Here is a 143,199-nt window from a genome sequence, read left to right on the forward strand (position 1 = left end):
AAACATGAGAATTTTAAAATGAACTCTATATACAGGCAGCCAATGGAGTGAAGCCAGGATGGGAGTTATGCGCTCTCTTTTACGAGTTCTGGTTAAAAGTCGTGCAGCAGAATTCTGGACCAGCTGCAGACGAGAGAGAAGATGCTGACTAACTCCACAATACAGTGCATTACAGTAATCTAGACGACATGAAATAAAAGCATGGATTACCGTTTCAAGATGTGGCCTGGATAAAATAGGTCTTATCTTTGCCAAGCGCCTTAAATGATAAAAACTGGACTTGACAGTAGCCCTAATTTGACTGTCTAATTTAAAATCACTGTCCATCTTAAAACCCAGGTTTGTAACAACAGATTTAAAATACTCTGCCAGGGGTCCCAAATCAATAGCAGAGGGTTCACAAGGTCCACTAGGACCAAACAGAATCACCTCAGTTTTGCTTGAATTACACCTTAGAAAGTTTAGGGACATCCAAGATTTAATGTCTTCTAGACATGCTAGAAGTGGCTTAATAGAGAAGGCCTCTTTCTGCTTCAGAGGCAGATAAATCTGACAGTCGTCAGCATAGCAGTGGAAGGATATTCCATGCCTTCTGAGGATGGTTCCCAGGGGCTGTAAATATAATGAAAAAAGCAGAGGCCCTAAAATTGAGCCCTGCGGGACCCCAGACTGAAAAGTGGTAGAGGAAGACTCATACCCTAAAAAGTTAACACTAAAAGTTCTGTCACAAAGATAAGATCTAAACCATTTCAAAGCAGGCAAATATGGGAGAAATTTACTCTGTTATTCTCCTCGCTGTCTCTCTGCAGTGTTTTGGATTAACTGGAGGCTTTTAAGAGAGATTTTTGAACAATCTAGTGTGGAGATGTTTTTCATCATTTCATCATCACCTCATTTTTGTCTGAATTTAAAGGTAGAAAATAATTCAAGCTTTTATTTCCCCAAGACATGTCTGGGATTTAAATAACTGATTTCATAGATAAACATGTGTATGACTGATAAGAAGTTGTAGTTAAATACATTTTGTTCCTCTCTTTTACTTAAACATTTATAGACACTCCTTAGAATGACTTTATATTGTGTAACAGTTGTGAACCTGATGATTTATATGTCAGTGTGTGTAGAAAATATGTAATATTCTGCAAAAGAGAAAGTATACACGGTCATATTGTGTAGACACAAATCTTTTTACACACTGATGTCATGGGCATCAGTCTTATTGTAACTAAAAGCAATTACCTGTGCAGCAAACTGTTACAAAATAATGTGTGTGTGTGTGTGTGTGTGTGTGTGTGTGTGTGTGTGTGTGTGTGTGTGTGTGTGTGTGTGTGTGTGTGTTTGTTTGTGTTTGTGTTTGCTTGTGGGGGTTAGTCAGCGGCTTCTCAGTTTATTGATGAGGAGCAGGAGGAGGACTGGAATGCTGCTGACCACATTTCCTGACAATAAAAACAACCAATGCTCTGTTCAGTCACTGTACACTGATTCTCTGTCCTTGTGATCACCCGGCTCTGTCTCTCTAACTGTCTCTGGCCATCTGTGCCATTTTAGTCATGCTCCCTGTCCCTTTTATCTGTCTGGCTGGAGCTTTGCCCAATCTTTCTGTGTCTTTATCTGTATGTCTGCTCGGTGCATTAGCAGTCCAAGCAGAAACCTGAAGAACTCCAGTGACAGACCATTGTTGAAAGTTAAATAATTAATTAATTAATTAATTAATTTAAAAAAAGAAAGAAGTAAAGATTGTATGTTTTGGCATTTTTGATGAAATTTCAGTCTATGGTCAACTTTAAAATTAGTTTCATTAGGCAAAACTTACAATTTGTGTTTTTGTTTGTTTACACATTTAATCTGAAGCTATTGATCTGATGATACTGCACTGGGTTAATGAGAGGTGCAGTAATCAGAGTGAGGCTAATCCATTCATGACAGATTAGATGTGTTGAAGATGAAGACAGGCAGGAAGACAGTAGTGGAGTGTAATAAGTGAAGAGAATAATGCACAGGAACAGTAAATAAAGACAGAGAGCAATAACCACTGCATGACTGATGAATGATGAGGGATTAAAGTAAGGGAGGAAAAATAGAGAAAGCTGTGTGCTAACGGGAGTGAAATACTAGCTAATCTCTCAGGGATTAACATGTGAGAATGCTACCAGCTGAGGGCTACGTCATCCTCACACATACACGCAATAATCCCACGCTGTCCTTGTATCAAGCTACTGTCTTCACAGTAGAATTACACAGGCTGTGACACGGCAGCTTTATGTGGAACTGAATGCAAGCACAGCTAGGCTCCTCAAAATATAGCTCCTGCATCCTACAACAGAGCAGAGACTGATAAAAAAGACCGCATCCTTTCTTTTCCTCTAACATAGGCCTACTAACATTCTTGTCCTTTCTACCTTCCTTCACTGTTTGGCTCTTTCTGTCTCTATCTTTCATTTAAAAAACACTCCATTCATCATTTCTCTGATGTTTTTCCTAAAGGGGCCTGTCGTAGGGAGCAAGGTGTCTTTGCTGTGTATTTTTTATTTTATCTTTTGATTGAGGGCTCTGTGAATGTATGTGTCTTTGTCTGCCCTACAAACAAACAATACACGCTTTCATACACACTCACACTCAGAAATTTTCACCAGTAGATGGGCAGAACTGAGCTGTTGCAGCCTACAGTGGGGAGAGCACTGGTCTTATTCTGGATATTGTGTTGCAGTCATTAGTTTTATGAGAAAATAGACCTTCGGTTTAGTTTCACAGCCCGACTAATTCTCTTCAAAGATACAATGAATCAACGTTTGAACCCCAGGCTTAAACCTCTGAGTGGAGTGGACAGTGGAAGAATTAGACACCACAATGCATCAAAACATCAGTGTGATGAGAGCTGCTGGACACCAGCTCTGCTGCATCGTGGGGGGCCTTTGTTGATTAAGGTAACTAACTTATCTATGGTAAACTAAAAGACCTCTGAGACTGAATAAAGAGGTGACAATTAATATTATTATTATCAATAATATTATTATTAAGAAGAAAAAGAATTTGTTGTGAAGCTTCTGAAAATCTGTATCCATTTTTTCCATGTGAAGTAAGTTGGAATCAAAATATTGTGTATATAACTTTAACTTATAATTATCTGTATTATGACTGTATCTGAAAGGATTCTTTTATTTTAGTCCATAAAAATGTTACAATACTGTACATTTATATTTACAGTCTGCTGACAAATCACAGTTTCATAATTGCACACTGGTTTCTCTATAGCTGTGAAAGGGTATGTATGCTAAACCTTCCTTGTTTGGTATGCATTCATCATACGGTATAATTTGTGGTGCCTTGATGTGACCATTTTCTATAATGTTTACAATGCCAGACCTTATAACAGGCGGCCCATTACAGCGTTGTGATTTACAGTATAAAGACTTAAATAACTGCAGTTAGACTTTATTTTTGTTCTTTGTGTTAGTCAGAGGAAAATTTGATGTTTGACGTGGCAGATTACTGGATAACGCACTGACCTTGATGGTATTTCACTGTATTTCATATTTGAGTGAAGTGCTTTATGAAACCTATATTTTAGGTTTCATATGGCTGGAGAACTGATCTCCAGCTCAGCTTTCTTCAAGGAAACCATATCATTGTCTAAAATATCAACAGTAAAGTTAACCAGACACTACCGTGCTCCAGTGTTCGTCAGTCTCACACAGAAAAATCCATTGTATTCATGAGTCATGCATCCAATGCAAATAAAGCGGTTTATTTTTTGTTTAAGCAGCACGCCTCTCATGAGCATAACAAGTAAAGGCAGGCTTGCAGGCAGTGTGTCAAATATATAGTACCTCAGAGAATGAGGAATTCAAAAGCAATAGTGACAGATTGATGCAACAATTAAAAAAAAGACCACTACTGAACTCTGGAATGAATTAATAAACTTTTACAGGTGCCATGTGCTGTAAAAGGCTCAGAAAAGTTTTCCATTAACAGAACTGATCCATATCTCTGTTGTCTTCAGCCTTTAAAAAGGAAAAATACCAAAAAAAGATTTTTATTTTATTTTTCATGAAGTTAAACGTATGAAAAACAATTAAAAGAAGGTAGAATGAATTTAGAGCCAACTTATTAGATATACAAAATATTACAGTTCCCGTAGCTCTGACCCTAGTCTATCAATGTCCTAAAAAGTGTCTAGAGACAACTGTTGTTGCTGCAGTGACAATGTCACATCTGTTTGATAGTACAGCTTATGAAAGTAGCAGGCTGATGGGCTGACTTGAGAAAGAAGGCAGAGTGAATGAATGGCCTTCATTCTACTTAAATTATGGTCAAGCAGGTGTAGTGCACAAAAGGAGCGGCAGGTGTGTGTCCTTCTGTTGCACTACTCAGCATTTTTAAGGGGTAGAAAGGCAAACAAAAACAAGCTGAAGCAGTACATCACACTTATCTGCATCACAAACATTCAGCTTATTGTCTAAATGCTCGGTCACACAGAACAAATACCTTCACCCGTGGGGGAGGTGGGTCAGAAACCTCCATTGTCAGTAAGACAAAGACACTGTGGGACAATGGACATGTCTTAACTGGAAGGAAGGTAGGGTGGAAAAGGCAAAAAGACCATGTAACTTAAGGTGAAATGGTACAAATAATAAATAAATGTCCATTCCACAGATTAATGTGGGGAAAATGCACTCACATTGCAATAAATGGGTGAAATATGGCCCGAGGGGTAGCAATGTAATAACCCCCACCCCTCAAAATCAGATTCAGATGATGGCCTGTGCTGCTATACTTAAGTATATTTCAAGTTGATATAGAAGTCAGGTGGGGTTTTTTTTTTTTATTCAGTTATCTAATGTGTCCCTTAACTTCGTCAGTATGACCCTGAGGGAAAAAAAAATATTACCCATTGCTCCTGAGCAGTATCCATGTACACCCTGCCCACAGGAAACACTGTGTAATGCCCTTAACTTTCTGGCATGTCTCTGAGTTAAGAGAAGCAAAGAGCTATAAGTTTCCCTCGAATTTCCTCAGAGCTAGCCGGCAGCAGTGACTAAACTGTGTGACATCATTCTCTTCCTAGCACAGGCTAAACGGAATAAAACTTTACAACTTCCTTACGACAGTAAAGCTCAAATCCCCTCTTGTCTCTCTCTCTTCTTCCTCCATCACTGGGTTTGCCTCCAAGCCATCAGCATGCCCGACCAATAGCAGGCCAGAGGATGTGGCAATAGTTCTGTCTAGCCAATGAGCTTGCAAGCAGTGGGCGTGTCCTTTCTGCGGCACTCCTGCCTCCCTCTCCCCCTCTGAGTGTCTCTCTCTCTCTCTGCCTCCCGCAGCTAAACCTGCTGTATCACTCATGCTTCCTGGCTTCACTCACATGCACAGACAAGGAAGAGAGTTAGAGTCTTAGCCACACATGAAGGAGCTCCGGCTATTTTAAACCACACTGGACTAGACTCGGGATATCTTTATACCTCTTGCAGATTATATTTACGAAACAGAGGCAGAGAAAAGTCCGAGTTAACTTTCTTATCTTTGGAGTTTTTTTTAACCCATCTGCAGGTTAAGGCGTGTGAGAGACTGAGAAAGCGTTTGAGTGAGTCTGTATGAGTGTGTGAGAGAGACACAGAGCGAGAACAAGCAGCAGAATGATTGCGGCTCAGCTACTAGCCTATTACTTCACTGAGCTCAAGGATGACCAGGTTAAAAAGGTGAGTGTTTACCTCTTTCCTCCCTTTTTGATTCTGTTTGTTTGTCTTAGAGACACGAAGAAGACGAGCTTATAAAAGATGAGAGAAGCACATGTGTTGTAGAGGTCACCGGGTTTACTAGGTATCTCCATCATAAGTTTTTCCACCACACTGGTACATTTCTTCGAGGAAGTGAAAGAAAGCTTCATCCTGTCGCGAGAACAGACCGTTTTCTCGGACCCGTGTCATTTTCACAGACACGCGTTTTAATTAATGGGAATGACCCCGGCCTAGTGAGACGTGACAAACTGCACAGGGAGGTGTGTGTGCGTAGTAAAATGTAGTCACAACATGAGTAAGGTTTTTGCCGTGATGTAAGATGTGAGGGGGTGTGGCAAAGAGCAAGAGAGGAAGTGAGCTGCAAGGATGAAAGGACGCATGAGCACAGAGATGAATGGGTAGAAGTTACTTCAGGGGTCACAGAGTTTCCATTATATTCTTGTTAAAATGATGCCCACACTTTAATTTCCCTTCAGTGGAGCCCGAAGGGGTTCGGTACGGCCCGACCAAGGAGGCGGAGGCCATGAATAGGTTGAATTATTCAGGCTGTTATTCATGGTGTGTTCAAGTGTCCCTATTTAAAAGTGATGAGTGATGTGATGTAAACTTCAGGAATCTTAAAGAAGGCTGTCTGATCATTAGGACCATATTTAGTTGTCCTCAGAGAGGTGTGTGTGAGAGAGAGATCAAAAAGTTGATCTTTTCCAATCAGTTTCCAGCACCTCTTGATTGAATGCACCATAAAATGTGGTCGCCATAGTTACAAAACAGTAAAACTTAGTCAGAGGAGGTTAAATTACTACCAGGCCCACTGGTGTCACAGTCATTGTTTCTAGTCTTTGTGTCTAAATTTAAAATTGCCGTTTCTCATTGTGTGCTTAAATCTCACACGGCACGGCGTCCCTTTAAGGTCGCTAGCTTGTCGTGTCACACACAAGCTGCAGATTCAGCATCAAATGTGCAAATGTGGGGAAGGAAAAAAAAGTCTGTTATCACACTTCCTTCTTCCATTCTCACTTTCCCATTCTTATTCGAGCTAATCTGTGTGGTCTGTTCACACGGGGCCCTGTCCTCTCCAGCTGTGCCTGCTGTGCTGCACTGCACTAAAGTCAGAGCACAGTCTGTAAAGGTAAAAGACATGAATCAGCAGCCAGGATCTGATGTAATACAACACATCTCCCTCCTGCTTTACTCCTGCTCTCTTCCTCTCCCTGCTTCCCTAAAATAGGCCAGCTTTGAACCATGTGACCACAGGTGACAGCAGGAGGAGGCTTACACCCACACACGCATACACAGACAGGCACACAACGCCAGCTATTTTGTAGCTTTTATAAGAGCAGGGTTTGTGTAGCACTTTCTCTAGTTGTGAAATTGTCAAACATGCAGTTCAATATTTGAGCAGCTATTATTAAACGTGTACACACAATCTAATCAATGATGAGTTTCTAGATGACCTGTGGTTGCCAAAGAGACTCGATCAGCTGATTGTCTCTCCGGTCAACCCAATTCACCGCCGTGTCCTTGACCGTACGCTCTCGCTGCAGCTGGTAGGGCATCCAAAGTACATCGTGCGAGTACGTCTGTGTACACGGAGTTGAATAAGGGAAGCTGCAGCAGGGGGCATTGTAGAGGATGGTATTTTTCCACATGGCGAAGATGTGTGCGCACAATTTCTTGTGTGCGCACACGTACACACAGTGGAGTCATGTTTCAATGCTTCCTTGAGCCACCTCGTGGTGAGGAGGAGAGCAAGGCATTGTCGAGAGAAGGAATGCAAACAAAAGGGAGAATGAGAAGGAGGGAGGGAGGGAAGCAGCGGCAGAGAGTGTGACCTCTTCCTGAAACTTGCACCAAGCTCTGGGCGGAGGCACAGAAAACTGTTTTAGAGGTGTGTTGAAGGGCCTTTACAAACTCTTGCCTCCTGTTTCCTCAAAGAGGGAAACTGTACAAATAAGAAAATGAAGTTGTGAAATCTAAACAGTCTTAGTCATCACACACACCTATTTTCTCTACAAGCAGCAGTGGAGATATTGTTTATTTATGAGCAATATCGTATCAGATAGTGTCCTGATACGAGGAAATGCTTAGACATGAATGTTTGCTGCAGTTTGCTGAGCCAGAGATGGTTTTTCTTTTCTTTGAAAGGAACTGTACAAGTAATATTTAGTCAGATTTTGGAGGGGATTTCATTTAGATTAGTGTGAAGCAACTTTTTAATCCTCCTCCTTTGTAGCTGAACATCAGGCAGGACTGCTGAGAAGATATTGTTATTTAAATAGAGCCGAGAATGCCCCCCTATTCACTTAGCTAATTGGGCACATTGTTTTAAACAAGGCAACAGAATAAGAACCAGTCTCATGCAAGTAGGTTAGCCAACAGCAAACATACAGCAGGGGTAGGTGGCAGAGAGTTTGAAACCTTGAAAATATTTTGTATGAATGCTTATGCAACTGTTACTTTTACTGTTACGAAGTTCCTGAGAGCAGCAGTTGTAAAGAAAATATCTAGAAATCAGAACATGAGGAAATCCTCTGATGATAGGAGAAATAAGCAGTTGAAGCAGCACTGTGGGCTAACTGGCTGGGCTGCCAGCGGTTGGCAGATTAAATAGCTCAGAGCTGCAAACATGAATGGATCTATTTACATCAGCTGACAGACAGTGCAGTGCACAAGAGCTGCACTAAATAAAGAAATGCTTTCATTTCTCCATTCACAAAAAGTAGCCTTTAAATATCAGCTTACTGCGAGCTCTCTAATGGGTGAAAGATAACTTTAAGAAGACTCCCTCTATTGGCGAGCCTGCACTCTTTTGGCCTGTGCAGTTTTCATTATTAAAAAGTGCCACTTAGCCTTTCAGCTGTTATTCACGTTCTGAATATGATGCTCAAAGCGAAAATATCAGGTTAGATGCTAAATAAACCAAAACAGACTGCACAGACCAACTGAATCAGTACTGATCAGTAGAGTCTAGGACATGTGCAGTATACACACATGCATAGTGAAACGGATAAAAGATGAGCCGACTTCCAAAATTGGGTACAAAGTTAAAGATGATACTTTTTCAAAACACTTTTGGCGACATTAGGAACCGATTTCCATCACAATAACCAAAATTTCCTTAACCAAAGGTTTGACCCCCACTGCATGGACTTTCTTAAGGCCTTTTGTTGCAGCTAAAGTCTTTCATCTCTTGTTTGGGAGATTTTCCCGTGCTTCCTGATAAAGGCTTCTAGTTCTGTAAGATTTTGGGCCTGTCTTGTTATAGCTTGGAGGACTGTTTGAGCCCCACAAACCTTTAGGTTGTTCCTCTAGAGTGAGCCTGTTGTGAAATTTGAGGTACAGAAGCCATAAGCTTTTTAACTTTAGCTTATATTTGTCTTTTTAATAGATCTGTAATATGTAACTCCAGAAAATTGTAATAAAATTTATTATTCCATTTGTTGGAATAACATTTTTTGTTACTCCTCTACTCCTTGCTTAACAAAGAATTTCGTTTCATTTGTAACCTACAATTATTTAAATTTTGCTGGCTCAGGGGAGGCCAGGGCTGCAGTCAGACTATTTACAAGGCTTTGAAATATGACTCTCCTGTCCTTTCCTAAAGATGACTGTAAACAAGACATAACCCCAACAAGCTAGATGACGAGCTTGAAGCTGAAAAGAGGTTGAAAAGAATTCAAGATATTTAACTTCATGCCTTATGGAGATCAGCCATGAAGAACAAAGACATTTAAAGAAACATCTATAGATCAATATTTGTGTAATGCATGTAAACTGTATCAGTTCCATTTAGTTTAATTTTAAATCTCTAATCACTGTCTTATTTCTTCTGAGTATGAAAAGTCAGAATGGAAGACATGTTTGCATGCACGTGTATATGTGTGTATGTGCTCACTATAAATGAAATAACAGATGTAGGGTTACAAAGGAAGGACGTTTGTAAGCAACAACATGTCACTTCTGTTAAACCGTCCCTTCTAACTAAGGACTACATTTGGGTGTAAAATACAACCCAGTACAGGTGTGGATTTGTTTTTGGTGTTATCCAACAAGTTTCCTGTGCCTGCGTACTCTAACCCGAATAGTATTCGGGTTAGAGGTTACATTTACTCAGCTGTGCCCTCCTGTCTGACAAGAGCTTGTGCACATAATGAGCCTTTATTCCACACACTCCACATTAGGCCCCATACGATGAATGTAACACCTCAGAGTACTTAACAGTTACTGCAGATAGTACTATTCTCATGTATGTGACTATCCTATGGGTTGGAGATGAGCTTTTATATATTATTCATGCATAGCTGCAAGGTGAAACTAGCTGTTGGTCCCATTTACATAATAGTTGACTGACCATTTAAGCAGGTGAGAAAGACAAGTCTCTGCTGGTTGCACTGGATTTGTGCCTTAGTTTCACCACACATGTTTTCTATGATATAAAATCCGTGTCAGTGGCCAACAGTTTTTCCTGTTTCACAGCAGACTGCCATTGTCATGTAACAAGGGCCAGATTTATAAAGGAAGTACAGTTAACACCCCTAAAAGAGGATGTTGCAACATTCCTATGTGACAGATTTTACAATTTCTGATGCCTGTAAGCTATCGCATTTCACTGGCTTCACGGTACACACAAGTAATCTGAATAATTACCAGCTACAGAAGCTTAGCCAACATTGTTGAGAAAGATCATTGCAAAATGTGACACGAGTGACGATACAAGAACAAACTGGAAGATGGGAGTTTTGTCCATGCATGCAGTATTTTTGAGTAGTAACCACAGACTGTGCATAAAAGCCACCCATTGGTTCCCGGACTCCACACTTTATTGGCTGCCGTGATTAAGTTGACATTTGCAAGCTTTGACAGCAGGCTGTATAATCTATAATCACTATTGAAGTAATGCACATTTATACCCTAGATACCTGCTATTTAGGGGTAAGTAACAGATGAATAAAATTTTACTTGTGAAAGTTTCAACTTCTTGGGTGGTCTCCATATGTCCATATCTCTTCTCTGGCAGGTAATTAACTCAATTAAAACAAATTAAAATGCTCCAGATTCCTTCAACACCACAAATAGAGGTCCAGTTTAATGAGGCCAGGCAAGCAGACTGACTGCCTTTGTCAGCACACCTCTCAGTCAAAGCAGCCATGGCCCCAACTTTTATGACCCCATCTATAATTCTTTAATTAGTTTTTCCTCCTTTGAAGCCTACTAGGGTTAATTAACCCTTTTCCTTTTTTTCTGGACTGAGTGGTTTCTGCCATATTTTAGTCCTGCTTCCACAAAAAAATGACTGAGTGTGTATCAGAAATTAGTGAGGATGATCTCTGCCTATGCAGCTTATTAGGAAAAACCCAGAAGAACCTATTCTGATGGTCGTCAAACCAAGTCTTTAACCACATCTTTATATGCTACCCATGGGGCAACATGTTGTTCATTATGTGCCATGTCTGTGTGACCACTAGGCATAACATCCATCCACGAGGCCTACTGTCAATTGAGGTCAAAATGATTGGGACTTTTACCCACAATTGAGAATATATTCTGTTTTTGGTTTCTGAAACCACAAAAGCATCTCTTTGCTTCATCACAGTGTGTGATGTAACACTGGATTTCAGCAGATTGTTTAACGTGCTGTTCCTGAAGGGTCAGACAGTTCAGCCTTTGCACAGTTGCTAAAGTGTGAAGTTTCAATAGGGAGAATTAGAATTTCATGACTTGATGGTTTAAGGCAATTTAAGACAACTGGCTCCTTTTCCTGTTAAGAATAATGTCTGACTGAATTCTCGGCATACCTCCTGCTTTACCTTATCACTGTCATTCGAGCAATAAAACCACAACCCTACCCTGCTGTGCAGTGTTGCCTTTTGCCAGGACTGAGTGACACACAGTGGACTTCCTTGTTTCACTGTGTCACCAAGGTGACCCTGTGCACACATTGCGATGGCTCCGATCTGAGAAATTGATCTGATTATTTTGCAATAAAGCTATATAAAAAAAATCTTCATTACCGGTATATTATCCAGCTATAGGTTATCTAACATTTTACGATATCGAAGCAGGTTATCTTTATGCATGAGTCCAATCATTATGAGATAGGGAGTCATATTTACAATATCCTCATGCTTGGTCATTGTCGTGCGTGTGTGTGTGTGTGTGTGTTTGTGAATGGCAGTTAGAAGTGTATTTGTTGCAGACAGATGCTTAATAGTTTAGATGGAAATAATCTCTATGTTTTGTTTGTCGTTATTTTTACTCTTAGATCGATAAGTACCTGTACTCCATGCGTTTCTCTGATGAGACGTTACTGGACATCACGCAGCGATTTCGCAAGGAGCTGGTCACAGGACTGGGTCGGGATACTAATGCCACTGCTACACTGAAGATGCTGCCAACATTTGTACGCTCAATCCCCGATGGATCAGGTTAGTCCATCTAAACCTGCTTTTATATCACTGTATCAGGGAACAGAAGCCAGACTCCACAGGCAGTAAAGGCTTGGTAAAGTCCATGAGGTCATGTATATTTAGATCATATTTCTTCATGTTTGGTGTGTGGAAGTGCAGAAAAGCTTTACAGCTCAGAAACAGGAACACTGACCTAAGAGTTGCGGATCCAGGAATATCCTTTTATTATGCAGGTCAGTAAAATTCAGAGAAAACCTTAATGGGACAGTGTTTTGTAGAGAGTGTGTTATGCAGGAGCAAGGTGACAGACGGTCCCTTGCTGTTGTCTTTATTAAGTATTCATGTCGGGTTATTTGTTCACAGACATGATGGATATTAAAGCTGTTTCATTATCAATGCTGTGCGTCAAATCCCCTTTCTCCCAGTGTTATGTCATTGCCGTCTAACCCTGCTTCACGCAGTTGCTCTGCCCTTGACTCTAAAGTGAGTCAGTTTTTTTTCTTATCTTTTACTTGCTGTACTTTTGGGAGCATCGGTCCAACGAAGACTGACTTTTGTTACTTGTGCACAGTCATCATCATTAACAGCAAAGCTCTTTGAATGAACACAACATTTCTGCCTTGCAACAAGTCTACTTTAGTTTACAGTGTAGGAGCTGTGAGCCCTGACACACATTACACACACAAATCAGAGATTAGCACTAATCCTGCTGCCATTGTTGGAGAAGACATCACTGTGAAAGCTGGTCCTAAACTTACAGAAATGCACATGGAGTCAATTAGAGTTATATAACAAATTCAAGTAAATTAGTTACTGTTGCAGTTGCAGACGAGGTGTAATAGTTTAGGCCTTGTTGCTTTGTAGCACTGTTTTTTACTTCTATTAATTCACAAAAAAATAATTTGTGAACAGGAATTTTAGTCCCTGTTTTTTTTAAAGAGAGACAGCTTGATGTGTGGTGATTTAAAGTGAGCAGATTTCTATAGCAAGGCACTGCCTAATGTTTCATTTGTGAATTGGTTTTTCTTTCACCTGTCTATTTAGGGTTGTGGGGGGTTTGAAGCCTATCCCAGGTGTCACAGGGTGAAAGGCCAGGTACTCCCTAGGTCATCAGTCTGTTTGGGGGCTGTTTCATCACCTGCTTTTTTAAAATGTCTGCAGATATCACTGAACAGCTGTGGGAAAAATTAGGTACATGTAGTGGAAGATATTAGATGTTTGTTTTTGGTGTTTTTTAAATCGGGTCCAACAAAATCAGATTAACCCAGTTGTGTTAATTAAATGGTACACCATATATCTCTGTTATTACCAACAGTGTCTCAGTCATGTAAGATAAAGATTTGTAGGTGTGTAGTTGAGCTCAAAATAAAAGCCAAGTTAAAAAATGGGTGTCAACTGTCCCCTTCCTGCATGTCCTGCAGCCATTTTTTGCAAGGTTCATGTACTTTTAATGCTCCACATGATCTCTCTGTATGTACTGTAAAAACAAAAAAAATATTTTCAAAGAAGGATGTCATCCGAGAACTTGATGGCTTCACTGCAGGAGTGACCCCATCGCAACATGGTCCCTGGTTTGTACTTTCTAGAGTTACAGCTTGATTTGTTTGGACACACTTGCTGAGCAGTAAGAGTAAGGAAGTGAACAGACCTTATGTGATGAATCTGAGGTTACTGCCAGTTTTATCAAAGGTCAGTATGCTTTAAATTCAAATGAGCCATGATGACGCAGCCCGGTTTATCTAACTCTACTGTTTATCTAGTCAGAAAGCTATAAAGAAATTAAGTTCCTCGTTGAGCTAGACTAAATAAACTACTGTACCATTATTCAGCTAAATATACACATAGGACACATAGGACTGATATCCCATAGGACTAAGGGATATCGGTAGTGAGACTAAGTAGTACTTTTTCACAGCCCATCAACAGCCTATTGACCTCTCACAAGCTTTTATTATGCAGGGTATTGTCAGGAGTTAGGATTTCACCGGCCGTATAATTGTTTAATTTACCTATGAAGCACCATGTCTGATAAGCTGTTGACCTTGTGAATATATGTCCTTGATCATAATGCCCCTGGTGGTGGTAATCATTAACCAATGAATATACAGGAAGCCACAGCAGGACAGACAGAGCAAAGTAAACCTGAGCTATTCATACACATGAACAAACATAGGCTGACAAGAAACAGCAGGAGTAGTTTATAGATGGAAGCTTTTGAGCAAACATTAATCTTATAATCTGATTCTTTACCTCATCTTCCTTATAGGCCACTCTCACTGTATTTGTTTATTAAGCATACAGATATTAGACATGCAGATCAGGCAGTGACATTGGACACATTCAATGCTTTCTGTAGGTAGAAGTCTCAAACACTAATGCTCATATGTTGCCCCTTTCAGTGAATAAAATATTCCTGAAATGCTCTGACTCGCTTTTTAGTGTTACAAGTGAGTTTTTCCTTTCCCATATCGCAAAATGTTCGCTCATAGGAGCTCACTTGATTGTTGTTTTCTACAGTACTCCTGGATCTTTACCTCACAGACTGTTGTTGTGAATTGGTGTAAATGAACCTGAACTGTACTGACATTTTCTTCGCTCTTTCCCTCTCGCATTTTTGGTCTCTCCCTTTATTCCAACTCTTTCCATCATGACAGAGAAAGGAGACTTCATTGCACTCGATTTGGGAGGCAGCAACTTCAGAATCCTCCGTGTCAAAGTGAGCCATGAGAAGAAACAGACTGTGCAGATGGAGAGCGAAATCTACGACACGCCCGAGGATATTATTCACGGCACTGGAACGAGAGTAGGTTTATAGAGAAATATACACACATATAAACAGCTTATTCTGAGCTCCACATGAGAAAACTTCTCCCTCTTTCCACCTCCATTCCAGCTGTTTGACCATGTTGCAGAGTGTCTTGGTAACTTCATGGAAAAACACAACATCAAAGACAAGAAACTTCCAGTTGGTTTCACCTTCTCCTTCCCCTGCCAGCAGACCAAACTGGATGAGGTAAACTAAGCAGTCAACAAACTTCCCTCCACCCTTTTCCCGTAACAAGTCCTCACAGTTTGCAGACTTAGCCAAGAAAATAAACACTCAACAGAGACTTGAATCTCATACTTTTTCCTCTGGCTTTCTTTGGTTGTCTCCAGGGCTATCTGATAACATGGACTAAGCGTTTCAAGGCCAGTGGAGTGGAGGGGATGGATGTTGTCCAGCTGCTTAACAAAGCCATCAAGAAACGAGGGGTGAGTGTCTGCTGTCATCTCCCTTGGTACCACACTTTAGTTAATGTCATTAAAACTGGGATGCAGTTTAACAAAAATGGTGCTAAAAGGCTCTCTTATATATTTTGGCTTTTATATATTTCAGGACTACGAGGCTGACATTATGGCAGTCGTAAATGACACTGTGGGAACAATGATGACCTGCGGCTTTGATGACCAGCGCTGTGAAGTCGGCATTATTATCGGTATTGCAGATGTACTGTCCATAAAAATAAAGAAGCAAAATAAAATTTAGATGCGTATATGGGGAAAAATTAAAGACAAATGGATAATTGTAGCCAGTCTGTGTAAAATCGATTTAACTGTAGGCATGTGTGTTTTTGTGCTTTAGGTACAGGTACTAATGCATGCTACATGGAGGAGCTGCGTCACATTGACCTGGTGGAGGGAGACGAGGGCAGGATGTGCGTGAACACTGAGTGGGGAGCCTTCGGGGACGACGGCAGGCTGGAAGACATCAGGACAGAGTTTGACAGGGAGATAGACAGAGGCTCTCTCAACCCGGGCAGCCAGCTGTAAGTCAAACCAAAAGTATCACACCTTTCCTCACATGATCAAATGAATACTGCTGCCAGTTAATTTACCAGAAAACCATGAGAAACCTGTAAACATCCCTTCAGCTGCTACAAACACAACTACCGGCAGCTGTGAAAGAGCAGCTGTAGTGAGTAGCGATGCATTTCTGAACCTCAAGCTGAAATGTCTTTTCTGTGCATTAGATTTGAGAAGATGGTCAGTGGGATGTACATGGGGGAGCTGGTTCGCCTCATCCTGGTGAAGATGGCCAGAGAAGGCTTGCTGTTTGAGGGAAGGATCACCCCCGAGCTGCTCACTAAAGGAAAGATCGAGACCAAGCAGGTCTCAGCCATAGAGAAGTGAGTCACGCCACAGTCTTAAACCAAGTAGACAAAAAAATTGAATGATTTTAAATGAAATTGTAAACTATTTTTTTTGTTTATCTCTTTTGTTTAGGAGTAAGGAAGGGTTGACCAAGGCGAGAGAGATTTTGAACAAACTGGGTTTGGAGCCGTCAGCAGACGACTGCATCGCTGTGCAGCATGTGTGTATTGTTACTGAAAAAACACTTCAGTTATTTATTTATTTATTTACTTTATTTCAGAGAGGGAACTTAAATCAGGAAAATCATATAAGATTAAATTGTATAGTTAAGTAGTTAATTTGTAACTTTCAATCTGTTTAAAATATTAAGATCCATGGAACAAATGAAATCAAATATTTAAGACGTTTCTTAATAATTTGGATGTTCTTGATGCATTTTTGCTTGTCTTCCCTCAGGTTTGTGCCATTGTGTCTTTCCGCTCTGCCAGCCTTGTAGCTGCTACGCTGGCCGGCATCCTGATGAGGCTGAAGGAGAACAAAGGAGTGTCACGTCTCCGAACCACTGTAGGCATCGATGGGTCTCTCTACAAGATGCACCCACAGTAAGTGATAAGTTTAAAGACGAACCGTTTAGATTAGTGTTTACTTAAATGCTCTCTTGCTCTTTAGTTCTGTACTAGAATTGCCGTCCAGCATTTGGGAGTTAAATGTGTACCAATCGTCTTACTTTGATCTTAAGTAAAATGTGCGTAGTTAAGCAGAGTCTCATATGCGTTTCAGATATGCCCGTCGGCTTCACAAGACAGTCAGACGTTTGGTCCCAGACTGCGATGTTCGATTCCTCCTCTCAGAGAGCGGCAGTGGAAAGGGTGCTGCCATGGTGACCGCTGTGGCCTACAGACTCGCTGAACAATCGCGACAAATTGCCCAAATACTGTCTGAGTTTTCCCTGACGACTGAACAGCTGCTGGAGGTGAGAAAAGATGCTGCAGTGTTTGTTCTGCCGATGTGCGTTTCACAGTATTTAGACTCTGACAATAAAATATTAATTTTAGGTGAAGCAGAGAATGAAGATAGAGATCCAAAATGGCCTTTCAAAAAGCACACAGGACATTGCCACAGTCAAAATGCTGCCAACCTTTGTGCGAAGCACTCCTGACGGCACAGGTAACACACACACACACACACTTCAGCATATGAAAATATCCAACCAGATAGTTTGACCACAGATCTGTTAGGGAAGATGGAACCGTTGGCATCGCTACTTCACACCTTTTCTTTCTGCAACTCTTGCAGCTTTAACAAAAAAAAGATGTTTTTCTTAATAGAATAGCTTCAGCTCTGTACACACACAGCAACACACACGTACCAACATAACTGTATAAATATTATGGGAAACCTATCGCCATAAGATAAAATATTAGTCTGTTTATTCAGTTTTTCAAGCTTACATTGCCTATTAAGTCTTTTCCTAATAAGTTTGAATGTTTTGACAGCTGGTCATTTATCTTTCTCTTGTTTTGTTTATCTGTGTGTCCAGAACATGGTGATTTCCTGGCTTTAGATTTAGGAGGAACCAACTTCAGAGTTCTGTTGGTTAAAATTCGCTCTGGGAAGAGGAGATCAGTGGAGATGCACAACAAGATCTACGCTATTCCTCTCGAAGTGATGCAGGGCACAGGGGAGGAGGTGAGATAAACAGCCTGTAATCTAGAGTTAACGGTGTAAAATTATACCGGCAGGTAACTGCGACAAAAGGAGGACTGGTGAATATCTCCCCGTTAAATAGAGGGTAAAGATTAGGATGGTAGATGGGGGATGTGAGGCTTGTTGGTTTAAGAGATAAGTAAACAGCTGGGAGGAAGTCAAAGGAGTTTGCGAAGAAAAGCGTCTGGACTTCTTTAAGTTGCTTGAAGACGTTTCACCTCTCATCCGAGAAGCTTCATGCGGTTATCCTAACTGGGCGTTCATAAAGTCAGCAAAGAGGCACAGAAAAGAAGATCAGACACCAGCGAGGGAGGATATGAAAGACAGACGCAACAACGTTGTATGTAGCCGGTGTATCAGAGAAACTCAGGAGAGTTTTCTCCAAGCATGACATCCCAGTGTACTTCAGACCCAGCAACACACTCAGACAGAAACTGGTTCACCCGAAAGACAAAACTCCAAAACACAGACTTAACAACGTGGTGTATGCTGTACAGTGCAGCGAGGAATGCCCAGACCTCTACATTGGAGAGACCAAACAGCCACTTCACAAGCGCATGGCACAACATAGAAGAGCCACCTCCACAGGACAAGACTCAGCAGTCCATCTGCATCTTAAGGATAAAGGTCACTCTTTCGAGGATGCCAACGTTCACATTTTGGACAGAGAGGACAGATGGTTTGAAAGAGGAGTGAAAGAGGCCATCTATGTCCACTGTGAGCGACCATCTTTGAACAGAGGCGGTGGTTTACGACACCAACTGTCTGCCATCTATAATCCAGTTTTGAGTTCCCTCCCCAGACGCCTTAATGCCCACTCACATCTTGGGCCATCTGACCTCAGGAATTCACATGACAAGGTGGGGCCAAGTTTCACAATGAGCTCACCCGAAACCCTGGCTGATTAGGTCCCACACCCGCTTTCACACCTTGGCTCATGTGATTAGAGGATCACCAGGGGGTCCTTTGTCCCTCTTTGGGGGGACACTCCCACTGGGTTTAAATCTGGGACTCTCGGCCATTTGACCTTAGAACTGAAGAAGCTTCTCGGATGAGAGGTGAAACGTCTTCAAGCAACTTAAAGAAGTCCAGACGCTTTTCTTCGCAAACTCCTTTGACTACGATGACCTGGATGACTGAGAACCTTCACAGACAGCTGGGAGGAAGGTCAAAAGTTTAGGGACAGACAATTAGAAAAGTTGACTGGCTTAGATTGGCATCGAGTTGACAATCTCTAAAACAGAGAACTTTAAACTTAACCCTTAAGCACCAGCTTAAGCTAATCCAGTCACCTTTGACTTCTTTAGTCTCACTCCTCTGGAAACAGGACAGGAGAGTAATAATTAGCAGATGCTCTTTACAATAGGATAATTTTAACACCTTTACATCCTGTGTTATGTATTTTAGTGTTATCACATGTTTCTCAGTAATTCTCAGAGGTCCCATTATTCAAAGCAAGTGACCATTAATGAATCAAATTTGCCACACAGATCATTTTAAATGTCTTTGAAATCATCTGTGTCCTAATATAACAATGCATTTCACACACAATGCATCAGATTAGTGCATTTAACCACAACACTCTAAACTGCATCATTCTTGAATTCCTCTAATTGAAATTATGAAGCGTTTTGGATGTTAAACCACGAATATGTATCACAGTACATGCAGAGAGAGACTTTCTTCTGATTTCTGTGATAAGGAGCAAATATGGCCTTACGTCGTAAAGTGCTTTGAGTCATCATTAAGACCAGTGATGCACTTTACAAATACAATTTTTTTTTAACGTGTCACTTTTTTTATTTTTCCAGTTGTTCGATCACATCGTGCACTGTATCAGTGACTTCCTGGACTACATGGGGATGAAGAATGCCCGTCTTCCTCTGGGCTTCACCTTCTCCTTCCCCTGCCGACAGACCAGCCTGGACGCTGTGAGTAACACTCCTGCTTCTTCGTCTTTTATGTACAGCCCTGTACTTTCTTCTATACTCTGAGAGTCTTAAACTGGCTGTATTGCAAACTAAAGCTGTGATTTATGCATAACTTGTCCACCGATAAGCAACATCAAGGGGGAAAAAAAGCCAAATAATATTTCACGAACTGATGCCTGAGCCATGAAGTTGTCACATGATATACCAAACTTGTGTGCGTCTGTGTACAGGGCATCTTGGTGACATGGACCAAAGGCTTCAAGGCGACAGACTGCGAAGGGGAAGATGTGGTGGGACTGTTGAGGGACGCCATTAAGAGGAGAGAGGTATGAGGATATGAGGAGCAGCATCACTCAGTACAACATGGAATCATGGTGTTTTTGTGGCACGTCATATTGTTTGTCTGGTCTGAAGGAATTTGATCTGGACGTGGTTGCTGTAGTGAATGATACAGTGGGAACCATGATGACCTGTGCCTATGAAGAACCCACCTGTGAAGTTGGTCTTATCGCCGGTTAGTTCACCTTAAAGTAACACTTTTGTTTTTATAAAATATTCAGCTTTTTCGTGTTATATCTATATAATGCGCCTCTCTGATTACAGGTACTGGCAGTAATGCGTGTTACATGGAGGAGATGAAGAACATTGAGATGATTGAGGGCGATGAGGGACAGATGTGTGTCAACATGGAGTGGGGAGCTTTTGGAGACAACGGATGCCTGGACGACATCAGGACAGAGTACGACCGTGCTGTGGACGATTTCTCCCTCAACCCGGGGAAACAAAGGTGCCTCAAACACACCGTCCCGTGCTTGAAAAGACACAGGGCATTCATTCATATCTTTGAGGTGCATGTAAATACCTTATATTTATGTTTCCTTTGTCTTTGCTTAAATTCTGCATTTTAGATATGAGAAAATGATCAGCGGCATGTACCTCGGTGAAATCGTGCGGAACATCCTCATCGACATGACCAAAAAAGGATTCCTGTTCAGAGGACAGATTTCTGAAACACTAAAGACCAGAAGCATCTTCGAAACAAAGTTCCTGTCACAGATAGAAAGGTAAACAATGAGCGCTATCTTTGTTTGCGTCTAATAAGAGTGTCAGTTCACCGTTCCACGAGATAAGCAGTCATCTGGACAGGAGATTATACTCCATTAGCACCACTTGCTATCGTACCACTGATTGTGTTGTCTATTTAATGATAAGATATTGCTCCTGTCTCCTTATTAAAGTTTAATTTGTCAGCTTTTAATGACTTTCTGTTTGTATCTTTGTACAGTGACAGATTGGCTTTGCTGCAGGTGCGATCAATCCTGCAACACTTGGGCCTGGACAGCACCTGTGATGACAGTATCATAGTCAAAGAGGTAAAGAAGAGTTTGAATAATAAATATTAGTGATATTTTTTTCCCTAAGTAATCGAAGTCTTAGACTTGCATTTGGACGCTGAGAGAGAACCATAATACTATCTTGTTAGACTTATTTTATGAAAGACTATGTGACACAGGAGTAGGAGAGAAACTGAAACTTAGGCTGTATTTGTTCTCAGTTTGACTGGTATGTACTTGCTTGGCTCAAAAACCTGTTGCAATAATGATACATGTCTCCTTTGTTAGGTTTGTGGAACAGTGTCACGTCGTGCAGCTCAGCTGTGTGGCGCAGGAATGGCGGCAGTGGTCGATAAGATTAGAGAGAACCGTGGACTGGACCATTTGGACATCACCGTAGGGGTAGACGGGACCCTGTACAAATTACATCCACAGTAAGTTTAATCCATTTATTTTTTCATATGTTAAAAATAATTCACTGGCAACTGAAGTGAAGTGGAATATGATGACCTCATAAGCTGCTGTGTTATGTCACCATTTTCACAAAAAAAGTATCTTTGTAGTTACAATTATTACGCAGCATACAGACAAATAGAAACAATAGTAGGCTCATCGAGTTAAGAAGAGCAGCTCCAGGCTGCTAACAGAAAGCATCATTCTTTGCTACTTTTTAAAAGGTTTTGTGAAAGTATTTTTTTTCTTAGTCATGGTGATAAATTTAATTGGAAGCTAAATAAGCTAAAAGTAAGCATTTGACATTAAATAGCAGTCGCAAGATAGCCAATGCAAAAATCCTTTATGATAAATGGATGATCCCGAAGTGTCAAAGTAGCATATTAACTAAAGTGTACACATAGCACAGAGAGTCTTGTGTCAAGTTGAGTCTTGCTTCAGTCCTGTTATAACTGCATATGAGATTCACTGCATGTGTTGCACAATGCAAGAGAAAAACTCAGGTTAAGTAAATATTCTCTCTGCCCCTTTGTTCTTATGCCCAGTGTCACCACAAGAGCACTGGTTAGGAGACATAGTCATTAATAGGTCATTGGTTTGGACATATTTTCGAACGAATCAGGGACAAGTTGATTTATTGTGCCTTAACCCTTGAGCTGCCACATGAGCTTTCCTTTCTTTATAAGATGGTGGTGCAGATCCGATTTTAAACTGTCATTAACTTTCCAAATCCCGTGTGGAAAGTCTGTGTGATGTCTGATTGCATTGTTTTGTGAAACCAGTCCAGATGATACTCCTGTGAATTCAATTCTAGCAAGTAGCTATCTCCTGCACACCCCGAAACATCTCCACTGTGGGACTGCAGCTGATAGAAATGAGCTCCTGCTGTGTGCTAAAACTGAGGAAGCAAAACTGCAGGCAGTGTCCGTATCTGATTCTCTGATTTCTTTTTTGGAGCTCATGTGTGAAAACAACTTTTATTTTATGCTAAGCTATGCAGAAAAGCCTGTTTCCCGGTTAGATAGTAGAGGCCTGGTTGTCTTACTTTTGTTTTTGAACATGACAAACATGTAACAACTGAGTTTCTTCCAGATTTTTTTTTTTAGGGGGGGGTTCATTTTGGCGAGGAGATGGTAAACCATACCTTCGCTCCCTCTTGTGTCACTGTCACACCCATTAACCGTATCATCACATTTAGATGGGCTCTTTTTGCTTTTCTGTCTAACATGTACATCCTCTGTCTCTGTGTAGCTTCTCCCTGATCATGCACCAGACGGTTAAAGAACTGGCTCCAAACTGTAATGTCAAGTTCTTGCTGTCAGAGGATGGAAGTGGAAAAGGAGCTGCACTCATCACAGCCGTGGGCTGCCGGCTAAGACAGGAGCTGAACAGCAAATAGAACATTTTCTGCATCTCACTGCTATCTCATCCCCTCTCCCGCCCCAGTTCTCAACCATTGTCTCCTTTCCTCCTAAATCAAACAAGACCAGTCGACATATCACGCTCCGGTAGCTGCTTTAGTCCGTCTACGTGAGGCAGAGAAAAGGAGAGGTTTTCTCTCTGTTGTGGTTAGATTTATTAACTGTTGTAACAGCACCCAGTCTCTTAAGGATATTGCAAGTTTGCAATTTCTGTGGATAAAACACGCACATGCAACCCTTTGTCTTGTTTTTTTAATGCAGGACAGTCGCATACGCCTGTAAAGCCCCTTTGTCTCCATCTGGAGGAATTCTCTGGTAACTGCATTCTGTTACAAGTTGCAGGTCAGCACACCAGTTTCAGAGAAACATTGCAGATTGATTCTTGTAACGTGTTCAGTAGAAACAAAAACAAAAAAACGCTCTTTTAGACCAAAGTCTGTGTGTCTGCTGTAGATTACGCGCGTATGTACAGGAAAGCATAAAAGGGATGCGATATATAGATGCGTACTGAGATGAAAGGGAATCTTTTTTCTTTCTTTTTTTTTTCTTTTTTTTGGTATTTGAAATCTTACCCACATATAAAACAATGTTATAAATACATTGTTGTTATTTATTGTATTTTTATATATCGGGAGATGTTGAAGAAAATAATGTTACTGTTGCAAAATATGATGCACACATAGGAAGCCAGCGAAGAAGTTCCCTCACATGGTACCTGTCCTGTATTTATGTGCTCAAGCATGACAGAAGAGGGACTTCTGCAGTGGCTGATTTAGAGAACCCAGTGGGGCTCAAAGTCAACGCCCACACGTCTTTTAGCATTTAAAGTTCATTCCATCCTGTTCTTTGTTCTGTTTATGTTTCCTAAAAACATTTCCCCTCTGGTCCTCTCCGGCCCACCTGCAGTTGCTCCCTGCTCCACGGTTTGAGAACCACTGGTCTTATCTAAGAGAGCAGTATCTTTTTATTGTCTGTAGTGTAAATTATGTGTCCTGTTGTTGGTACCGGTCACAGCTGCTGTTAGTGTGTGTCCTGGCTAACCTCATCACCATGATGATACCTTAACAGCTACTTAATTATGAAACAGAAATGTGGTGCTAACACGGATGCCAGGGGAATAACAACAGCAGCCATAGTGTGTATAAACTCATACAAACATTACAGAACTTTTTAAAAGAGTTTTAACATGTTGGCCAATAATAAAAGCACGTACTCTACTCGCCCCTTTAATATTACCATGTGCTCCTAAAAGCTCAGGAGGATGTCTAAGGTAACTACTGTCAGGCTCGTTGATGTAGCATAACTTATGCAAATTGATATTTATTTTCATTGTGTTAAAAGCAAAAGGAAAAAAAATAGTCAAAGTTACGACGGCTTTGATTCATTACGAAGCCATTAAAGAGCACAAGAAGAAAATATTCTATTGTAAGATCAGTGGTGCCCGTGGAGGATGGAATATGGTTGAGATGCACAAGTGTATTTTATTGCCACCTTTTTAAATATTCAATTGAATACCATCCGAGCTAGAAGAATGTCCTTTCCTACCTTTTAATCATATTGTATGATTAAAGAAGGCCGGGGGCTCCTGTACTCTGCCTTCAGATTAACCCCAGAATGTCCAGTCACACACAAACGCTTGAATCTGTGTGATTCTGCTAACAAAGGATGTATCTGTCCCACATCGCCAATAAGTCACTTAATAAAGTTAAACCTGTGTAAACATGATGTCGTGGTTGGTTTGTTTTTGTTTGTGCATTGATGATTTAGCACTCACGTAGTTGTGAATCTCTTCAGTGGTGTTACAAATGTATTCAGTATGAACTAAAGGTCAAAGTAACCCTGCGGTGCTGAAGTTGCACACTAAGAGCTCTGTTAACAGCTACAGCAGTTATAATTCAGGCATTAGATGGGGCACAAATAAATGTGTGTTAGTACTTCTTGTATTGTAACTTTATTAGCACTGTCACATTATTTAAACATTTTTATTTCAGCCACAGACAACAAAAATCCTGCTCCGTATAGACAACAAGACACTTCACACAACCACAGTGCGTGCTTAAAACATCAAAAAGTTTCCAATAATCAAACGTTTTTACTTCATTCTGAAACCTAATGCTCACAGGTTACAATATTTAAAGCGTCATTATCTGACTCTTAACTGTGCGACAACCACAAGTTTCATATTTACTTCTGGGTATTTTACATGAATGTCTTCAGTAGATAGCATCACTATGTTTCACATTAGATTGTACTAAGTAGCGGCACTTGAATTTTTAATGTAGATGTTATCCAGTGAACTCACAATATAAGAGGAAAAATACTGTATTAATGTGCACCATGTAACAAATGTGTGAAGGGGGAAAGAACTGCACAGCAACGAATACATGCAAACCAGACAACTGATTAATTTAAGGCAAAAATAGGAGAAGGAGGTGTATTTACTGGTGATTTTCTGACATCACTTTGAGCTTTAATTGATCTCTGAATGTTTTATGAGTCCTCAACATGAGTAAAAGCCAGACTAAAAAGAGCAACTACGCTGTTGCTGCCAATTCTGAATCCCAACAAACTTAAAGAATGAGTGAATTACTTTGATTATCGAGAGTTAATATAGAAGAGAACTTAAATAAAACGCCTATTTTAGCTTAATTGTTAAAGAAAGTCTTATATCAAATGAAGATGCTGCACAACAACATTGTTAAGGGTTTGGACTGTTTGTCCGTTCTCTGCACAAGAAAACCAGTAACCACAGTTAAATGTTTCCAGTAACACTTGAATGTCCAAGATGGAGGAAAGAGAGCACGTAGAGGTCTGGACGGCAATGGGGGGAGGACACTTTGGAGTGGAATACACTTCTAAAAACATGAAGGGAACAGTTGATCATCACACTATGACACAAAGTCAGTTCAGCTTCAGGGAAATCAGTCTGTCCAGTTAGGATGAAAGTCACAGCCGCTGCACTGGAGAAGCATCAAGTGGCCACAGACCACTGCTCCTTCCTTAACCCTCCTGACTGATTTTTCTCTTGTTTTAATTTTTGCTAGCGTCCTTGACACTTATATTTGCATGAAATTGCACCTGCATCCCATTTAGGATGCAAAGGTAGTCCACCTCCTCCAGTAGATGTTTGCTGTGTATCCCAGCACAGTCTCGAGAGTGTGGAGGAGATACCAGGAGGAGACAGGCTGTGCCACAAGGAGAGCTGGACAGAGCTGTAGAAAAGCAACGACCTAGCAGCAAGACAAGTATCTGCTTCTTTGCTATAAAGAGGGCGAGGAGGAATACTGCAAGAGCTCTACAAAATAAAGCTACTGATGTGCATGCCCCTGACAAAACTGTTATAATTAGACTTACAACGGTCTTATGTCCTTTAGTGAGACCTGTGCACACTGAGCATATATGACAGCTGTTAAAGAGATTGTGGACGCCATGATAAACATGACCTTTTGGCAGTGGGTCAGTGATAGTCTGGGGAAGCATATCCTTGGAGGCTTGCACAGACCTCCACCTGCTTGGTCAGTGATACCCTGACTGCTATCTGATACCAGAGAGAAATCCTCAGTCTGACTGTCAACTAGCCAAATAGATTATCAAGTAACTCACTGATGCCTTGAAACAAATCTGGGAGGAGATCTTCCAGGATTCTATCCAGTATCTCATCAGGAGCATATCCAGACATATCCAGTGCATCCAGTAAACATTACCGAGGCACATTATGACACAAGCTGGAACAGCCTGTGAATTTATGTTTGACTTTGGTGTGAGGATTTTGGTTTCCACTTTTACTTCACTTTAATTACACAAAGTATATCAGTAAAGGTAATCTGACCACGATGAACACATACTTAAGTGTTCGCTTAATTTCTTGGAGCAGTGTAAATAGATCAAGGTTGGATTAATCTACACACAGCCACAAATGTTTCAGTGGCATAATTAAATGTTTTGTATGTGCTGCAATAGCTTGATAGTCACATTCATTCAGTATTATTTGACCCAAACAAAGTTCCTGATCCACAGGAATGAATGCCTTAGTTTGATTAACTCTGTCCAGTACTCCGCAGGGCTTCCTCTGTCTCCACCAGCTGTAGTGTTTTTAATCACAATTCAGAAAAATCCTACTGCCTTCCCTTTGAGAATGTCCTCATCATGATGTCTGTCAGCGATCACTGGGTGTGCTCCATAAGCGCCACAGCTGGAGATTTTGTGTCATCCAGTTTCTTTACCGGATGCGAGTTGCACGTGTTCTTCTTAAGCTGTCTGCGAGCATCTCTCTCTGTGACCAGGTCACTGGTGGCAAGCGTGTTTGAGACGTATGTAGTGTTTGTTCTAATGGATGACATTTCATTGCGGTGGCTGCGGGTCATGGTGACCCTGAAGGTGTGTGTGTGCTGCAGTTCCATCTTGTCCTCCTCTGACACTTTGATGAAGGGACACCAAGCAAAGGCATGACGGAAACCAGCGCGAAATCTGCAGGAAGAGATGGATTTATGTCTGATTTACTGATGTTTTTGAAGGTATAATATTATTTTTAAACTTGGCACAATTACTGCGAAATCACCTTTGGTTTAGACAGCAGTAAATAATAGGATTGTACATAGTTGAACTCATTGCCAGCCAGAATATGGCCAGATACACCTGACGAAGACACAAAAAATAATGAGTAAACACAAAACTACAGATTCAAGAATATAAAACAGAGAGGCATCCGTGAACCTGCTGAATGTAATGTTGCTTATAAATGTCTCTGTTAAATGATCCCAGTATGAAGTAGGCATGGTAGGGCAGCCAGCATAGGGCAAACGTCACCACCACCACAACCATCATCTTCACCACCTATGGAAAATAAGAAGACATATGAGCCTGAGTGATTGCTGCTGTGTTTTTTTCCTTCAAGATCAGGTCAGCTCAGAGGATTTGTAGTCAAACTGAGTAGTAAAATAATAAAAAAAAGGAACAGTGTAACCTTTCTCTTGGCATTTATCTGGCTATGGTAATGGTCTGATGCCTCTCCAGGGATGTGCCCACCCCACAGCGATCGGCCGACTATAGTGTATGTCACCAGCATCACCAGCAGAGGGAGAAGGTAGATCAGCAATATAACCGCAAACTGATAACTACATGGAGAAAAAGAGATGAGAAACGGTAACACAACATTCAACCTTTAGATTGTGTCAGCTGTTATCACCAAGCCATCACCATAAATCCCATGTTAGTGTGCTCATATACCGTTTAAATTTTTTCAGTTTGTGTTTTTCTACATGCATGTCTCTCACCGAGCAATAACTACTTTTTGCATTTGATGAAACCTGGAAAATTGCTTCGAAACTGTTTAGCAACATGAATAATAAATGCTTAATTTCTATGTCAGGCAAAAAACAACAACAAACATTTTAACCTTCCAGCACTTTTAGTGCAAGAGGTCTCAGAGAAGCCAAGGCTCTGTCTTCCTGTCTGTGGTTTTCTTTCTTTGTCAGGCTTTAGAGAATAAAGCTTTTTATTGGAGACCTAAGCCAATCAAGGAGATCAGATGAGAACATAAAGATCAAATTGAAGGAGTCAGGCAGATGGATTTGTCCTTGGAGTTCAAAGATAAAGTTCAAAAGTAATCATGTATGAAGACACTTTCCTTCTTTTCCTTTCCTCAGCTGCCTTCTGCAGCTTGAACTTGTGTCAATAACATGTTGTGAGGTGGACCGACCTTTCTGCCACACTTCTAAAATGTATGCTCATTAGCAACTTATAGAGGTTTTGATGAATTATACAATAGATAAAATATGAAAGAGTCAAGTTATTGAAACTATTTTCAAGTTTTAAACTATTAAAACTTGAATAACTGAGCTTTACAAATGTTTCTGCTACCCATCACGTGCACAGAGTTTATGAGGACACACAACACAAGGTTGATGAACAAGAATGAATGTAAACATGAATGTGAGATTTGAACAGTTTGTGCGAAGGAGAGCTTCTTAGATTTAGATTTGTGTTATCTGAAGTGCACTTTGGAACATATATATAAGTTAAAACATGAAAGACTTCCAAGGCTCTTTTTTAAAAAGCTTAACTTTCATGTCATAGTCTTGTTTGACCTTAAAACCTCCTACGCGGTGGGGAATCAAGTTTGCCGGTAGTTGAAAAGCTGACTTTTTCTATAAAATCTGTTTAGCTTTCCGATCAAAGTTCTAAAATGCCTTTATTAAATGTTGCATGCCAAAATGCATTTTGGCATGCAACATTTAATAAAGGCATTTTAAAATTTTATTTAAAAAGAGAGTGCCTTGGAGTTCTTTGATGTTTTAGATGAACACAAGATTGATTTAACCTCAGCAGTCATAGCAACATTTAACATAGCCACTCCTCGCTTGCTTTCATTGTAAATGTAAAAATCTGATCAACCTCGTTCACTTTTAAATGCTGTATTAGAGGAAATGAAGCCGAGCAGAAGAAAAACAAGTTGGAGATCCAACTTGAGGTCAAAGTTTTTACCTTCTATGTAAACATTTATTTTATTCCGTTTTTGTCCAACTTTCTTTTAGATATTTTTGCCAGTGCTTAAGTAGCAACTTTTCCTCAATCCAAATAGGTAAACACACACACCTGCATTTAAAGAGTGGCACAAATAGCCCCTAAACTGACAGACCTGTTAGCGATGTCACCATCTATGCATGTGTGTGTCTCTTTATTTCACCTTAGTTGATGTGTTCCTCCATAATCATCAGGCCAGTCAACCATACACACAGTTCTGGGGTAATAAAATCTTGTCACACTGTAGTAGCACTGAGGAAACGCCAGTGATACTGCCACAATCCATATCAGGGCAATCACCACCTTTGTAGAGGTGGAGGAGAGGCGAGGCTTCAGAGGATGGATGATGGCCATGTACCTGAAAAAGACAGAAACCTTTGTATGGTTACACCTTCACATGTCTTTGTCTAAAGAAACTCAGTCATAGGTCCACTTATAGGGAAAACAGGGCAATGCTTTTTTTTAGTGTGGAAATTTACCCTAAAAAAGTGACATTTTCTTTTCATGACAGAAAACTACCCACTCATCCATCAAACCATCAGCTACAAAACAACAGCTTCAAAGCTGAGCAGTAATCAAAAGGTTCCTGCTGAGTGTTTGTTTTTAACAACCTTTTTTCAAAGTGTTTTTCCTATTTTGAACAAACAAAAACATTTCTTCAGTAATTATTTATTTGTGGAACATACGCTAACTGTCAGAGGTCAAGTGATAAAAGCCCAGGATAATAACCATTTAAAACCTACGCAATCCTTTTTAAAAAATATTCGGATACAATAAAAATAATTAAAAATCAGTGACATCCCGTGATTCAGGTTAATAATGATATATTAAAAAAACCCTTCCCTGTCACTCACTGCAGCAATCTACCATATAATACAGAAGTTACCTCATTAAAAGTTGAGAAGTGCTAATGAAGGTGAAATAATGTTAATAACTGCCAATGAATGCGGTAGCTGTGGCAACCCATCTCAACCAGTATGCAGTATACTTTTTTCAACTTAGCACCATTCCATGGTATTGTTAAAATTACGGTGAAATCAGTCATCTGTGGTTATGAATCATAAACTTACATTATTGTGGAGTGGCTTTGTGAAGGTTCTGTGGATAATAACTGCTTCATGAGATCTTACATAAATGTTTCGCATAAAGATGAAAGTTTGAAAGTAGAACCTACAACAAGTTTTTATTTCCTTTTACATTAATCTTAATATTGACTTCTCAGTTGTTATTTTCATTTCCATACAACCCAGTTTGATCTTAGGTGAGCAGGACCATTGAAATATCTGAAATATCTAAAAAATGTAGTTTAAGATCTTTAACTACATGTTTAATTATTATTTTTTGTAGACCCATTGCAAAAAAACCCCAAATTCCTCTGGCAGATCATTTCAATTTATCTGTTACTAGGTTACTTTGGTGTAGTATGAATGGCCAGCCATGGGGGAGTGTTTTTGTGTTTGGTTTTTATCAGCAGGACAAGTTGTAAAATTTATCAAGATACAATTAAAAGACCAAAATTTATCCCCTCCTTCACATTTTCAAAAGATATCCAGTGGGACGGATTTGAGTCTTTGTTGGGCCGATTCTGGCCCCCGGACCTTGTGTTTGCCACTGCAGTTTTAGAGATTATGTTATACAGTGACTGTATTTTCTTTTTTTTTTGCTATGTAGTGGTACCAAAGAAAAGGCCCAAATAAGCCACATAAATCGATGAGTCCATAAATGGGAAGTTAGTGTGAAGGAATTTTCACATTACCAGTACATTTGACATCTGGACCGATCTTAGTGTATGGCTCATTTGTCACTACATCTGTGCTCAGGCCATAGAGTCAAATAAAATATATACTTAGCAGCCACGTCTTTAGCTACACCTGTTCAACTGCTCATTACTGCAAATATCTAATGAGGCTCTCACATGGCAGCAGCTCAGTGCATTTAACCATGCAGACACGGTCAAGATGAACTCCTTATGTTCAAACCGAGCATCACTGAAGAGAACAAAGGTGGCTTTGAATGTGGCATAGTTGTTGGTGCCAGGTGGTCTGGTCTGAGTATTTCAGAAACTGCTGATTAGGATTTTCCCACAGAGCGATCTCTAGAGTTTACAGAGAATTGTCTTTTTGGCTAAAAATGCCTTATTGGCACCAGAAGTCAGAGGAGAATTTCTACCTTGAGCTGATAAGAAGGCATTAGCAATTCGAATAACCACTTACAACCAAAGTTGGCAGAAGAACACCTCTTTTCCTGGCACATTTTGGGTCTCATCATAATGGTTTGAGCCACAGCCTACCCGAGTATTGTTGTTGACATTTTCTTTATGACTACAGTGTGATAGATAAAGCACCATATCACAAAGGTCGTGTTCAAGAACATAAGAATGAGTTCAATGTACTCATATCTCCTCCAAAGTCCATCCATCCATTCTCTTCAACTTATAGTGGGTAAAATAAGTATTGAACGCGTCACTAATTTTCTCATGAATATATTTCTAAAGGTGCTATTAACATGAAGTTCTCACTAGATGTCGGTAGCAACCCATCCAATCCACACATGGAAAGAAATCAAACCATATATGTTATGTGTAGTGATCAGAAATTACACAGGGGGAAAAGTACTGAAAACACAAAGAAAGGGAGATGCAAAAAGACATGGAAATTAATGACACCAGCTGAAATTACTGAGGTGTTACATGAAACATGATGGGTAAAACCAATGAGCTCTCTCAAGACCTTTGCAACCTTATTGCTGCAAAACATACTGATGGCATTTGTTACAGAAGAATTTCTAAACTACTCTAGGTCCCAGTGAGCACTGTTGGGGACATAGTCTGGAATTTCACCATAAACCAGCCATGACAAGGTGCTCCCCACAAGATTTCAGACAAAGGAGTGAAAAGAATTATCAGAAAAGTTGTCAAAGAGCCATGGACTGCTTGTGGAGAGCCAAAAGAAATACCTGGAAGCAGCAGGTATAATTGTTTCAAAGAAAGCAAGCAATGCACTCGCCCGTCATGGCCTGTATGCACGCTCACCATGCCGGAACATGACACAGACCACTGCTAAAGAAAGAGCATGTTGAAGCATGTTGAAAGTTTGCTGAACAATCCTGTGAAATACTGGAAGCATATAGTCTGCGGGGCTGCTTTTCAGCATACATCACCCTTCATGTAACTGATATAAGGATGAGAGTTCATAGGACCCAAGGAGCCTTTGGGATTTGAAGACTGTCTGTGAGGAAGAATAGGCCAAAATCACACCTGAGCTATGCATGTGACTAGTTTCTCTATACAGTTGGCATCTTGAAGCTGTCATTACCTACAAAGTCTTTTGTACAAAGTATTACATACATTTCAGTAAGCGGGTTCAATACTTTTTCCCCTCTGTCATTTCTTATTATTACACATAATTTATGGAAATCAATGGTTTGATTTCTTTGCGTTTTTGCATTGGATGGGTTGTTACTGACATTTGGTGAGAATTTCATGTCAATCGCACCTTTAGAAGTATATTTACTTAGAAAACTGGTGATGGATTCAACTTCACTTATTTTACCCACTGTGTCCTTTACCCAGTCTGATGCAAGCCTAACACAAAGAGACAAACAATCATTCGCACTCACATTCACACCTATGGGCAATTTAGAATCTCTAAGTAACCTAACCCCACTAATTGCATGTCTTTGGACTGTGGGAGGAAGACACAGTCCCTTAAGAAAACCCACACAAACAAAGTCACCAGATCTTAATCCAATAGAGTAGTTTTATAATGGACACAAGGAGCAACAGTGTGCTGCTGTCAGATGAATATGGACCAAAATCTCAGAGGAAGTTTCCAGCACCTTGATCAATCTGAGCCAAAAAAAGGAAGAATTAATGGATCTGCTAGAAAAATTTGGTTAATAAACTGCTTTGTTCAAAAAAGAAAATAAAGACAACTAATTGCATCAGATTTTTAAAAAGTCGCATCAAAGTAGATGTTATGAGAGTAATGGAAAAGAAGAGTGTTGGGAATTGATTAATACCATTTAAAAATGATTCACACTTTCAGAATTAAAATAAAAAGCTAGTCCTTCTTCCATTATCTGCTCGTTATCCAGGTCCTGAGCACAGGAGCAGCAATCTAAGCACAGCTTCCAGACCTTCATTCCCCGTGAATACTAAAGATTGCTGATTGCTGTTATGATGTTTTAGTATTTAGTCCAGCATCATTTTGCTTGCAGAACTACCTGAAAACACTTGGACACTTGGAAAATAAAATAGTTGCTGCGACAGCTGTGGTTTCATTCATGTTTCAGTCAAAGCTGTCAGGTCATCCCCACTAAAGCATCAATGATCTGACATTTTTCAGCAGCCCACAGGTGTTCTGTGGGATTTAGGTCAGGCCTCCGAGAGGAGGACCACACTGACTTGGATGTTTTCTAGTTTTTCTTTGCATCCCATAGTGGTTTATTTTATATAAGGTAGCTTCATTACAATCATAAGAGTTTATGGATAGTTTAAATCCACAGCGAGGTTTTGGTGCATCATTGTAACATTGTCATTAGGGTGAAACACCCTTCCTTGATGTTGATTATTTTTATCTTGAAGGAGTGTCATATTGCATAAGGTCGGTCCTATAAATTTGTAACTAACTTACTACAAGTATCTTATACTGAGCATAGATTTTATACCTTGCTCAGTATATGATATTTTATTCAGGCTGACCATTCATGCTCCAGTAAGCATTACTGGCATCTGTGTTTCATCTGTGTCCGTCTGCTGACCCATATCTCCTTCATGCAGCATTTTCATTTGTACTGGCTGCTGAGAATGAGAGCAAATCATGCTCCTCAAGGAGCTGTTGTTTGAGCTCAAATGTTGAAACCCTTACTCTTCCAGAAACTCTGAAAATGATCCGTGTTCTTGCAGAAAAAGAGATGCCCTTGCCCAGATCTGCTAGTTGCTTGAAACAATATGCCACTAAGTTGATTTTTTTCATTAACTTGTGATGATTCCTTTTTTTGACTGTTTTCATAATGCACTTTCTAAATGGTGTTTGCATAAAATGGGGATCAGTCACCCCATTAGTGTCTGATTGATAGCACAAAAGAGTCTCTGATGTAATGACTTGTTCATTTTAGTGGCAGTTGACCTCATATTTTTCACATGATCCCTTTGGCGCCAGTGCTGAGTTCCCCTTTTTTCCCCTGTCGCTCATGCCCCCAGCCTCCCTCCCCTCACCTATTTAAACCCCTTTTTGTGTAGGTGTTTCTATGTTTTTATTGTTGTTCAACTCTGTGAAGGTGGTGCTACTCCATCCCTGGTTGGCACAGATGTCTGCCTTCTCCTAATCAGCTCTAATGACACTTAAACTACAGCTCATGAATCTGTAGACATGTTCAGACAACTAGATTTTCAAGCCTAACTCTGTGATTTTTTCACACTTCATATGCTCATATGCTGGTTTCCCTGTACTCCAGATTGCCTGCTGTGCCAGTCTGCAGCTTAGTGTTCAGTCTACCTTTTTTAATGCACAGTATAGCTCATTGTTGGTATTCACTTATTCCGAACTCTATAGGAGAGCGTTCTTACCTGTCCACTGCAATGGCAGCCATTGAGTATATGGACGAAAACATGGCGGTGATGGGGAAGAAGTTCTGAAACCTGCAGTAACCCAAGCCAAAGTACCAGTCATTGTGAAGCGCATACACAAAGTTAAAAAGGGTGTTAAAGCTCGCCATGGAAACGTCAGAGAAAGCCAGGTTGACAATGAAGTAATTGGTCACAGTCCTCATGCGCCTGTGAGCGAGGATAATCCATATCACTGTGACGTTCCCAGTGATGGACACCAGGATGATGAGGGAGTACGCTATAGCCCAGAGAGCCACCTGGGAGAGGAGAGGAGACCTTTAATGTCAGCATCTTATACGCAGTTACAAAAAAACACAATAAAGGAACCCACAAATACGTATATATTTGCAAACCCCACCCCGCACAGGATGTCTACAGCAAGTGGCATATGGACTGACACTTTTGTAGCACATTCCTAATTTATTTGAGCACTCAAAGCATTTTCTTACTACAACCCTCATTAACCCATTTGTACAAACATCTTTTCCTGTGTCTGAGTGCTTTTATCTAACACTCACACTCAGATGGATACATCAGGGGAAACTAAGGGTTCAGTAGCTTGCTCAAAGATACCTCAACATAATGACAAGAGGAAAAGAGATCGAGCCACCAACCTTACAATTAGTAGATGCCTCAGTCTACCTCCTGAGACGTAACAACTTTGAACAACAAACATTTTCAGAAATCTTGAGTTTCTTTACACAGAAGATTCCTAGTTTATCTCATCCCCCAAAGAGAGATAAACTGATCAAAGTCTGCTTCCAGGTAAAGTCTATTCTGAGACGAGCAACCACCAATCTTCAGCATTTTTTAATATCTGTAGACCCCGTTCCTTTCATTGTCTGACCTATAAGAAAATTAATAGGACAGACATGCTGCACTTTATCTGGGGCCAGAAATGAAAACCCTGATATCCATCACCTGTTCATACCCAGCCAACCACTGTCGCAAAAATGTAAAGCAATGAGCTACTTCAGACAGCCAAGCACAGATAGGAGGAGAGGACTGTAAACTGTGCACGGTGTGGTGCAGGTTTAAATGACAGTGGGGGAGTTAAAAGTGTTTAGAGGAATGAGCAAAAAGCCTTCAGATAATTTAACTAATATACAGTCTGGGGAGTGAAAATATTGTCCTTTGAATCAGCCCCACATTTTGTCCCTGAGACAAATCACACTCACCAGTAAGCCTTTACTTCATTCTATTGAGTTTCTGTCTGTTTCAGGCACTACTTAGATTTCACAACAATGATGTCACTGACATATGGTTTTTACCCTTCAAAAATATACAAGTAAAAAAAGAATACACCTGTTTACTTCACTGAGTCGTCTTTCTTACTTCTTTCATTAATATCATCATCAAAATTCCATCTTTTTAAATTCTGCAGTTCTGACTTTAATCACTTTCATTTGTTATCTCAGTGTTTTTCTCTCACCTGCCAGTCGGGCTGTTGGAACTGATTCCAGGTCGTCTCGTTCCCGTCCTCCAACCACTCAGTGGTCATCGACAATGGCCATGAAGTGGTCTCTTCGTCTCGTTCAATATGTTGTATCAGACTACCGGCGTCCATGTTGGCTTTCTGTCTTACCGGTGACAGAACCTGTAGGTATAATTGTATATACGTTGTGCGTCATGCGTAATTATCCACAATGACCGACAAATTTAAACAAAAAACAAAACACTCTCTTGTAGGGGGATTATGAGTAAATACACTCGCGTGTGTATCATTGTGTCTATAAAATGATTTCATTTTTTACGCTATAATTAGAAGCACTAAAACCACCCCAATAATAGCTCATTTTCCCACTACAACACGCACTAGCTTTAAGCTGCATCAACTCCAAAACAAAGTGCGAATGTGTTAATCTCCTTGCTGTTCATTGTAGTCTTTAGAGCGGTTTCAATTTGTATTAAAGTTTTTGAGTCGGATTTGAGACAACCATATCAATCGTTGTGACGGCATCTGGCTTTGGATTACAAGTATTAACAACAGGATGCAAGTATTACCGTCGTGACAACTTCCAGACTCTCCCGACAGCTTAATTTTTATGCTACAAGACGATTGTTTAAAAAAACAACATAATTAAAAATGACTTTCTTTCTTATTTTGTTTTATTATATTTTAATTCATTTATAAATTCATTAAAGGTGCTTTAAGATTAGCAAAATAGATGCACCACTGAGCATGAATTACGCACATTTGTCACATACAGTGTGTTTCTTCGGCTGCCTTAACTCCACAAGTGATAAATTCATGCACTGGACAATACCCGGAGAAAACCTAAACCTGAATCATATTATTAGTTTTCATATGTCTTACCCCTCTATTAATGGTCAAGTTGAAACTCAATCCATTGCTATTGTCCGAAAATCAGATTCCTTCTGCGTAAAGGGCAAACAGGTCCATCCAATAATCCATTAAGGTATTTCTCCGGATTCCACTCTCCCTCCTTCTCACACACGCATATATTCTGCCTCTCTCTACTGGAATGTGTGACTTGCTCATGTTGATCTGAGAGTGAGAAGCGCAGACCGTGCGCGCAGAGTCGCGCCAAAATCCTCCACGACCAGAGGGAGAAAGATGAAGAGATGTACGAGGTGTAAAATCCTGCCAAAATAAATGTCTAACAAGAAAGATAAATGTGATGGAAAGAACTAAGACTTAAACAGAAAATGAAAAATTGCGAGAGGAGAGGGAGAAGGAGCAGCGGAGACTTGTGAGAGCAGTGCCTGATTTCCGTACTCCATCTCTAAAATAGCCGAATATCAACAAGATGATGGAGAGGGGGAAACAAATGTAAGAGCCTGGAGAGAGAACGGGAAAGCTAGGGTGGTCCGAGAAGAAGGAAAGAGAGGTGTACCCCTGCATTTTACCGCTACTGCTGTAATTTCTTTACAGCCGTCAATTTTCACCGCTCGACAAGTCTGAAACACTTTTGAGATGGTTTCTTGTGAAATTGCCCGAACCCATCAGCACTACCCATCTTCTATGCCTACAAAAAAAACCCCAAAAACGAGGACACACATATGTGTCTATCCTGGTGGTCTCATACTGAGAGCCTCTAGAAGAGAGCTTGCTGCGCTCGTTCACCCTTTTTCATTGTGAATTTGAGCGTGCTAAAAATGCACAATCAGGTGAGAGCTAGAGAAAGATGATTCTTCAATTGAGTTTTCAATAAAACTCTGAAAGCAACAGTGAAGCTCTTCGATTATTGAGGTGTTCAGCCAAGCTGCAATCACTACAAATCCATCTAAGCAAGAATGTCCCCACCAAGAGATTACATTTGTGGATTTTGGCATGACTGTAGAGAGTTTTTCCTTCTTTTTTTAACTGCAGTGTGGTCATGGTACTGACAAGTTCTCAGCAGGGTTATGACACTCTCCTGTCTCCACCTTCTACATGCTTTTTCTAGCCTTCCAAACTGTTGTTCAATTTTGAGGAACATGGTCTGTGTCTGTGAATTTTGTTTGAGGTTCTTCATGTTGTTCTTACCACTTAGTCATTAAAAAATTGCACAGCAGAAATCCAGCATTTACCAGCATTCAGCTCACACTGTCCCACATAGCAAGCAGGTCTGGCCCAGATCTGGTATCAAGCTGGCACTGCTGGTTGACTTCTAGCATGATAAGACGTATGTCATCCAGATATGGGCCAGGCCTGGCGTAGATGGCACTGTTTATGTGATGGCATGCCACATCTGGCCCGATTTTATTCTAATGCAGTTATCTGAGGCAAACAGAAAAGTGCAGCAGAGTTGAAAGTGGTATTAAAAAGTCATGTCATGATACTTGTTAAGTCCAGCCCTGTGTTTGCAGTTTTTGAAAAGTCACACATTTAAAAAGGCTGCAGCTGTCTACTTTCAGTTAGAGCTGTGCCTCTGAAACATGACAAAACACTAACAGGTCCCCAGGAGACCGTATCACTGCCAAACTGCAGTAAAACATAAACCTGAATAAAAGTATTTACATGTGAGTTGTGTGTTGTTCTTATGAACAATCCGTGTGTTGGTCTGGAAAGGGTTCTCTTCACATGAAATTATAGACAGTCTTTTTGTGCTTACATAGAATAAATATGAAGCCACAAAAACTCAAGTACAGCAGTTTGTCAGTGGAGTGGTAGAGTTGTCAGACATGTTGTCTGAACACCAGAGGGTCTGATCTGGTCTGCTGGTTGGCTTTGGCTTTAAAGTGTATGATAATTGCTGTGCACTCAGTGGTTTTTCATTAAAATTACTGCTGTTCCTGGTGTGTTGATGTCATGCAAACATTTCTTCACAAGGACAAAAATGTACTGAAAGTTCTGGATCTAGATGAAGTGTTTAAAACATGCTGTTTACTTTAAAAAAAAAAACTCTGTATGTGACAGCTTTACCTTTATGAATGCACTTTGATCTGTCAGTGGGAAAGCATGTAATGATAGCTGAATCACTGAATGAGGGAAAACTGAGATGCATCATCTTTTTGAAAACGTTTTGCTCATTAAGTGTGAAAATGTCCAAGAAATGATTCGCCCTTCTTTTTTTTTTCTTTTTTTACATTGTGCTTTAAAGGAGCAAGACTTTGTTGTAACTTTTAAAATCTTTGTACCTTTCAGAGGAATATTTTTTGTTCTTGCTGTTAAATTGCTTAACACTGACCTATGACTCAAGCATAAAAAAAGCAACTAACTGAATCAATAAATTGGTCCATCATTTGTATACTATGACCATCAGACCAGTAGTATCTTTGTATTTTTTGCATCAACAAGGTGAGTCCCAAAGAGTTATTAGCTGAAAACTAGGCATGTCTAAGCATGGTGTGCAGTTTGTCCTTAATATTTGATAATAGGGTCGGGGGGTGTTACCACAGTGCGTGTCTACAGCCATCTGCAAAACGCGATAGAAGTTCTGTCATGGTTTGCAGCCTTTTTGTGTTGTGGATCTTGTCAAAATTGTTGGAATTATGAACACAAAAAAGTCCTGTCAGATGTTGATGCATGGTAAAATACCATCTGCAAATTATCGGCTTGGGAACAGCTTCATGTTTCAACATGAGAATGATCCCAAACACATTGTCAATACAGTAAAAGCACACCTGGATAGAAAAGCACATGGTGGAACACCTGTGGTGGACTGGGTTCCCCAGAGCCCAGATCCCAACATTAGTGAAGCAGCGTGGGATCATCTTGAAAGAGAACAGAACAAAAGGCAACCAACATCCAAAGAAGAGTTTTGAATGTCCTTCAGTAACCCTGGAGAACTACTCCTGAAGACCACTTAAAGAAATTAAAAGAAAGCTTGCCTAAGAGAGTTTAGACTGTGCTGAAGGATAAAGGTGGTCACACCAAATATTGACTTTTGTACCGACTTTGTTTCAGCCTAGTCTTGCTGGCAATTCAAAGCTTTATTTATCTAAAATTTGCACGTAAGGCTGTTAGACACACAGAGGACACAGAGACCAGGAATATTCAACCAGGCAGCAACCTCCTCCCCATTATGTTACCGATACAAATCAGATATAAAATTAGACTACTTTGTATTAAATGTGCCTCATTTAAAGTCTAAGATTAAAATTTATTTTTGTGCATAATTTCTTTATCTTTATGTCTCAGAGTGTATCCTGACGCTGCAACTTAAAATTCAAAGCAAGTGTAGGTTCTGTATTTACAGAAACTGACTTTTATATTGTGCCCCTATTTCCAAGAGTGTGCTTTCTATCCACATTGCTTATCACCAGCTAGAAGGTGCCTCTAAGGACACTCCATGTACACTTTCTTTTATACTGTTTGTAAAAAAAAAAAAAGTCTTGTCATTGCATTGACTTTGAGTTTATCCTTGAAGAAATTCAACAACATATCTCACAGTGCAAACAGGCAGATTGTGACTCCAGCGATTTTTTTTCAGTCTCACTGTTACTGTTGTAGATTTTTGTGCTTTGTGCTTCTGTGATAGTTTCTCACTTTGTTACCTGCTTCTCGTTGCATGCCCGTTCCTCACATTCCTCCCTTGCAGGAGAAATCTACTGCATATGCCCGTGCATGTAATTAGTGAACAGAATGACCAAAGGTAGAGTTTGCTGACTGTGTACAATGTACACTGCCTGTGTGTACTTTCATGTGATCAAACAAGCTTGTTTGCCCAGTGACTGGCACACTGAAGGATGCAGGCCCAAAAAATTAAAAGTTTCTGAGAAGGTGTAGCAGTTCTTAATAAATGTGGTTGCCTGAGTGAATCTGGGCGAGAGCTGGCTATCAAGGGTCAAAACCTAATCAAGAGGAGAAGAAACTCATTCTCACCACCTAAACTAGCAAACACAGAAACAGACACCTGCAGTGACTCTTCAGTTGCACCTGAACACATCTCAAATAAATACTTTACAAAAACTAGACAGTCTGTACTCAGAGGCAACCAGAGGATACAAAAATTCTTATTTTGCTGAAGGTTGAATTTCATGACACTTGAAAATCTTTGAGTTTCTTTGTTGCTTTCACTCCAAGGTCATTTTCTGACTGAAGAACGTAATAAAGGTGATGTATAAGTAAGAAAAGTACCAAGAGGGGGGAAACAGCCAATCACACAGCTCCCTCCTACTGATGTGAAATGTTTTGTTGGCCGAGTCACTGCTGATAAAGATGTTGCTGCTTTTGGTGCTTAGAAAACTGCAATAAGGGCGCTATAGCAGCTAAAAAGGCACGGGATGGCGATTTATCACATACAAGCTAATGACTGGTTTATCACATCTGATGTCTTCTGATCCTCTGATATATATTCAGTGATTTGAATGTTTGCTTTGGATAGAGTCTGTGCTATGAACTCTTTGATAGGCTGCTATTTAAAGAAGATCGGATATGCATGTGTAAGTTGTGTGTATCGGATCTGTTTATTGAGTCGCAGGTGCCAACAGACTCAATAGACTGATCCGCAAGGAAAGTAATGTTGTGGCGACGGAATCTCTTAAGGTGGTGTCGGAGAGTTGACCAAGATATTGACCAAGATAAGGACAATGCTGGACAATACCTCCCACACACTCCATGACGCGTTTGCCAGTCACAGGAGCATGCTTAGTGAACGGCTGAGATCATTAAAATGCATCACTGAATTACACAGGAAGTCACTCCTGCCTTATTTATATATCTCCAATTTTAATTAATTAATGACACATTTAATTTATTATTTATGATATATTTAATTAATTAACTTTGGCGCTCAATAGCCTCCATACTAAAGCTGCTACCTCTGAAAATTCTCCAGTGATCCAGTCAGTGATCCAGTCCCTCACAGCATGGGGATGCATGGCCCCTCCGCCAAATGTCACCACGAGGAGAGAAGGTACTGTAGATGTTTTTGTTTTGAGTAATGCTTGATGTACTTTCTGTATGAAGGTAAATATGTTGCAAAATGTGAGAGCTTGCCGAATAAAATGTGAGAATTTAAAATCTGAACTTGTATTTTTTTTGAAATTTTCACTTGTAAAAAGTTTTCACATGCTTGTGATTTAAATTTACAGTTACAAAAAATATGAATAAATGTGGAGATTGATACTTACATTAAAATCTGAACTTGTATTTTTTTGAAATTTTCACTTGAACTGAGAGCTTCAAACTTGTAATTCTGGTTTTATTGATATTTATTTCATTTCTTTTACTATTTCCACAACTCTGATCACAGCCTCTCAAATCAGTTAAAACAGCTGCTCAGTTGCGCCCGAATTTGAGTCACAAATTCATAAATTTTCGTACTAATTAAAAAAAAACAAGTTGAAATTTTTTTTTTGCACATTCACATATTTCATTCTACAGCCTCTAATACTTGGCAGTATATTTACCTTCATATATCTGCTGCATTAGCGTAAAGAAAACAAACATGTTTATCTTTGTGAAAACAGTATAAGAGTGTGTTTGCCGTTCAGGTTTCTGCTATGATGACACATTTCTAACGGTTGGCTCATGCTCATCTCACATAATTCACAGACAGACGGGTTAGTGAGCAGGTTATCTGTACAAAACAAATGCCCGTGTGGGAGGCAATATTTCGGGTAGTCATTAGGTCAATTTACATGATGAAGAAACTGTACTTTCCTGTTGTACCACTTGAGGCTTGAGTCTAATTATGTAATAGTCCTGCACTTGTTTGCTCCTCTTGTTTCTGGTCTCTGGGTTCTGGCTGGAATGGGCAGGTCCTGTCTTCACCTTTAGGTGGGGTCTTTGGTATCCTGTCTTTCAGCCACTGTACCTGCTTCCTGTCATTGTCATCAGGAGCAGTATATATGGGCCTGCTTGCATTCTCTGGGAGAATTCTTCAAATCAAAGTTTATTTCTATAGCACATTTTAAAAGACCAATAATCATCATCAAAGTGCTTCACAGTCGACCACAAGACACATAAAATTCGGGACAGAGCATAACATGCAAACAGGGAATAAAAAACACTTTTGCATAGTGCAGAGCAAACCAGATGAAAGTCAAACTAGTTTGATTCAAAAGTAAACAAGTGAGTTTTTAGGTGCGATTTGAAAGATTGGATAGACTCAGACATGCGAATATCAGCTGGGAGATTATTCCAGAGTCTAGGTGCAGCAATAGCAAAGGCTCGATCACCTCAGGTCTTTAACCGAGACCTTGGTTGCACTAAGAGCAACTGACTTGAAGATCTTAGTGCTCTCTTGGGGTTGTACAAGTGGAGGAGATCAGTTAGGTAGCTAGGTGCCAAGTTGTTTAAAATTTTAAAAGTGATCAAAAGAATTTTAAAGTCAATACGGTATTTAATGGGGAGCCATTGTAAGAAGATAAATGCTTATCTTCTCAGTGCGGCAACCAGGCTCCTAGATTGCATTTATGTATTTTAGTGTTTCCCCCGGTACATTTTGCAACATATTTGCTCTGCTTTTCTAGTCGAGCTGGTCCGTCCTGCTGTCTGCCTGTCCACCCACCAGCATCTCATGACAGCCTCAATGAACAAATCCTTCGCATTCAGATCATAACCTGTTGCATTCATTCTCTCTTCTGAGTCACTTTGTGCCAATAAACCAGTTTCAGTATAACACAGTCTGTCTCCTTGAAGTGCACTTTGTCGAAAAATCCAGTCTTGTATAAAATGCTGAGTTAATACATTTTAATTGCATTGGTGTATTTCACACTTGTTTTATTCTAATAACCGAGGGAATGAATGGTGTTCACAGTGGACTTTATCTTGTTTTTCCTTGACTTTTTAATTTCAACAGCATCAGATTAGAGTACAAACAAGACTCAGATCAAAGTATGTGAATGTATTCATCTTACCTTTGTGGCCATGCTAATCTTAAAATAAAATGATGGCAGATAAGAAAGAGTCTACCTTCTCCCAGTAGTTTCGGGTCCAGACATCTCTCTTTATGTGGATCTGCACAGCATTTTTATTCCTCGTTCCCTTGTTCCACATTTTCAAACAATGTCCCACATTTTGACTGGCTCTGCAGGAAATGCACTTCTCTAAAGTCCCAAAACATTGATCCAGTTCATCATTTTCAGTGGGAGAAATGTTTCGTCACCCATCCAAGTGCATATATCCAGATGAACAGAATCAACCTTTTGGGATTTACTTACCTGGATGATTGAGCATGCATCAAGACAATTCTCTCAAGTCTTTCTTTTACTCTATGTGTATGGCTTTCATTGTACTCAGGACAATAAGGTTAGCCTGTCTAATGCTATACTCATCAGGGAAGGTTACAAATCACCAAAAAGTCACAATCTTTGCAAATTTTGTCAAATATGATGGAAACAACCCAAAAAAAGGGAAGTGGCAGTATATTCTGAGAAATAGAGTTTCTATTCTTTCTGAACAGGAAGTGGAGGGACACAGTAGATAAAGATTGCTAAAATTGCCAGCTATGGTTCAAAAACGGCATGGCAGCCTGTGGCTACATCCAAACTGTGCTGGGTTTTAATTTGGATGCATCCACACAGAAGAGAAGTTGAAATAACAGAGAAATAAAAGAGATTACAGGAGTATATAAAGACTATCGCATGAAAGCAAAAGAACAAACTTTAGCTTCCCTTTATCCTTATTGTATTTACTCAGTAATAGAGCAAAATGTATATTTATCCTGCACAGTTTATTGCATTTTTATTTGTAAGTTATGAAAATTTAGGATTACATCTCAGTCCCATTTTGTCCCATGCGAACTCAGTGTTTGCCCCATGTTTACTTCTGAACACCCTACAGCATAAAATGGTGAGATACAGATAATAATGTCAATCTGTAGACCTGCACAGTGTGGTGAAGCTATCGCTGACATAGGCTGCCCAAAAATTTCTAGATATTTACATAGGCGTGTACGTTAATGGGTTAGAAATACCTGGGCAAAGTACAGAAGATGCATGTTGTGAAATAGCCGCACTGTTCATAAGTTGTTCTGCTGGTCTCCGGTTTGGCATTTTGGCTCTTTCAATCTTGTTTGTTGGTTTTTTAACCAATCATAGGAGCTTGTTATCAGCTTATAGTAACAACTATATGCTGGATAGCTTAGCTTGAAAGATACCTTTGTAATTTACTGTGATAGTAAAAACAAGTGAGATACTCAGTTTAAACAAAACAAAAAAAGTATTAAAAATAGGCTTAAAACAAACTGAACAGCAAGCCCCAGAAAAATCAAAGAAGTTTTTTATTGTTTTGTTTTTTGACAATAAACAACGGGAAACGTACGGGAAGCGTACCCATCTGTCACTTAAAATGACCACGTCCTTAATTGGGCAAAGATTTGAATCTTAATAAAATTTGAATTTGATTTTATTAATGTAATTATGTCACATAACTTCTACAAGTTCAAAGTCTTGCACAAGCTCACATCCACCAGCCCCCTTTGTCCGTCCATATATCAGACTGTACGCGCGTTTCCAGGTGCTGTGACGAGGACAACGCGGAAGTGAATTGTCAACAGTCCAAAGAGCCGCTGAAAGAAACTATCCTCCGTCCAGATACGATGGCAGAGGGAGATTCTAAATGTTGTGATGATTGTTCCTATTATATCATCAAATTCATACTGTTCTTCTACGCCTGCTGTTGGTGGGTGAGTACAGACACGATTATCCTAAAACCTAGAGTGTGCGCTTTGTTTGCTCGGAGATCCCGGCTGGCAGGGAGGGAAGGCTGGGTGTGTTTGTGTGTGTGTGTGTGTGTGTGTGCGCGCGTGTGTGTGTGTGTGTGTGTGTGTGTGTGTGTGTGTGTGTGTGTGTGTGTGTGTGTGTGTGTGTGTGTGTTATCATGCTTTTGATTTGTGGGTATGCGAGCTCCGGTCAGATCCGTGGGGTGGAAAAAAGGGTGATCCGGTCTTATTTCATTTTTCTAATAAAACCACGGGCTTTGTAAGCTACACCTGTGGACGGACAGGTGCTGTAGGATATTGCTCACAGAAACCTTCCGCCGCCACACCCTCCTTGCGTACCTTTACCCTACCCGAATAAGAACTGGGTAAATAAAAAAAATAAAAAAATAAAAAAACATAGAAAAAAGGAAGAACGGACGAGGCGTCATTTTTCACGCAGGAGTCTTGTGTCCTCCCGTGGTCACTGTACCACAGTACGGGTCATGTGGACCGATGAGCCACATGTAAATCAAATGACAGTGACAGCACTGCAGCAGCGTCGCTTCAGTAGTTTTTCATTCAATCTGATGACCACTTAACTCCACGCAGGCTATCAGTAAAGTTTCTGTTTTTCTTCCGTAGAATTTTTTTCAGTGTGTGGATCATTTTTTTATATTATTTTATTATGTTTTGGGGGGGGGGTTGTAATCGAGTGGCAGTGTGAGATCAGGGCTCTGACACGCAGTCCGCTGCACTGCTCCTTGTTCTTCTTGTCTGATGGTTTGGATTGTTTGGGGTCACTGATCCATTGTAAAATTATATGGGGACATTTTTTTTTACTGCAGAGGCTCATACTGACTTAGAGGAAGGACGCATTAGAGGACATGAACGGAAAATGATCAGTTATGATGAAAGTATTACATTATATGCATTTTAAAAATCCACCTAAAAGTTATTTAGACTTTTACTTTTATTTGGTTACATTTAGACTGCTGCTGTGCAGGTCACTGATGAAACACTGCAAATGAGTCAAAACTCTCCAGCCATCATCAGTCATTCCCATCGAGGTTCCTCAGCATAATGCTGCCTCTAGCAGACTTTCTGGGAGTTATCTTGTTTTCCCTTTAGGATTTTTCAGGAACGACAGACATTGCCTGCCTGGAAACGACCTGCAGATTATCTTTTCCAAGTGTGTGTGTTTGAGTGATAAAGCCATCTGAGATAAGAGCGGGAGTGTATTGTAGCTTCTTGCATTAGAACAGTTTAGGCCAGTTTAGCACATGCACATACACGGCAGAGTAAAACTTTGCAGATAGTAGTCCAACACTATCTTTTTTTTTTTTTTTTTAGCTATTTTTGGGAAAACCACACAATCTCCCAGACAGAAGCACCTGGACCTCCCCAAGCAGAGGAAGCTGAGGGGCCCAAATGATTTTTTATGCCCCTGTGAGGACCCTCACTTCATATAGACACTGAAGATTTTTAAGGTTAATAAAAGTAGTCGTACAGCATACAGTACCCAGTTTGCTTCAGTTTAAAACGACCAAAACACATACCCTTTTCATTAGTGTCATGTCTACATTAAAACTTGCAATTTCCTATAAAGAAATTTTTGATTTAGCCTTCTACATATTGGATCTATATTTGAATAAAATGGTGTGGTGGTTTACACATTTGCCTAACAAGTGAAATATCTCCTGGTTGCTTTCTGGGTGGAAACACAAACTCCAGCTTCAAACTCTGCCAGATCAAATATGCAGAGCTACCTGTTGTAATGACGCTTTGTGATTAAGAAAAGATTTTTTTGAGTGGCTGGAAGCCCGCCTTTATCATTGCTGTCATTTGATCTGGGGCTGTGAAAGTAATTAAATTTGATTTTTAATTATGAATTTGGCAACCAACAAATAAAACCAGGAAACCTTTGAGAAAAAACTTCAGTCTGACAATGCTGCTCTCATTTTGATGATGGAATGATTGCTACAGATGATAATAATAATAATAAGTCTCAGAGCAGACTGTGCACCTGATTTTAGTCATATAATTTTTTAAAATAGAAGTATATCATTATATATGATCCCAGTTTAGTTGACATGTCAGCATAGTTTTGTTCTCACATTTCTCCACCTTATCTTCTACTTTAATAACCAGATATATGTGGGGGAAACATGTGCACTTATTGAGTTATTTAAAAAAAAATGTAAGTAAAGACAAAAGCGTTAAAGAATATCCTTCAAAAAAAAAGCGTCAAAATCTTGGCTCCTTCAGCAAATTGTTAAAAAAAAAAAACCTAAATGGAGCTTACGACATGTGCAGGTACTGCTGAGGACATCATGTCCAAAACCATCATGAAGCGCTCCTGACAGAAAATACTTTTTTGATGAGCTTCACTTCCAAGCTTGGTTTGGGTTCAGTTGATGACAAATGTTGGAGCCGCTGAAACTGTGAGTTGGATGCGAGTGCCATTTTCAAACAATGGCTAATTATTAGATCAATAACGCATTGAGATATGCCAATTCTGATATAGTTACAACCAAAGCGTCACATGAATTTAAACAGTTAGTCTACAGTTTTCAAAGGATGTCATGTTGGTTGTTGAGCTGTAAGTAAACTTTGACCTTTTAGCCATCTGTTTAATTCAGTCTTACTAATGCTTGGCTTAAACTAACACTCTGTGTTAGTTTAAGCCAAGCAGAATTTCAATAAATGTTAACACTAAAGTGGATATACTATGTTTTCCTTTATTTTTGTCATATATAAAAATATTGTGACAGTGGTGGATGGAGGTCATTGTTTGCTTCAGTAATCCCTGTGAGCAAAAAGCTCAGGCTGAAGTCTAAACTCTGTTTCAGACAGGGTCTTTTTTCTACTCTTGGTTTTCAGAGAGAATGGATATCCCTAATATGGTCGTCTCAGGCACACGGCTCTGACTGCGGGTACAGAAACCCCACTGACCCATTCTTCAAACCTTTTGCTTACGAGGGTCAGCCAATCAGAAGAAAGCTGTCTTTTTGCTTTAGTAGAATAAAATACAGTGCTGGAAATCAACATTATAAATCCGCTGACCAAGTTTTCTAAACACCTGAAAGGTATTACAGCGAGAACAGTTCAGTACAGCCAGGCCGGTTGGAAATAATGGGTATCACGACAGTAATTAACAACTTTCTCTGTTAAGCCGGGCTTTCCACTTCAGGTCTTGCATTAAAAGGGACATTTTGTGGGTCATGTTACTCTTTTTTTCCCATACAAACGTATCCCTATGATGTTATCTGATGATTATAAGTCTGATAAGTAAGTGATTAAGAGATTCTAAAGAACAAAAATATAGCATTAGAATGCAAAACTTTTGCAAATAAGATGAGATTAATGCAGCAGAAAAATCATTAATCTGTGCATAGCGTGTTAAACATTTTAATTCGAGTTAATTATTTTATCACTGAGTGCAAGCTCAGTCCTGCTGTTTATTTCTAGAGCTCTGAAACTTTAAACTGGATGCATTTAAAGTGTTACCGCCCCATAGGATAATAAAGTAAACATGGAAATCTCTTTAGCTTATAAGCAGATTAAACTGAAATTCATTTCATTGTTTGAACAGGTATTCTTTGTGCCCTCTGTGTTCCTCTAGCAGATGAATAGAAATTAATACATGCACGTTCCCGTGACACTGTGTTGCTTCATTCATTGTTTTTAGCAAAGCACGACTTAACAAGTTGCACATTTAAAAATTGTTTCCCCACCAGAGAATGTAGTTCCTGTGGCACATAGACAGACACAGAAAACTTTAAGCTTGACATCTGTTTTTTCCACAGGTTCTTTTCTGTAGACAAAAGTAGTGGCTCAGTACTGGAACACAGAGTTCATGCACACAGAGTTTTCCGACCAGTATAAATTGGGCCACGTTAGAGTATATTGACCATTTAATCCCGAAACAATAGCCTTACTTGCGACTATTTATTTTTTTAAAGGCAGTAACGTGAAGTGATATAATTTGATTCTTGAACGTGATGTTTATTTCAACAAATACCTCCAAATGGGAGATATGACTGCAACAGTTTATACTGCTGGCTTACAAGCTTGTCTTTTTTGTCTTCCTTTCTGGGAAATACTGTATAACCAACCATGCAGCTGCTCCCTCTCATAGATGATGTGACAGACTGTATATTTTTGAAGACAGATGGCTAATTGACACAACACTTGGTGCACTTAGAAAATTCATTTATTTGTCTCTTCTGTAAGAACCTTCTGAGAAGTTAATTTGCGATTGGAAGAAGCGCAAAAAGGAGTAGAACGGGAGGCAAAGGCATAAAACTCAGTAATGGGTTTATTATGGAGAATGAATGCTGCCTTGATAGGGAAGGTGAAACAGATAAACATGTTATATTTACTTTGATTCTGCTGCTCGTTGACTCAGTCACATTAAGAAGATATTTTTTGCCACATGGTGCCTCTGAATAAAGAGTTCTGGCACATCCTCCTGGAAACCTAGACACAAAGATTGAACGCCAACAGCAATTCTCATAAAATGTTTCATGCAACAGGTGCTCAAACCTTTTTTTCAGTTCACTGCGTGAAGCTACAGTAATCATTTCACACTATAATATAATATAATGAGTAATGAAAACAACAAGTAATGATGCACCAGTTGGTTTTGGAGAAACAGAGGACTCTGCAGTGTGAGTACTCTTGTGATGATTTACTAGAATTCAGAGCTTCACTTTCTAAAATGTCAGTTGGTAATTTAAACCACCTGTAAAAGAAACTCGAGTGGGTTACTTTCAGATATCTTTGTGCTTCTTCATTTGTTCATTTTGTTTTTCTTTTGCTCTTAATGACCTGTTTTTCACCCCCATTCAGCATTTTTGCAGAACAGGATGTGCGTGTGCTGCTTAGAGTGTAAATGTCCAAACAATGCGGTGTATATTTTGGAGGAACAATGTACAGAAGATGATGAGTAATTTCCTGCTTACTGTGGGAATGATTTAACCCGCATTAGGACAACAGATTAATCTCCTCTGGCTGTGTATTCTGTATTCAAATGGAGAACAGTTGACAAAGAGTAAACGCAAAATTAAAGCAAAGCTCGAGGGTGACGAGAATGCCTCGGGTCATGTTTAACAGTGTTTGAACGCCGCTTTGATTTAAATTCTTATTCCGAAATTAGCATGAAGTGAAATAATGTAAACACCTGATTAGGAGGACAGAACAGAGGGGCACGACTAGAGCGGTGCAGAGAGGATTTGTCAGAGGTTTTGATTGCCGTCTGTAATTTGTCACAAATTGTTTGTTCCTGTCATCTGAATCATCTGAAAATAACCTTCCCAGCATGTTCCCAAGTATGCTGCTTTCTCTCAGTTTGCTGCACGAGGTTATTTGCTGCTCTTAACCTTTACTTACCCAGTGAAGGTTGACTGAGCTCACTAACACACAGTAAAACGCTGGGATGTCATATTTTTGAATTTTTGTTGCGTTTACTTTGAGACTATTAAAACATTCATCTGTAAAGCCCAAACTACAAGATTAACAAAAAAAATCTAATGCTAGCTCATGCCCTGGTGAGATCTCTGTCCACTGTTCACATGAACTCTGCCTACAGTGTTGGAGAGAATTTTGGTCTTTACCCAAATTGTCCTCATGATGAAGGTCAAATTTGTCATTTTCACTCTTGACACACTGATTTAATATTTAATCCAAAGCAAAAAGCAAAGTCTAATATTTTCAGTGTTAATACATTTTGCATACAATCATGATCTCATTAGTCATGAGCATTACTTATCTTCCACATTAGTAAGTCATGACTTGGGTTTTCCTAACACCAATATCCTGAAATTAGGATCATGGTCAATGCAATGAAATGCTGATATATTCCCATATTTTCATTCTTTTGATTTCTATAACTGACCATGTGGTTGTAAAACTCCTGAACACAATTGCTTTTATTTGGAGGTGAATACTGACAATCTTCACAGATTGTTCTGGTATATTCACCTCAATGATGCAATGTTCAGAGAAATTTGCAAAAAACACAATATCTACGTCACAGACCTCAGCATGCTACATTTTAAAGTTCATGACAATACAAAAAAGACTGAACATGTATGACTTGCTTGGATGGGTTACCAGAACAAAGCCTCTTCTCTCTAAAGATAACACGGCAGCACATTTGGGTTTGCAAAAATGCATCTGAACAAACTACAAGATTTCTGGACGAGGTCGTTTGGACAGTCTAGGCCAAAGTGGAGATGTTTAGCCACATTTGGTGATTAACAAACGGGAACCGTCCACTAGTGGTAGAGGGCTGAAGCTTGATTTTAACTCCTTTATATGCCAGAATACTCTATCTAAATGTGAGGCCATCTTTCCAACAGCTTAAGCTTGGCTGAAATTGGCTCGTGCAACAGGACAATGATCTCAAGCACAGAAAAAAAAAAAATCTTCAAATCTTCAGAAGATGTTGCAGCAGCCCATCCCATCCCAGTCCAGACCTGAACCTGAATACATAACTGGATGCCCACAATCCTCAGTGAGCTGAAGCAACGTTGTCAAGAAGAGTGAGCCAGAATTCATCTGCAGTGATGTAGCAGACAGAAAAATTGTCTGCAGAAAGCATCACAGATCCTTTCGCTATTGGTTTAGCATTGGCTTGAGGTCAATATAAACACACAGATCTGCATGCATATTTCTTAGCCTTTATTATAATTTGAGGGTTTTTTAATGCATATGATCATTAACCAAAGGACTAGACAAAGATTCTAACATTATGTGATAAGGTACATCAGTGTAAATTCATGGAAACGTGGTCTTTATATACGGTACAATTGCCTACTGCGTATTAAAGTCCATAGTGACAAGGAATAAATGTGAAAGATGGAAATCAATGCAATAACTTGTGAAAAGAGATTTTTCATCCATAGCATGACCTTTTTAGAGGAAAGCTCATCAAAGTTTTTAGAACTGGCTGTCTGGCCACAATTAATCAATATGCTAGAAATTTGAGACAGGTTATTAAATTGTTATGTTATTTGTTAGATATTTACATCTGAGGAACAAAATACATTTACTGAGCTGCTGGACTGGCTAAAAATGGCCTATGATGTCATTCTGATTGTAGATGACAAGATTTCCTTTTCTCTCTGATCTAACAGGTGCTCTGATTATCACTGTTCATAGGGAAAATATGAGAGCCAGTACAGTTTACAGATATTTGTTAGTTCCATGTTGGTTTCTGATGTTTAACTCTGCTTTAGCTTTAAAATGTCCCAAAAGCTAATTTAAATTAGAAAGCGATAGCAGTGACAATCCTAAAGTTACATTTCTTTTCCTTTTCTGTCTGTGCTATGTCTGCAGCTTGTACCCTGGTTTCAAAGCTGCACTGCATGCCTTTATAGCAGTGAGCTGTGTCCAGTAATAGCACCACGAAGTTGTTTTAGCAGAGCGTAATAGGTTATAAACTACCACTTGATCTTGGCCTAATGCCCTGAAACTGTTGCCGAGCCATCTGCAGCTAAGTGCATGATGATAAACAGTGTGTGACCTGTTTTATTTTATTTTCCCTAGTACGTTTGTTAGAAATCTGTTTGCATGAATCAGAATGATCCTCAAGCAAGACAGACACTTTGTGGAGATTATCACTCTTGACTGTTGACATATTCTATCCTTGGCAGAAATTTCAAATTGCTGTTTAAAAGGCTCTAAGTGATCTCCTCTCCTCTTGGCTGAATGGAAGCGAGTTCGTGGCGTGCAGGCCAGCGGCCAGTAAGAGACCATAACAGACATCAAGCAGGGACATGTAAGGGAAAGGCATCATGGTGGATTATAAACAGTGTCGGACCTTCTGAAATCTGCATATGCCCCCCCTCCCCCTTATTCTCTTTTACTGTGATGCACTGTGCATCTCACAGGATGGCTGAAATCAGATTTGGGGGCGGGGGGTGGCAAACAGCAATTAGTAATTTGTCATACAATGGTGTTTGTAGAAGCAATATGCCGTGATTATCGGATCGTTTAGTCTGCCTTTCTGCTCATGCCATTCATTTCCCTCTCGCTCACTCTTTCTCTCTGAAACATTGCTACTTTGACATTTCTGTCCACAATAAGCCAACAAGGCAGAATTAAAGCGATGTTTTCTCCATTTCCTCCTCTGATCTATTCAGTACCAGGGATAGCGCCAGGTGGCTTAACACAAATATCCTAAATTTGCCTGTTTACAGCATACCTCACAAGCAGAAAAATAAACCAGCTCTTCTATGTTTTCTCAGTAGCAGCCTTCCTGATAACAAGCTTCAATTATTATAGAAAAACAACAATTTCATTACAGTCATTGCTTTGAAAATGAAATGGGAAAAGTTATTTTTTTTCAGGGTACAGAAGAGAAAATACTTGTTTTTTTGGTAATGGATATGTGGGTGAATATTGCAAGAAGTCGTGCTCATTTTAACCCTTCCAGCATGCAAAAACAGACCAAATAACTGAAATCAGTATAAGTGGATTGTTGCTATTTGGCCAGTTTCCACTTCAGCTGCCTGATCCTATTTTAGGACGTGCCATGTGCTATTTGGCAGTCAGTGAGTTTGTATAAATGGCTCTTTTAATTTTAATTTAGCCTGGAAGTCATCGTTGAAACACACCTGGTCATTTAAATTAGTTTCAGCAAATGCATAGTTGTTAACATTTAGCTGCTGTTATTGAGAAACACTGGTCTCAGACTGAAATTTAGTTTATATATATATATATATATATATATATATATATATATATATATATATATATATATATATATATATATATATATATATATATATATATATATATATATATATATATATATATATATATATATATATATATATATATATATATATATATATATATATATATATATATATATATACACACATACATACGTATGTATGTGTATATGTGCTATGAAAAAGCATTTGCCTCATAACTGATTTGGTTTTTTTTCTTGTTTTGTTTTGTTTATTTGCATATTTTTCACACTTAAATGTTTCAGATCATCAAACAAAGATGACGTGAATAAATACAAAATGCAGTTTTGAAAAGGTGGAAAAAAGTTATCCAAACATACATGACCCCATGTGAAAAGTAACTGCCTCTTAAATCTAATTCTGGTTGTGCCACCATTTGTAGCAACTGCTAATGAGTCTTTCACTTCCATGTGCAGGAATTTAGACCCGCTCTTCTTTGCATACTTGTTTTAATTCAGCCACACTGAAAGATTTAGGAACGAACAACCTGTTAAAAGTCAGGCCAAAGTATCTTGCTTGGATTTAGACGTTTCATGACACTACCGCCATCCTGCATAACTCTTGGTATGATGTTCGTTTTCATAAAAAGCTTCATCAGTTTTATGCCAGATGTAACGGGGCTCGAACCTTTCAAAAATGTAAACTTTTGTCTCGTCAGTGAATATTTTACCAAAATCTGTTTCTCAGTTGTTGTTGAGTTTCTTTAGATCACAGCATGATGTGATGCTTATTGAGATCCCTGCTTTCACTGTCACTTTGTTGAAAGTGCTGCAGCTGCTATACCATCTTTAAGATAACTGCAGATGAGTTAGTGAAATCGTACTTCAGAATTGGTTTTAGTATAAAGGAAATTATTTCTTCTTTAGCACATAAACACAGTGTGGTAATAAATAGAAGGATGCCGAAAAGATGGTGCAGAAAGCTACAAATAGTCAGAAGGAAAATACACAAACCTGAAGGAGTTGGCCTGATTTGTACACAATGAAATAGCTGGCAGTGGACAGATGCAAGGATATTGATGGTCACACCGTCGTGCAATAGACAGGATGTATGTTAAATCACAAGACACAATCAGATGGCTGATCAGTTTGTTTCACTTACTTATTGAAAAAGTTACAACTTATTTACACAAGGCATGAAATTATCACTAATATATATAGATTTTTTTAATGTTGCCCTAATACTCCTTAAGAAAGATGTGACCATTTTACAAACGATAATGATCAGGAAGTGGGGAAATACTTCACAGCACTTTATTAGCTAGATTGATATGCATAGAATAAGCCAAATATTTGAGGTTATATGGTGCAGTTTGCTCAAAGTGTGTCTGTAATAAACAAATAAACATTTTTAAGTGAGCCAGAAGAGTATAACACACACACAGGCTTGCTTTGACACAGTAGAACAGCCTGTCGTTTCTAAAGATAGGATTCAAAACAGCGTCACGTGAGGTGGTGATAAGTTTCCTCACGGTTTCATTTTAGATGCCCCCCCTCCCCCCCCCCCCCAAGTAATTTGGGTGAGCTGACCCTTTACGCTCTCTCATTTTGCTCCTCTCCTAGACTTTGACAGGTTTGTTTGCTGATTGCTTAAATAGCTTCTGCCAATGTTAATTTGACTTTATTGACCTTTTGATTAGGGTTCTCATTAACAATTCTACTGTCTACATAAGAGCCTTGTGATATATTATTCAGTTGGCGTGCAGCAGTATGTGGCTGTTCAATAGTCCTTCTTTCACAACACAACAGAAAGAATAATGGAACTGTTGGTCTTTTATATGTTTAAAAATATACCTAAGTTGAGGTATAATTATGTGAATCCAATCTAAATCGAGGTTTTTGAGCTAAATCGGCCTTGCAAGTTGCGCTTGAATCGAATTGAAATTTATAGCATTGAGCACAAAAAGGGACAAAAAAACACCCATTTCTGTTGAGAAATGTGATTTGCTATTTGTGAAAGTTTGCTTTGTCCATGTGATACTGTTCTGTTTCACAGGAACCTCCTGCTGAGCTTCCAATTATCAGTCCATAATGCCAGTGCCCTGTTTCGTTTCTACCCATCTTTTGTCTTTAATGGGAAAACTCTAGCCTTCTCCATCCTGAACTTGATGACTTTGTATGGATGATTGGTTACTTGAGTACTTAAAACTGAAGATTGAAGAGAACTGAAAGAGAATCAATGACAAAGACAGAAAAGTGTGTATTTATGGCTGTGTATAAACAATCTAGGCAATTTGCTTCACAGCACTGATGGTTCTTAAATGTTCTTTTGAATTGATTGTTGAATTATGTTGGAGTAATGTGGTGAAGGGAAACTCAAACAAGGACACTGTGTGTGCGTGCATGTGTCAGACTATTACAAAACTTCAGAGAACCTAATTAAGGAACTCTATTATTTACAATAGCAACACTGAATTATCTGTTACCATAGTCCACTACAGTCTGGCAAAAATACAGATTATAATTGCTTTATTTATTTATCATTTATTCTTCGGGAGAAATTTCATACCCTTGTAGCTCTACAAGGGTATGCCTATAATTATGTCAGTGTTTGCCAGGATTTCTTTTGTTGTTGTTGTTTGATAAAGAAACTATGAAAACGCTTTATCCAATTGGTTTTAGAATTGCACAACATGCCAATCTATCTTGTTGTTGAGGTTTCTATCTAAATCAGTCTCACATGGACCCTCATCCATAGACTGTACATGAGAGATTGGGAGATTGGCACAGCTTACTGGTGTAAAAAGTGAATTCAGTGTGAAAGTACCTTTAAACTGCATTTTATAATTATGATTTGCTTTAGGGTGAGGCTACCATGTGGTTTACAAACTGCTATAATATGAGTGTCCAGTGTCTCTTGGTTTCTTAGTCAGATTCACCTCCTGGTCATCACATATAGTGTGAGGGCTACACTAACCAACAGGTGATGTCACAGCAGTTACATTTATCTGTCTGTGCTTTTACCTTTAGCATGACTAAACCATAAGTTGCTGCGCATCCATGATGACGATCTAGGATGTGATGTTTCAAAAACGTTCGACCAGTCCTAAAAGGGGCGCAGAGTGTGCCGAGAAAATGTCTGCCACGCCATTACACCAGCATCCTGATTCAATGGATGGCAATGATTCATGCTTTCATGTTTACAATAATTTCTGTTTTTCAAATCTTGTATTGTCCACTTTTGGCAAGTGGGTGTAAATACTTATTAGCTGACTGTAGTGGTACCCACTGTGGCTTTCTGTTGCCGTAACCAATCTTTGTGGTTGCAAGGAGTGGTTGTTTGAGTTCCTGTTACCTTCCTGTCAACTCAAAGCTAATTGGCTATTCTCCTCTGACCCCAGCATCAACAAAGCATTATCATCCATAAGAACTGCTTCTCACTAGACAGTTTCTATTTTTCTGACCCTTCTCTGTGAACCCTATAGATGGCTATGTGGGAATATCTCAGTAGATCAGAAGTTTCTGACAAATATTTCAGAAAGTTTCAAATTTTTTAAAATTAGGGTTAGAGTTAAAAAGAAAAGTTATTCTGACTGTTCTTGAATCTACACATTTTCCATGCATAGGTGAGGCATTAAGGCATTTTTCACGCTGACATTTTTCAGATGAAACTGTAAGTAAAGATCTTAAATAATAAATTCATTTATTAAGGGAAAAACTATCCAAACCTATCTGTCCCTGTGTCGAAATATTAATTGCCTTATTGTTAAATCAAGCATCGACTGTGATAACCACAATGTTTTGGGGAAGCAAAGTTCAATTTCACTAGCTATATCCAGGCCTGATTACTGCCAGACCTGCTGACTCAAGAAATCACTTAAATAGAACCTGTCTGACAAAGTGATGTTGCTGTATTTTCCTTCTAATATGTATGACCTTAAACTTAAGTATTGTACGCGTCTCTTTCTCTGTTGTCTTTGAGACCTGGTGGTCTAAGCACTTTCTGTGTTTTTTTCCACCTCAATGTTCCCTGCTAAGTGGTAGCTGACGAACATGTAATTGTCGAAATTAAGCTTTGGCCCACTGAATGTTTTATTCTCTTAGTTATATTTAAATCTGCAGAAACTGAGCGAACCTAGAAACCTGCTGGTTTCCCATCATGTTCAAGCTGATGACTAATCTGTCCTAACTGCTTCTCTTGTGTGTTTCCAGCTAATAGGCGGATGTATCCTGGGTATTGGCATCTATGCAGAAGTAGAGCGACAGCAGTACAAGACACTGGAGGGTGTGTTTCTGGCCCCATCTATAATCCTGATCCTACTGGGCATCATCCTATTTGTTGTTTCATTCATTGGAGTCTTGGGTTCCCTAAGGGATAATGTAACTCTATTGAACGTGGTGAGTGGTGAAGTATCCTAAGAATTTATTAATTTTTAAAAATTTGTAAATTGTCTTTGCTTTATTGTTTTTTTGTAAAGACGCAATGTTCTGTGGTGGAGCTGGTGACCAGTCCAGGGTGTACCCTCCAGACCTCCCCATTCTTCCACAATGTGCCCCCCCCGCCTGGTAGCATTAGCTTTGGAAACTAGTATTTACTTGTGTTTGTAAAAAATGACAGATTTAAACTAAACCAGTCTGTCTTACTTTCTGGGATTTAAGAACAAAAAACAAACAAAAAATGTTGTTACTGGTTGAAACTGGTCGAGAGTTACATGATGCTGCACCAAAAACCTAGTTGGAATTGCTTTGTTTGCTAGCAGATCGTTTGCTTATAAGATGCTAACTTGTCTGCAAACACTTTTCAACTGCTTGTTAAGCAGTACTGAAACTGTTAAGAGTGTGACACAAACCAGAATTAGAGATTGTTACGTTTTGAAACATGTTTGTTTCACTGGTAAAAGCACAACCTTTACTTTAGCTGTAGCAATGTGCTAGCGACCAAAGCAATCAATAGGAGGTATGTGGTGCAGCATCACATTTGCAACTGATTTCATCGCCAGCAACCAGTCAGACAGTGTATATTTTCCCTAGCGACTGGAGGATGCTCACACCGGTCTCTAAGCTGGAGTGAGTAATGGCTTATTACACAAAGGGAAGAGTCATTTGACATAATGTACTAAATGTTTGCTTCTGTTATGTACTAAAACTATAGGAAGAAATGCAATGAACTGACTGGTGAAAAATCAAGACACATTGTATTACAAATTACTTAATAAGCAACTAAACAACTGGAGTCACTGCCAGATGCATAAAAAGACAAACTTGTGAAGATGACATCTATATTCAGGCTTTTATGAAAGCACAGCGCAAGGCAAGAGTTTTCTGGTCACTGGTTGCTTTAGAGATTAACTAGGATAGGAAGGAAAGGTCTTTCTGTAAGGACACAATACACACTTTTGAAAAAGTTCTGTACTGTTTTTGTGGCTTTTTTTTTGGATGCTTGAACTCATTAGAACAACGAAATTTACATGTAAAGTGTGTAATATGTCATTTCTCTTCTCTTGTCTGGTGCACCACAGTTCATGTACACCCTGGCAGCGTGTCTGCTCCTGGAGCTGGTCGGAGCAATCTTGGGGCTGGTGTTTCGCAACCAGGTGAGTTGCCTAAAGTGTTAATCAGTTCCCCACCATTTTGAAATGCTCTGACTTCAGCAGGTGGGCAGTGAAGGCATGTGTTTTATTTCACGTAGCAGGGAGCAAGATAACAACCAAAGCAGTCTGACACTGACAGTCTGCTTACCATGAGGAAGAGATGCACGCTAGCCAAGAAAAGTAAAGCCACATTATGTAGTTTAATTTGATTTCTGAAGTCTTATTCTCTTTAACATGAGATAAAACTGTTTTCCTGTGACCAACAGTTAAACAATACAATAGATTAAACTTGCACAGGATCAGAATTCATATGTTTAAAAGAGTATGTAGAATTATCAGTTGTCTATGTGATATTTATGTCATCCTTCACAATGTCTCTGTATTTTGCACTTTTAATATTTCCCTCTTAAGTTCTCCTGCTGGTCCTGCTTACTGTCTCTGCCTTATCGATCTCTGGCTTCTTCCAGCATAGGTCATCATGTCTATCAATACTTTTTAAGCCAGAAAGGAGCAACTTTACATGACTTAGAAACTCCAAATAGTTAAAATTTAAAGAATGGAAAGTTAAAGTCAGTGATTGTTGGAATTTGCTGCAGTGTTGAATGTCAAACTGTCTGCAATAAGGCACTGCGGGTGGGTGATTCAAAATGCAAGGTCTTGTCTAATGTAGAGGCCCCCGACCCCGAAGTGTAGAGCACCTTTTAATGAATCCTGATTAGACAGGTAAACTCAATTGCCTTCATTTGCTGTGCTGTTGGATTTTCCAGAGGTTGTTCCTGCTGCTGAGTCGTACCAAGAGATTTTAATGGTGCGCCATTTAAAGGCATTTGTTAATAAAAGCAACAGAAATTGAGGCTTAATCATCAGGATTGTGATTTTTTTTTTTTTTTGTAATCCTTTTTTATGGGGAAGGCTCAGTTTTAAATGAAGTATAAAGGGGACCAAAATGAGACACTGTGGGAGGCTCATTTGATTCATCAACAAATTCCTAAATTAAAAAAAACAACAAATTATGGCTGCATGTTGTAAAATGTATTTTATGTGAAACAAATATTATCAAACCTCCACCTCTTAATGATTTAACTCGATGTAAATGAGGCATCAGGGTTCTGTACTCCAACAACACTGTTTATTATGCTTTTATTAAAATAATGAAAATTGGTCCACTTCACATGGATTAAATTTGATGTTATGTAAACAATAATTTTCTGTATATTTAAAATACACTTTGTGGCGCAAACTAAAGGAGGTTGTTCAAACAGAATTACAAAAAACAGCAACATCTGGATGTAAATATGTTGTTGTTGTTGTTTGTTTTTTTGTTAGTTTTTTTTATTGTAATCCAAGCCTCTCTAGATGAGAGGTCTAAAATAATCTTATAAAGTTAAAGCTGCAGGGTTTTTTTTAATCATAATTACTAAAGAAGGGCCAACAACAGAAGGCAGATAAGCCAGTAAATCTAGGGTCTGTAGGGTCTGAAGTCCTCTTTATAAACTTAAACTGTCATCAAAATCACCATAACAGAAATAAAGCAGGAAAAATAGACCCTCTGGACCCATAAAAAAAACAAAAACCCCACACACACATACACAAAACACAAAATAGTTAAAAACTGTTCAACCAAAAATTACCGCTGCACTGGCTGTACGTTGTGTAGAGGAAGAGAAAGCACACCAAGGGTCCTGCCCCCTCTTTATTGCTTTTCAGTTAATCACACCAGACCAGCTACACCTGAGAGGAGAGCACAACGCACCATGAGTCACAGATCATTTACACACCATAACCGGCATGAAGGGGGAGATAACATTGACATGACTTATCTCCTTCTCATTTGCATGTTACAGCGCCGTGTTCGTTAGGCATAAAATTCCTCATATAGTTTTGTTAAATGAAAACCTTTTGATAATTAATTTTGAGGGGAAAAAAACAGGATGGCATTAATTGTTTATTAAAATTACAGAATCAGTTTGTTAGGTGCTTAGCCTCTAATCCTGCCCTGAGAAATGAGGTTTGCACAGAACACAACTGGCGGAGGATGATGACTAATATGATCCATGATCAAAACAAGATTCACGTTAATCAAGCAAACGTCACCAATTCTCTGATAACATCCTGACATCATTGGGTTTTCTTTATAAATAGCTCACTCTCATGAATATCTTGATGTGGATTTGTAGGGAAGAGCTTAAGAATCCTTCTGTCCTCTGCTGAGAACAACTCCACACCACATAATTTTGTCCACAGCCGCGCCTAGTTTTAATAAATTCTGCCAAGTGGTTTTTGCCTAATCTTTCAGACAGACGGGTAAACAAATGACAATAAAAACTTTAATTTCCCTGAGGCTCAACCCGTTTTGACGATAAAGGCTTGTGTTTTATTTAAATCTATTTTAATTTTTATGTCAGATTAGCTTTTTTTTTTTTTTTTTTTTTTTTTTTTTACAGTTATTAGAATAGAATAGAATAGAATAGAATAATCCTTTAATTGTCCCACAAGGGGAAATTTGGTTGTAACAGCAGCCAGAAAGACACATATACAACAAACAGGACACAGAACAGAAACATACACAATTTTTCTTACATATTTACATCAAGGACAATGGTTACTATAAACAGAGTACTGTACAGTTATTAAATTCAATAAAATTAACTACAGATAAGAGGCAAACCCAGGCTGTAGTGCGAATCGGTTGATTAAATTATTGCAGTTACAGCGCAGATGTAAACATCTATGTTTGTTGGAAGCAGTTTTGATTGTACAGTCTGACAGTTGCAGGGAGGAAGGACCTGCCGAAACGCTCCTTCATGCATCTAGGATGCAGCAGTCTGTCACTGAAGGAGCTCTGCAGTTCAGCAACATTTACATGCATGGGGTGGGAGACTCTGTCCATCAGAGATGTTATTTTGGCCAGAGGTCCTTCTGTCTCCCACCACCTGCACTGGGTCCAGGGTGCATCCCAGAACAGAGCTGGCCTTCCTGATGAGTTTATCCAGCCTCTTCCTCTCAGCTGCCGATAAACTGCTGCTCCAACATACAACACTGTAAAAAATGACAGATGCCACCACAGAGTCATAGAAGGTCTTTAAAAGCGCTCCCTGTACTCCAAATGACCTCAGCCGCCTCAGCAGGTAGAGTCTGCTCTGACCCTTCCTGTAAAGAGCATCAGTGTTGTGGCTCCAGTCCAGTTTATTATTCAGGTGAACACCCAGGTACCTATACGAGTCCACTATCTCAATGTCCACTCCCTGGATGTTCACCAGTGTCAGTGTGGTGGGTCTGCGTCTCCGGAAGTCCACCACCAACTCCTTGGTTTTCCCGGCGTTGATCAGCAGGTGGTTCTGCTGACACCAGTCTACAAAGTCCAGAGTCCACTGTCTGTACTCTGAGTCGTCCTCACCTGTGATGAGGCCGACTATGGCAGAGTCGTCAGAGAACTTCTGTAGGTGGCAGCGTGGGGAGTTGATGGAGAAGTCTGCAGTGTAGAGGGTGAAGAGGAACGGTGCCAGCACAGTTCCCTGTGGGGCCCCCGTACTGCAGACCAGCGTATCAGAGACACAGCCCTGTGTCCTCACATACTGTGGGCGTTCTGTGAGGTAGTCCAGTATTAACTGGGACATGTGGTGGTCCACTCCCGATAGCTCCAGCTTGTCTCTCAGAAGTCGTGGATGAATCAAAGAACATATTTAAACTATTATAGCTTTTTGTGTTTAATATTGAACTAGACCAGGCTTTTCAGATGTATTGTGTTTATTTTTCTGTTGAGCCCCTTAACATAGATATAAGATTGATATGATTTCAGTTTCTTTGCTGTATATGTCTTATGTTTCTGTGAAGTATTTTACTTAAGCTCCAGTTGACAACTAAAAGGATTGTGGCCATGAGTGATGAACACATTTGAAATCAAGATGGTGATAAAATGGCAATAAGAGAGATTCAGTCTGTTATCAATCTGCAGTTAGCAATTGCATGCAGTCTGTTGGTGGCATCATGGTTAATAGTGATAGCGGCTGGATAGTGTAGTGGAGCAAGTTCGATTCCCACCCGGTATCCAGTAAGTGTCCGCAGGTTGGACACAAGCATTTCACTACATGTTGTACTGTGTATGTGACAAGTAAAATTTCCATTTTGTTGCTGATTTATCAAATTCAATCACAAATCTGTTGCTGTCTACAGACACAGAAATTCACATCTACTACTTAGATCCAGCAAGAGCCTCTTAGACGTGAAACTGAAATTCCTCCACCTCCCAGATGACATTCTTTGTTAATGAAGCTTTCCACTTCAGGCTCACAAACATAAGATCTGGGACTTGACTCTTTGTTTCACCCTCCTCTGCTCAAAGTTGTACAACTGAAGGTCACCTACTCTGGTCAGAACACAAAAAGGCTCCACTTGTGTTAAAAAAATGAATTACTCATTAATCTTTTTGAATTTGAGTTATATTTATTTAATTTCCTCACTATGCTCTGTGTGCTGCTCTTTGAAACTTTTGAACATTAAAGGTTACTGATTGCATTTCAGGTCTGACACTCTCATGTAGGAAACATAGAAATTGTTTTAATTGGTTGCCAAATTAAAGTGAAATTAATTTCACTGGTTAACTGACTGATTCTTAGTGATACACTGGTCACATTTTTAATCTGTTCAGTGTAAAACCAACCATAACAGATTTCCATTTCCTGCATCACCATCTTAATGCATATGGTTTTTCATGACAAGGCGTACTTTTACGATGTGGCTCAACAGGTTGCACGTATAAAATGTTGAGAGCACAATAGAGATTTCAATCTTTAAAAGAATCCCTGAAAATGGGCCAAGTGATGGAGTATGTAGACTTTCAAAAAGACAGGATTTTTGGCTTCCCGTTTTAATTAACATCCTATTTGAGGAGATGATGCCCTTTGAGCTCTCGTTCTACAAATGTGCACATCGTACTTTGGTTTAAATGTGGGTGCCTTGTCCCAGTACATCCAGTGTCAAGACCTGATATGTTCAAGAGGGGAAGAAAAGAAATTAAATGAAAAATTAAATCTCTTTTAATCTCTGTGGCCCTAATGGAGGAGGTTGCATTCTCAATTCGTTATTGTCGGCGGTGCTTCAAAGAATGAAATAAAGGAACAATATTAGGCCTAAGTAAAGGGTAAAAAAAAAACAGCGCTTTGTCGCTTTCATCTCCAATGAACTATAAATAAGACTAATGTATCAGAAACAGAGTGGAGAAATTAGTGAAGTAAATGAACCGTTCCCTGAATGAAAACATTTAATGAAAAGCTCTCAAAAAATTCTCTTAAGAGACCTCCAAATTATAAATATTTATGCCAAGCAGCTGTATAAGCTTATATATTAAACTTAATGTAACCACACAGCACCAGATTGTGACTGACAGATGTGAGCGGTCAAACTCTCTCTCATTTTAATATCCTGGTTCAGTGAATCAGTCACCTTGACTTATGATAGCATTTGCTCTCAGCAGGCGCCTGTTTGACACACTGATTGTTGTGTACCAAAATACCCTCTATGTTAATGGGTATTTTGGTACACAACACACACAATTTGAGACACAATTGGCTGCTTTTTTTTTTCTTAATATAAGTAGGAGGAATAAAAGCTCTAACATAAAAAAAAAAAAATCAAAACTGTTTAATTGATCATAATTTTGCACAGTCAAAGCTCTTAAATCCTTAAATCCCCTAAAATGTTGATTAAGCTCAACAATTCATGATTATGTTTGGTTATTAAAGCTTAATGCAATTCCACGGTTAACAGTAAAAGTCACACTACAAATAAAACCTGCAACTTCTCCTTTCAAAAACATGGGTTATATTCAGCTCTGCTTTTATTTGGAGTTGTGGCTTCGTTTTAAGGCTAACAATGTCCACATACTGTAACTGTTGGGCAGCATGCAGTGTGCTATTAAAACAGGATGAGAACAAATACATCACCATAAATGGACTAGTGCAGTTTTGCTTACAGGACGTGCCGGCCCAAAGACATTTCATACAGCACCGAAAATGGCAACCAAATGGTTTTTGACACATACAAGTAACTCTAAAGCTCCACTGACAGATGTGATAATCTGACTTTCTCCTCTCCTGTACTATTCACAGTTTTGCTTTCTTTTTCTAACTCCCTCACAGGCGGAACGTTTATTGAACAAGAACATTCGAAAGGGCATCGTAAACTACTACGATGACTTGGACTTCAAAAATATCATGGACTACGTTCAGAGGAGGGTAAGACGACTCTTAATTTCCTGTCACTTGATACACTTCACCTGTGATAAAGTTGTTTTTACATACAGACTGTATTAAACACCCAGAAACCCTCAGGACTTAAAAATAAAGTCAGAAACCAAAGTTCCTTGACTTGACTTTAGTAAATCCCCATAAATCCCCAAATACACAGCTTTAAAGGATGAATAAATATTACAGCCTATACCTCTTCATCTGTACTAGGAGTGAATTTTTAGATCACTGATCTGTTTAAATAGTTTTAAGGGTTAAAGTTATGCCCTCTAATCCATAAATTATAAACATAATTAAAGACATGCTTAAGGTGTTCTTAAAGATGCTGTAAAGACTCAGGTGTTTAGCTTTTTTGTTTCTCAGTAGGTGCATGTTGTTGTTATAAGCCCTTTAATGACAGCTATAATGTGACAACCAAGCTAGTTAGACAGAACTAGTATTAGCTGGTAAATATCCAGGTAAACACTCACATTCAGTTATGGTCATATCTAGTTAAAAAAACAAAAATGAGGCCAACATCCAGTGCGCAGACTATGGGTGAAGTCACGGTAGCGGTATCCATCTTTTATGTATAGTCTATGTTAATAATCTCCTGCAGTAGAGACAAAGCCTGATTATTATTATTATTATTATTATTATAAAGCTGAGGATTTTTTGTTGTTTTAAAACTGCACAACCAGTGAACCTGAATCCTCACTGAAAGTTTTTAGTTGCATTGCTGTGCATGACCATCAGAGCACACCGAGCTGCCATGCACACAGCCTGAAGCTGGAGATCTCTTTCCCAGCTTTTATCAAGCATATGGTAATGCACTGTAGGGGACAGCGGACTGGTCACACATTGAAACTAGCAGCCAGCTACAAACTCTGATTAGCACAGGAGAGTGGGCATATGTTCTGCACGCTACAGGCCTTCATCATTTTAAGGAATGTGTACTGTGGATTTGTGGTCTGATTGCGTGATAGTTGCAGGGTGCTTGAATTCCCTAAAGCCATTGTGTTGCAGGTGATTTGGTGGTTTAGAAAATGGGCTGAATTTTTTACACAGTGGTGCACTGGCAGATTTAACAGCATATGAGCATTGTCCATGAAAGCTACAAGAAAGATCTTTGTGTGCATTTGGTCAGGTCTGGGTACCTGATAACGGGTGTTTGTAAAACTTTCTCAGGATGAGCAACAGTTTATGCATGTCGATCTTTGAATGGAGGATACTGGCTTTTGCTTTGATGGAGCTAGATTCTTTGTCTCTGTAATACAACGAGCACACCCTGATCTATTACAGGGTTAACACAGAGGGACAGATGATGGTTCATGTGCACAATCATACTTATGGACAATTATGGAATGACCAGTTAATCTCACATTAGAGTCTTTGGATTGTGTGAGAAAACTGCACTACCCAGAGGCTACCAATGCAGGCACAAGGAAGACAGGCAAACTTTACTCTATACTAGCTGGATGTGTAAATTGATCAACAAGGCATTTATACTGAGAGAACTGTTGCTCACTCGATAATTTCTCTTTTTTAACCAATCACTGTAAACCCTAGAGATGGCTGCGTGTGATAATCCCAGTAGATCAGCAGTTTCTAAAATACTCAGACGGGTCCGAATTGCATCAACAAACACGCCACTTTAAATCACATTTCTTCCCTATTCGCATGTTCAATTTGATCTTCAGCAGGTTATTAACAGGCAGCTGAAGAGGCCTAATAAATCTGGTCAGTTTATAAAGAGATAATGCAACAAGATTTTTAAAAATTAATATCTTTCTCTTTCACAGAGAAGGTTTGTTAATTCTGGAGGAAAAAAAATCTGAAAATAATGCATGCGCTTAGTTGGTTAGGACAATTAGTTTGGTGTATTTATTTTTGTCAAAGATCAGCAGCACCTTGGTTATGCAGATCTTAGTTGGTTGCGTAGAAAAGCAGTTCCGATTTATTATCTGTCAAAACATAAAAGGAGCCTCTTTTTTTGTTTTGGCAGCCGATTCATCCAGCGATATGTTTGAAGAACTTTATAGCACAAAGATTGCTTCAGTGATGTTAGAAAGCAATTTAACAGAAGCCTGTAAAGGTTTTTAAAGCTGCTTGCTGGCCCCGTTGTCCTGCTCTTAGAGAGATTAAGTGTTTTTCTGAAGAACTTCAATGGAAAACAAACTTGGAGGGTACTGAGACTATGTCCTGAATTTATTTTTGTTTGTGAGAACAGTACCAAATTCAGTCATGCATTTGTGTTTGCGTCGTGTAAATGGTGCCATTTTTTTTCTGTTCCCTTTATATAAGGTTTAGAAAGGCGTCCCTTTGTTGTCGGTGGGTAGGTGAGAACAACTGAATAGGAAGTTTTTGTTGCGTTTGTCTGTGAGCAATCAGAATATTTCACTGCTCATTCCAGGTCTGTGAACTTTGAGCACAGTTCTGTATCCAGCAGTGTTTTTAATGTTCTTTTACATTATAAAACCATCTATTTTTTATTTTAATGTGTTCTGTGTAATGTCATCCTGTGTGCCCGCTGAACTCTGGAAAAGCTCATATCCAGTAAGAAGAAAAAAACATTTCTAATGTGTTTAGATGACACCTCCGTATGTACTGTCAGATTATTTTATTTTTTTTGTGTGTGTAATGCGAAAGGGTCAGAGGAGTCTTTCCTGCAAAATGCCAGAAGGTGTTTTGAGTGTAAACTCAACAGGAGGCGTCCTGTCCCAGTCTACATGTAAATAGCTGCTGATGTTTTGGATGGGGCTACTTCTTGGCCATCTGTCATAATTGCAACAACAAAGGAAAATTGACTGTCGGGACCAGTTTTCAGGCTTGAAAACGCCCTCATGCCTAAGAGCCCAAACAGTTGCCTCAGCACTTTTTCTTTTCTTTATTTTTGTTATCAAACGGTCTCTGAATCCAGAAATTGAAACTGACAATCCAACATTCAGAGCCAGGACACACACATTGTTTAGTCAGAGGAGGCAGAATTTAATTTCTGCCATGCTATTTTTCTTCCATCCCCTCTGGTGACAGTCCATGCTGGACTCATTGTTTTCGGTTTTTCTTGAATGTGTCATTTCAGAAATGCATTTTGAAAACTCTTAGCATTTGGCACAAACATTCGCTTTGGCTGAAGGATGAATTAATTGCATTAAAATAGTTAAATGCCACATAAATGTCTAATAGGATAAAAAATATAATGATGCTTTTAAATCCGAAAGGTCAAAGCTTCACTTTCATAATTTTCTGGAAGTTTCTCACTAAAACTATTCTTACAGCGAAATAGTGACCATTATTCACATTTGGTAGGATGCCCAACTGGTGACACCCTCTGTGAATAAAGTAAATGGTAAATGGCCTGTATTTGTATAGCGCTTTACTAGTCCCTAAGGACCCCAAAGCACTTTACACATCCAGTCATCCACACACACATTCACACACTGGTGATGGCAAGCTACATTGTAGCCACAGCCACCCTGGGGCGCACTGACAGAGGCAAGGCCGCCAGCGGGCCCTCTGACCACCACCAGTAGGCAACGGGTGAAGTGTCTTGCCCAAGGACACAACGACCAAGACTGTCCAAGCCGGGGCTCGAACCGGCAACCTTCCAATTACAAGGCGAACTCCCAACTCTTGAGCCACGATCACCCCAAAGGACCAATTTTAATGAGAATTTGACACTTTTTTTTTCTTGCATGAACTTCCATAATTAAACTGTTGCCTACTCTTAAGGTTATAACTTTGAGTTTCTTCATCCATCCATCCATTCATTTATCCATCTCTTATACTGTGATGAGTTAGAGGCGGGGTACATCCCTGGACAGATTGCCAGTCTATTGTTCAGCCAACACAAAAAAATGGAATAGAATATTTCCAGTTAACCTCACATTTATCGGTATGGTCAGCTCCAAATATTTATAGAGATTTCTGAAGTCAGTAGGGGCATGGATCGGGGAAAAGAGTAACTTGAGCTGAGAAATAGCTGTGTGAGTACTATTTTAAGATGGACTTTAAGTGAACCTCTCCTTAGCAATATTAAAATCTGATTCTGTACAAGTTAAGACATCTTCACTTTAATAACTGAGATAAAACTCCAAATGTACAGTCACTTGAAAACGAAAGCACACCCACTTTCTATTCTAAGGGTTTCTGTATCAGGACATGTTAAAAATAACCTGGTCCTTAGCAGGTTCTAAATTTCGGTAAATACAACCTCAAGTGAGCTAAAAAAAAACATATCATTTTACACCATGTCATTATTTAATTAACAAACATTAAGCTGAAATGCAGAAGCAGTGTGTGGGAAAATGAAGTACACTCTTACTGCTTCCATAGGAATGGGTAAGTAGGTGTTAATCATATGCTCTTGATTAAATGATTATCAGCAAGCGTGACCACCTGTCTGAAAGCAGAATTTTTGCCAGTTTGCTGGTCCGGAGCATTCAGGTCTTTTACGCAATGCCAACAACGAAACACATCAACCGCGATGAAATTAAATTGGAGAGGTTTAGTCTTAATGGATAGCACCACATCTGGTAAAAACCAAACACAGCATATCAGGACAAAGAGGTGGTCGAGGGGTGATGGTTTAGACTTGTTTGGAATTGAACCTGGACATCCTGCAGTCACTGTCTCAACCATGAACTACTCTGTATACCAGACTCAGATGTGAGGCAACATGTCTATCAGCTGAAGATCGTGCAAAACCGGGTCCTGCAACAGGTCAATGATCCCAAGCACAGCAACAAAACTACAGCAGAATGGATGGGAAAGAAAAGACTTGAGCGAGCTGTGTATAGACAAAAATCTGCAATCACCAAATGAACTGAAGCAGCATGATGAAGAGTGGGCCAACATTCCCCCACCTCTTGTGAGAGATTGTGAGAGACTGATAAAGTCACACAAAAAATTGCTTACTTCAAGTTCTTGACGATTGGTTCTACAAGCGGATGTGGAATGACTCTAGGGTTCAAACTCCAGACTGTAATAACCACACCACCACTTCCTGTTTCTTAACCGAATAAAGCACGTAGGACAGGCATGGGGTCACATAGAAGGGTTTTGCATATTTTTTTTTCTCATTACATTTACACACTAACATAGCAGACATACACCTGAGCAAGACCAAGCAAAATCCATCTGAGGAGTTGACAAAAGTTAGAGTTGGGCCTTAAGTCTAATTTCCATTTTTTTTTACAAAATAACTTTTAACCATTTCGTATCTGAAATCTTGTATAGTGTCTGAAAGTGTGACGCTATCACTGTTTTTACTGTTAATCATCCTTTGACACAGATAGCATGATAAATGTCACATGAACCACAAAATAATTGATCTCTTAGTTTGAAGCATACTTAAAGATGTGTCTTCAGTGACAAAGCACATCTGTAAGCTTTTTGTTCCAGCTGTAAAGATATTAGGAAACATCTCATTCTGAGCACAGAATTCATGTATAAGTGGTAGGTCGTATCATATCCGGTATTAAGTTGATTTCAAGCTGACCTTTCTATCCACTGTGCCTCAGTATTGTAATGGAGATGTGACATTTATTCCACCCGCAGAAGCTGCCTCTTTCTTCGCCCTTGCAGAGGAGACAGAGGGGACATTTTTCTCACACAATTACATAAATAATTTATCAAAATAGTTGTCATATTATTGACCACTTGTTGGTTTCATTGCCAGGAGCAACAATTTTTCATTTCCCTCATTAGATAACACCTTAGCCACTGCAGACACTTGTTTCATAAAAACAATGCAGCTTGAAAACGTGACATCATTTGTTAACCACAATCTGTGCTGCAGGCACAGCAATAAATACCCCCACAGCACTGCAGCAGGGCTTTGTTGTGTATACCAAGAAGTGTTAGAGCACTTCAAACAAAAAAGTCATTCAGGCAGACACTCTTTCAAACGCCATCTTTCCACAGTGCTGTATGTTTCACTCAGAAGTGATCGTGCATATTTATAAGCGAATTCTGGATTCATCACGGAAAGCACTGGTGCAATTTAAGCATAGCAATTGTTCATAGACATGGTAAATTTCATTAAGAGAAAACTGTGAGCATAACATTAAAATTCATCCAGTGGTGTCTGTCAATGAAAATATAATAAACACAGAAACATAATACAAAATGCAGTAACAAACAAGAAGAGTACGAAAGTACGAAATCCAAATCTTACATGAATGCACAAACACTAACCTTTGCCATCCACTTACTGGAAACACTTGTATTCATTTTCATGGGTTGAGGTAGAGACATTAAACTTATATTGCAGTACTGTTATGATTATATTTGAACATTAACAGACCTGAAAACAAATCTTCACTAGATCTGCTTGTCCATCCATCTAATAGAGTATAAAACTGTACATATACAAATGCACTAAGTTATTACAGAACTTAGTTTTTTTGTGTAAATGACAAAATACTATAATTTTCTGTAAAAACAGAGAGAGAACTCTTTTTCACAAGCCCTATAAGAGCTATATCAGCCTCGGGGAAGTGGGTGAACTGGTTTCCAGCTGTAAAAATTTCAAGCTGCTGGTTTTACAAGGCCTACTGGTTTGATGGGAACTAAAACCCGAGTGACACACTTTTAGAGACCAGACAGTGAACCTACCGGTATCTATTACTGTCACTAGGAAAAAACTGTATTCTTCAAGGTTGTTTGGCGTCGATAGGTGCAATCTGTCACAAACAGGTATTAGGTGCTGCACTGACAGCTTCCTTGCTTTGGTTGCTAGTGGTTCTTATGGAAACCGCCAACGTCTTTACAAACTCTCACTACTTAGTCTCCAAGCAGTAGTGAAAATATAAGAAAAATACATTGGATTTAGCTCTAAGGCACAACGTTTACTTTGAAGAATGAGTTGCAAGCCAGAAACGTTGATCTTTTGCCTTCAGATTTTCACAACTGTTCAGTGTTTCATTAGCGAGTGTTTGCATACAAGTTGCTATCTTCCATGCAAACTATGGGCAACTGCAGAAATCTGCTAGTGACCAAAAGAATTACATGCAAGTTTTTGGTGCAGCAACCTCTTTCAGTGACAGCTGCGAACCATTCGTCAACTTGGTTGGGCAAAATATATATTTTTGTAGAAAAAGAGGCTGCCAGGAGATGGCCAACCTCTAGATCCTTGTAAATGTCATTCTACTGAGTTAAAGCAGACTCTACAGAACTCAGCTGCCAGACTTTCAGCTAGAACAAGGAGATAATATCACTTCTCTCCCACCTTTTTACACAATGTTTAGAATTGAATTTAAGATTTTACTGATTTCTGTTAAAGTCTTTCCTAGCTTTGCTCCAAGCTACATTTCTGACCTCTTATTAATTGCCATATGCAGCAGAGGTCTTTTGCCTGTTCCAGGGGCCCAACTAAAAAATCAAAGGGACAAAGCATTTGCAGTCAGAGCCCTGAGGCTCTGAAACAACCTGTCTAGCAAAATCAAGTCAGTCACTTCCTTGAAATCATCTTTTCAAAAATACTTTGATGAGAAAGTTTTTCCCTCCCCTTAAATTTACTTTGAAGTGTCTTTTTTTCCTACATTTGTCACTTCTGTTTTATTCTGTTGCTCCTGTGAAGCACGTTGTAATGTGGAGCTTGAACAATGTTATATAAATAAAGTCATAATTATGGTTATTATTAATACAGTAACAATAGTGAGTGAGCCTGAAAAGTTTAGCAAACTTTTTGAAAAAAACACCTCAGTCTTTAACCTGTAATCATACGCTCATTATGTTGCTGTAATTGCAACCCACGCTTTGAGCGGTTGGCTCAGAGGGGGACTTAACCATACGGTTAGTCACAGTCTGCATGCAAGCAGCTAGTCATCAGTCAGCTGGACAGGCACAAAATTAGTCACTTATTCTGCAAATATTTAATTCCAGGAGACATTTGGAAATTTAGTCACAATAAAAAAATAAAAATAAAAAAAAAACTCGAGCTACCACCTTACTATTGTATACCTCTGCAAACCAGCTCAGCTAAATATTTTGTGAGGGTGACTTTTTGACCAATTAATGTTTATACAAATTCCTGACATGTAACATTCATGAGGATGTAAACACATAGAATTCCTTCAGCCACACACTGGGGGTGAAAAGGGAGAGAGAGAGAAGTGAAGGGAACTGATTTAACAATTACTCCATGAAGGCCCTGTAATTGTCGAGGTTGCCAGTTTAAGACCTACAGACAGATGGACAACCCCAGAACATAATGGCTTCGGTCATGACTGTCACCAGTGCAGAGTCATAAAAATAAATGAGAAAAACATTGAAAAAACAAACAAAAAAAACAATGTTCTCTGTATCACCAGCACAGCCAGACACCGCCTCTTTAGCAATCTACCAGAAATAAATTGTATCTGGTGCGTTTCATGAAAAAATAAAAATTGGTCACATCACTTTTAAATGACTTTGTATTTCACTTTCAACTTTAGTAAACAAACTGCTGTGTAATCCATCCATCACTCTCACACGTCACATCAGAATCTCAGGAGATGGACGTGTTTTGAAAAGATGCTTCAGTTTTATCTCATGAGGCTGCGTAATGAATTGAACATGACAGTCTGCTCATAGACGGGATTAGATTGGGTGATACTGCACTGTTGCACCTACCACACTGAGAACTCGGTGTTCTTATATTAATTTTTGCTTGTTGTTGTGGGGTTTTTTTTGTTTGTTTGTTTGTTTGTTTGTTTTTTGTGTGACCTTTCTTTGGGTCTTGACCCAGTGCTGGAAAAACAGCTGTGCAGAATCACACCAACAGAGGAGAGAGTATTGCTTTGGCAGACTGGCATCATATCAGCATACTGATGACACTGCCTGACAAAGAGCGCTCTCATATCTATTCATTTATTCATCGTCCCTCTTTATCTCTTGTCTCATTCTCTCTTTCTGCCTCGTGTTCTCCCTCCCAATAAAATATTAGATTCAATAAGTGACTACCAAGCAGAGGTACCAGTATTGGGCTCTGCTTCGCTCATTCTTTACTCTCTGAGGCAGCTGTGCAGTTGCTATCTACCCCAAGTGAAAGCATAAATCAAACAAAAATAACTGAGATGTCAAACGGCAGCTGTAATTTACTCCGAGTGCCATCAATTGAGACATGTTTCCCCTTTTTATATTCAGATATTGAAAATCCTTTGGTACCAGATGTCGTTTATATTGGGTCTAATTTTGTTTTTCCTTCTTATGCTAGTCAAATACAGGCGTTTTAACTCCATTAACAGCTGTATCCCATTAATGCTAATTGTTAACTGAGACGATACTGCTATGACAAGTTCATTTGCATTTCTTGTATAATGAGAAGTGCCAATTTAAGGCTTATGCCCTATTTTAACGGTGAGTTTGTTCTTCAACAGTCAGCACTACCTTAAAAACTGTCTTAATGTCACTTTGGATGAAAATGGGAAATACAGTTCAGCACACCAAAGCATCGGTGTGGCAACTGTTTCACCCTGTACGATGAAAACTGAGCAAAGAAAGTGCACATTTGTGCCTTCAGCAAATGTAAGAAGAGCTAAATGAAATGAATAAACTGATTGCCTAAGTAATGAACACAGAGAGCTTAGGAAATGCCCCCCTGAACCACCTTTTCTTATAATACAATCTGAACAACTGCAAACTGCTCATAGAAAACCTGATTTACAAAAACATTTAGATTTTTGCGTTGCTAGGTGGTTCCTAGAGAACATGACTGACATATTCACAATATAGCATGCATATTTTGCAAATTTTGTCGATATTAGATATTGTGAAACAAAAACCCTTTTTACATGTTGTAGATGCATAAACGCTACAAATTCTCATTTTAGCTTGTTGGTTGCTAGGAAACATGACATCATAATAAATCGTGCGCAATTCAGGTTTACATGGATGTAAATTAATGTTATTTGTATGAAATAAAAACAATATTAGGCTTTTCATAGGTCTTGGAGCTAGATAAATGCTACAAATGGGTCATTTTAGTCCATTTGTAGTTGGTTGCTAGGCAACATTAAGATGTCATAAAATGTCACGCATTATTTAAGGATTTCTGGATATAATTTAGATGTTATTTTCATGCTATAAAAATCATGTTCTTACGAGGAGTTGTAGGTGCATAAACAATATGAATGGGTCATTTAAGCTTGTTGGTAGGTGGTTGCTAGGCAATGTAATGATGTGAAAACCTTCAGGGTCCCAAGATGTACCTGTGTGCCAACTCAGTTTGGAAACGAATGAACAGAGATTTTGTGTATTACAGTGGGATTTGTGTTGTTTGTATATTCAGGAAGACTTTATTAAAACTTTATTAAATACGTTGTTGTCTTACTAACGCTAATGTGTTTTTCTAGGTTTGTTTGCTGTTGATTTGTTTTGGGGGTTTTTGGTCTCTTGAGGGTTAGCAAAAAAAGAGGTCAGTAAAAATGACTGGTGCAGCCTCTGCAGCCACTTGTTGATCCAACAACATGTGGCTGCAGGTGATGACACATAATGTTTCACTGTTCTTGTGAAGATGATAATTTCCAAATTTGATGCAGGTCAGTGAAGCAGCAAATTCTCTTTGAATATTCCAAATTAGTCCTTTTTTCTCCTCCTGGTGAAGTATTTTGTATTTTCAGGTTTTCTTTCAAAATGGGAATATTTTCCTCAGATCTGAATATTAACATAAATTCTGATACATGGCCTGTGATGTACGAGCCACCTGTCCAGGTGGTATCCTGCCTCTCACTGAATGACATCTGAAATGGGCCCAAAACCCCCGTGACTCCGAACTGGATAAGTGATTAAGGAAATGGATGGATAGACAGATGGATGGACTTATGCCGGAGTCGGCTCTGAGTATTTTATACACAAACAGACCAGCACTTTACAAGACAGGGACAGAGATGCATCCCAGAGGAAGAGCTTACATTTCTAGTGGGAAGGAAAAACGCACCTGCTCTTAAAAGTAATGAAGGAAGTAGATATAAGCAGGTTTTTGGATATGTGCAAATATCACAACACCTACTGACCTTTTCAAGAATGTGGTAGAAAGAATGAAAGGGGGAAGCTGCGTTTGCACAGTCAAATAATTTTGCCACCAGTGGAAAATTGTATTTGGATAGTAAACACAGCTGCATCTAAATGTGAATATTGATGGTACAGTTTACCTCATTTGTCTTGTAAACAGCTCAGTAAAATATTTTGTGCAGGGAAACGTAGTCACCTCTTCAGGTGAAAGCCCTTCGATCTGCTCCTTTGAAATTCTGGCTGAAAGGAAAAGTGAGAGAGAGAATCAAATACTAACCGGATGCAAAATGCTACTTTTGGCATCATACCAGCACAACAGAATGAATAATGTTCACATAGTTAGTTACTTATTGACTCTCTCTGTCTCTCCTGCGTTTTAAAGCCACTTTCCTTTTCCTTCTTACCTTTAATATTGTCATCTTTCTCCTCTTTGTCAGTTTAAGTGTTGTGGAGGTGAAGAATTTAAAGACTGGAAAGTCAACATGTACCACAACTGTAGTGCGCCTGGTCCGTTAGCCTGCGGTGTCCCATATACCTGCTGTGTTACTACTACGGTAAGTGTCATTACTGATGGTCTTACCACTACATCAGCTGGTACAATATATGCTTTTCCTGTTGCAATAATACTTACCTATTGTATTACCAATTTCTATGCATGATGCTAACTGCTTCTGCCTCTTCTGATAATACTGCTACAGCACAATTTATGTATGTTTAAACCATTTTTATTATTATTATAATTACAAGTACATAATTACAAGTACATATTTTACATGGTATATAACATTTAAATGATGTTTTTTAGAAACTACTTGTGGGTAAACGTTTACATCCATCATGGGCATGAATGTCATGGAAATTTAGGACATTTAATGGTTTCTTTGAACAGCTTTTGTTTTTAATGACTGTTTGAAAAAAAAAAAAAAGAACAAGAATTGGGTGCACAAGTTTGAATTTGAACTTATATGGACTAGAAAAAATACAATATAATGTCTCAAATATATACATATGTCCACTTAAATCTTTTAAGAAGTGGTTTTAAAGGCTCTACAGTGTCTTTTAACTTGAAAATGCCAAGACTATTACTTTCTTGTTAGTGATAATTACTGACTACAACCAGTAGTTTTTCTTTATCAGCATTAAAAAGATTTGTTTGACAGCACTCGTCAGATTGACCAAAATTCAGAACAAGGGGAAATCCAAGGAATTCAGCAAAAATCTAAAGCAGAGACTAGTAGATTTGGACAAGTTGGGAAAGTCGCTTGGGGCCATTTCTAAACAACTGCAGATCATCAGTTCATCAGTTCAGACATGTCTATGTAAGCACAATTTATCTGGATATGTCACAACTGGAAGAATGCCAAAACTGTCATCATCACATAAGAAGAAATTGGTTGTAGGATGTTCAAGACAAACCGAGGCTCAAATCTGCCGTGAACTGGAAGCCATATACCTTTTGGAGAAAGGTTTTATGGTCAAAGATTGAGCTTTTTGACTATATTGACAATTTGAGGTTTTCAAACTTTCAACTGTCAAGAATGATGGTCTCATGCTCTGGGGCTGCTTTGCTGCTTGTGGTACATCACATTACACAGAGTAGATGGAATAATGATCGAGGAGTACCTCCAAATTCTTCAACTTCATCTCAAATCAACAGCTAGACACTTAAAACTATGACACGGCTGGGTGTTCCAGCAGGACAATAACCCCAAACACTCATCAAGACTGATTTGTGGTTTGGAATATTGACCAGTTTAATATATGTTAAAATAAATTCAAACTTGTAAACCAAATGTTAAGAGACCAAAATGACCAAAATGGCATTTATCATCTTAAACTGTATCTCATGCTGAACTTTTTTTAATGGGGTCCAGTTATGAAAAATATGAAGCTAGAATGCATTAAGTCCCCTGTAAAAGAGGACTGCACATATTTTACACATCTGTCCCTTCACTGGAGTTGATGAACACTTCATGCTAAGAGGTTTTTTAAAAAAAATTGTGTAGGAGTTTTGTGGCTGCAGTGGGAATGAACAAAGTCTGATTCCAGGTTTGCTGGGGGGTGATATTCACGTGAAAATATGTGAATAAGTGGCTAAACTGTGACGTGAATTTATCTTGATACATCCTCGTCTGTCTCGTGAGAGGTTTTTTGATCTGCAGTTGTGCTGAGGAGAACTCCCAAAATCCCACGCAGCTTCACTTCTGAGAGACAAATTACACACTGTGAGATGCTGGCATTTTATTTGCTCAGGAAGGCACCTTCTCACTGAGGGCATGCAGTCTCACAATCACAGTGAGAGCTGAAGATCAGAGTTAGATACCAACTAATCTGTAATTTTATCATGTGTGTTCCTGAATTTGTTTTTTTAGTTTTGGATTTGTGTGTGTGTGTGTGTGTGTGTGTCATTGAAGCTCTCATTCACACAGGCCTAAAGATCTGTCTGCGACACCTTCCTCTCCCCCAGCAACCCAAAATGCTTGCAGCCCCAAGCAACTGCTAAACAACTGAAATTCAGATTTTCATTTGCAAAGTGGTTGGCCTTAAGGATTGCACATTTTTCTCTAGTGCTCGGTGGTTGCCAGTGTCTGTGTGTCTGGGGCTTAAAGTAATAGCTCTTGCATGCAGAGTGACATTTAAAATGCACCTCTTCTCCCTATATTGTGATTAAGCCTTAGCCATGGCATGTGCAGGCAATTTTCTCCACCTCTAAGTAGCAAAGGCTCCCTGTAATCTATACACCTACACTGTCCAGTAATTATAAGGACAAAGAGAACAAAGAGAAAGTCTCGAGCTAAACACACAACAGTTTGATGAACTGTGTCTGAACTTATGAAACTGATCTCATCCGACATTCTCTAAATGTAATTTAATTACAAGGTTTCTGTGTTGGCTCAAACTTTTTGTTAGTTTAAAAAAATATTCCACAATTTTGCATTTTAGTGAGCCAGTATAAGAAGGTTGTAGCAGAGATCTCTGCTACGGATGGGTTCACCTCAGCAGGAACACAGAGGGGGACTGGGTTGAGCAGTGAGCAGCCTTTTTTCGACACTTCACAGGAACGCACACTGCATAAACTCACTGTTGGAGCTTGCCCGCTGTCACGCACTCAACTGTAAACAACAACCCAAAAAAAGACTCCACTAAGTTCTGTGCACATCCCAGCCCCTGCCATAAGACCACTAGGAAAAATGGTAAAAAAATCATATTTTCCATGTTTGGATCTTAACAAGGTTCCAAGTAGAGCTTCAACATGCAACAAGAAGAAATGGGAGTGAGACAAAAAAAATTTTGAGCATGCAATTTATTAAAAAAACAGTGCCTAATCTTGGTTGGATTATAGTTTAATCATTAATCATCATCAAAACTCTGACCTGCCAGAGATGACTCACATAAGTGGCAACAGATGCTGTAGAGCAGAGCATACATGCCCTTAATGCAGACTTATCTTTGCGAACAAACATGAATATAAAGATTTAGAGGTTTATTTTTAATTCCACTTGATTTTAGTTTTAATACAACAAGATATAGGCTGCAGATGGCTCTGTTCTGAAGATAAAACGATTAGATAAAAGCTTTTATTCTCCTGTCTGTCCCCACACTGTACAGCTTTCTGTTAATTTTTATTTGAAACATTTTACTTTTCTTTCAGACTAATGAAGTGCCCAACACTATGTGTGGGTACAAGGCCCTAGATGACAAGGTAAGACCTCAAAGTCATAAAACGTCTGTGCTGGAAATAAAAACGAAAAACAAAGATGAGCTCTTCCCAATTTATTATGTGCTGAAATATCCATTGTGACTGTTGTATGCTTTATATCCACAGAAGGTTCATTTAAACTGGGAATTGCAGACAGAAAACTGGCAGTTGCTGTTCTTTTTATCTCATTGACAGCTGAATGTTTCTTAGCAATAACTCTGGATGAACCATATGTGCTTTGTCGCTCTCACACAACTGAGGACAAGTTTCAGATAATTAAGTAATGGACTGGTCTTATTATAAGCACGGAACAGAAAGTTAAACAGTTGGAAGAAACGAAAGGGAGCTGCCTTTGACTTTTTGTAGTTTTGAAATTGGACTAACCACCAGTGTTCTGTGTCCCACAGCATCAACCACTGCCTGACATCTATACCAGAGGCTGCACCGGTGCATTCATTTATTGGCTGCTGGACAATTATAAGATTATGATCATACTTCTGTTTTTGATCCTAGTGCCTCAGGTAAACACACACACACACACACACACACACACACACACACACACACACACACACACACACTATCAACACCAATAAACAGACAAGTTTCTCTCATGAGCAGTTTTATGATGAATACTGAGAAGTGGATTTGTACAGTGTGTACAGTGACAGTGATGCAGATGCTTTACCTTTCTACTAATTTTTTACAGGTTAGCTTTTCCCATTATCTGTGGCCTTTTGTTCTCCTAACATGTTTGTATAGGAGTGTTCATGCAGAAATGAATGAAAGACCATGTGCTTGACTCTGTTTGCATGTGCAAATATTTACACTCATTTTTAATGTGTTTTTATCCCAACTATGACTCACTTTGTAACTGTGTGTTTTAAAAAGTTCTAAACAAATACAGTTATTATTGTGGTGAAGGGAAAGCTGTCGACGGTGGGTACAAATGACAGCAATTACCTTCTTCAAAAGGGTGTTTGAATAAAGGTGCGGAGCTCTGGAGGGGAGGGGCACAGAGTAGAGGCATGCATCTTTCAATTGTTGCCCATGGGACAGAAAATGGATGGGTGGATGAACCTCCAAACTGATTTAAAAAGATGCACTGAAAGAGCCTTTTAGAAGCACAATTTAACACAAAACATTAGCTGCAAAAAACAGGCTGGTTTAGTATGATTTACCTGAGACAAAGATGACTAAGTTATATTTTAATGTGTAGTACTATATATGATGAATTATCTGTATCACTTTGTAGCTAAATGAGTTTTATTTTCATTATGGATATTTATTCCCACCATGGATGTTTATAGAACAATTACCATTTAATTTTACTTTAACTTTTAACAGTTAAATGTTTAAACTCAATACAAAAGTATAGACAGACATACAGATAGGCAGGCAGATAAATAAATAAATAAATAATGTAATAAAAGTCTGAACAGAAAGCCTGTTTAAACAAAACAACTAAATGTAGACTAAAAAGACTGTCTCCCCGGCCTTTAGTCGTGTACGAGGAACAACTAACAAATTCTGAACTTGTGAATGGAGAGTGAGCAGCAGTGTCTTTTGTAAGAAGATGAGATAAATAATCTGGAGCATGGCCACTTAGCACTCTGTGTGTAAATACAAGAATTTTAAACAAATGCTAAAATCTATTGGGAGCTAATTTATTGAGTACAAGATGGGAGTGTTGTAAGCTTGATTTCTAGAACGTGTTTGTCTGGATGCAGTATTTTGTACAGCTTGGAGAGATTATTTGTCAAAACCAGTAAACGGGGCATTACAATAATCTAAACACAAATGCAGGAATTTTTTTTTTTTTCGGTTCAGCTGCGCAGACCAGAGAAGAATCTAATATTGTACCAAGATTTCAAACACTGGACTTTGCATTTGAACCAAAAGAAGCAAGAGCTGGACTGCTTTTAGTTTATAGTTCAGGTGCTATAATTATTGTTTCAGTCAAGTTATCATTTAAAACAAGGTAATTGCTAGAGAGTTAAACCCAGTTAAACTGTGGGTCCAGCTGGTGAAGCTTAAAAGACATATATAGCTGAATGTCATCACCATAGAAATGATAAGAAATGTCATTAAAATACTAAATGAGGCCAGCTAAAGGAAGCATGTAGAAAGAAAATAATACTGGACCCAGGACTGAACCTTGTGGAACCCCACAGGTTAGGGAGATAATGTTAGAGGTGGCCGAACAGAGGTCCTATGAGATTTCATGCGACGTTGTACAGTTTTTCAGTTGACCTTTTCGTGATGTTTATAGGTGTGGCTGCAGTGTTGTGTCATTTGTACTTCAGATTTTGAGAAAGCAAACTTGTACTTGCTTCCATATTTACCGAAACAGCTTGCAGAGACTTATCGAGTGTACCTTTTAGAGCTCCGTGGAATAAATCATCCAAAACCCAGATTAGCAAGTGGAATAAAATGTAAATTGCTTCACCCCTTAGGCACATCTGACAGCGCCACAGCCTTAGGAGAGATAAAATAAGCTGTGCAGTTACTTGCTGGTCCAATTTATTTACACTTGCTTGGACCAAACAGGTCATAATAAAAACACAAAAATGAACTTTATTTTAAAATATTCTTTCTGAACTTAAAATGGACCAAAGATTTTCTTTTTAAATCAGACTTTTATTCTTTTCCAGCATTAAAAGAACAAAATCTACAAATCACACTATTCATTCACTCTACACACCTTATACTCCTTCATCCTTCCCTTTTCTTGAACCAGATCCATTTGGTAGTGTGGATGTAACAGCACAGATGCTGTTTTTCATTACTTTGCCATTTCTACCCTCATAAATCCCATTTTCAATCATACATTTAATAATCCACACACTCTGGCAGCTATGAATATATGAATGTAGGCTGTGCTGGACTTTAATAAGCATGTTGACTTCACAGAGCTGTGCAGAAGCTGTCAGTCGTCCGGTTCATTACACAGATGCTTCTCTTTTGCTCTTTTTCACACATCCCGATTTCTCAGGTGATGCTCAACATTTAATCTGGTGTCCCACTCTGTCGGATATTTGAGGTTACTTACGGATGTTTAGTTCCAAGTGGAAAATTTCATCAAACTCAACAGAAATCTCTATATAGCAGGACAAGTCATTTTCATATCAGCTTCCAGTTCAGATTCCAATTGTGTGTATTTCTGGACGTGTGGTCAGTGTAGGTCTTATTAATAAAATAAATATTAAGCAACTTTATTCAAGACATATTAAAATGGAAAAAAAATATGCTTTGCGTATTTTTTAGCTGTGAACAATCCAAAAATGTGTATGTGATTAAATTTCACAATCATGAAAAAGCAAATGGAATGAATACCAGCTCTAAATATAAATAAATAGATTGACATTATTGATATTGACACTAACATTGCTGATATGTGTGCTTTTGTTATCTGAGATGTGAGCTTAATTTCTTGGATGCGTTTGCAAATAGAAAATATTTTTTTGGTAAAGGCTGTGCAGATACTTGTCAGCTATTCCTCAAAACTGCATTAGGCACAAACTTAAACGAGTCAAAAAGAAAAGTCAGAAATGAAAATTAGAAAGCCCTTCCTCTTCTCCTTGCATAATCTTTTTCTAAGTCATTACCATAAGGCAAGCACAGACATTATACATAAAAGCCTTTAGAGGGTTTACCTCTTACATGGACTTTCTTGGCATTCACAGACCTGCATTTAATAATTAGCTGATTTCTTTCAGGCCTGAAAAACAAAGCTGGGAGGAGGTACAGGTGTCTAGTTCACTAGTTCTCATTTGGGAAACAGAGAAGCAGAGAGATTTCGCACTCAATTTTGTTGTGTGGACAGATGTGGCAGGAGTAGTCGCGTGCCCTTATTATTTAGAAAAGGCATCACTGTATCTCTGCAAAGACAAACTCAGAAGCATACAAAGCAGCCGCTACCAGCAGACCGCCAGCTGATCAGGCTGTGCAGTCGTCATGCAGACTGATGTTGCTTCAGGTGATCTTTCAAAGGATGTCCAGTTTATCTAAACACACATTTCCTTTGTTCCTTCCACCTCACATCTCTTCTTTTAATCTCTTCCTCATATCTTACATTAGGGAGGCTTAGATACAAGGTAAAGACACAAATGAGACTAATGAGAAGCAGCCACAGTCACCTTTCTTCCACCATCCTTATTACGATTCTCTCTCTCATTCTCTCTGTCTAGTTCTTCGGTGTGATAGTCACCCGGATATATATCACTCGTGTTGAAGACATGAGTAATCAGTACGTTCAACCCACCGAAGATGTTGCACTACGTCAGAAAGGTCGCTTGGACAAATGGTTCAAATGTATGCCAGAATGGGACTGACAGAAAACAGCAAGTAGCGAAGAGATCTGAGATCTGAGATCTGATGTTCAACTGTGCTTTTTTTCTTTTGTGCGTCCGCTGTTTTACTTACTTTTAACAACTTTGTTGAAATACAGTGTACTAATGGATGAGTGGAAAATAATAACTCGTTTAGATATGAGCTTTTAACTGCAATGTGCCTAACACGGTCTCAGGGATAAACACAAAATACAAACAACCACTTTTGTTTCTTACTTTTATATGAAATGAGTCTTTTTCCAGTGCAACACACAATCACAGTTTGTGGCGTTGCCTTAATTTTGATACTTTTCTGTTGATTAAACCATTGCTTGACCTTTCTAAATAATCAATGCTGAATCGGCAATGAAGTGCTGGTATACATAAAAATGGTCTAAGATGACTTTTTTTGCTTGTTTGTTTGTTTGTTGCTTAAAAACAGCTGGTCAGTTTGCCTTATTTGTATCTCCTGACGTGTCCAGGACAAATGTTACCTATGATGCTCAGATGTATTACAGATATTTTATTAAAGCAAAAAAAAAACAACTTTATTATGAAATACAATTTTGTCAGTATCAACAGAAAAAAAATATGAATCTTAGTAAAGTGGCAATGCCATAACCAACTATCTCAGGGTGCCTATAAGCAGCAACCTTGTCTTTTAGAAATTGCCACTGCATGCCAGTTTGAATACTCCTGTTAGTAGACTTGCATGTAGTACAGTATGTATACTACTCCTTATTTGTGTAGCGGCTGACAATCAGCACAGTACTACTGTCTTTAATCAAACAATTGTGCAGTGGAAACGGCGATTTGTGATTGACATGTTAGTCATGATTGCATGTTTTCAAGCTGTCTTTTCACAGAATAGTGAAGTTATAAAGGCGGCACTTTAGATCTGCCATGGCCAAAGCTGTGGACGTGGTACAAATTTTGTTTCCTGTAATTTGCCGCTTGACTTTTTTATTTAGCTTATTTTTTACATGTTTCTGTGATCTAATGAAGAACAATTTGGGGCGTTTCATAATTTCAAAGACTTTTATTGGCAAATAAATCAGATTTATGTAAACAGTGCCTGTTTGCAGTGTTGACCCTTCTTCGTAACAGCTCCCTCTGGCATGCTGAATATCAGTTTCTGAGTTCATGAGTATGCTTCTGATCACTCTGCGAAACAGTATACGATCACTGTGAACTGCCAAAATTGAAGCAGTAAATTGTATGAAGTACAAAATTTGTGCCACTGCCAACAACAACAATCACATGATGCCTAACCACAGGTTCAAAGGGAACAATACAGAGATATTTCCCACTGACTATTGTTGTGTGGAAAGATGCAACAGCAGTAGTAGTGTGGCCTTGTTATTTAGACAGAGCATCATTACAGCAGAGCTATAAGTGCAACTCACTCGGTAATGAGTGTGGGTGTGGAAGTATACAATGTGAGGTATAGCGACGTTTATTTACCACTAATTACCAGCAGTAAATCAGTCACACAGTTCTTCCTGAACATGGTGAAATGCTTGGAAGTATAGTCACAAAATGTCTGTACAACACTACCATGAGTTCCCAGAACCTCAAACTTCACAAGCTATGGAAAGCTGACTGGTAACACACACTTCCCCCCCTTTAACCTAACCACATATTGCACATTAGATTCAAACTCATACCTTTGGTGACTGCCTCCCTACTGCCTGTCAAAGTGATGTCACCGAACATAATGCAACACCATTGGTTATTTCTCAAGTTAGCACGACGGTTCAGTGGTTTGCACTGTTGCCCTCACAAGAGGGTCCTGGGTTTTCCGCAGGACCTCTGGTTTCTACACTGGGACACTCTCTTGCAACATAAAACTCAAAATCTAAAGTGTTTCACATACTTAAAGTAAAATAAAGGTTAAAAAACAGATTGGTCTAAATGAATTAACATTGTGACAAAGTGTTGTATGTTATGAAGTTGAACATGATTGACTGTAGAGAAGGAGATATTGCTTTACAATATATTACAGCTTATAATCATTGTGGTTTTACTATTGACGTTTATATATGCACTTGTTATGACCTAACTGAACAATGTGAATTTATTGTACTGTTGAACTTCTTGCGTCTGACGTAACATCAAACCAGAGACCGAAGTTGTTTTTGGGTTGTTGTTGTTTTTTTGTTTAGGTTGATTGCTTTCTTCCTTTGTCATATGTACACATTACTATCTTTAATATGTATCTATTACTGTAATATATTATACTGCGGCTACATCATGGCTAAAGCACATTTGCAATCATTTCAGGTTCCACTCAGTTCTTGCCTTTATTTATTCGACCAAGGTTTACAGAATATTGCAGTGGTCCAGAAAAATGTTTTGGTTTTTGGGGGTTTTTTTGTTTTTGTTTTTGTTGCAAATTACATATTTTATTAATTAGGTGTTGGTTGAGCTTGAGCATTTGTAACTACTGGCTGGTGGTGTGTATATACTCTGTTGTATGGGGGTTTTACTATGTGTTACAGTTATTTTATACTCTTTACTGTGAGGATGCGTTTAGAGAGAATCAGTTTCAATGTAAAGCGACAACAGCTTCTAGCATTAAGGAAATTATTTTTTTATGATTTGATGCATTTAAAAATTAAAACTATTTTTAGTTACATGGATTTAATTACATTAATGTCACTCAATGTGCTTTGTTTGTCTGCCTCATTAAACTAACGGTGCTAAGGGAACTATTTTGGCTAATTAGTTTGTCACAACTACATTTTTTGGAAATTTGATTGAAATTGTAATGTAAGTTACAAATAAAAATAAATTGACCCAGTTCACCGTCCATGTGACATAACAATATATATGGGTAGTTCTGTTATTTTCATATTCATTATTTGTCAGTGGTTGTATAAATATGTACAAAGGTGGTCTCATCTCCAAAGTTTGTACAATGTTGGAAAGACTGCACAACATAATTTGAAAGTATGTTTTTGAAATGCTTTGTTGGGTTTAGGTTGGAAAATAATATGATTAAAATATTTTAAGAGTCCTGTTGTTTGTCTTTTAGTGGACTGTATTTAAGGAACAAACCACAAAAGCAACTCAATCACCAAACATCTCCCCAAGTCTACACCCTCTCCTAAAAATTGTCACTTCTGGCTCCAACTAATCAAAATCATTAAACATTAAAACAGCTTTAAAATTATAGTACTCAATAGGTCGTCCTGTGAAGGTATTTCGGGTGATGCTGTATAAATGATTGTTGATATCATACTGTGTATTTTCTAGGCCAGGCTTCATCCTGAGTTTACAGCTGTGTGTAAATTTTTCATGTTGAAGTATGTGAGCATCTACGGACGAAGACGGAACAGATGAAAAATGTAAAAGTTCCTGAATTATTTCCATAAAAGTCTCCAAACAAAGCCAGTTCTTGTAATAATTCAAGCTGTCACATTCAGCTCCACTGTTACAAACCGTCACTAATGCTTACATGTAAAATGCCCAGGAATGGTCCGTATAACAGGACATTCATACCAAAACATACAAGACAACATAAGAATATTTTATTAAATGCGCATTAGAGAAAGAAACCTACTCATTGAATTGTTTGTTTGGTTTAAACATAATATCAAAATAAGTAAACACATTTATCAAAGACGCAGGCTGAGTGACAAAAATCTTTGTTGTGTTAAAAACAATATGTTGCAATAGTAACATTTTACAGTATATTTAGGCTAAAACAGTGACCAAAATTTGTGGCACTGAAAACCTCTAAAATTGAAAGATTAGTTTAGAGTCAGTTTATTTCTAATTTTACTTTTTACATTAACAAACAGTGCTATACTAGAAGCTTCTCAAACACAAGCACCATGTGTACATGACGTCTCTTCTGTTTTACACATTAGAGGAGTTTATGTGAAAAGAGCGGAAATGTCCACAGAGGCTTTGTGTTTATCTGTTGTGCGATCTTTCTTCCTCCTGCTCCTGCTGCTCCACAGACTTCCTGCTGAATCGAACCCATTAATAATTTACTTCGACCACCACTCAGGACCAGAAAATTATTTTGCTTTATCACAGAAAGAAGACACTTTGGGGAATGATCTGAAAGCAATGGCCATGTTCCACTCACCAACAGCTTAAGAAAACGATATAAATAATCATAGCAATACACTCAGACTCTGGCTCAATTTTAAAGCAAGTACTGTAAGCTGTCCATGATACAAAATTAAAAGATGATCACAGCTATTCATCTCCTTGAGAGCAGTCATGCGGTTACCCCCAGACCACTATGAAATTGAGCTGTTATAGAAATACAACCTTAGGCAGAAATTTAGGGACAAAGGATACTAGATCCTCTTTTTCAGGGAAAAATAAAGTTAACCTTTTCAAGACAACATAAATATACCTATAATATCTCATAATATAATATACACTCACACTAATTCATCTTGTGGTAATTGTATTTGTAAAACAATACATTTTCAATTAATTCATTTTGTTAGCTCCACTATAACACAGTTTATGATCTTGTATTTCAGTGCAGCAGTCGTATTATTACCGGGTAATGTTGTCTTCTAATGCATGACTGTGGAGAAATGGCCAAAAAAAAAAGAAAATCGCCCATAAATTTCCTTAATCTTTTTCTAAACTTTTACTTGAACTTCAAAGAAAACAAACTGAAGTGAAGGAAAGACATTAAGAAGAATTCATAATGATTACTGGTGCGCTCAGAGAGTCTGACTGCACTTAACACTGGCCTCCTTAATATTGTTCCTGAATTGGGTCTCAAACGGCAATGTCCCGAAAATGTGGTAAGCTCATCTTAATTGCTTCAGTTCAGTAAAAGAGAACAACTGGTGAAAAATATTACTTCAGCTGCAAGATTAAATTCCAGGGGGAATAAATAGCCTATAAAAGGAAATGAAATGCTTGTCACATTGAAATTAGTTGCTTATCCTTGGCCACTCATGTTTTCTCTTCATACTGGAAGGATGAGCAAGTGTAACTAATGCCTTTATTAAGGCTTTCTGTGACGGAAGAAAAATTAATTATGATCATCCTAAGGCAGCAGCGTGTAAATTGAGGATATAATTAATGCAAACTGAATTATGGTAAACCTTAAATTAACTCTGATCAGTTTTATGTAGCTCATAATCCTTCTTTAGATTAGCTACGCAAGAAGCAGTTTTTACAACAGTAGCAAAATGTTCAAAGTTCACCTGTGGGTTTAACGGCCTGCTGCTGAAGGTTCAAAATATATCAGCATGCCAGAAAATATCTCTTATCTGACTGACTGTTTTACGAACGAGTGTTACTTTGAACTCTGGGACGGCGTTATCGGCTTTCCTTTTATAAAGGATGGTCGGGTGTATAATAAAGGAAGTACTGAAGCACCTTTCCTAGGGATTTAAAGAATTCAAACAGCTCTTGTTATGACTGCCACACAGATACTCCACAGAATCCCTTCACTCTGTTACCTTGCTAAAACCATAGGACTATAGCCTGTGTTTATTGAGACGGGGCCTGTCCACAACTACAACCATTGTTGTATTTGCTTAAGATAGAATTTCACAATTTCCCAAGCACCCACTGCCTGAGAGTGGTTACTTGATAAGTTTTTGTTTTGCCAAATCAGAGTAAAATAAATGTGACACGTACAGTGTGTCATGTGCAGCCAGTGCTGTTATAGATTCAGCAGTAAACGGTGGAATCCTGTTGCTGAGTATCTGAGCACGTTTGCGTGAGATAGTCACATATTTCTTCCAGCAAGCTTCCAGCCGAGTAGTTTGTCCTTGACAATTAGTCATGAACCATCTTGCCTCATCTGCAGGCAAATTTAGGAGGGCAAACCTCTCTTGGTGTGGGAGTCATCTTGTGAGGTTATGGTTTTACATCATGAGAGGAAAAGTACGTGTATCTCCCTCTCAGTCTGGCTTTCTGTCTTCTCTTTGACTTTCACCTCTCCTCTTCAGCTGTTTACACCAAAACAAGCAGACAGCTGTACAGACAGCAGAGCGATTGGTCTGTCAGGCACACGGCATGTCTTATATGACCATAAGGGTTACAGAAGCAAACAGTATATGCTTTAAGTCAGACTCTTCACTGGTTTTATAGTTTGTTTATAGTTCCTCTGAGGATGTAGGCTGTCTGTATGTCTGCTGCTTCTGTCTCTTTGTGGAATCCAAATCTCTGCAATGTTCACGGCTCTGTGGCGGTCACACCATCTGTTGCAGCATTCAGTCACATTAGTTGTCGCTGAAGATGGTTCTTTACAACAATGACATTTGGCAGCAAGTCTTCCATAGAGAGCATTTTTGATCAGGCTTCTCTGGACTGTGAACCAGGGCTCTACTGTTTATCTTTTACCTCTTACTAGTTCTGCTCCATGATGTGACTAGGAGACGTTTCATCCATTTCTGGCTACTTACGATCAACAGATAATTACTGGCACTGGGGTGAATTCAACCTGAAAAGTGTTTGTTTATCAGGGCAGTTTACCGTTAACACTTCAGATATTTTATGTGCACCCTCCTCAGAAGTTTATACTCTTTTATTTTTTTATTTCATTTTAGAGTCATTTTAAGAACAAAAATTTCTGTATATTTGAAAAAAGCAAATATGCATAAAAATAAAACTAACTATACTCATAAACCACCTGATGACATTGCAGAACAAGTTTCAGCCAGCAGCTGTCAGCTGAACTTTTACCTGTTATCAGAGAGAAAATATATATGAGATATGTAGAGTCATGTGACAAAGAAGTACCCTCAGATAACCATCTCCAAATGTAATTTAACTATGTGTCATTATTTATTAAACAAAAATTAAACCAAAATGCAGAAGCAGTGCACGCAGCTTTATCTTCACCCTGGCATGAATAAGTAGAAGACGATGGATAGATGGTTGTGATGGTTTTCAGACATGAAGCTGTGTACCAAACCTTTCCACTTTGGCCTTTTCTGTCCAAGGGACGAAGTCTTGTGGTTTGTTCAGAATGTTTTTGTTCAGAAACTTTGCAAACCTGCTGCTATGTTATTTTTTATAAAGAAGAGACTTTCTCTTGGCAACTTTTCCAAACAAGCCATACTTGTTTAGTCTGTTTTTTAATGGTACTGTCATGAACTTTAACATTTGACATTCTAAATGAAGCCTGTAGGGTCTGAGATGTAGCTCTTGGGTGTTTTGCAGTTTCTCTGTGCATTACTCATTCTGACCTCGGGGTGAATTTCCTGGCAATATTGAATGTTTTCCACTTGTGAATATTCCTTCTGATTGTAGAATGATGGACTTTGATTAGCAGCACCTGGTTGCTATTTACCCTCTTAATTTCTGTGAAAGCAATAGGAGTATACTGCTTCTGCATGTTGGCTTAGGTTTTGTTAAATACATATAATGAAACACTGTAACATATTACTGTAACAAAATACTTTCAGAGTCAGTGGAAGCACATCACATTCGACATGTTAAAATCCCATTGCTGAGTAATCTATATTCAATGTAAGATCAAGATAACCGTGTGTTGGCTAGTCTCTTATGTCTTAAAAGTTCAATTAGAGATTATTTTTAATTAACATTAAAAAAAATTCTAATTTATTTAGGTAATAAGAAACCATAGCATTTCTTTCTAAAGCAAAGACAGGGAGATACACATGTAAGAGTGCAATCAATAGTGTGTGATTTACCATTGAGATCTATAGCTCTAAAATTATTTTGTTACTTATAAAGAAAGAGAAATCATTGTGCAGTCAGATTATTGGCAGACCCATAAAGATCACAGAGATGCTGTATATTCACTCTTCCATTGCAATTATTTATACACAGGTGCTTTCGCCCACACACTGACACTATGTCCCAGTATGCAGTAATGTGTGGGAGTGAGCTGGCCTATTAGTGTTGTAGATAGCCCTATGTCTGGACTCATGCTGACATTTAGCCCTGACCCATGTAAGAAAGTAATCTAATTATTTTGTGGGAGCAGTGAACGTTTTTTCTCTTTGCATACTTAAACAGTTAAACTGTAGCTTACCAATGATACACATTGTTCCTGTTTATATCATTAGTTAGCTCCAACATGTTTGTGTCGACATACCACATCAGAGACACATCTAATGGACTGTGGCCACGGATGTATACTTGACATGCGTATAATTCTCTCTCTGTGACTATTACAACAAATTAGCTAATTACTCTTCAGAGCAGACATGATTTGTCTGATCTGAAGCTGGCATTTAGCACTGACAACGACACTCAATAAACTAACAACAGAAATAGATGAAAAGCAGCAACCACTACAGGATCCCCTGAGAGTACTGCAACAGATGTAATGAAAGATGCATTCATCTAAATAACTTTAAATAAATTATATTATGAATGTTATTTCAAACTTGTCAGAGGAATAAACAACTGCTTTTACTTATGAGGGTACATTTGGAGTCAGCACTTCTTCTATGCATAATTAAAATTGTCTATCAGTAAAGGAAACTGAATGTGTGTATATGCAGAAGGGGATTTGGTAGTGTCCCACATTTGCAGGTGATCAGATCTGGTAATAAACCAGTGTACATCTTTTGAGAGGCATTTAATTCTTCAATATACTATGATCAGTCGTGCAGCTGAAGCATCTCTATACATAAATGTTAAAAACTTGTAAATAAAAACAATATTCAGAATGAAGACATTGAAATGTTACTTTCTTTAAATCCTACATGCTTATGTTTGTCATAAATTATAGGTAAAGAGTCCTAAACACAGAATTACAGAGAGGCAGATGTAAACATATGTGATACAAAGAAAGCCCACAATACTTCATGAACAGACAGAAAATACAGGGAGAGAATAGGAGATACAGAGACAAAGGGTTCCAAAAGTACGTCCTGTCTACTAATCCTAACCACTTTTCCTCGAGGACAAAGGAAAAGTGGGTAGGAGAATTGCTAAGGACTTAGGAAAAGAGAAGAGCAGTTTGCTGAGAATTGAAAAAGCCCTACTCTAGTCTCCTTAAAAATGTGACACCGGATGTCCGCCGTTTTGAAACTATAATGTGCATCTTACTTCACCACAACGTGTTCTAACCCTGTTGTTTTATGGAGCTTGTGTAAATGAGAACAGCCTGTGAAAAATATCCCTTTGTTAAAAAGGCTGTCATTTTAAAGAAGAGGGAACATTTAGTGCCAGATTTACTAATGTCTTCAGCAACTTAAAACCTTCTTTTAATGTTAAAAGGCTTCAGGATTTACTAAAGAGGCACAGTGTCAGTTTTGTGACTAGGAGTATTTTTGTCGCTGGTTTTATGGCATATGTATTTTTTAAGAGTTTCACTTTCAGAAGGAGAATAAGTGAGTCACAAATGTGAATTGAAGAGCATGTGCCACATCATTGCTGTAAATTGAACAAATTAACACCAAAAAAGCACATTTTGTGCCTGTTGTGGATGTAATAGTTACTACTAGGAGAGTTTATTTTCAGAAGCGGAGATGATACAAAAACAAGTGCGTAATCAGAACTTTGTATAGATGGCTCAAAGCTGTTATTGCAGTGCAGAAAATTTGTCTCTGTCTTAAAACCTTTCACTCAGTCCTGTGTTTAGAGGCTAGCCCCACTTATTGCTCTTCAATAACACTGTTTTCATGTTACAGAGTAGTATTGTAGTAACAAAATAACTGGGATGGCTTAGGATCTGATGGTAAATATGTTTTGTGTTCTTCTGCACATCATACAGGTCATCTGTTCCACAAAGATTTCAGATTTATAGAGTGAAACAGTTTTTAATAATCCAGCTATCCTTTAGATAAATCCTGAGCTCCACCTGAGTCCTAATCCTCAGAACCCTTTGCACAGTGAGTTCTAGCTATGTCTTCTATTAAAAAAGCATGCTAACAGTACTGAAGTATACTGAAGTTAGCAAGCTCACAGAAAACTCACTTTGGGCCCATGTAAGACATAAAGAGGGAATTCTTTGGGTAGCCCACTATGGGGAGCCCATAGAATATCAGTTGGCGACAGTAATACACCATGGGGCACATGTGGGCCTGACATTGTGAGGCCTGGGTGGGCAGGCCCCTGTGAGCCCCGATACCAGCATAAAGTGCCCTGAATTTCACATCAGTTTCTTTTTATATTTCTAGACTTAAAAAAATGTTCTTTCATGCTTAAGAAAGGAGAAAAGTGAACCCTGGAATCTTTGTTTGTTTTAATGAACATTTGAAGTCTTCGATTTATTGCCATACCAGTAGAAAATCACAGTTCATGTAAATGCAATACCAGGTCAAACTGACTGTGAATACATTAAAAACCAACTTTTGTTTGTTTTACTCAGATAAGAATGGAAAATATGTGTTGACATGTGAATGCAAAATTACCTGTTATTCAGGAGGTGCTGCTGAGTCTAAATATTTCTCTGTGTGCCATATCTGTGCACTATATTATCTGTCAGCGTTTCACACTGACAGTCACTGTCAGTGTTTTCATTACTTTGTAAGTTATTTAGTAGTGCCATAATCAAATCATTAATTACAATACTTTTTTAGCCTCTGCCTCACACTTTCATTTGTGCCCACACTAAAAATTGATCGGGCATCAACACACAGAAGCTCCTACTGTGGCAGCTCTGCAATTTTCTACTTCACTGATTTTGTTTTAGTAACTGCTGAGTATAACAATTAGTTTCAGCAGAGATGTCAAATACACTGTCCAAGCAAAGGCACAACACAACAAGAACTGGATTGGCCCCCAAACTCCCCAGATCCCAGTCCAATCAAACATCTGCGGCATGCACCAAAACAACCATGGAGGCCTCACAAACACCCCACAGGACCTTGAAGATCTGCTGCCAGTCGGAATGCCAAAGACTACAGGACGCCCTCAGTTGTCTTGCATCCACGCCCTGATTGGTCCAAGCTGTTTTGGCAGCACAAGGTGGACCTACACAACATTAGGCACTGGGTTTTAATGTTGTGACTGATCTCTGTAGCATCATATTCACTGTGCATTTGATTTGTCAAATAAAAGACAAGTTTTCAAGAACATATAACATTTTCTGTTCAAGTGTTTTGGTTGAGGTTACTTTATGTGCAGTATAAGGATGTGATTGTGTGTATGCAAAACTTGAGAGCAGCTTGAATTAGACAACATACGTAACAAACAAGACAATCATCAACATATCAGTATCTAGCAATATAATAAACAGCCTTTAATGCCTATACAGAGATTATAGAGCCTGTCTTGTAAAAGCAAATATGTTTGGCACAGCAGTGCATTCAGATCATAATTCTGATTGCAAAAGCTGCCCAACAAGACAGGCTAGTTTCTTCAAAAATAAAACTAAGGGGAACAAAAGAAGCCTTTTTGAATGACCATATATGGAGCAGCTGGAAAAGCAGTGTTTATATATTGTGCTTCCTTTACACCACCTGAAATCTTTCAGGGAGTCAGCTGCGGGGGGTTTAAGGGGAAATGAAAACATTTCATTTGTCACTCAGTTTCTTTTTGACGTTTTTTCTCTTTATTTCATGATTCTCTGCTAGTTTTATTTTTGAATGTTTGATCTAAAGGTTTTCTTGGAGTCTTTTGTGTTCTGGTTTCATACTTTCTTGTAAGCATTCATTGGTTTAAGTCTGGTTTATGAATCTCTAATTTTTCCAGTATCATCTCTGTGTTTGTTTATCTTTCTGCCTCCCCCGCAATTTCCTCTTTAGTCATGTCGTGTTCATATGTATCAGTCCTGATATCAGTGTTTGTTACTTCCTTTTTTATTTTGATAGTTCCTTCTCCTGTGCGAGTTCTGTTCAGTTTTGCATCCACTGGCTCTTTAGTCTGATAAGTTTCACCTGTTGCCTGTTCTCTCGTCAACCTGTGTGTATATATCATCTTAGTCTCTCTTTATCTTTCGTCATGTTCCTCATCAAGCTGTGTATCTCATGTTTGTTCCACGGTCTCTTGTTAGAGCCTCGTTGTAAGTTCCTAGTTTCTGCCTGGCCTGAGTTGTTCTGTATTATGTATTTTCTTTGCCTTAGTTCAGCAATAAAGCTGCTTTTGAGTTTTATCTTGCGAGTTTGAGTCCTGTATCTGGATCCTATCTTCCTGCCACAGAGTGTGCACAGATTCAGGTCGAAATCTGGCTAACATGTAATAATCTTTTTTTGACACAAAAAACATTTGTTCTTTAAACTAATTTTATTTATTAAAATCAATAATATATTGAATAGAGTTTTATATAATGTAGCACTTGCTTCATATTGCACAAACATACAACATTATAGACGATCGCTGAGCATGACCTGCTACAGCTCCCCAAAAGCTTTCCTCCCTTTTAAAGATGGCACTTATTTCTGCCACTCTGTGCTTGCAAGACAGTAATCGAATATATGATAATCTAATGAAGTAAATACATCATGCACCTGCTCCAAGTAGACACGGGGCCGGGTAGAGTTGGATCACTTTTTTCCCTTAATAAATAAAATCGTGAAAGTAGGGCCGCAAGGTCTCCTAATCAAATCTCCATTATTATATGGTCCAAAATGAAACAAATTTTGCTAAAACTCTGCAGACTTGGTTTAGAGATGTTTTTAAAGTCAATTTGTTTTTTTAATATGGTAAATATACTGGTACTTTAATGGTACTTTTCTACACTGTTTAAACACTCAAAGCACTGACACAATATATTACAAATATTTCTAATATATAAATATAGCAATATATTACACAAATTTGAATATAGATACAGCTGAAATTGAGATGCCCTTCTTATCATCCTGACTTTTATCCATTTTTTTATTCATCCATATCCATCTGTGACTGTGATGATTTCACACTTGACTTGGCAAACAAATAGATTATGATGTCCTATCATTTTCTTGCAGCACATCTTATAAAGTTGTCCTCAAATTGAACCTGGACTTAGTTTTGCATGGAAATAAGTAATTCCTGGTACATTCTGTAACTTATTCTTTCCTTTTTCACAGGGTGTCAGTCTATGTGTGTTCTTTTCTTTTTATACTCACAACTGCAGTTAGTTTTAATTTTGGAAAATAAACCTTTGTTCAGCAGATCACAGCTTCACGGCTCATTTCCTTTGTTGCTTTCTGACTGGATGTGAATGATGATGGCAAACTTTTCTTTCGGAACCTTCTAATTAACAAATATTAATAGTTATTCAATTTGTGCACTGGAGTTCTACCTGTGAAAATCCAGACTTTAAAACACCAAAGCTATATCTGCTGCTAATGAGCCATGAGTGACTGTGCACATGAAAAACCTTAATGATTAATATTCAGATCATGATTGAAAGGTCAATTCAGTCAGGGGATTCAGGTGCTTTGTCTAATGAGTCTACTGAAGAGCAATTATATCTCTGTCTTTGCCTCTGTCTCTTTTTCCTTCTTTAATTCTTTAAGTTTGGCTCTGACCTTTATAAATAAACACTACAGACGAATCTTTAACTGAATGAATCGGTGGGGTGAGTGGGTCAGATTGTGTGTATATGCAATAAAAATATTTTTGTCCATCACAGAGATATAACTCCTCTGAACATACATCAAAGAAGTTGCAGGTCGCACAGTTGTTGCTGTGCAGAAATGTCATGTCAAGATTTCAAATACACAACATGTATAATCTTTAAAAAAAAAAAAGAAGAAGAAGAGAAAGAAGAAGAATTTGCACCATGTAGTTGATATTCTTTTTGAGCTCTTAGGTTAGTCTGAAAACCTGCAGAAAATCAAGTAATAGTAATTGCTGTGACTTTAAAAAAGCCAGGTTACCAGAGTAATTTGCTTTAGCTGCCATGAGTGCTGCCAACGAGTTACCTGCAACTAAAACTTGTCAAATAATTTATTATATAGAATTTACTTTGAACTAGTTTTCATATACAGTAATGTGACAACCTAATATTTAAAAAATAATCACAGTTTCTTACTAAACACTACAACTATGTTGCACTTTTAGAGACAATACTGTGCAGAAGTCTTGAGCCATTTTTCAGTTCTTTATATTTCTTGTATGTTTAATAAAGTGGTCTTGAGCTATAGTTCTCCAGGCTTTCTGAGGTCTTTAAGAGTTTTTTCTTTGGACATTGGCTGCTTTTTCACTCATTTTCTCCACTGTACTTGTACCGGATCATTGTCAGAGGATTTTCTTTTTGTTTAAGCCATTTAACACTGACCTAACTAAAGGGATAAACCAGTGAGTTGCCCATACATAACAGACAATTTGTATGGAGGAGGTCAGGAGAGGGATCCAACAGCGACTCTCTAGAGTCATCTGTAAAACACAGTGAAAGCTCTGTCATGGTTTGTATCCGCATTTCAGTCAGTGGTGTTGGAGATCTTGTCAAAAAATTATAAGTTTTGAGCTTTGAATGTCCTTCAAAACACCTGGATAACTTTTCCTACAACTACAGCTGCTGTATAGAATAATCAAAGAATAATTGAAGGAACTGTGACATGAACTCCTGAACTAAGCTGAAATAAATTAATTAAATAAAGATGTCACACCATCTGTGCCTGGTTCAGGATTGCCTGAAGTAGAAACTGTATTCAGAGATCACTGAATCATGCTTAATGCTCTTATACTACTTTTTGTGAGAGGTGAATTTCCAGGACAATGAGCTGATGAGATAGAAATGAAAGAAACACTGAAATATGATCTTTGTTTTGTGTGTTATTTCTAAAGAGCCCTTTTGTAAGTGGTTACATTTTATTACAGTGTAAATACACGGGACAAAAGGGCTGTATGTCCTCGATATGTTTACAACCCCACACAGGTTTTAAAAGACAAATGAGGGCTTGTAAATTCCAGTTCTGTCTGATATCTGACCACTCAGACTTGGTGCTAGAACTGTGGCTTAAAAATGCATTTTAATGTCACATTGGCATCTGGCTTGGGTAGATCGAAGTGTGCAGTCTTTGCAGGCTGAGCTCTGGCACATAAAATTTACATGGTGCCTGGTCTCTGCTCTGCTGTGTGTGGCCCCCCACTGGTATGTTATTGTGTGAGCGTGCTGAAATTGTGTGTTTTAAGCCTCAAGTCTAAACAGACGATATATAGTAGTGGTATTTCTGGCATTTTAAAAAGGTCTGGCAGCTTAGGGACACAATGGGGGAGAGAAACAGGAAACATATGATATACAATATAGAATAGGAATTATTGTGAAATAAAGATTCTTGATTATAAATGGAAAAAGTCTGTAAAGTATATTTTAAAGAAATCTTATTCTTGTTTTTTTGGAGGATAAGGCAGTTGTATAGTTTAGAATAAAAGTACATACAGTGATTAAAGATTGGGGTTAAATGATACAGATTTATTTTCGTTTGCAGGAGAAATGAAGACAAATGGAAGATAAGATCTAACAAAACAGTGTTTCTCAACTTATGCTCTCTGAATTCTTTTCACGATATGTCTGAATAAATGCGATAAATCAGCCGTTTGTGGCTACAATGTTGCCCAAGGTAAACCATCTGTTGCTTTGTGTGTGTTGCTGACTGGGAGCTTTATTTGGATATCTGCTGCCATCTCATGGTGGACAACTGCAAGAAGAAATCTGGTTAATTACTCGGGCAGGGCAAAATTAACCAGCTGGGGGGAAAAAAGTTTGAGAACTCTTTGGATTTAATGGAAATTTTTGATTTGAAAAAGAAATTAAACCTAATTGAAGTAATAAGGGGAAAAATTATACTTTTCATGTCTTTTTTGAACACATAATCACTCTAAAACAGGATATTTAAGAGTTTTAATTAGGAGATAATCCTGGGTATGCAGGGTGTAGAGATATACCTATAGAGAAAAGCATACAAACATTGGTTAGTGATGTGAGCAAGACCTTCTACTCAGTTGCTCGCTACTGCAGATCCCATTCATGTAATCTTACATATTCATTCAGCACTTTTATCTATACCTAAGTGCTTTCCAACATTTGCACCCGCACTTACATGGATGCCTTGGGAGCAACCTGAGTTCAGTATCTTGCTGAAAGATATTCAGCGTGCCGACCGGAGGAGTCAGTTGATCCACAAATCATTCAATCAGTAGGCAACCTACTGTACCACCTGAGCCGCAGCTGCCCCAGTTTTGTTGGTTTGATCATGACAGCATTCAAAGGCCTTAGGTGAAGCATTTTAAAGATGCCAAAATAGAGGACTGGACATGACAACAGCAAGAGTGAAAGTGAAGTTTTACAAGATGGGAGTGAGTGCTGTGTGGTCTAGAGACTGCGGCATTGATGAAGAGACAGGAGGCTGTGCTGAGATGTTAAGAAGAGCTTTTCACTGGGACTGACCAGGATGGAAAAGAGTAAATCAGACGGAAACTTTAGCTGAGATGGTTTGGACATGTGCAGAGAAGGGATAATGGATATATTGGATAAAAGATGTTGAGCATGGAGCTGCCAGCCAGGAGGAAAATAGAAAGATCGCAGAGAAGATTTATGGATGTAAGGGAAGGAGAACACGCAGAGGGTTGAGATGACAGGGGTCGAGTGAGATTAAGGAAGGCGATCTGACGTTGCTACCTCTAAAGGGACAGCAAAAAGAAGAATTTTCTCTCTTTCTTTTTAACTTTCCTCTTGATGGGCAGGGGGAGAATTAGAAACCTCTAATATGTAGGTAGCCCGAAATCAACCAGCACTGAAATAGGTGATCAATGCAAACATGTACGTCATTCAATTTGTCTTTTTTCTTTCTTGACCAGTAGGTGGCACTAAAGCTCTTTCATGGAAATAGGATAGTATTATTGTGTGCCTCGGCAATCCTTTGTTGCCATGTCCTTCTATAAACGTGAATTCGCTTTTACATCGTGCCATTTGTATTTGCTACAGGCAGCTTCACTGGCCAACTTCAGAATATGTATGTCCTTGAAAGTCCTTATTGCATAATTTAAACTTTAGTTTGTCCGTTTCATGGACATTGTTTTGTAGTATAATATAGTCATATACAAAAAACACAGTTAATTTTATGGTATATTTGTGATTTGCAAATTACGAAAAGATACGATGATTGTGAGTGATCACGTGGATGTGGTTACGCTTATGTTCAGAAAGTCATTTTAATGTTGACGGTTCTTGGTTTTCTCGCGATATCTGGCAACCCAAAAGCAGGCTTTCTCCCCTGAGCTCGTCCGAAAACAGACTGGAGGACTGTCATTCCCTGCGGAAATGTTCAAAACAGAGAAACTAAGAGCTGTGGTCAATGAACGACTGCAGGCGGCTGCCGAGGAAATATTCAACCTCTTTGAAGAAGCTGTAAGAGACTATGAGAAGGAAGTGTTCTGTTCAAAGCAGGAGGTCGAGCAACAACGGCGAAGCCTGGCCGAGTGGAAAGGTAACGGCAGGACAACCCTGAAGCTGCATGGACACTTTGTAGCATCTGTTAAGCTCAGCTAGTGTTCAGTCTTAGGAAACATCTAGTAAACAGTTTACAGAAGCCAGCAAATATCGCCATTTTGCATCCCTGAAAGAGGGAGGGGGATGCAAAATGGATTTCCTGCGTATTTTAACCAAGATTTAGGTTGAAATTTCAGCGCTTTTCATCTCTCGGCTTTCTTGTTTAAAATAATTTGTCTGGTAGCTAGCTTAAATAATAGAAAAATGAAAAAATAAGATTTTTCTCTCTTTTTTTCATTTTTAAAGATATTATTATGAAATAAACCTGTTCCAAGTCCAGAAATTGCTTCACGATAGTGTTCGGTGCTTGGAGACAGCTGATTAGTAGCCACTCTTTTTCCTATAGTGCTCCTTGGTTCATTAATTAAACAAATAGTGACTGTACAGAGTAATATCTGGTCATATCATAGTTTCAAACCTATCAAAAAGGAATTTGACTGTTTGAAGCCTGGTTTATGTATCTGCGTCTTTACAGCTGGGCTCACCTGTCAATTAAAGTGCCACATCAATAACAGGGTATCTTAATAATCTAAAGACAAAATCCACCTTACCAACAGTAGGCATCTTTACATCCTAGCACAGGTAAAGGATTTGGTCTCTATAGCCAATTTACCCCTTCAGAACATTCAGTACTGTCATGGATTTTTGATAACTCATCTATTTAGATATTATGGAGGCTCAAATGGAGGACTGACAGGTGTGCAAACAGACCTGAACCAAACCTGTGATTGTGTTTATGCTGATCGTGCCTTTTGCAGCATTTCTTTTGGAATTATATATCCTGCTGTGAGGTAAAGGCTGTCAACAATGTTTAATGGTCTTTAATTTAGTGCTGAAAAGCAGACTTTAGTGTCTTTGTATTGCATCCATACATTTTATGGATTCAGCTTGCTAACCAACCTTGATTTGCGTTAGTTGTTAACTTAGGACTCTGCCCTCTACTCTAAATAGACTCATGCCTGGCTCAAAAAAAATCAACATGGTGGGGACACAAAAGTTCCCAGCTTCAGTTGTCTCCAACTTAAGATGTCAGCTGAGGATGGAGACAGTTTCTGAAACCCTCAGAAATTGGGACAGAGCTCCATAGCTGTTTCGGAAAGAGTCATCTTCAAGTCTCAGCTCCTCCTCTGTGGTTCTGACTGCGTGAAAGACCTGCGTCTCCCCGCTCAGAGCCTCCAGCTTTGTTTTCATCATTCTCCTCTTATGCCCCACTGCTTCCCTGAGTGCAGCCAGCTTGGCCTCATCTTCCTCTGTTTGGAACCGGTGAAGCTTTTTAAACTGCTTCTCGGTGTGGTGTGGTGTATTATTCTGAGGATTTGTTGAAGAGACACGGTGGCTGCTGATGGTTCAGACAGAAGAGTCTGGAGTTTTTCAGACTGTAGAGGGCCTCTTAAGACCTCTGATACTTTAAAGTCACATTTAAAGCCAACTGGACAAACTGGATACTTGCATGTTGGTCTCTGTTTACTAACTCTTCAGACGGTCTTCACTGTGCTAGCAGTCTAAGCCCAGGCGCCCAAACCCTAATCTCTCCAGCCACAGCCTCTGACTGTTATGTAGGGATACAGAGGCATTCCCATGAAAGCCAATAAACCTCATCTTTCCAGTGTGTTGTGGGTCCACCCCTTTGGTGCAGAGGAGCAGTATATCGCAGGGATTATACTTTCCACCCCTGCGAGTAAACTCCAGCCCCGCTGACGTAAGCTTTGTCATCATGTAGTTAGCCCCAGAGTCCAAGGGACCAACCAGTGACTTATCTCACTCTACACCACAACAGCCAGATACATCATCACATTCATCATCATCATCAGTGCAGAAACCGTTCCAACCACCAGAGTTATTACAGTCCTGTATTTTCTAATTAGTTGTAATTTTTATTCTAATTTTGAGGGGGTTTTTAAAGTCAGTTTCCAGAAGTTTGGTTTTTAATAGTTTAAAAATGTTCAGTTTTAGTTTAGGTTTTTTAGTTTCAGTGTTAGTTTTGTTCTTTTTTATTATTATTGTATGGAGGGCATATGTCACAGGCAGGATTTAGGAAAATCAGGACATGTATTATAATAAAAACACAGAACTTTTTGGAAGTAGTTGACTCTTAGGTCAGGTGCCACAGTCTCAAATCTAAACCACAGCTTTGGGCGCTCTCTGAAGTGATTGTTCAGTTTTTCACCTCTCTGCTGATCAAGCACCACATTCTCAGTTTCTCAGCTTTGCTAGTCGGCCAGACTCTGAGTCCTGGTGGTTCAAAGCTTTTTCATTCACATTTAACATATTTTTGTGCTCTTTTACTTGAGCTGCTTAGCTGGTATGTATGTTGTATACTTATATTGACAATAAATAAATAGTGAAATATGCAAGAATTGAAATGATTTCCCAATAAACATTTTGCAAAGAACAATGTAATCTGTTTGGTTCAGGAAGCCTCAGATAGAGAAAACTTCCAGTGAAACACAAGGACCTGTTTCCACCTTTCATCTTTGCGACTGCATCCAAAACAATGAAACATGGCCCAGAAACCTGTAGTTCTAACACTGTAACAAAAACCTAAATGCAGTTTTGATATCACTGCATTTTACAGTTTATTTACTGTATTTTTGTTTTATCTGAGCTTCATAATAAAGCAGAGTCTTTGTTTTCGTATCAAAAACAAGAAATCATCAAGAGAATAAGTTCCAGTGCATCTGTTGTTGTTTCATGCAAAATAAGTAGTAAGCTGTCTTTTTCAACAGCAGACTACACGTCATAATTTAAAAATTAAAAATTCTGAGATTTGTAGTGTATAGCTTTTTGCTTGATAAGGTGAAAACCTAAATCCATTTTCTGATATATGATGTTGTCTAGTCCCTCTGCAGTTCTCCATCCAGGAAGATTGTGCTTGCTCTGAGCAGGATCACCCTGAGAAGAAGACAGACCTGTGTGAGGATGACCGAGAGCCCCGGATTAAAGAAGAACAGGAGGTAGAACTGTGGTCGGCTCCAGTGTGTGAAAAGCAGGAGGAGGCTGACACCAAAGACGCCATGTTTAATATAATTTATGTGGAGAGAGGTGAGAATGGGAAGCATTCAGAAAATCTGGGCCAGACTGTCAGGAATGGTGAGGAAGATCACTCGCCCAGCTGCTCAGCTCGAACTGTTAAACAAAGCTGTGGCGCATCAGAGCCGACCAGCGAGTGTCCATCGAGTGAAATAAGTGATGATGAACAGCAAGACAGTGTGAAACGTCACTCGGGTGTAAACAGTAAGAGAGTAGAGAAATCTGGCGAAACAGTAGAAAAACCTTACACCTGCAGCGTTTGCAGCAAGAATTTCAGGAATAAATCCATTCTGACTCGTCACATGAAAACGCACACGAGAGAGAAACCCCACAGTTGCAGCGTGTGTGGCAAAAGCTTCATCCAGCGCTCATATTTACAGACTCACATGAACTCACACTCTGGACAGAAGCCGCACACGTGTAGCGTCTGCGGCAAGGGATTCACTCAGGTGGGAAACATGAACGCCCACATGCGTATCCACACAGGAGAGAAGCCTCACAGCTGTAACGACTGTGGTAAAAGATTTAGAGAGAAAGCCGACCTTATCAAGCACATGGTAATTCACACAGGTGAGAAACCCTACGGTTGCACCCTGTGCCATATTAAATTCAGTGCCCAGTCGAATCTGACTCGCCACATGAAGACTCACTCAGGCGAGAGGCCGTACAGTTGCACGGCTTGTGGGAAAAGATTCATCCGACGCTCCCATCTAGTTATTCATACGAACACTCACACAGGAGAGAATATCTAGACTTCAGAAATTACTTGCTCTTTTATATTTTTCTTAAATGTTCCTGAGTGGGTCAGAGAATATGTTAGATGAAACACAAATGTCATACTGAAAAGTTTCTTTGTGCTATTGTGGAAGAAGACATGAAGAAAGTTGTAATACTGTAGGTGATTTGGTAATGCTTCAGTTGCACGAGTCCAGAGACTGGCAGTGACCTCTACCAACCACCGCTGGTCAGTAAGCGAAAATGCATATCCCCGAAAGGTTTGCAAGTGGTTGCTGGCTGTTGCCAAATAGAATTGGTGGCAAAGAGATGCATGGTGCTGCACTAAAAATAACTTACACTAACTTTGGTCGCTAGAGGACCAAACCAGAAATGGAAAACATTCACTTTTAAATCAAAAGCTGTGCCGTGCAGCTGCAGCCAACATGTTTCAGTGTTCCAGTTTGCACTTTTAGAATACTTGGTGACTGCTGTTGACTTTACAAACAAAACAATTGCAATAATATTTTATGCTTTTATTATGTAATAATTATATTATGTTTTATTCCAGGCTTTCAAGGAACAAATAAAATAATCATTCTAACACACTTTATATAGATAGATAGATAGATATAGATATATAAAAATAACTCTTTGGAGAAAGGTTTGACTTTTCTCCAAAAGACAGGATTAGGGTTATTACATATGATAACTTAGATCCCAGAGGATACAAAAGTTTATTCCTACTGAATATGTAATTCTTTGAGTGTCTCCTACAAAGACAACAGCTCAATGATTTCCCAATAAACCTCTTCATGTATCAGGTAGGAGCAAACGGTGCTTTTGTTGGGAATATTTTCAGACATATCTAACACACTAGTTATTTCAGCAGCAGGAAGGTGCTTTTTGTGATTGACTCAAATTAACTGTGATGACTGTGTTCATTTAAGTGTAAATGCATATTGTCCTGTGGGTTCAAGGTTTCATTCATGAGACTATATTAAGAAAAATTGGTGATGTGGGTGATTGTGATGATTCAGTTTTCCTTTAATCAAGAAACCATCAGGCCTTATCAAGATGATGGGATGTTGAATATGTAAAGATGTCTGATGGGATTGAGAAACAGATCACAGACAGAAACAGGTAGTAAAGGGAAATACCCAGTTTGATGCTTTCACAGTCAAAGTGGAAGCCTGGAAATTAAATGAAAGGTCACTCTATTAAACTTACTCTGCTTGGAGTTTTAATTTTACATAACTTTTGTTTTAGTGTATTGAATTATTTTTCTCTTTCCTGTGTTTTTATTCAAATATACCTCTGCATTTGAGAATTGCACAAAACATCTACTCTTCTTTCATCGTGTAAGCCATCGTGTGTGTGTGTGTGTGTGTGCGTATGTGAGAGAGAGAGACCTAGTTAACTTCTCTTGCTAGTAAAAAACATTGTGTTTTTGATGTAAGGGATAACTTTGTGTATGCGACATTTATCACAAGCACGTGAAATTAAGTTAATTGTGTGAGGTATTCACACTGTAGTTCTCAATTAGTTATTCATTACCAGAATTATTATGGACATGATGAGTCACAAAAGTTATATGAGCAATCGACAAAGGTCAAAGTAGCACAAAATGTGCCCGGATTTGCTTTTATTGGGTTCTTTTAAAGTATTTCAGATCCCACATTTGAGCAGGAGCTGTCAAACATGAGCAGGAAATGACACCAGCTCAGAGCACCTGAGATAGTTCTGTCTTTGACATTTCTATTTTTTTTTTTAAACACATGAAAAACAACACATGCTTTAATATACCTCTGCATATGGAGTCTGCAGTCTGCATATGGAAATAAGGTGAGTGAAGTGTATTAAATCCAAACAGCATAGCTGTGTGGATTTCCTAAAGCTTCTGTCAACCTGAAACAAAGCTCATTTTCTGCTAAAATACCTTCATTAATTTATATGATTTATCTTAATTCATTTATTTTATTGCAGAAAGCATCCAGTTCTGAACTTTCTGCCATCTTTTCCTATGACTGCTGAACTTTACATTTTGAGTAGTTGCTATTTACACCTTGAAGAAAATGATTCATTGTCCTATTCATGATCCTCCCATCAGCCTTTTTATATTATATATTTTGGGCAACATAACGTTGCAGTTGTAGAAGCTGAAATGTAGCGCAAATATTTAAAAATATTTAGATGTCAAAGGTGAGATTTTACACAAAGACTTCAGACACTTCAGTAAAACAAAGTCAGCAGGTGTACTAAATGGTGATGACTGATTCAAAAGAGTACAAGATTTAAATGTATGTCTGCATCATTAAATTAGAACTTTGTTTCTTCTCTGATAAAATAACATGTTGTAGTAGCTGCTCTTTACAATTACTCAGTTATTCAAACATTCAAATGTGCAATAAATTTAAAAGAAAAATCCAGTCCAATCCACTGGACAGCTATGGAAAATGTGAAGGAGGGCAATTTTGGACTTTTACCTGTATTTATAGTCCTGCTGATAAAGACCTCTCTCAAGACCATTCACACTACACTAATAAAATAATAGATAAACAATTAAATGACAATGGCCACAGTAAAATAAAAATTAGAAACTTTATGTGAATGAAAAAAAGACTTTCTGCTTTATATTTAGAGGACAGTCTGGGCAATGAGCTACCAGAATTTTCAGTAATTTTGCACATTTATTTCCTACAATTTAAGCCCAAACGTTTGTGCTGACAGGTTTCTTTCATTTGCTACAGCAGCATTTCTTTATCATACAGAAACACTAAGACATACTGTTACTCTTCTTATATTGAGTTTTATGTTATGTTAAATGTTAGTTTAATGTCTTTACACCGTCAGAAATGGCATTTTCACTGGTTCTGCTCGCTTAAGATCTAAGTGGGCTGTATGCAGCTCACAATATAAAACGAGTTTGCCATCCCTTCCCTAAAAGGAGCAACCAAAAGAAGATTTGTTTAAAAAAAACACAGAACGTAAATAAAAATATAAAGTGTATATAAAGTCGATCAAAAGCTGACAGATACTGTATGTTGTAGTTTAAAGCAAATTCACCCTGATACTAATTCCTGGGAAAATAAATACATATCTCTTGCAGTGTAATTTTTATTTCATATCTAATAAAATTAAATAAAAAATTAATTCACGTAAAACAAACATTCGATTTTTTTATTTATTTTTTTGCCATTCATGTATGGCTGTTAACCGTTGGGTGGCAGCATGATTCATCACTTTACTTCCTGTTCCGCCAAAAGTTGTTTTCTTTTCTTTAGCGGAACTGCGTAGATGTCATTTCCGTTCCGCGAAACTGAAAATTGGCGCGCAGGACTTTTAAACAACCTCAATAGCAGACAGAGAAAATGAATGACAGCGCTGAACCAGCATCGTGGTTTCTTTAAAAAATGGAGCAATACGGTTAACTGTGGCCGGGACATTAGTGATTCATGTCGGTGTGGTGGAGATGCAGAGTCGGTCGAAATTAAATGAAACGAGCGGTCTTCTGGGAACTTTGACGGTGGCTGCTGGGGTTAGGCTGCTCCTGACAACAGGATAACTACCAGCTCATTAAAGAAGCGCCCTGAAGCAGCTGCGTTCACACACCTGGCTGCTGTTTAAACTGTCGCCATGAACAGGATGAAAATGAAGAAAGCCGAGGTGGGTTGTTGTCATGGTAATAATGGGTCACTGTTAATTGTGGTTTAGTGCTGCTGCATCACCAGTCATCCACAGCTCTACAGTGTCGTGTTTATGTTGTTGCGCGTTTGTTTTTTTTTAGTTCACCAATGTGAAGGGTGTCATTGTGGTTTCTTTCAGGTTCTCCGAGGCTTACCTGGGGGGCAGAAGAACATCTCTGCCTTCTTTTCCTCCCAGAACCTAAAGGTACCACTGTCCTGTTTCTTTTAGGTCTTACGAGAGATAATATATTAATATCACCAATTATTGTCCTTATTGGTCATTAAGAACGATGATACTTACTAGTAATCTGTTCATAATGGTCACGTAATTCCATCCATATACTGTTCAGTCAAACATTTTAAGAACTAATATAGCATGTGCAGTATAAGATGTGTATTAAATTACTCATTGAGTGTTTTGCTTGTAGGTCTTCCCGACTTCTACAAAAGTATCCACCACGGGTGCTGTCCAGCCCAAGACTGAGCCTCCAGTCAAAGATGGTGAAAGCTCTCTGTTCAGACTCCATTCCCCATTAAAGAGGAGTGTCCTTGGGGACCTTAAAAACCTCCTTCCCTCCTCACCAGATCTTCTACTCTCTGTGCCTGAGACGCCAAACAGTCAAATCAGGCATACCTGCTCGCCATCCTTTAAGAAGGACTTCAGCAGGAAGGAGGTGTGCCTGGCAAACCTCGGCCAGCTGTCTCCTGTCTGTCGCAGTCCCCGCTCCAAAGGGCCAAATTTACGGAGAGTAATGGCTAAGGATGGAGGAAAAGCCAAGAGGGAAGATAGATGGTCTGGCTCCATGAAAAGGCTGTTCAGCCCTCCTGAAGAGTCACATGATGCCAAGAGACCAAGAACTACCAGCCCATTGACCACAGGAGCAGTGATTATGAGTAGAAGCCTGAAAGAAAGAAATTCTATAACTGAGCCAGAGAAAACACCCTCCTTACCCACTGAACGTTCAGCAGGTTGTTATGACAGGTCTGTGGGTCACAGTCAAGGCACTGAATTTATCTTAAATGATGGTAGACGCGCAATAATATCAGTGCAGTCTGTGTCTTCCCTCTCTTTGGTCCAAGAGAAGAAACCTCAGCAAGAACATGATGAGCAAGATTCTGGTTTTACTTTGATAACGGAGCAGACAGCAGCTGAGGCCAAAACCAGCAGAAAGCTACACACTAGTGTGGAAAAGGACACTCCTAATGCACATGTGCATGAAACCAGTGCTCAAGCTATCACACCTGCACTGCACGGAGGTTCAATGGAGAGAGAGGTTCACCCAAACGTAAAAGAGACCACAAGAACATCGAAGAAGGTTGGAGGTGGAGACCAAAAAACACAGGATCAGGAGCAAAATGGCGGTATGACCTGCTCTCTCGTTTTCACATAGTTTCCTGTGCCAAATGCAACCATTTTGCAGTGTCGCAGCACTTCCCAGCATGCTTTAATGAATTAAATTTTCTCCTGTCCAGGCTGTACCAGAGTTATAAATTTTGGAACTTCTTGTAGTCTTAAAGAGCAGAAAAAAATAGTACAATGCACCTTACCATGTTTTTGCTTGTAGTTTGATTTGAATTTCTGTTTACTTACTTTTTATGCTAAAACATTAAAAACAAACAATTTATAACACAGGAACAGCTCCTGCGTGTCCCACAGAAGAGCGACTGGATGAGAGCTGGTTTGCAGAGCAGATGGAGCATAACGAAGGTCTGAAGACAGAGGATAAATCCAAAAAATCCCGGTGAGAAAGACACCAAAATGCTGACTTGGAAAGGGAAAAAAGATGAAGAAGCCCTGATGGACAAAGTATCTGATTTTGGGCTGAAGGATTTGATGTTAATGTGATATAATTAGCATTGCCTATGAAAAAGAACCATCACCATTTATGCAGACCTACTAAAAAAGGCAGAAATTTGACAGTTTGATGCAACAGTCATCTTTACTTAAAACTGATGAAACTGATGCTGCTGTCTGCAGTTTGTTTCTGCTCATTAAAACATGTTTGAATCAAGTGCATTCTGTTTTTTCTCTGAGTAAAATGGGAACACTTATGATAAAAAGTCCCTTCTGCCCTCACAGGAAAGTACCAGACCATGTAATCCTTTGTGGAGGACCGAAAAACCGTTACTGGGTCATCAACGTTGAAGAGAGACCTGGCCTCAAAACGCTGACCATCTCGTGCTCCAAGCTTCTACATCCAGCTGAGACGTGTCTGCTCAGAGATGGATGGTAATAATGTGTTTGGACATTATCAGCATTTTATCACTTTTAAATCAGTATGTCTGGAAATTCATGTGACTACTTGCTGTCTATTCTGTGTGGTTTTATTTGTGTTGTTTGTTTGTTTTCCTGTGGATTTTAACTTGTTACATTTATACAGTCCATGATCATTGAAGAATAGTGTAATTGTACACTCTTGCATCATTATTCACTTCACTCTCTTTCTAATTCATTTTCCTTGGGTGTTCCCAGGGAGATGACACCTGTTCGTCCTGGTGATGTGGTGCATCTGGAGGGCCGCTCTGATGGTGGATCCTGGTTAGTGGACAGGGAGCAAGGCTTTCTGGTTTTACTACCTGATAGCCTCATCTCAGGTACCAGCATCTCCAGCTCCATCCGCTGCATGAGGCGTGCGGTGCTGGGAGATATGTTCAAGGTAAAAGGCTCTACTTTTTTCCAACATTCTTTATGTGTTAGTGATTATGGTGTGATGGACACTCATCTTAATCACTAACAAAATAGCCACTTTTTTCTTTTAAAATAAAAAATGCATTATCACTAAAAGAAATTATTATTAAGTGAGGTTTTTTGTTGTTTCAAAGACCACAGTTAGGAAATAGATTTTAGTGCATAATGTTCATCCTGCTTTGAACACATGTACTTCACTATGTTTCTGTTTTATGTTTATGCAGAGTTTTGATGGTGGCAGCAAGCAAATGCTTAACGGCACCATGGTCCATGAAGTCTTCCAGAGAGCAGCTACAGCTAAAGATTTTTCTTTGGAGACGCTGTCTAAGCTCGCTGATGAGGCTTTGCACAGTCCTCGATATCTGGGAGATATGTAAGTGGTTAGACTGCTAGCACTGTACCCCAATATTTGATTGTTTGAATAGTTGTTGGGTAGTTATTCAGCTTTCATTTTCAGGATGCATTTTTCCCCTATATGGAAATGGAAATGCTGTATAACCATGTCAGTTTGAGCACATGAAATTTCTTTTTCACTGCAGGGATGGGTTAAAAATTCACTAATCGTGTGACATTTTGCATGTTTGGTTTATGTTCCTTCTTTGTTTTTGTCATGCATGTGTTCGTAGGTACAGTTTGGGTGTAACTCAGGAAGAGATGAAGCAGGAGCTCCATGATTATCTCCCCTCACTGGAACACTGGGCAAAGGAATACCTCAACTCTCAAACACCTAAAGCCATAAGCCTCAAAAAGTATGTATGCATACACACACACACACAAATGTTATCAGCAATGCAGGAATAAACCTAATGCTCAGTGTAAAGCTAACCACAGTTTAAAGACATTAAAAAAAGAAGGTACAGGGGTTACTATCAAGCCCTGTGCCTAAGTAGAATAGAAACTTCATTAACACTTTTGTTTAGCTATTTATTTCAGAATGGCTGCTTTGAATTAAATACTTGCCTAACACCAGTCAACACTTTTTTTATGCTGATTATTTGTCCATCTCTGCCTTCTAGCAGTGGTGGAGCTCCAAGTAGGTGTCAGGACTCGGGAGCTGTCGCTACCGTTACAGAGCTGGCAGACATAGAGGAGAACGTTTGGTCTCCGAGGTTTGGGCTGAAAGGAAAAATCGATGTGACGGCCCGGGTTCGAATCCAAAGACCGCGAAATGGCTTTCACAGAATTCCAGAAGAAAAGACCATCCCTCTGGAGCTGAAAACTGGCAGGGAGTCAAACTCGATAGAGCATCGCAGTCAGGTTATTTGACATAAACACTGATATGCAGACCAGTAGATTCAGATGAAAAAAGCAGTTTTAATCAGGCTAAGGTGTGTTTCTGTGTGCAGGTGATTCTCTACACTCTGATGACCTCGGAGAGATACAATCCTGAGGCCGGCTTTCTACTTTACCTCAAGACTGGTAACATGCACCCTGTCGCACCCAGCCACATGGACCGCAGAGGTACCGTATGCCGACGTTTCATGTACCAACCAATCTGAACATGAAATTCACATGAAAAGATTCAAAAGTAGAGAAACTTGGAAAAAAATTATGCATTTTGCAAAATAAGATCAAATTATCACATTTATTGCTAAAACTCTGTGTTCATGGCAGAGCTGCTGAAGCTAAGGAATACTTTGGTGCATCACATTCACAACTGTGTGGAGAAAGAGGCTGAGCGAAGCTTCCTCTCCAGGCTGCCGGACATACTGACCAACAGACAAACCTGCCAGTACTGTCCTCAAAAGAGAAACTGTGCCTTATATGAGAGGTAAGCCTTTTTTTCCTTGTGTTGAAGGAAAGCAAGCGTCAAAATTTTTATAAAAATCGTCAACTTCTGTCCTTCTTGCTTCATCTCCTTCACTTTTCAGGGCTGTGGATCGCAGCTCTGCAGTCACTGAGGATGTTATACATGAATTTATACAGCAAGAGACTGGCCACCTGACATTGCCTCATCTTAACTATTTTTCCCACTGGCTGCTTCTCTGCTGCTTGGAGTCTGTCACCATGGAGACTAGAAACAGCCGAAAGCGTGTGTGGCTTCAGACGGTTGAGGAAAGGTACGAAGCCAGACCTTCAAACAACAGATATGCTGATAGTCTTTGGTTTTATCAAGATGTTGAGTTAAAATTTACCATATTTTATTTTAAATGTGACGACATGAGAACACTGTAAATAAAAATACAACTATTATACATGGGAGAAGTAGAACCAGGCTCTGGGAGGGTGGCCATCTGTTGACCATGTGGGGTGATCATGATAAGGGTGAAGATAGGAAGGAAAAGCAAACAGAGACAGCAAACTTGCTCTTTCCTCTTAAAGTTCAGCATAATCAAAAATCTCAGTCAGAGGTTGTGAATGAAGACAACTGCTTCACTGTGTAAAAATAAATTATTTGCTTAAATTCCCTTGTTATAGTTCTGAATACTTTGTTTACCTTGGCTTGTGTTTCCAGTGAGAAGAGCGGGAGCTGCGCAGGGAACCTGCAGCTCAGCGGACCAGTGGTAGCTCAGTCTGAAGGCGTTTTCCTTCATCGTTTCCACCGCAGTAATGTTGCTTCACAGCAAGGTTTGACCAACAGCAGTCTCTCCAGCAGGGATCGCATTGTCGTTAGCGACCTGGAGGGTCGCCTTGTTGGCTTGGCAACAGGTTACCTGTGTGAGGTCAGCCAGACTGCAATCAGCTGCACACTGGACAGGTTAGGAATAAAGGGGCAGTGAGTTGCTGGTCTTTAGATGACACAGATAAGCTCAGCTACCTGATTTTTCACCTGTTTTGCTGTTGAATGTGCTTTAAAGGGACCTGTCGAAGTTCAGGGATGTGACATTTCGACTGGATGGGGATGAAGGTGTGGTGGGCTTCAGCACCCACCTCACCAATCTCTCCAAACTGATGGAAAACTCTCAGGACAGGTGGGGACAGTAAGATGAAATATGAAGTTATGATTGTACAACATTTAGGTGACTTAATACAAATGATGACTTCACACATTTTACGCTTGGTATTTCTTGTATGGATAAGAATTTTTTACTGTGTGCAGTGATCGTCTGAGGCAGTTGGTCATCGACCTTCAAGCTCCAGAGTTCATCTCCAACCTCAGCTCTGTTTTGCCCAGGGAGGCTAAGGACACCGTGGCTGACATCCTCAAAGGTAACTCATCTCTCATGTTGCTTTTTATTTGTTTTATCCTTTTTAAAGGTTCAGTTTTGTTTTACATTTTGCTACTATGACCTAGATCAAAACATATACATAGATTTTTATTAATAAGCGGATCCAAAAAATGTGTTTTTATAAGCACATTGTTAGCAACACTGCACAGGTGTTCAAATTTCAGTTTCATACATAAGTAGTTGAAGCTTTGAAAAACTGATGAATTTGTGTTACTGTGTAGGTCTCAACAAACCCCAGAAACAGGCCATGAAGAAGGTGTTGTTATCTAAAGACTACACACTGGTAGTCGGCATGCCTGGCACAGGCAAAACCACAACCATCTGCACCCTGGTAACCACCATACTATTAACTTTTTTTAACCATAAATCAACGTTTTGTGCGTGCTTGTAAGACCAACTGTGACTGTGACCTTGGTCCTTGTGTCCTCCTCACTTTTCTTCTTAGGTTCGTATCCTGCATGCGTGTGGTTTTAGTGTGTTGCTGACCAGCTACACCCACTCTGCTGTTGATAACATCCTTCTGAAGCTTAAACGTTTCAGAGTTGGTTTTCTGCGTCTGGGTCAGGGACAGAAGGTGCGATATCTTTGACGCTGTTAGATATCCACATTTTTTTATAGTGCAATAAACTTTCTTTTTGTGCTGTTAAGTAAAGTTGATTCAGTTTCTCATATTTGCACTAAAACTTAATGTCGATAACATTTAATAACTTTATGTGGTAATAAAACTGGTAGTCTTTCATTTTTATTTTTTGGTTCTCTGCAGGTTCATCCAGACATCCTGCCATACACAGAAGAAAGTGTGAGGAAGAAGGGGGTTCACACTCTATCAGACCTGGAGCAGCTTTATAACAAAGAAGTGAGGAGTTAGTTTTTGGAAACAAATGCAACATTCACTGATTTTAAATAAACTGCCATCATCATTGCGTTATCCTTTCAGACTCGTTTTTTTGTTTTGTGTTTTTTGCCGTATAGTTAGCCAAGCCTTGCTGTTCTTCTATCTTTCCAGCTGATAGTGGCCACTACTTGTATGGGCATCAAGCATCCTATTTTTACTCGACGCCGCTTTGATTTCTGCATTGTGGATGAGGCGTCACAGATCAGCCAGCCTATCTGCCTGGGACCTTTGTTCTACGCCAAGAGATTTGTCCTTGTTGGAGACCATCAACAGCTCCCACCAATAGTGCAAAACCATGAAGCCAGGTCATATATCGGTTTCCATAATAACATACAGCTCATTTACAGGGTCACTGCTCAGAGAAGATTCAGCATTTAGGAAATCTGTTGGGTTGAGTGAGAATGTTTTATTTATTTGGGTTTTTTTTGGTCCTTTAGGTCGCTTGGGATGGATGAAAGTTTATTTAAGCGACTAGAGCTGCATAGTGAAGCAGTGGTACAACTCAACGTACAGTATCGAATGAACAGGTAATCTACATCCAAGATAACACTGCATGCTTTGTTAATCTGGTCTTCTGAAATCTAAGCAGAGCCTTTAAAATCATGCTGCTCTTTTTTTGTTTGTTTGTTTCCATGTCACTAAGTGATAATCGGTCACGTACAATAAATAATCCAGCTGGATTTTATTAATGAGTTAGCATGATTAATTAGCTAATTATTGCCACCCGTCAGCCGTAAAATACTGATGGGGTGTTGTGTGGACACCCAGGTTTGTGGATGTGTTAACTTAAGAATAAGGTGACAAGATTTTGAAATTGATACCTTAGGTGTGTCTACTAGGAGCCTGAGGGGTTGCACTGGTGGTCGCCAGTGTTTTTATTATTTATAAATGTTTAGTTGAGTTTTTATTAGTTTAGGTGTTAGTGGCTTTAATTATTATTGTATAAAGGAGATATGTGAGATGCAAAATTTAGGAAAAATCAACACAGATATTTCAATAAATGCATTGTATGACTGAATTATTAGAAAGCAGTGACTCAGTCTCAATAAACACATCCATTAATGCCACATGAGGCAAGATGTAAGACATTATTTTTACCATAACACATACCACACCTAAGGATTTTTCCTCCATTTTATTTTATTTCATTTTCCAAGTTCACAAAATCATTTGCCTTCATGTTTTTGTTTGGCTGGTTTTTGTTTGTTTTGACAAGTTCAGTTTTTTGTTGATTATAATCTTCGTGACAGCCACAGGTATATCCAGACCATGACATCCGTGTGTGTCTCTTATCTTTTTAGGCAGATCATGTCTCTCAGTAACTCTCTGATGTATGAAGGCCGGCTGGAGTGTGGCTCAGAGAGGACAGCCGCAGCGCTGCTCACCCTGCCCTTCCTGCTGTCTGTCCAGTCTGAGCTGAGTTCGTACTCTGAGGCTCATCCCCAGCATGACCTGTCGTGGATACAGTCTACACTGTTGCCGAGCAATCCTGTTTGCTTCCTGGACTGCTCGATGGTTAGTACAGTAAAGCGTACACTTCAAACATTATATAATTTGAAATGTGTTGAGGTTGTAAACATAAAATAAAGCAGGCACACTAACTGGAAAAAAAGTAATTAAAATAAGATTGGGTTATTGTGTGAGACACTTTTTTTATTTTTTTATTTTAATTAAGTTGGTTTAGTTTAATCACGTCTGACAGACGTGGTGTGTGTGGAAAGATGTTTGATTTTCTTCATCTCTACTGGTTCATTTCAGGTGCCTGCACTAGAATCAGTGGAACAAGGAGGAATAAGCAATCACACCGAAGCGGCCCTCATACACACTCTGCTTTCACTTCTCATAAAAGTACACCAGTTTCCAAGTTTATGAGCTACTTAAGACATAATGAATTACCTATTTTAATACAATCCCCCATAATTAATATAGAAAGTTTAAAAGTTATATACATTTTTGGTAGTTGGTACTCATTTTAATCTGTGTTTATTCTTTTTGTTTTTAGGCAGGGTGTAAGCCCAGCGATATTGGTGTTATCGCCCCCTACAGGCAGCAGTTAAAGACAATTCTGGCTCTGCTGCAGTCGCCTGCATTCACTGGTGTGGAGGTGAACACAGTGGATAGATATCAAGGACGGGACAAAAGTCTGATCATTCTTTCTTTTGTCAGAAGCACGGCAGAGGAAGGAAACGTAAGTACTTCTCTTCTCATCGTCTTTTGTTTTCTCATGTAAGCGAGTGAATGGAAACCTGACCAGAGTCTTTCTTCCGTGTCTATTTAAAGTTAGGAGAGTTGTTAAAGGACTGGCGTCGCCTGAATGTAGCCATTACCCGCGCCAAACACAAGCTGCTGATGGTGGGCTCAGGCACAACGCTAAGACGCTACACACCAGTGGAGAAACTTCTCAACCATCTTCAACAAGAGAACATGATATCCTTTAAAATTGGTTTTGGTTCTACCACTAACCCATTCTTCATTTTCAGTAGAAATTGGACTTTAATCTGAACACTGTTATAAATAATTCTAGTGATTTGTGTTTAACAGCAGGTCACCAATGTTCCCACAGTTTGTCTTTGACTTCTGTCCCTTTTCCTAAACTCTTACTTCACATTATCCAGCTCCAATCAGCTGCCCACAAGGCCTTACCCAGCATGGACCTGTGAGAGAAGCCTAAGAGGCCATTAAGGTGTATCAGCTCATGTGTATGTCTCAGTGGAGTAGCACATGGTTATCATTCACCTCAACTGTGCAGAGACCTATATGACCTAGAAGAGGCAGAATGTCTCTTTTTAAAACAGAATACTTGAAGTCTGCTGAAGATCAAACTGTCTGCAGTATTAGAAATAACACCTCAACTAAACAATGTTATGAGTTCTACTGACAATGTTGATTTTCCTGTTTGTGTGAAATTCTGAATCTTTTCTTGTATATTTTTGTAGATCAATAGATGGCTACCTGCCCGGGCTCGTGCGTTGGCCAGTTTTTAATTCGACACTCTTAAAGCACCGCAGTTTTAAAGGTTTCCGTTATTGTGAGTGCTATGAAACAAGGTACTGAGACAGGGACCAGCTGAAAGGGTTGCATACATAATTGTACTGAATCTTTAAGTTGGTCTTACAGTTAAAATGTTGGCGTGACACTATGATAGTTTAAAATGTGATGTATAAACCTCAGTTTTGTCAGAATGTTCAAATACTTTTCATCAGATACCTCAATCTCAACACTGAGAACATTTTAGGTTTGACTTTTGGTACTTAAAGCATAGAAAACTTCCTGCTGTGAAAGGGTGGGGACAGCTTTCATGGCCAGATAAGCTCATACATGTCTGTCAGTGTGAAACTAGCCCAGTCTTTAGCATAAAACAAACTAAAAAGCCATATGACAACATCCATCGTTGTCTGTATGTGACAAAAGGTAACATCCTCCAGCTCTACCTTTTAGAGGTATAGTATCATTCCCTGTTTCCTATGATAGAGCTATAGTATTTAACCAGAAATGTTAACTTTAAAAGAACTTAACTATATCAGTGGGAGTCACTACACTTGTCTGCAGCTAGAAAAACTACTTTTATTCCATTGTTTTCTCAGTAAAAACCTGTATGAGTCAGATCGGCAGAACTACATCTATGCAGGAACAGATGATACAAAAAAACATGTCATCATGATGACTTTTAGTTTCAGGAATATGTACTAAAACGTTATTTAGGATCAAAACGAATCTGCACAGTATCATTTTTACCAGTTTAATCCATATCAGCTGTACTTAATTTTATTGAACCCCATTCATTATTAAGCAGCAAATGTGAAAAATTCTCCCAACCACAAGGCTAACTGTGACTCTTCTGATTTTACCTGCTTTGTTCTTGTTTCTGTTTTTACCATTTTAAAATCTTTTGGTTGTAATTTTTTTTTTTTTTGCTGTAATGTTATGAATAAATGATAGAAATTCTAACAAAGCCTACAGTATGTTTGTCAGCTAAATCATTTCAGGATTGATCAGTCAGGACTTAAATGTTTTTTTTTCTTTTTTATTTGAACCATCTCATTTTTATTCAAGAGCTATATAGCCATCTATCTGCAGGAACACAACAGCTGTGATAGCACATCGGTCACTGTCTTCTCAGTCTCAGCCTACAGTTTGATTGTTCCCTGCAGAATAGTGATGGTCTGTCCAGCTATGTTGATTCTTCCATCATCTCTCACTTCAAGTTCCAGCTCGCCGCCACGACTAGAGCACTGGTAAGCTGCACAGGCACAATAAGCTGATTGATAATGGATAAAAGTGGAACACAACATCAGATAAATTACACATTAGTAATACGTACCCAGCAATTTCTTCTTTCCTAGTTTGTCAGACCAGTAGCTGCCTAGGACTGTGTGGGCAGATCCTGCCAGAGCACATAAGCAGGAATAGGTCAACACTTTCTCTCAATATACTAAGACACCTGTAAATGCATCCACTTTAATCACTTTAGTCCAGCTGCTTATATGTAAATGTTTTTAGACACACAAAAATGGTCAGAATTATGTTATTTGATGAATAATAACTATAGATTACATATTAGTGAAGGGCAATCATCTTACCAGTGACAGGATCCTCAGGGATGCCAACCCATGGAGCAAAGTTTCTGGAGTAAAAGTCATATCCTGGCTGGCAGTCCGGTGATCCTGTTTCCACATTTTTAGCAGCGTTTGATATTTAATGTTTGTTGGCAGAAACATTCAGTGAATGTTGTTATATAAATTAAAATGAGCAACAAACGAGTCCACAGGACGGTGATGGCAAAGGACTGTGCTCTTCATTACCATCATCATTAAAACACCAAATGAGAGAATGTTTTTAGCAGAGTGCTGTTCATCCCTCCAACAGAGGTGCATTGAAGCTTTTCTGATGGTACATGATGGGACAACACCTCACTTAAACACTTCATGTTGGGTTTCCTTTGGTTTATTCTTAAAGGGAAGCATTGACTGTTACGTCTTCAATTTAATGGAATTGTTACATGTGGTCCGATCCAGCAAGTATACAAACTCTACGAAATGCACAGCTCCGATTACCTTTCATAGTGACGAGGACGGCTCTGACTCTTCCACTTCTCTCACTATTCAGAAGAGCCACACTGTCAACTTTCAGATGGGTAAGCACGGAGCTGGAGATAACACACAAAAAGCACATATACATTTACAAAAATGTGATGAGTGGGTGTAGAAGGCTAGTTGCTTGATTATTTGTTTGGCCTTCAAACATATGAATAAGCCCCACTACCTGGAAGCCTGAGAAATACAACTGATTGTTGTTGCTGAACAAATGTTTAAGACTTCATGAACAACAGGACCATGATTCAGATTCCTTTCAATTTGGCAACAAGCAAAGTTTTTTTTTATACTAACGTGTCACAGCTGTCAGCCAGTCGAATCAGCAGCTTCTTGGTGTTGTTGCACAAATAAACTTCCTGAACCGGGAGGTTTCCCACTGCCGCCTGTGTCACACATGTAAAGGCAGAGACTTAGCTAAACACACACACACACACACACACACACACACTGTTCACAAAAATGTGATTTCTGACCTTGATGGTATCTCTGAAGTCGTTGGGATCCTGAAATAAAAGGAGTTCAGAAAGAAAACCATTTTACATACACTGTTAATAAAACACAAGAATCATTTTATTTATTTATTTTTGACATTACAGGATTTGATGAAAGTGTTTATGTAACTAAAGAGAAAAGTTTATTTTACCTGTCGTGTGGGGGGGTTCAGAGGAAAGTCCATGATGTACCCTTCCTCCTTCTGGGTGACGCACAGATCTCCACTCTTGGTCTCAAACACCAGGGTGGGGTTTACATTTTCTGAAGGAAAACATCCATTACATGGTTATATGCTGGCACCTCTTTGCTCCTTTTTGCAGTCAGCTGCATTGTGCGGTACAGGCATCTCTAAAAAAAAAAAACAAATCGCTCCAGCAGCCTTTTCTAATGCACCGTAGTGTCACTTTTTCTTTTTTTTCGGAAAAACATTTTTATGTGTAAATGTTGCATCTTACTGTTGTATTGGAACAGCACTGCTGCAGAGGCCAGAGTGGCATGACCACACAGATTGACTTCAGTGGTTGGTGTAAACCATCGAAGGCGGAACCTTGATCCTGTTAATCACACATTTAAGACACTTTTTCAATTTTGTTTTGGTTTTAGTTTCAAATACACAAAGTTAGGGAGTGTAGATAATGATGTTGGTAATTGGCTTACATCCACAAAGGTCTTCAAGGTCAACTTAATGATTTATTGGTTAAAGATTGACTAAAAGACTTAGAATTTAGAAACCACCATTCTTAAAAGTGTGGTGTGTTGTCAACGTATATAAAAGTACTGTAAAGATTTAAAACATGTCACATTTGACCTATGACCTCCCGTTCAAGGTCAAGACATCTAAACATTATAATAATGCTATATAGAGCTACTTAAAAACTATGTTTCTTACTGCCATTGAACTCTCAACATGCAGGCATATAGGGAAAGATACATGAGGTTTATAAATGCCACATTTCTTAGGACCTCTGACCTCAATGTCAATAGTATAATATATAAAAAGCTTATTAATGTCCATTTATTTCCAAATCAATACCAATTATAAAGGGATATATACAAAATACAATGCTATTAAAGTAAATACTGCCCAGAGAGTGAGCAGTCTAAGCCGAGGTTTGTGCTCTGAGTATTTCTTGTTTGTAGTTTTCACACTGAGGTCAAAGGACCTCTGACCTCAATGTCAATAGTATAATATATAAAAAGCTTATTAATGTCCATTTATTTCCAAATCAATACCAATTATAAAGGGATATATACAAAATACAATGCTATTAAAGTAAATACTGCCCAGAGAGTGAGCAGTCTAAGCCGAGGTTTGTGCTCTGAGTATTTCTTGTTTGTAGTTTTCACACTGAAAAAGTAGCAAAGTAAACTAAAAGCAAACATACAGCATGCTGTGATTATTCATTTTTGAGCATGCTTGTGGTGTTGGACTCTGTCAATCAAGTCAAAGGGGACATAGAGAATCTGCTCATAGCTGGAAGTAATTAAATTGTGGGAGATGAGAAAAAAATGTGGGAGATGGCTCTAGAAAACATCTGTGTGTCAGCAGAGAACTGCAAATGTCAGATGATATTTTTGGCAAATTACAAGAAGAATACTGAACCCTTACTGCCATGGTTTGGGTTCACTTTTTACTTATTTAATTTAAATAACAGGCGCACTTTAAAAAGTCATACATGCTTTCATCTTATTACATTTGGACTATTGTAATTCCCTCTAACCAGTTTTTTTTCTCTCCTTTCTCAGCAAATATAATTTAGAGTATTTTTCAAAAGTCACATTTTTAAGTCTGAAGTTAAACTTATTGTATCTGTTCCTGCTTCCTCTTTGTCTCTGTGTAAATAATACCTGCATTCCTCTTGGACCTACTGCACACTGCATTTTTCACTGCGACAGCTTGTTGCACAATTCTTTGGACTCCATACAATGTAACATTGTTACCTGACAGACTGCTGAGGACAGGTGTTTTTCAGTTTGTGCACACAGTGAGTAAAATGCAGCTCTGTGTGTGTTTAACTGCAAAGGATCTCTAAACATAAGCTAATGAACAGATAAACTTAGCTTGGAAAAATAATGAGCTCCTACTAATGGTTGTGGATCCTTAATTCTGCCTAATGGCACTAGTTTAATTTTGCTGAAGGCTAACCTTTTGTGATGCTCTTATGCAATCCAAAATTTGTAATTGACATTTCCCAATAGGTACAAAGTGCCATGAAATAGACTTTGTGGTGATTTTAATATATTTTTCTCTAATTTAACTGTATTTTGATCCTTAAATGTCTGTTCTCTGTGGCAAAACTTCAAAGTTTTAGTTGTGTGACAGTGTCACATCTTCCTATGGTCACTAGCAGATATTTATGTCCTCAATAGTAACCTGAAAGCTGAACTTCTTGTTAAATTTTTATCCTAATACCAGCTATCTCAGGGGGGCAGTTTGCTTTCATTGAGTAGATTTGTCCTTTTTACGGATAAACTTTTTTCACTTTTTGTAATCTCAGGCAGACTGATCCAGGCTTTTTTCCTCATCACATTTGGACTATTTTAATTCCCTCTATGGAAGGCTCAGCCAAAGGTCCCTGCCCTTATCTGCCTTGTTCAAACTTTAGCTGCCTGAGACGAGAAGAGCCAAGATCACATTACCCCCACTACATTAGACTTATTCAATATAGAATTGATTTTAAACTTTGTTTTATTGTTTGAACAGCCTTACATGACTTCACTCACCTGGTTAACAGAGCCACTGCCTTGATTCAGACCTTCTTAACTGTTCCTGCTGCTCACATCTTTACAAAAAGAGATCTGGCATTTTCTCTTAGAGCCTCACAGCTGTGCAAATTCTTCACCACTCCTCACAACTTTTTTTTTTTTTTTTTTTTTAAATAGTGACTCCTTTTTTTCCTATCATACAATTTCCTTGACTCATTTATTTCACTTGTCATATTATTCAAGTTTTGTGTCGTGTTTTTATTTTTTGTTGTTTTATTTCAGTCTGGTTTTTTTTCTGTAAACCATTTTGCAACTATTATATACATAAGCTTTATTATTATCATTCTTATGACTATAAATTCATACAAACTTGTTAATCTATATTGAAAATTTCTATCCTGCACCTATAGGGGCTACTTTAAAGTTTAAGCAGCATGTGAGCCATACACCATACTGTACACTTTTGAAAGAGAGCTTTCCATTACAGCAATATAATCTAAGAGGCTTTGGAATTGGCAAGGCAAAAGTGATCTGTATTAAAACAGACATACCTGTAGTAAAGCTATCAGAGGGATTCATCCTGGTGATGAAAGCAGTTTCTGAGAGGTTCATCTCTGCAGCTATCTTGTGATACAAGTCATCACTCAGCTCCTGTTAGAAACACACGATTTGACAAGCAAATGATAGTGTCCTGAGCTGCTTTGACCAGCTAATGATTGTAAGCTTCTGGCAGACAAACAGAGGAAGTTTGCTCACTGAAAATGAATAAACAACTAAATAAGTTAATTAGAAGCAGCAGGCTGATGTGTCTTATTCAGTTCTTGTGTGATAGCAAAGTTTTCAGGGGAACGCAACAAACCACTTTCATTTTCATGGTTGAATTTACAAAAGATTGTTTGAGTTAAAATACCTTTAAAAACAAATCTTGTCGAGTTTGTTTTGCAGAAAGAATTCCTGTCTCTGGTCTGCACTTGTGCGAAGCACCGATGCAGGCCGCCATAGCGCCAGACTAAACATTAAGCTTTGACCTAAATATTCTTACTCACACGCTGAAGTGGACAAACTGCCGCTGGGTTTCCCTTGAACGGTAAATTGGTGAAGGCATCCAGCGTGAACACTGGTATCTCCATTGTAGGTGAGCGAAAGAAGACGAAAATGGCTTGGAAGTTAAGAGCCTCCTTCCTTCAGCACGGATATTGATGGAAAGGGTCCACACGCAGTGCTGTGGATGGACTTTTGACCCTCCCTCTGCATGTGTTTTTTCTCTCTCCCTGCAGCCTATCCTATTTTCCACTCGTTTTAGTCACATTTAGACATAACCGGTTTGCGACTGTAGTAGAATGAGTATGTGTTTAAGACTACAAACTTTACCCCTTAAGATAGTCACTTAACTGTGGTTATTTGACAATCTAAAAATAATATTTTTTAATGTGATAAATACTGTTTTGTATTGTATAGATAGCCAGAATATGCATGACTAGTCTTACAATATTTAGAGAGAGTGATTAATTTATGATTATAGACACACAAAAAATCCGACTACCCTGACGATAGTTTAGTCTTAAACGCATAATCTAGATTTTGAGTTTACAATAACGGGCACGCTGAATATTTGGTAAATTAATTATTATAATTAATTATTTTTATTACATGTCCCAGATACCAGCTCTCTTCGGAGTCGTAAACACAAGCGTCATATCAATAAGCAATTTGGAAAACACGGACTAGTAAAAGAAAAAAAGACGCTAGAATGAATCAACGTTTATAAACCGAAATCTCGCGAGAACATACCTGTGCAAGTTTGCTGGCAGTGTCACCTGAGGCACGGGGCAGGAGCAGGAGACCGGGGATAAGAGGAAGCGGTGAGATAATTTTACCGGTTCACTCACTGCTAACTGTGGATGTGTTTCTTTATGGGGTCGTGTTTTGACATCCAGTGAAGACGCAGGACCGTTAAAACGAGAATTCGTTTGTCCTGTACGTTTGACCGCTGTCTGTGTCCTACAGTTAGCCTTAGCGGCTAGTCTGCTAAATGCTAATGTTGCCGAGCTAACGTTTTCGCGTAAGTCTGGCTTACGAGAAACATATAACTAGTATGAATATTAGACTGATGGATACTCAGATTTGGAGAACTTTTTATTAAGATGCCGTCTTGCGTTTAAAGGATCAAGTTGGGTATAAGTTGAACTCCGACTAGGTTAGCTAGCGCGGCTCTCGAATTTTTAGCACAACACATAAACAGCTGGAAGGAGGAAGTATCAGACCATAGCTTTTTTTAAGCTGTTCTGGCCGCTGCAAAGATACAGAAAGTCGTTATTAGATATGTTCTTTGAAAGCTTTTTGTGTCATATGCTACTAATAGTTATTTACTTTGTTTTATTGTACAGTTCCGGCGAGGTTTGTTGTCAGTTTAATCTGAATTTAAAAGTAAAAAACAGTCTAGTCTGTCACTGCGTCGACATACCCGTAAATGTTAAAATATGAGCTGAATGCAAACTATCCGGATAGATGCACCAGTAAACATTTAATCTCAGTGTTAACTTTTGCCAAACCTGTTGCTCTTGCAAATCGGTTGACAAAAATAGGATTGAAGGGGAAGATTCGGCAACAACTCGAGTGATCTTATTTATGTTTAATAAGCCAAATTCCTTTAAATTAATTATTCCTTCAGCTTTTATTCACCAGATTAAAGTTAAGGCCATCATGCCCACACTTAACAATGAGGGATTGTTAGTGCAGCCTAACTTTGTATTTAAATTCTTTTTAAAATTCATTTTGTGTGTAAAGCACACACGGGGATGTTGGCTATCTCAGGATCTTGCTCACAAGTGAGGGCAGAAAGGGATTGGCTGTCGGACTGAGGCTTTTTTTTTTTTTTGCAGTGATGCAGATGCTGAACCGGATTTTTGTGATAAAGAGAGACCTGAACGTGAAAGCAAAGCTGTCAATTTACCGATTGATATACGTCCTTACCCTCACCTATGGTTACGAGCTCTGGGTTGTGGCTGAAAGAATGAGATCACAGATACAAATGGCGGAAATTAGTTTTCTCCTAAGGGTCGCTAGCCTCTCTCTTTAAAATGGGGTGAGGAGTTCAGCCAAGCCACAGGCATTCAGAGTAGAGCCACTACTCCTGCACATTGAAAGGAGCCAGTTTGAATAGCTCAGGCATCTGATTTGGATGCCTCCTGGGCGAGGTGTTCTGGGCATGTCCTACTGGAAGAAAGCCCTAGGTATTCCCAGGACACTTTGGAGTGCCTTGGTGTTCTCCCGAATGAGCTATAGGAGGTGCCTGGGGAGAGGGAGGTCTGGGTTTCTCTGCTTAGGCTGCTGACCTCACGATCTGGCCCCAGAGAAGCAGGAGAAGATGAATGGTCAAGTAATGCCAAGTACTGTTTGCAAGCCAGAAGCATTAAAAACTTTCCACTTCATTATCATTAACAGTGAATGCACACATTATTAAAATGCAGACCAGAATGCAAAGAAAAATAGTAATAGCAAATAGTAATTCATAACAATAAATGCATTTTTTATTTATTTTAAGTTTGTTCAGTGTCCAGTACCCCCAGAGCAAATGACCAGAATACTTTTGGTCCTTTATATAGATCTGGCACAGGACTCCACATAGTGACCCACGCTTGTTGGTCAGCAAGACTAGAAGCATAATGTTTAGAGATACACTAAATATGATTTTTCTCGGCCGATTCAGATTTGTTTTTGAAGTCTGACCTGCCGATTCCTATTTTCTAAGAACAACAAATGACAACACATGGAAATGAATATCTACTCGTCTTCAATGCAAAAATAAAGCTAATATGAGCTGCTTTCTTGCCACAAGGAGTTGCCACAGCAGGTAGTGCCACCCGTTTGAATTTTTTATTTATTTATTTATTTATTTATTTTGGGGGGGGGGGGGCTGTTTCACACTGGAAAACTATATACCCTTACTGACGCATCCGACTGGAATAGAGCCAGTAACTTTTTGTTTGGCAAATGAATGTTAATCATAACACTGTGGAGTCAGCTTCAATGCAAAATATCAATTTTGTAATAAATGGATTATTAAACTTAAGAATTCATAACTAAGCAAGTGTTACTGACACGAATGTCTTTCTGCTGTGTTGTGCCATCTGTGACAGTGAGGATGTCTTTGAATGATGAGGGGTACGTGGTTCGGATCAGAGGACTTCCCTGGTCCTGCACACAGGAGGAGGTGGCCAGTTTCTTTTCTGGTGAGGAAGCAGACGTCTTTACATCCTCAGACAAGACCTTAGATGTTAGTGTTGAAATTGTCACTAGACTAGTTAAATCGATTAGCATGGCATTCAAGTTTGCATGCACAAGTCTTTTGTAGCACATCTCTGTGTTTGTTATATGCCACACTATTCAAATTTCAGTAGCAATATCAAAGAGCCAAGGGTATCAAGAAAAATGGAAATTATGACCAAAGAATTGGATAAAACATCCAAGCTTGCAAGATGATTTTTAGGACAATAATGTAAAGGTTGTTTATTACTTATCCAAACTTACCTTGAGTGCATGAACTTGGATGTTTATTTATTTTTTTATCTTTTTGCAATGGTTCCCTACCATTACCTCTTCTCTAGCAGAAGACATCAGTTTAAAAACTTGATGCAATCTCTCTTATATTTAGACTGTGACATCGTGGGAAAAGTAAATGGAGTGTGTTTCACATACTCAAAAGAAGGCCGTCCGAGTGGAGAGGCATTTATTGAGCTGAAAACAGCAGAAGATTTCAAGAATGCTCTTGCTAAGGACCGTAAATACATGGGGCACCGATATATAGAAGGTAAGCAAACTGGTTAAAACTGAGCAACAGATTTGAATGTTAAGGACGCTACACACTGAACACGTTGAATTTTGTAATGTGATCCAGGAGTTAAAGCTGTATCACAGCCGCTTTCCTACACGTTTCACAATGTCAGTGGGGCAATTTGAACTATTATCAGCAGAGTTGGCAGCACATATAAGGAGGTATCAATCATTCCAGAGAGGCGTCACTGTTTAGCTGTGCGTCTGAGATAAAATGGTATTATTTTACCATTTCTATCTCATTGTGTATTCAGTCCCAGTGTGCAACCTGAGTTACAGGCACAGTTGCTGCCAGATGCAGTGATCTGATTGGTTACATCTGTTTATTCAGATCCATAAAATCGAGCTTGGTTCAAAATAAAAGCAAATGCCCCAAATTCGTCAAATGAAATTATGCGGTCAGTGTGAACTGCTGTGTTAAGAAAAGGTGAGTCAGAAAAATACTTTTAATGCAAGAAATAGTTACAGTTTACGCGTCTGGTGCGTAAAGGTTTTTTTTTTTGTTTTTTGTTTTTTTTCCTTTATCTATTTCTTTGTGTTTTTTTCTTTGGGTTCCTTCATTTGCATGTGAAGCCTTTAAGAAAACTGTAATGAACATGTTTAAGTTTAATTTATGACCAGCATGTGATGTTTGTGAGTCTCTCTGTCTGCCCAAATCAGTGTTCAAGTCGAACCGTAGTGAGATGGACTGGGTGCTGAAGCGTAGCGGTCCTGCTGACTATGACAGCTGCAGTGGCTGCATGCTGAGACTTAGAGGCCTGCCCTTTGGCTGCAGTAAGGAGGAGATTGTTCAGTTTTTCTCAGGTACATGAACACTGAGACTTTTGGGTAAATACTACATAAAGTTGTATTGATGTTACAGTAGATATTTTAGTCTCAAGGATAGTTTTTCAGTGCTGTAGTTTGTGTTTTGTTTTTTATTGTTATTCAGAACACCGTAGCAGTCAAATGAGACACAACCATAAATTAAATTGAAGACAAACACTTAAAGCCTTTTGTCGCTTCATTGCAATATAGACCTTGTACAGAATATTTAAAAAGGCTATAAAAAGACAAGTCTTTTTTAAAAAAAAAAAAAATTAAAAATAGAGCTGTCAACTTCACACGATCTTCACTATAAACAGGGTTTATATTAGGAAATGTGATATGGATCATTAAAAAAAAAAGAAATCAAATACTGCCAACTTCACTTTGAACAGTGCTTTTCACTTTTGCCACTAAACCCCATTGCAATACATAGGCATACGCTAACCTTCAGAGTAGATTGACAGGTTATTAAACTTAACATGATTAACTGTGACTAAGTTATTAAACATGTCTGCATGTTCTAATGTGCGTTTGTTCTTGTAGATTAGTCATGCTGTGCTTACTAATTTGTCCTTGTCCGAATTGTTAGTAGTACAGCAATGATGTTGGTGTTCTGTTAATCCATTATTTAGCACATTTGTATGACTTAAGATGCCATAGCTCCTAAAGTACTTAATAATAGAATGAGCTGGGCTGTTTTGGCTGAGGGAAGACAATCCCATAAAACTGATCTGGGGTCAGTATTAATGACACTGGCATGAGCTATCTAGGATAATATACACTAATTGATTATTATAGATGGATACTAATATTATATTTTTTCAGATAAAGCATAATTTGGCCATTGTGCTACATACACTCTGTAGTGTATTTAAAAAAAAAAAAAAAAAAAAAAAGGTGAACATACAGTGGCTTATATGCTGACTCCAGGGCAGTTTTTTTTTTGTTTGTTTTTTTTGTTCCACTGCTGAGCAGCAAGTGTAAAGTCAGTCCCCTGAGATGCTCCTATTTTAAGTAGTATGAGATAATACAGCTGTTGTTTATTTGCTTTAATGACCCATTAATCCTTAAAGCTCCACTGATGTAGTGGGTGTTGTACAATCAATTCTATCAGTCTACCTACCGACCTATGTATTTGTGTGCTTGGGTTAAAGGGTTGAGAATCGTGCCAAATGGGATAACTCTGCCAGTGGACTACCAGGGGAGGAGCACAGGGGAAGCCTTCGTGCAGTTTGCCTCAAAGGAGATAGCAGAAAAGGCTCTGGGGAAACACAAGGAAAGAATAGGGCACAGGTGGGACAGATGGGAAAGGGACGGGCTGGACTGGGTTGGGCTTCTGTTAACAGCATTTAATGGGTGGTGATATTAGAATAATTGTGGTATTATTGGGTTGGGGTCTGAATATAAGCATGGGTGGATGTGCTAGTGTGATTTTTGGTAAAATTGATAAAATGGTAATAATTAATGGGAGGATCATGTTATATTTATTTTTATGCTAATAAGCTTAATTGGTTTATATATTGTAATTAAATGTGAAATATTGGGATGGTCTGTCTGTTTTTTCAATTAAAGGTTGGTGTGTTATTTTTGTCATAGACAATTTTCCCGTGTTCATTTAAGATGTGGGAGCTCTATTTAATTGCCTTACAGAAACATTTGGGTTTAATAAATGATTCATTGGTCCTTATTTTATGACCTTCGTTGATTTATGTAGATAATTTATTATGGGTGGGGGGGTATAAGTATAGAATTAAAACAAACAGCCAGCACAGGTTCAACCATTAAAGCAGAGAAACAATAAAGCACCTAAAAGCCCTGTAATGATTTCCTTGGCTGTAAGTAACAGTGGTGAGGTTGGTGTAGAAATCCTTTATTTCAGCCTTAAGCCCAGCTAGTGAGATTTTGAGGTCAATCATTCAGACCACTGATTAGAAAATTTCTACTTTTGTGTCTTTATCTTCTCTCTGTAAATCATATCTATGTTTGTAACCTTAATTGAGCCATTTCAACACCTTAACCCTCTCCTCTGCCTCTTGTTTTTTATCCTGCGTATCTCTATGTACCTCATATTTCAGGTACATAGAGATTTTTAAGAGCAGTCGTAATGAAATCAGAGCCTACTATGAGGTGCCCCGGCGGGGAATGGGAGCCCAGAGACCAGGGCCCTATGATAGACCAATGATGAGCGGCCCCAGAGGAGGGTTTTTTGGTCCTTCTCCTGGCCGTGGTGCCACCATGATGGATAATATGAGGAGTGGAGGTGGTTACGGAGGAGGTAAGCAGTTTTTGTCTGAACCTGTAGAAAAGGACCTTCAGTTATATTCAGAATAAATTATATTCTCATTCTGCTGGTGTAAAGAGCCTTGTTTCACCTGTAGTGTATCTGTGAGCGGTGAACTGCAGATTGTCTTTGCTGTGTTACTGTGTCCAGGTTATAGTAGCTTTGACAACTACAACGGGTTCAACAACTACTGTTTTGGCAACGGCATGTTTGACGAGCGAGTGAGAGGAGAGAGGGGAGGAAGAGGTAAAGTTCAGATTTTATTTGCCTTTCAGAGTTGTGTATTTGAAGTTTAGTGCCCCTGCTGAAAGGCTGAAATATTTTCTGATATTTGGTGATTACATTTGGTTAATTGCATTTTATTTTTCTCAAACATGTACTTTATCTGCACAAAACATTTGTTAATGAAAACAGGAATGTACTTGGATGTTTAGTAAGTTGCCCAAGGACATTTTAACATACGGATGAAGGAACTGGGGATTCCTGCACTGCCAAGCTTCTGAATCCCTCTCTGAATCTAAAAACTGAAAACAAGATTTTTGGGGCCCACAGTTGCAAACTGAGTAACCAGTGAGGACTGTAACTTGTCTATCCAGGAGATGTGTTTAAAAACCATTTGTACTACTACACCACACACCCCTGTTTCAAATGATTAAAATAGAAAATAACTTCTGAGCAATTTCAGACTTCTACATGTTCCAGCTTGTATGATTTGAAACTAAAATCATTCAAAAGGCTTTTCTACTTTCTTTCTTTTTTTTTTTTTTTTTTTTGGTCAGGACAAAAATGATTCTTGCCTTTTTCAACGGCCGTCTTAAAAATGGTCACCATCTTGAGTTTTCAAATAGCTAATCATGAAACTGTAACTGGTACTTCTACCTGCCTGTGAATGATTTCCCTGCAATTTTATCTACTGCACTAACTGCTGATGTCAATAAGTGAAATTAGGATTTGCTTTGTGAAGCAGATGTCTATAGCAGTAAATCTAAGACCTCTCAGTGAAGATTTAACACCTTCATATAAGAAATATATATTATACACATATGAAATACTGAATTACTGTTTTGTTTTTCTCTCCGCCCCACCACCACCACTTAGGAGTGGGAAGCCATGGTTACAGTGGTCAGGGTGATGTCGGCTCAGGCTTTCATAGCGGTCATTTTGTCCATATGAGGGGTCTACCTTTCCGTGCCACAGAGGGAGACATCGCTAAAGTAAGAAAACACTAATCTGATGATTTGTCTTAATGTCTGGATCAAGCATATCAAACTCTGTGGATTTTAACTGAAAATATTTTTATTAGGTGACAGAAAACTGCATTATTCAGTTGAGTGTGTCACATGTGAGAGAGGGTTTTCATACTTTCTCATTTTTGAAGTTAGATAATACATTTCCAACTTCTATGTGGGAACCCAACCTGTCCAGTCCTTTAGATCTGAGATGTCTGGTTTCTGCTCATGTCTTAAAATATCCAGAATTATATTAACCTTTATTTATTTTTCACAGTTCTTCTCTCCTTTGAACCCGTTAAGGATCCACATCGATATGGCTCCCAACGGCAAGTCAACTGGAGAGGCAGACGTGGAGTTTCGCTCCCATGAAGATGCCGTGGCCGCCATGTCCAAAGACAAAAACCACATGCGTATGATTTAGCTTTTTTTTTTTTTCTCCTCTCTCTCTCCCCTCAAGCCAGTGTTTCCATTACTCTCACTCAGAGATACTTGTCAACTTACAGCAGAGATGCAGAATAAGACAGAAGAGTGGAAAAATTAAAATAAAAATGTCAGTGAGGCAGAATTAACATAGGAATACATTTTAAGGAGGTTAGTCTTCCTATTGAGCTTAGACCAAGTGTCTCATTTTCCATGGCGTGCAGATATTTCAGCTTGATTATCTTTACTAATCAGTTTCAGATAATGTAAATGACATGTATGCATTTAACTTCTAACAATATTTATTTTTAAATGAAACGTCCATAAACTTCTTTGACTGATTGGGTTGATGTTGGTTTTCCACAGAACATCGCTACATCGAGCTGTTTCTTAACTCGACAGCCAGCGGTGCCGCTGAAATGAGTGAGTTTTAACAGTGTTTTGTTCAGGCAGTGTTCAACTTGATACAGTTTCATTATACATTTATAGTTTTGAGAATGAATTTGATCGTTTTCAAACCAAATTATCTTTTTTGAAAAACTTTCAGGCCGTGGCAGCGGTGGTTACTATAGTAACTCAGGAGGAGGAAGCTCCCGGAGCAGCGGGCTGCGAGGTGCATACTGACGATGTCATCCCACAGCTCCAGTCCATCCTGGCGTTCATGTCACGTCTCTGAAGGCCACATTTAATCAATGAGCGTTTCTAAGCAGGAAAGCTGACGGGAAGTTCCACATTTTCTTTTTTTTTTTTTTTTTAAAAGGCAGAATGAAAAAAGTAAGACACAGACATGACCACAACGAGCACTATTTTCACACTATTCCTAGAAGCATATGAAGAACAACACGGCTTACACGGAGATAAAAAAATCCCGGAGCTGTCACAGGTGCTGAATGTGGTCGACTGGTCATGTCAAAGGGTTCATGTTTCTTAAAATTGAAGATTGTAGTAGTTTATCTGAATACACACAAATACAGAAAAGATACAAATTGCAGAAAGACATGTCGTCTTTTGTAATTATATTTTTTTGGAATGGTATTAAGAGCGTTACATCTGAATGCATTAGTTTTTGACGACTTTAGTGGGATGCACTTTTTTTTTTTTTTTTCAGTGCAGCAGGAGGAGCTTCATCCCACAGAGCAACAGCTGTGGTGTTTGATATGTAAGGGGTGGGTGGATTGCTTTGGTTTGGGTATCTCGTTGCAAGTCTTCATAGGTTGCGGTCTTAATCATCTTGATTGAAGTGTGTTCAGATAACATCCATTTGACCTTGACTTCAGATCAGCTTTTCTGGTTGAGAATGTTTTGTAAATGTGAGCCTGTGTGTTTTTTATGAATGTTTTCACAGTTCATTACAGAATTTAAAATAAGTTGAAATATTATATTCCACTCTCAAAGAGTGGAATTAAAATAAAGTCTATATTTGAGCTGTAAGATAGCTTGTGCAGCTGTTGTACATTTTGCCTAATAAATTTTATATTTAATTGTCTTTCTGACTCTGTTATTTGAGGACAAATCTCCATATTGAGGTTATTAAAAATAAGAGTCCGCATTTTATGTTAAAAAAAGAAAAGCTGATTCAAGTTGAGGACTTGAATCTGCTAGGAAAAAATGACAGGAAGCAGGAACCCATTCTGTGAGTGTTTAATCAGAAACTGCGAAACAGTCAAGACAACAGACTGCTGGCAACAGAGTTAAATTTAAACTGCAAAGTAAGCTAAAGGGCAACAGTGGTAATCAATATTTATATACAACATTAATATGTATCAACTGTACAAGTCCCACATTAATCTGGGACATTTAAGACAAAAAACAAGACTAGTCTGGGTTCAGCTCGGAAATATCTGCCAATACATCTTCATGACATGTTTAGACGATATCTGAAACAATTTTATCACTTATTGAAATCATCCCCGGCCTATTGTCTCTTCACTGGAATTACAACATCCAGTTCTTTAATGAAAAAAAATATATCAATTTGTAAACTTTGCAAGCACAAAACCAGAATATGCACTGGAACTCATATTTCAAACTTCCATTCAAAACTCTTAGTTTGGCAACACAAATGCACAATTTTAAAATGGTTAAACTTCCCCTCACGAATGGAGCAGCAGTTTAAAAAAAAAAAAAAAAAAAAAAGTGATTCTTTAACATCTGATTGCAACAAACTTCAAGTAAACAGGGGAAAGTTCAAAATTTTCAGGCTTATAAAAGTACAAATTAATGTGTATAAAACAAACTCAAATCTAGATTTTACCCAGTACGATTGGCAAGTGTTCAAACATATTTTGTAAGTAGGTAACACTCACGTTTACAACCACTAACTTTAGTCGTGATGTTCTCTAATTTCCAAAAAACAAATTAACCAGCCACACTGAGACGACTGAGCTCACAAGCTAGAGCTGGCTGCATCGACCCCTCCTCTTGCTCCTTAAAGCAGCACCCACTGCATTAGTGTCACAAAAACAGTGAAACGTACCTTTAATGTTTTTTTCCCCCTTGGCTAGTGTTGCTACTCTGAAATATTCTGGGCTCTCCTTTTAGAAATATAGGACTCATTTTGGCAACGTGAAAAGAAGGTAATCACTGCATTTACACAGGCACATATGGCACAAATACCACAAAAAAAAAAAACAAAGAAAAAATTCAAGTGCTTTTCATATCCCCACGGGAAACTAGTGTCAGCAGAGCTCAAGCTGCCTGGAGCAGTAAATAGTCTGCAGATTTAGCCTGAAGTGTGACTGCGTACAAATCCCATTTATAAAAATGTTCCTGGATTTATAAAAATGTAGTCCTAAGATTTTTCCCAATGGTTATGCAAAGGAGTCTCAACATTAAATGCATACAGGATGACAAGTTCATAACTAATTTTGCTTGTGCATCTTCCAAGAAACCAAAACATCTGAAATACGAGACTGAAGCTGAGCAACATAGACTGTATATTAAAGATGGAGATAATTTCTGGGTCTCGTGTTGTAATGGTCAGCAGCGAACTTTCAGAAAGAAGTCAGACTATACAAATCTATTGGAATTTCTTCCTTTGAGCACCCTCATCTATGAAGTTAAACACGTTCCTCATGAGATTGTGGTCTTAATCTCTAGTGTTACATTTTACTAAATACAACATGATCTTTTATTTGTATATTATGGTCCCCATTAGAGTAAAAAACAACAAAAAAAAGCAGTTTATGCCTTTTAGGTAGACCTACTTTGTGACTTAAAAACCTGGTTAATCCCTTCCCTTCTGCGCATAATATGACATCACAACTGCTGGGGTGTGCCACACATTAGTGTCGTTTCGGCTGGTTGTGCACCTCCGTTTTTGTGCTCAAGCTCAATGAGATGAGACTTCTTCTACTCCTATACCTGCGCTGATGTGGAGGTTTCTCCTGAGTGATGACATCTATTGTTCAGGAAAAGACTGCAGCAAGTCCTGTTCAGTCCAACCTGTAGAATCAGTGTGCCATTGTGATGGCAGTGGTGACATCACAATTGGTGCGTGCAGCAAACAACACAGTGACCACGAACATCCCCCAAACATCGAGATGAGAAACGAGAAACACTCAGCTCACATAAGGGCTTCGCTAACCAGTGAGTCCATCTTTTATATACAGTCTAAGGTCCCAAAGTGCAATATGTTATGTCAGGACATAACATTACTTCCATGTCAAAGTCAGGTTTAATAAATAACTCCAGTACTTAACTTCAGATAAAAAGAGGCCTTTAGCCTATTTTATGAGGCCATGACCATCTTCGTTCTGTGGTGATTTGTCTGTCAAACACCTGCTGCTACAACGGTGACAGAAAGTGATTTTTTGTTGTTGTTTTGTGGCACAATTCTTTTCCTCCTTAAACGCTGTCTGAGGCATTTAACTCTTGAGTTCTTTTAAATCCATCTTAAAAGAAGGTGCAAAGGAGTCCGAGCCGACAGCCGTAGCAAGGCCACCATACTGCATGTGCAAACTTTATAGTCAAACAGGTGAGATTTTAAAGTTATTGTGGAGACTTTGAGGACTAACAGATGCATTAGAGGTTTGGTTCATAGAACTGTCTGCTTTTAGCTACAAGGAGTGTTCATCATAGTGCAGTTTCACTTCCACCTCTGCAGAGCCGTTTCTGCTTTCATAACCAAACACTCACACCCCCTGAACTTTACCCAAACCAGCCTGCTGATCACTGGCTGGGCTTCATGAAGTCTTAGAGTTTGAGCTTTTACTTTAGTGACCATTTTTTGGAGTAGCAGTTACGACAAATGGTTACCTGGTCATTGGATTGTGCACCATAAACTAAATATGGTTTCTTCGTTATTTTCATTGAGACTTAATATATATACTTGGGGCTGACAGTCATAACTATTAATATTACAGCAGACTCTTCTCTGACTACAAGGGAAGATATTTTAGACTCTCTGCAGATGTTCTGCATTCAGAGTCAAGCAGCTACATCGACAAGTTAGACAGATGCACATGTCGCTCTTTTTTTTTTTTCCTTCCTTTAAACAAATGACAAATCAAGTGTAAGGATCATAAAATGCATGTGCTCCACCCCTTAGCAGCAAACACTGTAGATATAAGTTGGGATATGGATCTTATACAACACTGGAGAGGTGGTACTCATGAGTGTGACTGTTCCGAGGCCGTCACGGCACCAGCGCAGCACTCTTTCATGTTGGATTGGAGGAGCATCGCTGCAGGAGGAGGGCGTGGCAGGTGTCACAGACTCGCACTGGTTTGGGAGATGCTGGCAGAGGAAGCTCGTTGTCAGAGCAGCTGTTACAGAAAATCTCCCCACAGTTCCTACAGTGGTGCTGTAGAAAGAGACAGAGAGTAAAACCAACTTAAATGTTTCTGGATTCATTTTACATCCATTAAGATCAATGATTCTTTTAAGTATTTCTTGGGGTCTCTGAGGTTAAAACCATGACTGATCCTGAAGATCTTTTAGATAAAATGGGTGTAAAATCACAAACCATCCAAAATCATTCAGTGCTGATTACGACCCCGGTTCAAATGTAACTATCTGAAGTCAACTTAAGACAGACCTTTCTTCTTGAGATGGAGAACTCCTTCTCACAGAGCTTGCAGTGAGTGGCTTCTTTGTCCTTCAACCAAACCTGACCCCCCTGAAACAAACAACAAACCTGTGTTCTTAAATAGCACACAAACCAAAGTCAGCTTTGCTAACTACACTTATTCTGGGATTTTGCAGCTTCTTCTGATCCTTTTTTTTCTTATTAAACTGTCTGAATTACCTGAAGAGCTTTGTTGGCTTCTTTGATGTCCTCAATCTTCAGTTTGGATCTGATTTAGACAAAATGGACAAAGTTACCAGTCGAAGGGCATGAATTTCATTTTGTAGCACACGCAGAGATAAAGAAGATTTTAGCTGTAATGATAATGATATTGCTGTTGTTACAGTTTTTCTGAATCATTAAAACCGCTTACTCTCGTGCCAAAAACCTTAAATAAAAGTATCAAACTACGTTAAAATTAACTTATTCTCACTAAACACAGTTTTCCCAGTGATCTACATGTGATGCCCAGCGAATATCTTCTTCTTTTTTTCATTAAACAGATGACAGCTTATAATTTAGATTTAAGCCTTAGTCACAGATGTCTAAATGCCTTTGTTGTGTGGCAGTGAAAAGCAAACTGGAAACTAAGGATGCCTGTTTTTGCCACTGAAAAAAGAAAAATGTTTTCATCCATAACTTAAAATTTTCAGTAGGGTATCTCAAAAAATTTGACGGAATAACTCAAAAAATGTTTGAGTCAAAAGCTCAAAATTTTCAAGAAAAGAACTAAAAGATTTAAACTTAATAAGTCAAAAATTTGTGCTAGCTCTGCCAATCAGGAAGCTCTATAAAAGACGTCATTTCAGTGTTACCCAGAAGGAGAAAGGGGGAGGAATCAGCTGTCCAACAGTTCATCATGACAACATCATGACAACAGTTAAGGAGCCATTCAAAGCTGAAGAACCTCGCACCAATTTAATTTGTTTACACTTGCTACACATTGGTAGCTCACTCATGCTGTTAACACCTGATTTTGGCACATGTGTCTGTGTCACGTACTTCCTAGCAGCCACTGGTTGGTCAGTATGACAGTCTTTATAGTTCTCATGCTAGGATTTACTTGTAAAAAGGCTCATCTAGAATTGTTCCTATACCACATAATGTATATCTGATTCATAATCAAGTTTTATTACGCTGCATGAGAAAAATGTGGAAAGGCCAAGACTTCTGAGACATTGCCTCACCTCCCTCTAAACTGCTAAGCAACTTTGTTATGGTGAAAAGAGAGCTTTTCAAAATAAAGTTTGCATACTCGCTGAGTTTGGAGCCAAGCTCCTCCAGAGCTTTTTCCTGGTCCTCACAAATGGTCTTCAGCTGAACATTTTCATCCTGGAGACGATGAAACTCCTGGAAAAATCAATCAAAGGGAAGCAAGAAAAGAAAAGGATCAACATATATCAAGTAAACGGAAATGTGTACTGTCATAAGCACAAACACGCACTTAAAAAAAAAACAACATAGCATCCTGTCCAGTATTTATTTTCCCCCATCTTACCTTTTTTAGACCGTTTATCTGCAGCGCCTCTGTGCTGAGCTGAGCTACTGAGTCCCTCTCCCTGTGCAGGTCATTTTGTAAAGTCTGCCTCCACTCCCTCTCTATCTTTAGGTCCGTCTCCAGCTGCTGGCTACAGGTACAGCACATCCACATGTTTATATCAATAAGAAGGTGAAGGTGACAAAGTGATAGATTATATTATAGCATGCACTGATTTAAACGTACATGGAAAAAAAATCAATGTCTCAAGTATTTATGTAAAATTTAGTTAAAGCAGATGTGCTTTGTTATGTGTGGGTGGGTGTGTCTTAACCAATCAGTTTTGTAGAGGTTTGCTTACAGCTGCTTTTCTCTGTGTTCGATCTGCCGCTGGAGGCTGTCGGCCTTGTTTGCAAAATCCAGCTTGAAGCGTCTGGTGCCCTCCTCGGCCGAGGTGCGGTGCCGCTCTGCCTCCTGTAATCTGCACCATTATAACCAGGAACAAACTCAGGACCATGGAGAGAAAAAACTGGGAGGGCAGGGAAGAGGAAGTTGGGGTGTAGAGGGAGAAAACAACATAGGGAGATGGGCGGGAGGATGGACAGTAAAGTAAAGGAGGCACGGCTGAGGCTGGGATGAAGGAAGGTGTTGCAGTTTGAACTGCCAGGAAGTAAAACTGTGAGCAACAAAAGGACGCGTGACTGAGAATTTACCTGCGGGTGTTTAAAAAGAACAATAAGGAACACAAAAAGTGTAAAGACGCCAAAACAAAGATGCATAATCAAACAAAGCGTGGAAATCACCTAGGAGAAACTAATTGGACAAGGAGAGTAAAGGACAGCTGCTCTCACACAGAGTCTCTTTACCATTGCTTGTTTCAGACAGATTATTTTAAATCACAACTCATGCAAAGCTACTGTAGTCCTCTTCTTTTATTTGCTCCGCCACACCCTGGCATACACTAACTGTTCACATAAAAAAATGTTTCTAAACACGGCATGCTAAAGGTTGCACAGAAAACTCAAAACATACCCAGCATTTTCAAAACATCTACCTTTATTGATCACGGTGATAAAAGACAGTAGTTGTGAATTTTAAACAGCTGTACTGACTGTTTCTTTTTCTTCAGATTAGAAGTATTAGGAACATGGAGTTAAGAGTAGAATTACTTCCTGATATATCACAAAAGTCAATAAATATGCCAAGACAAACACAATAACGCAGTTCCCTTGACAGGAACTCCAGAGGTTTACAGCTGTGTAACTACAGGTCTTTTCATTTGGATCAGCTGTCTGTTCTGCAGAGACAAAACATACTGACTGATCTAAAGCTGCTGGTCCCACAGAGTAGTTTATATCTAAAAATCTCAACCTGACAATGAGATGAGCTGTGTGCAAATTCATGTTTTTTTTTTTAAAGACATAGTGCACATATTTACTTT

At 38.9% G+C, this 143,199-nt stretch overlaps 9 protein-coding genes across 14 annotated transcripts in view; 6 read left to right on the forward strand and 3 right to left on the reverse strand.

Moving 5' to 3' along the window:
* Positions 1–5,320: 5,320 nt before the first annotated feature.
* On the forward strand, positions 5,321–24,844 carry LOC134629696 (hexokinase-1). The gene is made up of 21 exons (XM_063477220.1): positions 5,321–5,696; positions 11,998–12,160; positions 14,797–14,945; positions 15,036–15,155; positions 15,299–15,394; positions 15,519–15,618; positions 15,765–15,948; positions 16,153–16,308; positions 16,406–16,493; positions 16,730–16,875; positions 17,054–17,246; positions 17,329–17,440; positions 17,814–17,962; positions 19,792–19,911; positions 20,142–20,237; positions 20,326–20,425; positions 20,515–20,698; positions 20,820–20,975; positions 21,197–21,284; positions 21,534–21,679; positions 22,950–24,844. The coding sequence occupies exons 1-21, from the start codon at positions 5,634–5,636 to the stop codon at positions 23,095–23,097; spliced, it is 2,757 nt and encodes a 918-aa protein (XP_063333290.1). The 5' UTR covers positions 5,321–5,633; the 3' UTR covers positions 23,098–24,844.
* Positions 24,845–25,083: 239 nt separating this feature from the next.
* Positions 25,084–38,290, reverse strand: tacr2 (tachykinin receptor 2). Its single transcript, XM_063477259.1, has 8 exons — positions 37,567–38,290; positions 36,682–36,846; positions 35,211–35,506; positions 29,805–29,999; positions 28,083–28,233; positions 27,833–27,952; positions 27,678–27,754; positions 25,084–27,586 (listed from the first exon to the last, which is right to left on the reverse strand). Exons 2-8 carry the CDS (start codon positions 36,814–36,816, stop codon positions 27,283–27,285), a joined length of 1,278 nt encoding a protein of 425 aa, XP_063333329.1. The 5' UTR covers positions 36,817–36,846; positions 37,567–38,290; the 3' UTR covers positions 25,084–27,282.
* A 7,883-nt stretch (positions 38,291–46,173) lies between these two features.
* tspan15 (tetraspanin 15) lies at positions 46,174–85,830 on the forward strand. The gene is made up of 8 exons (XM_063470884.1): positions 46,174–46,270; positions 59,199–59,384; positions 60,506–60,580; positions 66,715–66,810; positions 78,234–78,350; positions 81,449–81,499; positions 81,904–82,017; positions 85,687–85,830. The coding sequence occupies exons 1-8, from the start codon at positions 46,184–46,186 to the stop codon at positions 85,828–85,830; spliced, it is 870 nt and encodes a 289-aa protein (XP_063326954.1). The 5' UTR covers positions 46,174–46,183.
* Positions 85,831–102,894: 17,064 nt separating this feature from the next.
* Positions 102,895–108,222, forward strand: LOC134616258 (zinc finger protein 16-like). The gene is made up of 2 exons (XM_063461026.1): positions 102,895–103,103; positions 106,004–108,222. Exons 1-2 carry the CDS (start codon positions 102,938–102,940, stop codon positions 106,945–106,947), a joined length of 1,110 nt encoding a protein of 369 aa, XP_063317096.1. The 5' UTR covers positions 102,895–102,937; the 3' UTR covers positions 106,948–108,222.
* A 2,323-nt stretch (positions 108,223–110,545) lies between these two features.
* On the forward strand, positions 110,546–111,986 carry LOC135933496 (uncharacterized). Its single transcript, XM_065471559.1, has 3 exons — positions 110,546–110,575; positions 110,735–110,813; positions 111,046–111,986. Exons 1-3 carry the CDS (start codon positions 110,546–110,548, stop codon positions 111,984–111,986), a joined length of 1,050 nt encoding a protein of 349 aa, XP_065327631.1.
* Positions 111,865–120,009, forward strand: dna2 (DNA replication helicase/nuclease 2). The gene is made up of 23 exons (XM_063470983.2): positions 111,865–111,957; positions 112,229–112,337; positions 112,676–112,825; positions 113,069–113,252; positions 113,509–113,657; positions 113,911–114,033; positions 114,301–114,541; positions 114,631–114,745; positions 114,899–115,055; positions 115,156–115,344; positions 115,740–115,982; positions 116,083–116,196; positions 116,325–116,434; positions 116,676–116,785; positions 116,900–117,028; positions 117,218–117,310; positions 117,461–117,654; positions 117,787–117,876; positions 118,651–118,864; positions 119,108–119,197; positions 119,352–119,537; positions 119,630–119,776; positions 119,956–120,009. Exons 2-23 carry the CDS (start codon positions 112,288–112,290, stop codon positions 120,007–120,009), a joined length of 3,132 nt encoding a protein of 1,043 aa, XP_063327053.2. The 5' UTR covers positions 111,865–111,957; positions 112,229–112,287.
* Positions 120,010–121,351: 1,342 nt separating this feature from the next.
* Positions 121,352–126,884, reverse strand: pbld (phenazine biosynthesis like protein domain containing). The gene is made up of 10 exons (XM_063477290.1): positions 126,687–126,884; positions 126,192–126,291; positions 123,390–123,488; positions 123,086–123,195; positions 122,916–122,945; positions 122,737–122,825; positions 122,404–122,495; positions 121,930–122,013; positions 121,671–121,733; positions 121,352–121,589 (listed from the first exon to the last, which is right to left on the reverse strand). The coding sequence occupies exons 1-10, from the start codon at positions 126,768–126,770 to the stop codon at positions 121,477–121,479; spliced, it is 864 nt and encodes a 287-aa protein (XP_063333360.1). The 5' UTR covers positions 126,771–126,884; the 3' UTR covers positions 121,352–121,476.
* Positions 126,885–127,429: 545 nt separating this feature from the next.
* hnrnph3 (heterogeneous nuclear ribonucleoprotein H3 (2H9)) lies at positions 127,430–136,669 on the forward strand. Of its 3 annotated transcripts, none has more exons than XM_063477270.1 (11): positions 127,430–127,502; positions 129,780–129,872; positions 130,295–130,450; positions 131,134–131,277; positions 132,435–132,573; positions 133,356–133,555; positions 133,712–133,807; positions 134,660–134,775; positions 135,068–135,203; positions 135,580–135,636; positions 135,761–136,669. In XM_063477270.1, the coding sequence occupies exons 2-11, from the start codon at positions 129,785–129,787 to the stop codon at positions 135,835–135,837; spliced, it is 1,209 nt and encodes a 402-aa protein (XP_063333340.1). In that variant the 5' UTR covers positions 127,430–127,502; positions 129,780–129,784; the 3' UTR covers positions 135,838–136,669. The 3 variants fall into 3 exon arrangements, with proteins under 3 accessions (XP_063333340.1, XP_063333351.1, XP_063333346.1); XM_063477281.1 differs by lacking the exon at positions 127,430–127,502 and adding an exon at positions 127,520–127,702; XM_063477276.1 differs by lacking the exon at positions 127,430–127,502 and adding an exon at positions 128,040–129,493.
* Positions 136,670–136,844: 175 nt separating this feature from the next.
* The window catches only part of rufy2 (RUN and FYVE domain containing 2), a 23,303-nt gene continuing 16,948 nt past the window's right edge, over positions 136,845–143,199 (reverse strand). For 3 of the 4 annotated variants that reach the window (XM_063477311.1, XM_063477306.1, XM_063477298.1), the window contains 6 exons: positions 142,120–142,239; positions 141,780–141,909; positions 141,537–141,631; positions 140,462–140,510; positions 140,252–140,332; positions 136,845–140,017 (listed from right to left, as the gene is read on the reverse strand). In XM_063477311.1, coding sequence (XP_063333381.1) covers positions 139,874–140,017; positions 140,252–140,332; positions 140,462–140,510; positions 141,537–141,631; positions 141,780–141,909; positions 142,120–142,239 — 619 coding nt within the window. In that variant the 3' untranslated portion in view covers positions 136,845–139,873. Of the gene's footprint in view, positions 140,018–140,251; positions 140,333–140,461; positions 140,511–141,536; positions 141,632–141,779; positions 141,910–142,119; positions 142,240–142,794 lie in introns of those variants that run through there. The other variant, XM_063477317.1, reaches the window with a different exon arrangement.

Source organism: Pelmatolapia mariae, linkage group LG1 (assembly GCF_036321145.2).
Source record: "Pelmatolapia mariae isolate MD_Pm_ZW linkage group LG1, Pm_UMD_F_2, whole genome shotgun sequence".
NCBI classification, from domain to species: domain Eukaryota; kingdom Metazoa; phylum Chordata; class Actinopteri; order Cichliformes; family Cichlidae; genus Pelmatolapia; species Pelmatolapia mariae.

Bases quoted from the DNA above. Each gene is read 5' to 3' on its own strand.
- LOC134629696 (XM_063477220.1), top strand. From the start codon at position 5,634: ATGATTGCGGCTCAGCTACTAGCCTATTACTTCACTGAGCTCAAGGAT. The intron at 5,697-11,997 runs GTGAGTGTTTAC...TTTTACTCTTAG, and splicing joins AGGATGACCAGGTTAAAAAG to ATCGATAAGTACCTGTACTC. The intron at 15,949-16,152 runs GTAAGTCAAACC...TCTGTGCATTAG, and splicing joins CTCAACCCGGGCAGCCAGCT to ATTTGAGAAGATGGTCAGTG.
- tacr2 (XM_063477259.1), bottom strand. From the start codon at position 36,816: ATGGACGCCGGTAGTCTGATACAACATATTGAACGAGACGAAGAGACC. The intron at 30,000-35,210 runs GTAAGAACGCTC...TGTCTTTTTCAG, and splicing joins GCTGCCATTGCAGTGGACAG to GTACATGGCCATCATCCATC. The intron at 27,587-27,677 runs GTGATTTCGCAG...CTCTTCCTGCAG, and splicing joins TACTGCTGTCTAAACCAAAG to ATTTCGCGCTGGTTTCCGTC.
- tspan15 (XM_063470884.1), top strand. From the start codon at position 46,184: ATGGCAGAGGGAGATTCTAAATGTTGTGATGATTGTTCCTATTATATC. The intron at 60,581-66,714 runs GTGAGTTGCCTA...ACTCCCTCACAG, and splicing joins GGCTGGTGTTTCGCAACCAG to GCGGAACGTTTATTGAACAA. The intron at 81,500-81,903 runs GTAAGACCTCAA...TGTGTCCCACAG, and splicing joins ACAAGGCCCTAGATGACAAG to CATCAACCACTGCCTGACAT.
- LOC134616258 (XM_063461026.1), top strand. From the start codon at position 102,938: ATGTTCAAAACAGAGAAACTAAGAGCTGTGGTCAATGAACGACTGCAG. The intron at 103,104-106,003 runs GTAACGGCAGGA...GATGTTGTCTAG, and splicing joins AAGCCTGGCCGAGTGGAAAG to TCCCTCTGCAGTTCTCCATC.
- LOC135933496 (XM_065471559.1), top strand. From the start codon at position 110,546: ATGAACAGGATGAAAATGAAGAAAGCCGAG. The intron at 110,576-110,734 runs GTGGGTTGTTGT...GGTTTCTTTCAG, and splicing joins TGAAAATGAAGAAAGCCGAG to GTTCTCCGAGGCTTACCTGG. The intron at 110,814-111,045 runs GTTTCTTTTAGG...CTTCTACAAAAG, and splicing joins CCTAAAGGTACCACTGTCCT to TATCCACCACGGGTGCTGTC.
- dna2 (XM_063470983.2), top strand. From the start codon at position 112,288: ATGGAGCATAACGAAGGTCTGAAGACAGAGGATAAATCCAAAAAATCC. The intron at 117,877-118,650 runs GTAATCTACATC...TTATCTTTTTAG, and splicing joins GTACAGTATCGAATGAACAG to GCAGATCATGTCTCTCAGTA. The intron at 118,865-119,107 runs GTTAGTACAGTA...GGTTCATTTCAG, and splicing joins GCTTCCTGGACTGCTCGATG to GTGCCTGCACTAGAATCAGT.
- pbld (XM_063477290.1), bottom strand. From the start codon at position 126,770: ATGGAGATACCAGTGTTCACGCTGGATGCCTTCACCAATTTACCGTTC. The intron at 123,196-123,389 runs GTAAGATGCAAC...GTTTTCCTTCAG, and splicing joins AGTGCTGTTCCAATACAACA to AAAATGTAAACCCCACCCTG. The intron at 122,014-122,403 runs GTAATCGGAGCT...ATGTGGAAACAG, and splicing joins CGTCCTCGTCACTATGAAAG to GATCACCGGACTGCCAGCCA.
- hnrnph3 (XM_063477270.1), top strand. From the start codon at position 129,785: ATGTCTTTGAATGATGAGGGGTACGTGGTTCGGATCAGAGGACTTCCC. The intron at 132,574-133,355 runs GTGGGACAGATG...CTCATATTTCAG, and splicing joins AAGGAAAGAATAGGGCACAG to GTACATAGAGATTTTTAAGA. The intron at 133,808-134,659 runs GTAAAGTTCAGA...ACCACCACTTAG, and splicing joins AGGAGAGAGGGGAGGAAGAG to GAGTGGGAAGCCATGGTTAC.